Source organism: Tachysurus vachellii, chromosome 5 (assembly GCF_030014155.1).
Source record: "Tachysurus vachellii isolate PV-2020 chromosome 5, HZAU_Pvac_v1, whole genome shotgun sequence".
Classification (NCBI taxonomy): Eukaryota; Metazoa; Chordata; class Actinopteri; order Siluriformes; family Bagridae; genus Tachysurus; species Tachysurus vachellii.
Genome location: NC_083464.1, coordinates 15,868,489 through 16,012,667, shown reverse-complemented (window position 1 = coordinate 16,012,667; position 144,179 = coordinate 15,868,489). Strand labels below are relative to the sequence as shown.

Sequence of the window (144,179 nt, the reverse complement as noted above, 5' to 3'; positions counted from 1 at the left end):
CACCTGCAGGCATGTTTGGGGACGACTCTGTCATGCTATATTATCTCTGTTTTTACACACACTGCAGTCCAAACAAATAAAGTGTGTGTATATATATATATATATACAGTAAAAATACCCTTTTACTTGCACATTTAGCAATTGTACTAGCATAGCCTCCACAAGTTGGTTTAATAAAAAAAGTTCAGATGAGCAACAAACAACATGAACGATGTGAGGAAAGAGCAAAACAAGTGAACAAGAAGGCAGATCAAGAAACCAGATAGACAAACAATCAACATGAGAGCAACTGTTTTGAAAACACAGTGCATAAATTGAGAGTGCTTATGTACTGTGGCAGCGAAATCCAGTTGCATGTAATCAGTAATCAAGTGAGTCTGAATGTATGTGTTGGGAATTTGAATGAGTCCAGGGTGGACAGGGTTTAGGCCATGACATGACAATTGGGGTGTTGCCTGAACACATGGTTCAATAAAAGAAATTATGCATGAAGAAAATTGGACCTTTTTTTTTTTTTTATATATAAATTAGTTATTCTGGTCAATATCACAAATCTGCTTTCATTTAAATATGTAGAAATAATGCAAAATACTTTACTTGGATATTTACAGTACTTTGTTTTCAAAATTTCTAAATTGTAAAACCTTCTGGGGTGCACTGTGGCTTAGTGGTTAGCACGTTTGCCTCACACCTCCAAGGGTTAGGGGTTCGATTCCCGCCTCCTCATTGAGTTTGCATGTTCTCCCCGTGCCTCGGGGGTTTCCTCCGGGGTACTCCGGTTTCCTTCCCTGGTCCAAAGACATGCATGGTAGGTTGATTGGCATCTCTGGAAAATTGTCCGTAGTGTGTGAGTGTGTGAGTGAATGAGAGTGTGTGTGTGCCCTGTGATGGGTTGGCACTCCGTCCAGGGTGTATCCTGCCTTGATGCCCTATGACGCCTGAGATAGGCACAGGCTCCCCGTGACCCGAGGTAGATAAGCGGTAGAAAATGAGTGAGTGAGTAAAACCTTCTGCTTATTTCAAAACAATGTGATTGCTAGATGACTTGGTCACAGAATTTCCTGAATTTTTTCCATGCCTTTACTTTGTCATGTACCACCTACTTAAATTTTGTTGCAGACCATGTAGACCCCTTCATGGCAACAGTATGCCTCAATGACATGGCAAAAATGGTTTGAGAACATGATAAAGTGTGATCAATAAATCATCTAATTGAGCACCTATTGGATGTACACATTTTCTATTTAAAACTTTTTCCATGCAGCAAAAACAGTGTTTGTGTTTACTAATGTATGTTATTTTAATATGTGTTTTGGCTGTGCAATTGTACTTCGTAAACATTTAATGCTTCTTGGTACAAATGATACAAGTATAACTAAATACTAATATAATTCCAGTAACTAATCAGCAGATGAATAGTGTGTGAAAACAAACAAAAAACTGATAATAGTCCTACCAATGTCACTATAATTTTTAGAAACACAATACTGTATCTGTTTGGTTCCATCACAACAGCCACTCAGCCAATAAAGGTTATAATGTGAATTTGAAAATGAAGAGCACTAGAAATTAATAATTGCATCCAGCACACCTACTACACATTGAAACCCACCGTCTCTTAGCCGAACCTAAACAGATGGGGTGATGATTGATCAGTGACTCACACTATGGATTTTTCTGGCAGCACAATTTGTGAAGGTAATGAATGTGTCATATCAGTCAGGTGAGTTTATGATGTTCTCAATCTTAACCATCAGGACCACTATTGGCATTGTGCCCATCTGCTAACATGAGTGTGGAAGACATGGTTCAATGCCCTCTGACAGACTGCTCTGTTGAGCAAAAGGCTGCGATGGGCCCTTCAGGCTTTGCCTGGTCTCAGTGGCCAGTTTAAAGTTTTTCTGTCCCACAAGTCCTTTTAGAGCTTTTCTTTTCTTTTTTTTTAATGTTATCTATTTTTTTTATTATATTTTTTAAGCTTGTAAAGGAAATAACAATAACTTAAGCTATGCTATTATTGAGCAAGGGACTAGTGCATCAAAGGATATTAAATTAAAAAGCGCCATTTATTGAACCTTCTTTAACATATCCTTTCTAGTCTGATAGGCACACAAAATATGTCATGCTGTCCAATTAGGAATATATTTCTATACTAAAAATCTGCAGCCTGTAGCCATTTTTTGCTTGATGGCCAGGATTTATCTTTTTGACAGCATTAAATGTTGCTATGCTTTCTAATAAGCATATAGACACCACCACTGCTAAGAAGTAACATATTTCTTGAAACCAACAGAAGTATAATCACTTACCTACAGAAACACAAGACTCACATTATCAAATTCAAACTAAAACAATGGAGATGAATAATGGCTAAATGAGAGTGGTGCAGTAAATATGTGGAAAGCTAGACTAAGTACCAGAGCCATAAAAATTTTATTGCACATAAAGATGTGAAGGCAGAATAAAATATGTAATAAAAATATCACAAAAACCAAAAAGTAAGTAAACAAATAAATGACCAAAAGATAAAAAATCTAATTCCAACCATGAGGCCAGATATACCAAGCCAGCACAGAGGAATTTGATGGCTTTAAATGGGTGATCTGTGTGAGCTGTGGATTTTTGCTTGAGTGCTTTAATTAATAAGCAATTTTGGGCTTTCCTGTGGGAGTGATAAAGCAATTTGTGGAGTGCACAGAAAGAGTGGGCTGATGTACAAACAGATTAATTTGCACATGTTCTATAATTTACTTATCGTGAAGGGTCTGAGAGAGAGGTTATTGTTTGTTTTGTTACACCCTGAATAATCTGACAAACAAATATTTTATGTCAAGAGTTACTCAGAAATGTATAAGAATTGAGTGATACTGAATCTGTTCAATAATGCTTGGAGCTGCATGATTCTTAATGAAATAGGAATCTGTTTGCTTACAATCGAGATCACAATGTTAACTTACAATTCTTGGACCAATATTATAAGGATGAACAGAAACCAGAGATGACACCTTATTTGTCACATATATGTTAAAGCAATGTGAAATACTTTTTTTGCATGTGTGGCAACACAAATGGAGACAGAAAGTGGAAACCCAAAATTAAATTAAAATGCAATTAAAATGATTCCTAATTCCTCACCCGTTTATCTGCCTAAACAAGGAGGTAATACACTTGTCATGATGCAGGAAAGAAACGGACCCAAACGCGGGATAGCAAAACAAACGGGGTTTAATAACAATGGGAACACTAAACAAAACACGGACTAAAGAAAGGACAAGACAACAGTAGGCACACGTGGCAACGCGGCACAGTTAAATACACAGGGTAATCACAATAGGGAACAGGTGTGTAGACAGGGAGGAGCAGACGAAGGCAGGGCAGACGCGTGATGAGGAACGTAAACAGATGCACGTGGCCAAAGTCTGGGCTGAGTCCTAACAGTACCCCCTCCTGAGGCGAGGCTCCCGAAGCGCCTAATCCTGACAAGGACCGAGAGGGGGGAGCAAGGACCACGGCAAAGGCAGGTGGGGGGAGCAAGGCACATGGCGAGGCGGGTGGGGGGAGCAAGCCACACGGCGGCGCAGCCAGAGATGGCCGAGCGACGTCCACAGCCGAGCTGAAGGGCCGAGCGACGTCCACAGCCGAGCAGGGGGGAACGAGCGACGTCCACAGCCGAGCAGGGGGGGAACGAGCGACATCCACAGCCGAGCAGGGGGGGAAAGAGCGACGTCCACAGCCGAGCAGGGGGGAACGAGCGACGTCCACAGCCGAGCAGGGGGGAACGAGCGACGTCCACAGCCGAGCAGGGGGGAACGAGCGACGTCCACAGCCGAGCAGGGGGGAACGAGCGACGTCCACAGCCGAGCAGGGGGGAACGAGCGACGTCCACAGCCGAGCAGGGGGGAACGAGCTACGTCCACAGCTGAGCAGGGGGGAACGAGCTACGTCCACAGCCGAGCAGGAGGAAAAAACAAAACAAAACAAAACACGGACTGGTGACATGGCCCGCAACCAGGAAGTGAGGCGGTGCCACCCGCGGAGAAACCGGAAGCGGGGCGGCGTCCCACACCGAAAAAAGCGGACCGATGTCACCAAGACCGCTAAGTCCAAGGGGGGAAAAAAAAACAAATAAGAAAAAAAATACTTCCAATCGGCCAGTCCAGGTTACCGCTATCCTGCTGGGTCCTAATGTGGCGGAATCTTCTGTCATGACGCAGGACAGAAACGGACCCAAACGCGGGATAGAAAAACAAACGGGGTTTAATAACAAAGGGAACACTAAACAAAACACAGACTAAAGACAGGACAAGACAACAGTAGATTCCACGCTGCACGAGGCAACGCGGCACAGTTAAATACACAGGGTAATCACAATAGGGAACAAGTGTGTAGACAGGGAGGAGCAGACAAAGGCAGGGCAAACACGTGACGAGGAACGTAAACAGATGCACGTGGCCAAAGTCCGGGCTGAGTCCTAACAACACTAAATATGGGCTGCTGACCGAAGTAACCCACTACGCCACCCTGGGGACTCACCCTTCGCATTAAGTGCACGAGGCACACGGGTTTAGTTTCAGCTGAGTCAGGTATCAGACCAGAGTTAAATACAAAATGGACTTCATTTCAGATAGCAGTTAAAATTATTTCAGACTCAACAAAAACAAATAATGACAATTATTTAATTTACTGAACTGGGTGCTGGCCTCCTTAATCCAATGGAAACTAATCGCATGTGCACCCCAAAACCACAGCACACAATACAACACACCAACGTGAGCACTGCAAATTGTCAGAAGCACCACCGTCAACATCCAGAAAGGCGCCACTCTTGGTGTAACTGGTGACCCCAATTCTGAAGGGAAATAAAACGCAATAAGGGATTCAGACAGACGCACACATTCTCTCTACAACTCATTCTCAATGAAAGAAAACACAGTACTCAGCAGAACACGTGGCATCAGCAAAAGAAATAAATAAAGAAAAACAATGCAGTCAAGGAAACACCTCAACCAACCATCACATCAGCAGGTTCACAACCAAAATAAACAAACCACAACTTAAATCAAAATGTCAACAAGCAACACACAAAATTCAATAATTAAATTCAATAGCCATAAGAATAAATCAAACAAAAACATATAATTGCTTTTAAAAAATCTAAGTGAACGAGGAAAAAGGGAGAAAGTAAAAAGCAAATCCGTGTGTCAAAATGGGCAACAGTACTGCTACACATATCCTAGCTCATTAGGAAGCTGGGGTCCGAGCACAGGTTCAGCCATGATACAGGGGCAGAGTGGGTTAAGAGCCTTGCGTATGTGAATTTTCTTCCTGGGGTCTTTTCTAGGACTCCGAAATGATGAAGTTCATCCCAATTACACTGAATACATTTCTCTGTAAATTGGCAGTCAAACTGTTTCTGTAGACTTTCTGTAATCTTCTGAATTCATTCATTCATGAATTCATTCTACCATCATGAGTTACTGTACATCATGAATAAAGATTACCTCTATCATGCTTGACAGATGATCTTGAGTGATCTGGATCACGAGATGATCCTTTCTTTCCTCACACTTTGGCCCTTCCATGACTTTGGTATAGGTTATTCTTGGTTCTAGAAGTTTTGTGGCTCAGCTCTTTATTTCATTACAAATGTGAAGGCTGTTGATGAAGTCACTGACTGTTGTTTTGAGGTTTTTCTTCATATCTTTTTTTAACTGCTGTTGTTTCTTGGCTGACCTCTTCAATGCCTGTTTGTTGGTATATCATTGGTTTCTTTTTTTTTTTCAGGACATTCCACATTGTTGTATTCTCTATGACCAATGCTTGTGCAATAAAAGCTTCATAATAACCTCCTTTTCTTTTGTAGGCAGCTCTCTTATCTTCATGCTGGTTTATCCTTTTAAGTAAAAAATCCAGGGCTCAAACCAAAGACAACCATATCAGTCAAAAATGCCATGAAGTGCCATATTCTAATACTGTTATTATCGGGAAAAATAAAAAAACTGTAATTCTGAGTTTATATATTATATTCATCTTTTTGCCAGAAATTAAAATGACTTCAGCTTATAGCAGAAAAAATAAGAATTGGTCTTGCTGGTCCTATACTTTTGGAGGTACTAAATATTTTCCAAGTGAATGCTTGTAAACAACAGCACATCTGCATTTTAAATTATTGATTTACTCATTTGGAATTTTTTCAAAATTCAATTATTTTGGTCACATAAACAATCTTGCATACTGTTACATCAAGTGATATACTTTTTGATGACTATTAATTATTATTAAAAACTATTATAAAATTAATCTCATAAATTAATAGTTAATTAAATAATTAGTTTTACAGAACATTGTAATTCTTAATAATTACATTGTTTCTGATAGCAACTGTTAAGCTACTTGTGGGAATCTAGGTCTTGTTCTGTGCATTTCATGGCTCACATGCCATTTATTCAAATCATGGACCAACATTTAACCTTTGAATGGACATCATATTCCTAATCAAAGGAACTTTAACTTATCACTCACAGCTGAGCATCCCAACTTTCTTACATTTTTCTTTCGTGGACTTGCTGAGTAACTGCATTTCAGGTGTGTATAAATGTCATGTACAACATCTATGTTCATTGTTAACAGCATATAAGGAGAAATAATGCTGCTTGGTTTTATGGAGTGGTAATTCAAATGCAAATGCTGCATAAGATATGCTGTTTTTGAATCGACTGAGAGTCAAATAGAAATTGTGATTTTAATATGATAATTTTTTTTCTGCAGCCATACTGCCAAGACCAGCACTTTACCTTCTAATTAATGTAAATGGCAAGAATTCCTAAGGTTTATAATGTATCAGAGTAATTTAACTAGATCAGTCATAAAAGGTTACAGTCACTAATCCCACACCCACACAACCCTAACAATGCATAAGATTTTATACAGCTTAATATAAATTTTCCTATTTAAAGATACAGATAAGACACACAGATAGAGAGACAATTTTTTTTTTCTTGTCAATAATCAGCTCTTACACTATTGATCCTCTCCTCCTGGTCTATGCTCAGCTTCAGTCTTCTTTTACAAGTTTGTGCTCTCCTAAGGATAAATGATCAACATCACTATTGATATAATTTTTTTCATACATACGACCAGATTTTACTGATCTCTGAACTGGACATGGATGGGTCTCAATGAATAGGAGTATGATCAGGTGGTGGAGCTGGTTGCTGTAGTAACCGGCAGTGGAACGCAGGTAAGGGTTTCAGCTGATTGCTTGAACTCAAGTGGTGCTGATGAAAGAATACTGCTACTGGACAATCTCAGACTGGCTGCAAATCATTCCAAGAGAGACAAAGAATAGAGGCTCAGCAAGAAGAACCATTAAGTTAAATAAACTAAGAAAGAACCCTGATTTGGACAACTACAATGCTCCCCTGATGAAGAGACCTAAAATGCAGCATGATTGTCGAGAACTATCATTAGGAGAAGTGTGTGCCTGCAAGTATAAAAGTCCCTGCATTGAATTAGTACATTTATATCACAGATGTCAAACTCCAGAACCTGATGATCAGAAGTTATTGATTACTTTCTAATACTTACTAATTGATTACACAGCTCTGAGAGATGTGTCAGCTGAAAGGTAACTCACAGTTTATCCTGTAGTAATTCACTCATTTTAATATATTATAATAAATTGTAATAATAAGTGGATAAAAAATGCATCGCACTTTAACAAGGAAAAGGTTACTTCCTTTTAAGTTTTCCATCACTTTGAAATAACTTAATAAGACAGCAAGGGAATTGATGTTTTTAGCTGCTATAACATAAAAAACAAACAAACAAAAAAAAACATTTCAGTTATTCACCTTAGTTTGCTGTAACCTCACTGCAGAATGTATTCCTAAATTATTTAACTTTTAGTGAGACTCTGATACCAGCTCTTATCTGGTTATAGTGCAACCATGACTTCATACTGTATCTTGTGCTATTCTCGTTTATTCAGCTGACAATTAATAAATGAGGCAATTCTCATTAGTTGGTACTACAAAATATTTAAAAACGTATAATAAAATGGACATTTAATTCTGAAGCAGCAAGTGTAGAGGGTGTAAGTTTCCATACATCATGTTTGAACTTCATTACATTCGAGTAAAATCCCACTGCATAGAGCTCAGTCTAATGTCAGCTCAATCTAAAGAGGTTACAGCACTACAGTCCACTCATGCTTAATTTACTAAAGCAGTGAAGCAGAACTGAAATAGGTCCCCCTCTTTTCTTCCTCATCGAGTGTGATATACAAAGACTAATGTCCTCAGAAGCAAAAGAAATTATGTTAAATCACCATTCTTTTATCAGATTAGAAATTACAAGCGAGAACCATAAAAGCAGCTTCAAGAGAAAACTCTTTACAAAAAAAGGCATACGCTCTTCAAGTCTAAAAATAATTGTTGTCTCATGCGTGGTTTATAACACATAGTTGTGAATCTCTTTGTAGACAAAAACATTCACAGCTGCACATTCAAAGTGGTTGCTATCTTGAAAAACCTGGTTGGTGAAAGGAAAAAACAGATGATGCAGGAAGAATCAGTCTTTGCTTCTTGTGAGTGGTGTTTAGCACTTGTAACAGAGTAAGGCTTTGGGAATGGAAATTACCTACCTAACCACCTGTGCCATGATAGCTCAATGAATGTAGTGAATAATGTTGTAGCAAGTGCCACAAGCAGCCTCTATGTTCAATGGAGTGCAGAGTTCTCTGCCTGATTTCTTTAATGCAATTTGAAGATTTAAACGGAAATCATATATTTGTCATGTCTTTTAATTAACTGAGAAGATAGAAGCACATTCAACTGAACATAAAATACATTTTGATTTGAAATAATAGCAAACCCTTGAATGCTAATCTATCATTGCAGTAATACTCAATCGTTACAGTGCTGTGTTACTGATCAAGAGGTCAGGGGATCAAGCCCTAGCACCACCAAGCTGCTACTGTTTATCACTTGAGCAAGGTCCTTAACCCTCGCTATTCAAAGGTGCCATATCATGGCTGACCCTGTGCTCTGACCTCAATGGATTTGACATTGTTGTAATGTATATGTGATAAATAAAGGGCCTCATATTCTCATATTATTTGAGGATGCAGTAAAGGACATTATCACAAAACTAGTTATAGTTATAGTTTTACTTACTGTTACTTACGCTATTGCAATATTTGTAGTTGTTTAGGCCAATATATATATTTTTTTTTTCTCAAAATTTGTGATGCAAATTTTATGTATGTTGTGATTTTTTGTTGTAATCTATCATTGCAATCTATCATTGCTAATTGTTAATATATTTAGTGAAATTGTTAGCACATGACACATATGTATGTAATTACATTATATGATAACTGTACACATTTCAAGAGCACTTTGGCTGAATTTGCATTATAGTGATGTTAAGCAGTGCATCTTGGCCCAAATTTGCTTGAATATTGCAGAGTTTGCTTAAATTTGCATAAATGTCTGAGATCATAATATTACAACATCCTGGAGAGACTGCCACAATCCGTCCATCCATCCATCCGTCTGTCTAGACATGCATCCCCCAGTTGAATAAAAAATATTATCAATATCTCTTGTTTGAAATTATCCTGAGTAGAATTTAAGAAATTATACCCAGAGCATTTCATAACATTTGACAGTGTAAAAGAGGATTTTGGAAAGGAGTCCAAAAAGATGTCAGCAGCTATTTAACTCTGAGCAAAACTTAAGGGCAATAAAGGCAGCTTTTGTCTGATTCAGCCAAACACAAGGCAAAGTTTTAAATATTTGCCAAAGATCAATATGCATAGAAAAGCAAAATACGAACCACATATTTTTCTTATTCTTAGACTTCCGAATTGAGGTTGAAGGAATCCAGTCATAGCTTATAAAATAGACATTTTAACATAAACCAATATATAAAACACAAAAATAAGTAATGAAGAAAAAGAGGGCAGAAAAAATGTATGCCCCATTAACGATTGCTTCTCCTTCAACTATTTTACCCATTTATTAAGCCGTCAATAAGACTAACAATTACTCCCCCACACAATGGTTATATTTGAAGTGACTGTTTTAATTCTTTTTACATTCAAATAAGCTGGCCATTAGTTGCTATTATTAATTAAGGTATGAGGAACACTTTTAAACCAGTGACATCTTGATGGAAGAAAAGGAATCATTAGAGATCCTTTGAGTCTTTTTAATGTACTTGAGCACCAGTTTGCTTTTGAGCATCAGCTGGGGGAGGAAGGCTCAACCAGCATATCAACCTGCTGACCTGCAATTTGCACTGGAGGGGTTCAGCTACAATAAAAGCCAATGATGTCTCCACCTGTGTGATTCCCTACCACTGTCTTTTTATTAGTCAGCCTTTATTTTCACAGAGACCAGTATTTTTAATGTAGTCATTCAGTTTCTTATTGCAAATCATCCTTTTTATTCTCCTGTGGGAATCCATAAACGTGCCATGTTTATCTTACTAGAAAGAAAGAAAGAAAGAAAGAAAGAAAGAAAGAAAGAAAGAAAGAAAGAAAGAAAATGTTTAAGGCTTGTTATATGCTCAGGGAAAAACAGCTGTTACTGAAGCTAATGTGACTTACTCACTTAACAAAATCCGATTACAAACAAGTGAAATGTGTTTCAGAACTAAAAAAACGTGCACTTTAAAATGCACTGTCTAGTTCATTTTGTATTTCTAGGTATTTGCATTCAAATCATTTGGATTTACATCATGTCACACAAATAAACACAAGTGCAATGTTTAATTATATGACATGCAATACAGATAACATTGTCCCAGAATTGAATGTATAGTCATTGTGGCCAAAAAGCCATCACTGCCATTGTATTATATATATATATACTCCATTTACTTTGAATTCTGTTAATAAATGATTTTAGAATCAGTTTTTACATAGCATGTGAATTTGATCATGAGTTCATTTGTTGCTCTAACTCTTTTAGCAGTGCTGAACAAATCGTTTTGTAAGTCCATTACTGATTTGTTTCCATTTCTCAGAAGGCATGCCATATGATCAATAGGTCTCATTTGCTAAAAGGATTTGGTTTATAGTACAAATGTGCTGCTGGTCTTTTTCTCTTCTTTAGGATGTACCTGCTTTGACCTGCAACCCTGGGTCACAAATCAAATGACCTGCTTGATTGCATCCTCTAAGAAAATTGATTCCAAAACCACAAGTCATGAGCTTTCCCTGATTAAATCTTAACTTCTTCTCTGTCAAAGGACACAAGGTAGCAGTGATAAACTACAGGAAACTGAACAGACATTAAGTACTAGACACTTGATATGGTTCATTTTGATTATTTGTCAGATAATCTCTCTCGCTCTCTCTCTCTCTCTCTCTCTCTCTCTCTCTCTCTCTCTCTCTCTCTCTCTCACTCTTACACTCTCTCTCTTACACACACACACACACACACACCATGACAATCAAATGCATTAGCAACAGTCATTTTTTGATGCCATACATTTATATTTCTCTGCTCAGATCATATGTGTGTAGACTTCTGATCTGTAGCTTAAAAAGGTTCACATTTATCATTTACTCTAGAAGAAATAAACAATGTGGCAGATGATGAAAAATGTTTTAACATTTTAATACTATTATATTTTACAATTCCCTTACATAATATAAATCCATGTTAAAAAGTTTAGCTAGATTGCATATTACTTGTTACGACTTCTAGCTTGTTGCACACTGCATACACATGCAATTTTAAATCCTGTTACATGAAAGTTATGTGTAATCCCATCCAAATTCATGGCCATTTAAGAAACAGTGCTTAGTATCCAAGTTACCATAACAACGTTCCAATAGTGTGAATTCTGTCAGGGTGTGCAGCATGCTAGCAGTGTTTAATTTATTGTGCATTAATTGCATTATTTGTGTTTTAAACATGTCTTAAATTATTCATATCTCAGGAAAAATATCTTTTATGATCAGAGGGGGAGGAGAATTCATGACCACAACACATTTGGCTTGGATTCTTACATTTTACATCCTGCACCTTCATCAAGCTGTAGATTTAAAGCCCAATCCTCTGCTTATTTTACCTTAGAATTTTTCTAAACTGTTAAAAATGTGACATGAACTTTATTTACTGGACCATTTGCATCAGTGGGTCAGAAAACCCCATGATCCAAACCCACATGCATGTCAACCTTACAGAATAGTTAAATAATTGTATATTCTGGCTTGAATATATTTTTTTAACACATTTATAAATGGAATGCCAACTTGTTTGACTGGATAGAATTTAAATTAATATTTACCAATTCACTCTACATATTTACCTAATAAATCTATTCTACATGAAATTTGTACATAAACGTTTTATTCTTTAGTTTGCATGTTCTCCCTGTGCCTCTGGGGTTTCCTCCGGGTACTCCGGTTTCCTCCCCCGGTCCAAAGACATGCATGGTAGGTTGATTAGCATCTCTGGAAAATTGTCCGTGGTGTGTGAGTGTGTGAGTGAATGAGAGTGTGTGTGTGCCCTGCGATGGGTTGGCACTCCATCCAGGGTGTATCCTGCCTTGATGCCCAGTGAGATAGGCACAGGCTCCCCGTGACCCGAGGTAGTTCGGATAAGCAGTAGAAAATGAATGAATGAAAAAAGTTTTATTCTGATTCAGCTATCACATGCCTTTTCTTTATGGTGGGGAAAAGAAGATAACACATGAACTATTATTTTAGTTAATGGGTTTTCCAGCCCCATTTGCATTTTGAAATACAAACAGAAAACTTTTAACAAGCAACAAAAGTCATTAGAACTTGTTGAAGGAACAAACATGAAAAAAAAAACAAGATACTGATAAATGATACACAATATGACCAGGGATATAAACTAACAGGATAAAAAGATTCAATTTGATTGCCTTAAATGTAAAAAGATGAGTATCATATATTTAATCCAGTGGAAGAAAAGACCATTTTTATCCTATACTGATTGAATGGGTTGTGTGCTAGCCCGTCGTGGAGCAAGTGAATTTTGGGAGCCAGTAGAGTCTGACTAATCAGAGACTGCTTGGGGGAACATTAAGACAGACATGTGGAGGGGAAATGTGACACCTGGAAATTACACAATGTAATGGAATCAGCCAAGTGGTAAATGTAGCTTTTAAATAGGTTTTGTGTTCTCCATTAACTTCAAAGGCACTGATTGTTTCTGACAGTAGGGAAAGTGCCGGTCAGCATGTTCACACCAAACCCCACCTCCTCCACCACCTTACCACAAAGTTCTCAATAGTTAGCAGGATGCTGGCACCAAATGACACAGCATTGCGTGTAAAGTGAACGTGAGTGATTGGGTAGGGCAGTTAGGGCACAGCAATTGCTGTTTGTGTCTATTCAAGAACTCCACAACATATCCTGCTGGAACCACTTAGTGCCTGTTTGCAGCACCAAAACCAGGTGTAGCAATGTAGTCTGCCACCTCCATTTTACAGAAACCAAACCCTCACTGTTTTCAGATAAGGCTGTACACATATAATTGTGATGTAGCCTAAACACATAGGGACTTGTGACAACAGATGCTGAAAGATTCTTTGAAGTGATTTCTAAATTCTGTTGAAAATAAGTTTTCAGTTGCAGTCAGTGGTTTTATAAAGTAGTTACCTCATCTATTAAAATATATTAAATTACAGAATAAATGTTAAAATTTACAAGAGAGACACTAAAATCATGTCAATCATTTGCCTTCTCTCAGGTAACAAATGCAAAAAACATCATTATAATGGTATAAAGAATGGGATAAAAATACCATAATAAAATCACATCATGGACTGGATGGGTATTGTCCATTATTTTTGTATAACTGTTTTAAATGTTTTAAAAAATGTTTTAGGGCACTAGAGCATATTTAAATGCTGTATCAAAATAGTAATCCCTGTTTTTTCCTAGATTTTTATTTTTGTCCCTATTTTTTTTACTCTAGTATACATTTTAGGGATTCTCTTAATTTCTTTCCCTCCAGTACTGCCTGAGAGTTTTCTATTGATTTAAACACATTGCTTGCAAAACTGAAACGCATTAAACCAACAATCTGATCCAGTAAAAGAAGCTGATTTAGCCTGAGGGGCCTTAAAATTAAAAATGTTATAAAGGCAATTAATTGCCTTGCCTGATGTATTGTGTGGTTCATGATTAACATAATGAACAGTAAGTTCTTTGGTGCTATGAAGGCACACAAATCAACAAACCTCCAAGATCGCTCTGGCCAAGCATTAAATTCAGTATGACAGCCAAGGACCACCTTAGCTCGTTTTAGCATCTGGGTCATCACTTTGGCATTGGCTATCATGGATGCACTCAGTATGTGGTAAGTCATCTGAAGGGCAGAATCAGGCCTGTTCTTGAAATGATTTTTTTATTTTATTTTATTTATTTTTTTTAACATTTCTGAAAATCAGGCAGTAAGAAAGACACAATTTGATGTATGTTTCAGTCAGATCCCAGATATCCAATAGATTATAAGAATTAAATGGGTCATTCTTTCGCAGCAATGCTGTGCTCCTAATCATTTATATTTGATTGATTATAAAAAAAATGATTATACATACAGATATAATTTACGTGACATACAGCTAATATATACAGATAGATTAACTCTATATGAGTATTGTCTGCGGCATTTTAATCAGGTAACTGAAATGTATGTAAGATGACAAATGTAAAGTAAAATCTGTATGGGAGTGCCAAATTTTATAGGAGACAGCCAGCTGGGCTTGCCAGTAATTTGTATCTAGAGGCCACTTACGGAGCAGTACAGGCAGACTCTATCCGAACAGCCTGAATTTGGCCTGCTGCTCCAATGATTTAGAAGAAATTGTATTTAACAAGGAATTAATGCTTCTCTGAATAATTGGCATTCAATAGGATTAAACATGAAATTATTCTTAAATTATATACCCACAAAAAAATGATTTGGGTTTAATGAGAGCAGCTTAAGGGGGCACGGCAGCTTAGTGGTTAGCCCATTTGCCTCACACCTCCAGGGCTGGGGCTTCAATTCCTACCTTTGGCCTGTGTGTGCCCAGTATGTGTATCCTTCCAGTGCTCCAGTGGTTTCCCCTAGGTACTCTGGTTTCATCCCCCAGTCCAAAGACATGTGTTGCATGCTGATTGACATCTCTAAATTGTGATCTTCTGGATCCCAACAACCATTCAAAGGATAACACAAAAATAGGTGGATAGAGATCAGATTAGTTAAAACCCCCAAATTCATCAGAAACTCTGTAAAGCTAAGTGTTAAACACCCAGGCTTGTATTTTGTCCTGTATTTTAAACATAGGGAATTTGAAATTTAAAATTTCTTGAATATCATGATGCCATGCGGATCACTGTTCACACTTCTATGTAGCACCATGGTCCTGAAGAACCATTGTCTTATTTCACTATGTACTGCTTCAGCTATACTGTATATGGTTGAAATGACAATAAAAGCTTCTTGTCTCTTGACTCTTGTTGGAAAAGGGACATTGGCAAATTAAGACTCTAGACAAACTGCAAAACCACACACTAAAAAACAATTTTTTTTTCAATTAAATTCATTCATTCATTCATTTTCTACCGCTTATCTGAACTACCTCGGGTCATGGGGACCTCAGGCGTCATCGGGCATCAAGGCGGGATACACCCTGGACGGAGTGCCAACCCATCGCAGGGCACACACACACTCTCATTCACACACACTACGGACAATTTTCCAGAGATGCCAATCAACCTACCATGCATGTCTTTGGACCGGGGGAGGAAACCGGAGTACCCAGAGGAAACCCCCGAGTCACGGGGAGAACATGCAAACTCCTCAATTAAATTCAGTTCAATAAAATTTATTTGTATAGAGCTTTCAACAATTCACATTGTCTCAGAGCAGCTTTATGAAAGGATAGAAGCAGAATAAAAACATTTTAACATTTAAAGTTAAGTTACTATATTATTTTTTTTTCTGTTTAGTCTTTAACATTTTTATCAACTTCTTTTTCTTAAAAAGGAATAAAAAACAGTGCAGTGTTCTGTTACAGGAAAATTATCTAAGAAAGATAGATTAAGAAGATATTATTTTCCAAACAAATGTATTGAAATACAGCTTTTATACATGTTTACTTATTAAAAATGACATTTTTTTCTAGTAATAGTTTTAGAATTATAAAATAAAATTGAATTATCTATATCTTGTTACTTTAGAACATAAATTGAATAGAAAAGTTGGCAACATATATGGAGGTAAGTCATTACAAATTCAAATATCTGTAACTTGCATTGCATCCAGCAGAATGGTCAGAGACATGCTGTTATCCATTACAAATCTGTGGCATTTGGTGCATGCCGTTATCCAGAGTGACATACAGAAGTGCTTTGAAATCTCTTTCAATAAAAAGATCCTGAGACTGGTTCACTAGGTCACAGACTAAGAGTATTATCAGTCTGAAAAACCCTGTTGGGGAGGAAATATAGAAAAGAAAAACACAGACAACACAAGATTTTCTTTTTTTCATATAGGATCCTAACATTTAAATTAAATTATTATATACTCACATTTATGAAAATATTACTATAGAATTAAATTTTAGTGATATACAAAAGAGCCTACATTATGATCCACCTTAGATTTGGCCTTTAAACTACAGTGATCGTCCTTACTCGGGTGCAGTGTTATGCTACGTTCACACTTACAGCAACTTGCGGTGACAAAGTGACCAGAGATAATTAATTTTAAATGAGAGCTGGCAACCTGAGTGACTGTGATGCTGGTGACTAGATGTGGGTATGTCCAGTGATTTGACAAAGTATATGTTTAAAAAAACGTTACTGCAAAAATATGGAGCAAATACGAATGGGAGTAAAAACATCAGAGTAACGACAATCGAGTGTCTGTGATCAGTGGCAAAGCGCACACAATGCTTCTCCTTCATTTTCTATGATATGATGCATATTTTATATAAAAATACCCTCTCATTCCAGAATGATTCATTTTGGCAACAAGAAATCTAATTTGTTGTGAAGTGAAATGTTAGTTGCACACCAATTGATAAAAGTTATTACTATGGCAACCTGTAATAGGAATACTTAATGCATTCCTTCATAAAATTGCTGCATAGATGTAGCTTTACATTATTCTTAAAATGTACAAATGCTGATTAGAAATAAAAAGACTAAATGTTGTTGCAGAAATGAAATGTTCTGACCAGCACATGCATGCTGAAAATTGTGAGCAAACAGCAGCACTCTGACCATATCAGTGAAGGCAGATGGGATTGTCGATAGTTGACAGACATGCTGATAGTCGATTTCATTTTTATCTCAAATCGCTTTTTGCTCTGGGAATCTAGACAGGCTGCATCTTGAAAGGACAAAAAGGGCAATCTCTCATGCAGGCCTCACAGAAGGCCAGCCAGTGCCTCTTAATAACCTTGGTGCTGCTGTGGATTTGGGGATAAGATGCTGGAAAAAACACACACACACACACACAAAAAAAAAAAATGCTGAGAGGCAGATGCTTCTCAGACATGGATTAGTATTGTGTGTTGTCAGATGTAATTGCAAAATGATACTATTTCAAACTTCATCTATATTATACAGAATTTTAGAAAAAAATATACTTTAAAAATGCTCAGATTAAATGCTGGGAATTGTAGTAAGAATCTTCCTTGCTCAAACTGTTATTCCAGGGACAAAAAAAAACATTGGATATTCTGAGTCAGTGTATGGAATATAATAAGACATTTCATGCCTGGGATTCCTTTTTACCTCAGCTCCAATTATCTGATTCTACTTTGTATACATTTTGAAAAACATAATATCATGGTCTTATGTGATTTCATGCTTACTTTCTTCTCTACTAAAAATAACTACAGGCAGCAAATAAGAGGCACCTAGAGCCTAATCTGTGCACCCCTGACTGCCAGGTTTCACTAAAGCATGATAAAGTATTAATGATATTTTCCTCACAGGCTGCTGCTGGCATGGCCTGCAGTTGACATCTGTCATATAAAACTTCATCTACCATCCTCAAGCACAAGCTGGCCGTTGTCTCAGTAGCCTGGGAATGTCGCTCCCGGTGAGACCTGCTTGGAAGACTGTCTAAAGGGTGCATCAGGGAGAGAACAATCAGCCCAGCAGCCCTCCGTTCTATCTGTTCTTTCACATCTCCTATTTCGTAAAGCCAGGCACAGTCCCTGGAGGTATCCAGTACTCATTAGATTAATTGGCAATAAATGACAATTATTTTCAGCAGCTGTAAATTGCATTGCACAGTCTCAGCAGAAGCCGTTCTGGAGCAAAAAATTTTTTTTTAGCAAAATGAAGTTCAACCTTTGCTGAATCTTTTATCCACACTGGCTAGAGACATTCTGTAGATATGCAATCACTCAGGGAGACAGTAGAATTCATCCTTTGAAAGGTCACCAGATCCCTGCAGAGTGTCTGTCTCTCCAGTGGCTTCATTCATCCCTGACCTGCCTTATAAGACTGTCCAGAACAACTGAAAACACACCATTTTATGAATTATATTGATACATAGTGAATCAATCTGCTTTCAGTTATCTCAAGGTATCGGTTACAAAACCATGCTTTACAACACCTTCATACATAGGGGACATTAACACTTTTTACAAAATATTTTCTTTATAATAGCCATTTATTCACATCTTTTACCACTCTGTGGTCTCCATTGTCCTTTTCTATTCTGTGGTGTGTTGGAGAAGAAGCTGCAAAAAGAGAGATGTGGCACTACTGGGCAGACTGGTGAGGAGACTGAGCTGGACATAATGGTGCTTGCAGCAGAGAGAAGAACCCTTGACAGACTGCTGTCCATCCTGGACAACCCCCATCACCCTCTGTACAGAAAATTCCCCAGACAGAGGAGTGTGTTCAGTGGCAGACTGCTGTCTCTGTCATGCTCCACTACAAGACTAAGGAACTCTATTGTCCCCCTGGCCATTAGACAGTACAACGTCTCTCAGGTAAGACAGGGTGGAAACATCCATCCATCCATCCATCCATCCATCTATCTATCTATCTATCTATCTATCTATCTATCTATCTATCTATCTATCTATCTATCTATCTATCTATCTATCTATCTATCTATCTATCTATCTATTTGTAAACACACACAATCATCACAACTTTGGCTCCCAGTTTAGCAGCAGTGTCATGTGTGATGTGCTTGCCATGCTTTCTGTTAAAATCCATTGAAACCTGCGACAGCTTTCTGATCCAGCCATGAGAATGATTTCAATATGTTCTTGTATATGCATACTTCTTGTTATATTTTGTTGTTTTCTCTAAGTTGACCTTTTTAGAGAGAGAAAAAAGAAGAGGTTGGAGAGGAAAAAATATTTATAGTGATCACAATAAGTAATTTATTTTGTGGAATTTATAAATGGATTAAAACTGTCAGGCCATTGTTTGATAAATAAAACAACCATGCTGGAAATTGCTGTGATTTAAGAAGAATAAAGTGTTTATTGCCTACCACTTCACATTAAGCTACAACACACCACTCCTGTGCTGCTTATTTTATTTAATAATACTCATATTATTTCTTATAATCATATTATTTCTTATTTAATGTAACATAATAATAATAATAATAATAATAACAACAACAAGTAGTGTACACTCATTGTAAAATACATAGTTATTTACACTTACAGTATATATCCATAAATCGGTCTGCTGTCTTTTAAAGCAGTAAATAATGAGAAAAGACACTAACACACAAGACAAGAATGTTAAAATAGGCTCATCCAGGATAATGATAATGACCTGACATGTCTAAAGTGGACAAGGTGAGCTGTGTAAGGGCAGAGAATAGGGCAGTAGAGCACAGGGCAAGTTAAAGAAGACTGATGAAACTCAGAGTCCATCATCTTGAGTTGATAGAAGCCTATAGAGACTGCAGAATGCTGAACTCTCTCACCTCATGTTACACTCTAACACTGCCTCATTTACTTTCCCTTTTACCGTTGTATGTGTGTTTGTGTGTATGTGTGAGTGTGTGTGTGTGTGTGTGTGAGTGTGAGAGAGAGACACAGAGACAGAGAGAGAGAAAGAGAGAGAGAGAGAGAGAGAGAGAGACAGATTGAGAGAGAGAGAGAGAGAGAGAGAGAGAGAGAGAGAGAGAGAGAGAGAAAATACAAGTGCATACATACCACTGCAGATCTGCTGGCAGTGAGACCTTGGACAGACGGGTAATTGATTTAGAGAATCTTAAAATCAATTGACAGGCAGCTGGGGCCAGGGAGATTAGAAGTGAAGCACAGGTGGACTGGAGTGGAGTGAGAAAGGCCCACAGCAAACAGAAATCTCTGAATTATAGAGCTCTGGGAGATGTACCTGTTTTCTATTATTTCTCACATACTCTCTCTCACCTGTCATTGGCAGTCTATAGTCACTCTAACTTTTCTGTCTTTTCAACATAGTGCCAATGCCTAGATGGAAGATGAAAAAAAAAAACATGGTTTGCATCTGTGTTCACATTGTTATAATACGGAACATAAATGGTCATGGTTGTGATTGACATCTTGCCTTTTCTATTATTTTATATACAATAAAATAATATACAACACAGGTTCTCACTTAATTTATTCTCAGTCTTGATTTATGCTATTAATCCTTTTTTTTTTTTTTTTAAGGTTAAATTTATATAGTCATCCAGCATATGGTTAACATAGTCATCATAGAGTGTTTTTTCTATCCTAAATATATCTCAAATCCACACAAAAGCCTTGAAACTAACTCTAACAATTTGACAATTTCTATCGTACATGTATTATACATTCCATATTCAACACTTTCTTTAGAATGCAATATTTGTTTCATAATCTTAAAATAGGAAAAGCTTCTGCACATGGTATAAATCATTTAAACATTTTTAAACTAACCCAATCTGGCAATCCCATTAAAGGCTTTGTCTGCTGCTCCTCCCCTGTGCATGTGCCACATGATTCTTGCTCCAGTGGGAATCATTTAGCACTCGTAGCAGTTCCTATTTTGTCCACAAGTTGCGATTATTGTGAAACATCACCTATTGATTGTTGACCACTGAAAAGAGGTAATTATTATTTGAGGGGAATTTTTAAAAATATATGCAGGTGATTGAGGATTTTATGAAGATTAACAATTCATGAGATGCAAACATTAATACTTCCTTCCACCTGCTCGTACGGATGAGTTGCCATTGACTCGACATTAACTACATTATGATAGGAAGGCTCCATTACGTTAATTTGTGCTTTGTTGTTCAGAGCTCTGCAGCAATGCAGGTTGTAACCATTTGATCCTTCCTCGTGAAGTGTACAACAACTACCCTTTGGCAGATTTAAATGAGTGTTGCACATCTGTCTTTTTATTGGTTGACATAAGTGTAAAAGTAAAAAGTTCATCCAGGTGAAAGTCGAAAGGCAACAGAATACCGAAACAGTGGAAGGTAAAAAATACACCAACATCCATCACAGAGTAATTAGGCATCTAACCTCCAGATCTCCTTCCATACTATTTTATATGAGAACTGTTAGGAATTGCACATTTAAAGGCTTCTTAAAGTAATAGCAAAAGCAGTAGAGAAAGAAAGAAAGAAAGAAAGAAAGAAAGAAAGAAAGAAAGAAAGAAAGAAAGAAAGAAAGAAAGAAAGAAATATGTTACTTGATTTCTATTTTTTTCTATATGTTGCAAATAAAGGCTAATTTGGGCTAATATGAAATATTAGTTCATCATTTTGTAATACTGGAATTCATAATAATCACCTCAGTGTCACTGCTGGGTTGAAAACACACTGCCAACCAAAAATATACAGCAAACAGCAGTCCTGCGGTCACATCCTTGCAATGATGAAGACATAGAGGATGATTAACACACACAGTGAAAAATCAGCTATAATATGAAACTGCTCATTCACAGTGTGGACTAGCAATAAATAATAAATAGGACTATAAAAATACAAAAGATTTAGCACTCCTACGAGTACTACAGACACTGAAATGTCACTACCAAGTCAGTGTGAATGCTAAGAATTGACCACCACACAAATAATATCTGGTTAGTGGTCAGATTTCAGTCCAGGTTCCTGGACTGTGGCCCCTTTCCACTAATGGATGTGTAAACTGTATACAGTATGTATACTATAAATTCTTGTAATCTAAATAACAAGCACTGGCTTTAAGGAGGAATATTAAATGACAAAATGTAGACACTGCCCCTACATCTTGTGTGTACAAATGTGGAAAAAAGCATCAGCAATCTGTTGCAACCGGAGGGATAGCTTTTTACTTTGACAACCTACGCATGCACTAGCAGACAAATAGCCTGGGCCACATAAGCACCCATTATGTCATTATTCAATTATAAAATAGATGATAAACATATTTTGGCTTAAGGCATTCAGTTGAGTTGCCCAGTGCTGTAACAGATTGGAAACCTGTTACTGCCATTGCAATGATTCGCCATGAAAGATGGCACATTACTCACTCAGGCACAAAATGCTGTGTGCTTCAGGTTTTGTTCTTCTGCTTATGTTCACACTTATCTTAATATGAAGGTAATTTCGCTAAAAATCTACTAACAGTGCAATTTATTTGTGTTAGGGTTGCAATTTACCTGATATGTAATCAGGAATAATATGTAGTACATGACATCATAATGTCATATTAAGCAGTCCCTTTTGAAAGTATTGGAACAGCACAGCAATTCTTTTGTTTTTGCTATAAATGACCAAATTGTCAGATTCGTCATTTGTGACGGTTTTTTTAGGCTTGTATTGCAGCCTTTTTCAGTTTTTGTTTATTTTTTGGGATTTTCTCTTTCGACTGCTCTTCATGAAGTGAAATGCATGTTCAATTGGGTTAAGGTCTAGTGATTGTTTTGTCCAGTCTAAAGCCTTCCACTTTTCCACCGAAGTGCTTTGTTGTGTTGGCAGCGTGTTTTGGGTCATTATCTTGCTGCATGATGAAGTTGCTCCTAATCAAATTGAATGCATTTTTCTGTAAATCTTGGCCGACCTGTTCAATGTCTGGTTGTTAGTATAACAGTAGTTGTATTGAGTAAGCACTATGTTTATACAATGGATCTGATTGATTTTCTTTTTTTATTACCCGCCAAAAAATGTCTCTATTTCTTTCCCATAGACAGGTCTCTGGTCTTCATTTAGTTTATATACTATACTGTATATACTGTATACTGTATATATATATATATAAACCTTCATATATATATATATATATATATATATATATATATATATATATATATATATATATATATATATATATATATATATATATATATACAGTTCACAGGTAAATTGTTCAGAAACCAGGCTTCATCATTGGAAAAAACAATGGGAAACATTATTCAATTACTTAAACTGCAATAGTTGCCAAGAAAGTTAAATGAAGATTGAGAGAAGTTACCAGAAACAAAGTCTAGTCTGAATAAAAAGCAAAGAGAAACAGACTATAATGGATGAACTGCAGATGCAAGAGGGGACAATGGGAAAGAGGTGGTCTGCAGAAGAATAGAGAGGAAAATGACAAGAAAATGATACACCAAGAGGGACAAACAGGGGTAATAAGTGTGGGAAGGAATGTGCAAGGAAGGAAAATATAAATATAGATGATTGTGAAAAGGTGAAGAAAAAGATGAAAGAAACTATAGTGGATGATTGAAAAGGAAGAAATGAACACTTTGAAGACAGATACTGTAGAGAACAACAGCAGCAAGACATGCATATTTGTCAAGAAAGCTATCTGAGCCTGAGAAATATCATCAGAAAACAATGAAACAATTTTAATAGAAATAAAGAAATATTTTAAAATACATTTTTTATAAATTTTTTAGAATTGCGTAAAATTTGAAAATTCTAGAACGTTTTTTTGGCTACAGCAAGAAGGTGACCATGAATTTGGCAAAGATGGAACTGTAATGAGGGAGATACTGATTAAAATAGGAAAACAAGAGATTTGAAACAGTGATATACTCAGGAGAAGCTGAGCAAAATTTAAAAAAATTAAATAGAAGCCAGTGTATTAGACATGATAATGAGGTCAGATGAACAGACAGACCGATAGCTGAAGACAGGGACAAAGATATTTAAAAAATGAATGAATAAACTTTACAAAAGTCGCTGAAATTGTCCAGTGGTGATAAATGTATCTTTGGAGAATCAAGGTTCAAAGAGGAAAAGAAAAACAGCAAAATGAGTGCGAGAATAACAGACAGTGAAAACAAGCCAAAAAATAAGACTTCAGGCTTACAGTGTAAATGAAGAATAAGCTTTACTTCAAAATCAATAAAAAAAAATGATGAGGTTTGTTAAAGGGAGCAGTGGTAGCTCTGAGCTAGTCACCAGAAGATTGTCAGTTTAAATCCCAGGACTGCTAGAGAATATTTGTTGGACCCTTGATCCTCATCTTCTACAGTTGTATAAAACCAAATTCTAATCTCAAAAGACATTTAGATAAATTTGAACAAAAATGATATACTGTAGTTGAAAGTAGTTTAATTTGTCATGAATTAAATTAAGTGAATTGTTTTTTAAATGTGAGATCATGATCCTCTGTCAGCTATAATTTTCTATATAAACTTGTAATTCACTATGGATAAAAGCATCTGACAAATAAATATATAGACCTGAGTTGGAATGTTCTGGAATGTGTTGGAAAATGTGATCTGTCTTTATTGGGACACAAACATCAAAGAAGCCAGGAGCAAACAGAATTGTGTAATAGACACTATGGCACTCTGTTATGCAATCTTTCAGAATGCAAATTTATTCAAACAACCACTAAAATCACAGGCTCTAAATGATCACGCAGGAGCACTTTATTGTCTCTCTTGCAAGCGTTGCAGCAGTACGTAAGAAAAGCAAAAGGATACTGGCTTATCATTTTCCTTTTCATACTTCTCCAGTGGTGAGACATGTCAACAGCAATAGATGTGGGCAATGAAGTGAGGAAAGAAAAAGAGCTCTTCTACACACTAGGAACTTTGGGACACAGTGTAATGCATAATAAGCTTTTTAAACAAGTACCACATCATCAACCTGTTGAAGCACAGCTATTGAAGAACTTGCCTGAAACATCCAGTTTCTCTACTAAATTTTACTATCTCTCTCTCTCTCTCTCTCTCTCTCTCTCTCTCTCTCTCTCTCTCTCTCTCTCTCTGTGTGTGTGTGTGTGTGTGTGTGTGTGTGTGTGTGCGTGTTTTAGCACTTTTAATAGACATAAAAATAACAAATTGTAAAATTAATATTTTTTACTACTTATTTCCTGGATTACTCTTCAGATAATTCTGGAACTGTACTGGAGATATGAACTTTATTCATCCAACTGATCCAAAATCCTCATTTGGCATTTCAGCTGGTGCTGTCTAACAGTCTAAAATCACATACAGGTATTCAATTAGGTTGAGGTTAGGAATCATTTTGTGTTTGTAGTGACTCTTCCTTAAGAGAAATAGGGGCAAGTCAACCCAGACCATACCTGCAAAAGTTACTGTCTGGTAACGTAGGTCAAAATCCATTAAATAGCAGAGAGAGAGAGAGAGAGAGAGAGAGAGAGAGAGAGAGAGAGAGAGAGAGAGAGAGAGAGAGAGAGAGAGAGAGAGAGAGAGAGAGAGAGAGAGAGAGAGAGAGAGATTTGTAGAACCAGACAGACAAATCCAAATCAATGGGCAAAGAAACAAGAACGAAACTGGTAAGGTCAAGTTATGTATAAAGCACAGTGCAAAAGAGACTACTGGAACAACAACAAATATAAACAGCTTGATAAGATCAGGTAGGAAATCACTGAGCATTACTTCTCAACTGACTAAATGTCCATGATTTGTTTATATAGGTGGAGGTGTGGTGTGAGTGTGAACAGGTCTACAAGGTCAATTGTATTTAAATGTGAATGTGACAGAGTTTGTTTGAACTGTAGTCTAATCTGTGTAGTCTGTGCTGTGTTCTGTGTGCGGTGTGTTCTTTGTAGATTCATAATATTCTGTATATTAAAGTAAATAAGAAAATTACTAATAGGAAATTAGTAAATAGTGAGACTTAAATGATTTATATGAAATGTCTTAGATGGTCATAAATCAAAGTATAAATAATAAACAAAAAGATTTTTAACATAGCATACAGTAAAAAAAAAAAAAAAGGAAAATAAACCAAAAAAATAAACAATAAAAAATAAACCAAAATGCCTAATTATCCGTATTATTTCCAATGTTTAGGAAATATATAGTCACTGCTAATCTCAGTGAGAGTCGCAGTGCTGCATTATAGAACACATGACAATATTATGAAAACTGGTTTCTTTTTTTTTTTTTACAAAATCACATTCAGCTTTCTTTCTTTGTAATACTAGTCATATCAGTAAAAGACAGACAAGATCCAACACCCCCAATAGCAACTGTGTGTGGTGCTGGAATCAAACTCAGTAAGCTGATTGGACATGACTCTTCTCCGCTTTATCATTACGTCTATGGTGGCAGTTACTTATGAAACGCTCAAGCGAGCTTCACAGTGTTCTGACAGCAAACAGCTTCTAAATTAGTCTTGGTGCAGTTGGCAGATGCCTCACGATTCGGAAGTAATGAGAGCACTACAGTTCATAACCTCTACATAACCCTCCTTATTGGCTAATGTTTGAGATGTGCCTGAAAACTGAACATGTGAAAACAGAAATTGGGGTCATGTGCAAGAATGCTGTTTGTTCTTTCAGAGTAATAATGAATTTAATTTTTGTGACATGAATTCACACAGATAAAGACGATGCAGAGGACATGCATTACTGGCTGGCTATTTAGACTAAACCTCAGGTTTGATATACACCTTATAATCTATGATAAAGCGGTTAATTGGAACAGATGCCATGAGGCATATTATTTCTAACAATAATAAGCAAAGAATGTATCACACCTCTGTGGATCATTTACTTTGAATTTGGGAACTGTAACAATGCAAAATAGGATACGAGATGAATGTTTTCAACATTAGTGCTAGATGATCTAGATGAAAACATCTGAGATGCTAAGGATTTATAACTGACTATTGTGTAACAGATAGATAATATTTATTAATGCAGGAATGTTAGTTGCTAAGGTGTGGAATTTAAAGTTGAAGAACAACAAGGCTGACAAACAGACTAAATAGACTAGGGAGCAATTTTTCAAATTTAACCTTGCAAGCCACATGCAAAACAACACTAAAAACAAAACCATTTTACTAAAACCAAACCCAGATCTAAACTAAATAGCAATGAATAGCTTTGGAAAGAACACATATGATGTTTGGCTTTTGCCTCATGCTTCTAAATGTAGCTATTTTACCCATTTTGTTGGTTTCTATACTTCAGGCACACATGCATGGTTTTCTCCAGCAGTGAGGGATAAGACTGAGGAAATGTGCTGAAGCTGGTTCTGGATGTGGGCTTTGTGTGTGTGCACTGATCTGGAAGATGTTGGGATCACATCACACAGGGCTGCTTCTCAGCGCTGCTGCTAGCTCCTAACTGCAAGCTAAAGGTCTAGCAGCTATGTGTAATTTATTCTTGTCAGAGTGTGTCCCGTGTGCATATAAATGTAAAATGGTCTGACATTGAAGCAGAAGGCTGGTTGCAGAGAAGTAGGGCTTTTGGAGAGAAAATTATATTGAAACCTAAGCTTTAGTTTAATAACTCACTCATAAATGAATGTTGTCAATGTCAGCCAGTTTAATTTTTTTCCTCTGTAAAAGTTTAGGTTTTGAATATTATCAGCATACAATGTTTAAATGTATTTTTCTGCACGGATGAACATGAGCAGCTCTTGTTTGCCATGGTGCTGAATCTTCTCATATTGCTTGCAAAATGCCAGTTAATATTAATGTTTCCTCCTGGCACTTGCCAGCTCATGCATCACAGACTGTTCTCGATTTGCTTTTGAATCCAAACTCTTTATGATGAAATCATAATGCCACAACAAGATGGCAGCACTTGTGCAATCCGTTATCTCCAGTGCACCATACACAAGTGTTTTTTTCCACCTCAGTGATAAGTCAAATACAGTGTAAATCTGTGAAGCCATTTCATTGGCTGAAATGTTGCCTTCTTTATCTGGGGTCTACTGTGAAAGGATTGCCTGGGCTCCCCCTAATCCACCACAGGAGCGTGGGCTGCCGCATTGGGCAGCCATATGAGCAAGGTGGATGGATGCTCAATCCAGAAGAGAGGCAGATGCTGGCTGCCAGCGTAGCTCCACAAAAGAGTGTCTAGGAGGATTGGCATGGTGCAGAGAGGTGGCAAAGGTTCAGATGCAGAAAGCAAAAACCCATCTTGGGCATGAAGGTGCCTAGCAAGCATCTTATCAGAATCCACAGTTCCATTCCTTTATAGTATGCAAAGCCAATTTTACCCAATCCTAACTTTGTTTTGTCCTTTTCCAGTGCAGGCAAATGTTGACTTAACTTTCTAGGCATGATCTGAATTCTTGGCACTCAGACGTTTTCGTTAATGTTTAATGAGACAGGAAACACAGGCAGAACCATACACATTTCCTCAAGTTTCACTGTACAAGCAGCCCAATCAATAATTAATGGGAGTTTCATGACATGAGGGAGGATTGGCAGAGGTGCTAGATTAAAGTGTAAATCTGTTGTGGCTATTTTTTTAAAATACACTATTCACATTGTATATCTGGCAAGCTTTCACTCTGCTTTTTAAATGAGCATAAGATAGATTGGTCAGCTACAGAGCTACCTGATAAAAGAAGGAAATTTGTGATTATACTGTACATTGATTTTGAAAAGCACATTTCTATATATTATTTAAATGCACTGGATTACTTGAATATCACTTTCAGTAGTTATTCATCCAATAATCCACTTCTTGTATTCATCCAATAATCCACTCCATTTTAGAGAAACCTAATTGCAATTTTACTTATAACTGGGATACATTCTCTGCAATCGTTTTACTTTCATGAATGTTTCTTACATGGCAAAATATATTATTATTGCTAGAGGACTTGGCAAGATTTAGATAACAATGTTCCAGGGCAGAAAAATGCAAGCATAGTTTGACATTCATGATGCTTTTCTCTTCACAACCCTGAAAACATTCTCACTCCCTGGTCATTCATTTATCTTTTTATTGGCAGCTGTGTCTTTTTTATTTACTAATTATCTTACAGTAATTATCATGGTGATAAATATTTAGGATAGTTCTCTTACTCACACTGCAACTATAACTCCACAAGAATGAGAGCCTTGGACAGATTAATGCCCGTGAAAACTGGTATAAAAATTTTCAACACGAACCAAAAATCTAACCAGACTACTTTTGTTGTTCAGCAAGTTGTTCTGTCGAAAAAAAAACCCAGAAGGCAGCAGTGCAATAAATATCTGAAAAAGTGCCGAACTTCACATGGCTCATGAATTTATCTTAGCTATCTGCCAAACTCGTAAATAACTGCCTGCTCTGTATCCATGGCAACCCACCATAACTCTGATCATGAAACTTGCAACAGAAAAAGCGATCCTATTTGTAACATACAGTAATCTCATCTCGACAGAATGTTATGGAGAAAGTATGCACGATTCTCACTTTTCTCAGAAAGCAACGCGGATAATAGATACAAAACGAATTAAAAAATTATAAATATGTGTAAGAAAGTGTGTAGTATAACAGTTCTAATTCATTTCCCTTCTAAATCCCCAAATACAGTGTATTCAAATGGTTTGTGACATAGCCACTTGTTTTCAGTCCTGAAATAAACAAAATGTTTTGCAGAAATTGAGGCAGTTTAGCCTAAGGAGATATATTTCCTTTTTCAGAGCATTGCATTGTCTATAGATTGATGTCTAATGTTCATGTAATGCCAATGAATTTTTCTACATTTTCTAAACAGCTGCATCAACATATAATGATGACCCCAGGAATCCAGGTTGAACAATAGTGCTCTGAATGGCACCCTGAGCCACATGTTAATTAGTGCTACAGAGAGTTATGCAGATTTCATGAAGACACTCCTCGGGGGATTTCAACTAACGCTAAACTCCCAAAACTTCAGAGTGAACTTCTGTCTTCTCTGACAGGAAGAGCAATGGCAGCCGTCTTTAGTGGGGGAAACAAAGGCTTAGACTGAGCTCCTGTGGGAAGACTCCAGCTTGATTTGATTCCTCTTTTTCTGAGGGTAGCTGTAGATTCTGTGCCTCCTAAGGAGTTGCAAGAGACAGCTGAATAATTTTGCCCAGAGCTTCAACATCCAGATACAGAGACAAGGAAAACAGAAGAAATGTTGGTATGTTCACTTTTGTTTGGTATGAGCTTAAAATTCTTCAAGGATTCCAGAAAAGCTGTGAAGTTTTAATTTAGAAGATGTGTTGGAGGTAAATGTGTAAACAGGCCCAAGCAACAAGCAATGCAATGCTCTTTTAATCTTGCTATATGATTTCTCAGCTTGAAGGCATTAATTATCTCCATTGGATATGACAGGTATCATTTCTATTGTGCTTCAAAAACTCAGATAGAACAGCTTTTTGTTTCAGAGTGTTGCACTGCAGAACCTCTTGTCATTGATTAACACATCAATGAGTATTTTTTTGAAAGTTTTATAAATGTATTAGGAGTAAGTTGTCATTTAGCCACTGAGGGATTACCTCACAGTGCTGGTCCCAAGTCAGGATAAAATGGGAGGGTTGGGTTAGGACAGGCATCCGGCATCAAAACCTGGGACAAATCAAATATACGGACCAGAAGATCCGCTGTGGCGTATAGGGAACAGCTTAGTCTAATACTAAGTCTAATATTCAGTCAAAGCCTTTAGAGGACTAGACTGAGCATTAGACTTAGGATTAGACTGATGTATTTTTAAAGATTTTGTTGTCACTTTATTAATCTACACAAACAGCTCTTTTCTTATATACTAGTCTTGTAGTGACATTGCATTAACCTGCTAATATAACTGACTAAAACCAACAATTACCAACTGACCTTCATGACTAGTTGACGTTGATTGTTCTTTTTATTTGATTTGTTTCAATGAACATTTATTTGCCTATTAAAATTATTACTGTTGGACAACAAAAAAACAAACTGTAAACAAACAGTAACATTCATTATTATTTTTTTTTTATTATTTTATTTAACCAGGGACTTAGCTAATTAGTTACACATTATAATAATTATTTAATATGTATTTAGTTAAACACATCATTAAGAATGCAATAGATTTGTGCAAGACTAATCTTTACTTTCATTGGGTTTGTTTTAGTGTCTGTTGTTCTATTCTTGTCTTTTATCTCTCTGCCATTAAATTCCCTACACATGCATAAAATGTTTTCACATTTGTTGTGTGTCTGTGCTGTGTGTCATTTTTTAAACCCATTTTAGAGCTCTTTTAGACTGATATAGGGATCATGTAGCTAGTATATGGAAAAACAGTTCTTAATGGAGAATAAATATGGAAATGTATATCAATGTGAAGTAATCACATTGTTGCCTGCCTGCTGTCATTCCCAAATGTCCACTCATTGAATGAGCGTTTCACAGCTGTGAATGACATAAGTTTTAGACTCCTAGCTATAAAGTCGTCACTCTGGCCACCTGTACCTGACACAAACTCATGCATGTGGCTGGAATTTGAATAAAATAGTCATCTTTAAAATTTTTAAGAGCTATCGTTTTCTTTTGTTTTTCTAGACTAAAAGGTTTTCTAATACACATTTTGTTCTACTTTCAATGCAAAATTCCCACTGACAATCTAATTTCATGCAAGGCATGATTTAACTTTTTGTCTGGGACATGAACTCAGTGCTTTTTTTTTCAACAGAAGCCCGCATGGCTTAACAAATCTTAGTTAATCAATAGATTAACTGACCCAGCATAAATCTATCTTCATTGATTGCCGTGATATGTTAAAGTAAAGAAAAATGTGTTCTAAACAAGTTACAAGAAATTGTGATGCACTAAATGTCTTGGGAGTAGATATAACACATTATTAATTTCTGTTGTTTGTATTGGGCAGGGTCGTTCAGGTTAATTGAGTCTTACTTCAGAATGCTGGCAGAGGACCAGGCATCCTCCCTTTACAGTATATCCATTTAATTAATAAGGAATGAGCCTGTGCCAGGTTAAGGCAGCCTAATGATGGGCAAACGGAGAATAAACAAAAATAAAGCGTTGAGAAATAGTGCTCATTAAAAAAAAATTATCAGATTGCCTCAGTTATTTTTATCTATTATTGCAGATGTGAAATCCACCTAAATAACAAAAATTACACTGCAATAATATTATGAGGGATTGAAGATTGTAAAAGATTGGAATTACTGCTTTACTGTATTACACAAACATAAAATTGTATTAAATCAATAATGTTATTGCCTTTTCATACCATATGTAGTACTTAATCTGGCCTGACTGATAAACATTTTACTGTTAATATCATATTAACATATGTTTTCAAAATACATATTATGAGTTATTTGTTTGCTCTATAACCTCTTGTTTGTGATGTTCTGTTCGTTTGTTAGGTGAAGCTACTGAACAATATACTGTAGGCTACAAATGGCCTTGATGTTTATAAGCCTTTTGTACAGTACTACAATTTCAGTATGTCAAAACAGTTCTGATGCTTGTATACAGTCACATAGCAACAACAGTGAAATGGATTTTCATATTTGATATAATACATAAGGAATTAAATAACCCACGAGTAAGTTAGCGACGCACAGTGATCACCTTACAGCTCCAGGGTCCCTGGTTCCAGCCTGAGCTCAAGTTACTGTTACAGTTTATATGAGGTTTTGCATGTTCTTATCAGGTTGCCATGGGTTTTCTCCAGTTTCTCTGGATTTCTCTCACTCCTCATCTTATTCATGGTGAATTTTCCCACATTGTGTTATTGAGGTTTCAGATCTATCATGATCCTAAAAAGGATAATGTGTTTACTGAAGATGAATGAATAACTTAATGTAGACTTTTATTTATGGAAACCAATAACACCAGATAAATTGTGATGCATTAGCAAAGTCTCAGCCTCTTAGCCTCTACTATTTTTACAGCCAAAAATGGTTCATTTTGCATAATTTATCTATTTATTTATTTATTTATTCACAGTGATACAACTTATTTTTTTATTCCATTAAACTACGTGAATTGGTGAAACTGCAAGAACATGATTCTTTTTTTTTATATTACTACCAGTGTGATATGTAATAGCTGAATATGATAGATGCACTCATGTTTGAATTGTATAACTGTATGTATACACAAATTCTTGAAATCACATTTTAGACTGCATTCAACTGATGTGTTATTTTTTACAGTAACAAAAAGTGGATAGACAGATAAAGCAAAATCCTTAGAGTATCCGAATATATGACTGAGATGGTGCTGAACTACAGTATCTGGAATCTCGCCCATTCTGTCCCATTTTTTGAGCCATCCCATCAAATATCTGAAACTGGTCATATAACTGAACACACTCAATTGGCTGGAAATGGTCAGTGCTAAGGTTAACACTGTGATCAACGCTAAAATTGGGACAATCCCTCATATGCTAGCCTGCAGACAGCCAGTTGCCTTGAGTCCTCAGCCACGAGGCCACAGCCGGCATCTAATCTGTCAGCACTGAGCAAAGTGGCAATATTGCTCTAGTAAAGCAGAGGTGAGTAAATAGACACTTAATCATCTGTCTGTCTGCTAACGCTGCAAGGACATTAGGACAGCATGAGAGAGCTGCCAGAAAACCACAGCACTGCTCTGTATAGTGCACAAACACACATTTAGTTATAAGTAGAAAATGCCAGAGGAGGGTTTTTTCTCTGTAGTTGGGCACATCAATGTGCATATTTAAATCTCTGAGGCTGGGCTGGATTCAGATGATCGACCTCTTGGACAGTCCTGCCAGAAACTCTGTAATGAGTTTCAGACTCATTCAGTCAAATCTTAAAGCTGCAGTGTTTTTTTTTTTTTTTTTTTTTTTTTTTTGGTAAAATAGAAATCGAAAAAAAATTAATTGTGTCAGAGGAGAAAAAAATATTTTATAATATGAGGCTCCTAAGCTGACTACAGGCAATCCTGTAATATAATGTGTCTTAATAGCCTCCATTTACAGGGCAAATGAATACTTCTTAGCAAAATGTCTTCCAAAATCTTTTTTTCAGCTAGCCTTTTAAAAATGCCTCTGACAAAGCAAGGCTGTGGTGTACCATGAAGATACAGCACAAAGATAACTTAATGGAACACATTTGAAGTGCAATCACAGGCATAAGTCACCTGTGGCACAAGGCACCTGATAAGTTAACATGAGTTCATTACGAGTGGAAGAGATGACCTCGTGTGTATATAATAAAATGGCAATCATGTAAAGGATGCTTTATAAAAAGTTACATTTTGCTAAAAGATATTAATTTCCTCTATGCACAGAGACCTTTTGGACACTCTGTATTAATTTACCATCTGCTCTCTGTCAAGGGTTTCAGCTCAGAAATGCTAGGAAATGTGTTCACGTGGATCATATTCCATGTTGGATATTTCAAACGTCATCAGGCCACATTTACAACTTTAGGAATGAAGGGTGATGACTGGAAGGAACAGAGAGAGAGAAATGTAAACAAATGGGACTGACAAAGTAAAAGTCATTTTATATCATGTTTTATATCATGAGATCTTATGGAGTATTAGCTTTTTCCTGCTGAACAGATAAGGTGTGTTTGCTCTCTAATTTTGCAGGAAGCTCCTGAATGATAGATCGTCACTATACAATTTGTCCTTGTTGTGGAATTTGTATTATAATTAAGTGGTTTAACTAGAGAACACATGACACACAAGACATATTTCATGAGTTTTTTTTCTCTGTGATATATTTTATCTAGCTAGCTACAATTGATGTGTTTACCAGTTCCAAAAATATGCAGAGCCTTGGCTACCTCACATTATGTGACTAGTTTGTTTTGTAGGATTTTTATTGTTTATGATGCTGCAGAATGCACAATTACACCTCAGCATAGACATTGCTGTTTAATCAGGCAGCCAGGAACCAAGAACACCAAGAACCAAGAACACTTTTGTAATAATGTAACACTTCTGTAATAATGGTTTAGTATAAGCGTGAACACAATGTATATATTGTTTACAATACACTCAAATGAGCAGAAGAAAGAATGATGACATTTATGGCATTTAGCAGACACCCTTCTCTAGAGCAACTTACATTTACCTCATTTTACACAACTGACCAGTTGAAGGTTAAAGGCCTTCCTCAGGGGCCTAACAGTGGCAGCTTGGTGACTCTGGGATTTTAACTTACAACCTTTCAGTCCAACATGCTAGCCACTGAGCTACCACTTTCCTCTATTCATTTTCGTTCCTAAACCTTAATGCCCTTTTTTATGCCTGATGCCACCAATCCAGTGCAGATAGCTTTACAGATTTTCATTTCTAACATTTCCGCAATATTTCTAACTGGAAACAAACATGCCTCTTTGCTAAGTGTCACAGTCTTCCAGCAGTATGAGTTGAATATCATTGGAAAAGGATTTTACTAGGTGTGCCACTTGGGAATTTATTATATAAACAAATAAAATTTTATAGCCTGAGTATGGATTTATGACCTAATAAAATCCTGGGTCTAAATAAAATGTTACTACGACCATAGACATTTCATTGAACTCCCTATACATTTTAGGCCAGTTTAATTTGCAGGTTAAGCTTTAGACTAGTCTCGGGTTAAATTATCAGCAGGGTTCTTCCTTTTCAGCTAAGGATTAATGCAGAACATTGAACATAAGACTTTGTTAGTGTGTCTGAGTTTAAATTACTTTTCTCTGCAGTGGACAGAAGTTTTAAGAAAATGGATAAATCACAAATCCCTTTGTACGACGTAATGTAAAAGCCATTATCTCTTTCAAAAGGGAGGCTGAAAATGACACTCTATTCATGTGCACATTAAAATAAAAAGCTGGTTCCTTTTGGCCTGTTACTTGCGCTGAGATGTTCAATCCTGACATTATCTTCAGTTGGCTACATAAGCCTTTTTTATTCTTCTAAAGGAACAAATGAAAATCAATGGGGAAAAATGTTTCACATGATTAATTTTTTTCCCCAGCTCAATACAGACCGCAATTTCTCCAAACAATTATGAACAATCTAACAACTTTAACACTGTAGCTCTTCTTAGCCAATAACTGTGCAGGATTTCATGTGGAAACTTAAAGATACCTAGCATGCATTGATTGCCTCTTTCTGTTCAGCTTGAGAAAAGAAAATAAATAAATAAAGTGAACTAAGTGCAACACTCATCTGTGTTTCAGGGTTTACAATGGAGGCTTTGTGCGCTTAGAACCATTAGCTTTGACGGACGTGCCAGACAAGACATTGATCGGCAAGCTTGTAAATGCGCCGGTAATCATCGCAAAAAAGGCAACAAGTAGAGACACACGCAGTAACTCTTGACTTCACATCTTGCAGCTCAAATCATATGCTGAGCCACAATGGCAAGTTTAAAACTACATATTTCTATTGTATCGCTAAAAGTCTTCTACACTTCTCTCCACAACAATGTTACAACAAGACAAAGGTTTTATTTCACATGAGAATAATATGGTTTTTAACAACTGAGGGGTTCATGAGGTTTTAACAAAGAGTTTTACCTTTGTGCTCCATCAATAATCCGTCAGGGAACAAGCAAGGGTATTAGAGTGTGCTGACAAAGGAGTGTTTATTAAAATCGACTCCTGATAACATTCTCCACCGTTTTGTCAAGGCACTAAAGGTGTTATAAATGTTCCTCCTCCCATTACTCATGCTGAAATCACAAAGCAAAGTGACATTGCATATGTTTAGCATTATCTGCTCCGGTCGAGTAACAAAGAAAAGTGTTGCTGCTGGAGTCAAGCTGAGTGATGATCATGGCATGTCTTTCGCACCATCCTTCCCATCTTGTGTCGGCACACACACCTGTCATGGTCGCTGATCAGAGTCATTGATCAGTTCCACTCAGTGCTCCCGCTAATGGAGAGCGTGGCTGAAGGCCTGTCCTCAGAGGACCGTGCGCTGTGCCACGATGTCTTGTTTGCCAAAGCAGTGTACGTTTTGTATTTCTGAAAGCGGCAATCAATGAATCTTGATAATGCGTGAGCTCAGGGCACATAACTCACATTGATAGCCCTTATATTGTGCCAAAGGGCTGTAAATCCAGACCTGCAGACATGAATATGCGGTGCTAGTCAACTCCTTTGCTCTGACCACCACACTCTGGTCCAATAACACAAAACATTTTGTTTGTCACCGGGTTGAAAAATTCTGTTAAAATGTACAGATTAAATTGTGGCCATTTTCTGTGACAGTGGCACAAATCTGTAAGCCTTACATAGCAACATAGCATGGACCACACTGTACCCAGTAAATAGCTGAATCTGCAGTGCTAATTCAGCATCAAAGCATGTCTGTACGATTGCTGATTATTGCGTTACAGGAATCTCACTGTTGTTATGATCATCAATCTTGTCTCTCACAAGCAGATGGCCACATGGAGGCTGAGAACTACAAATGGTGGTACGAATACTATTCCAAATGCTTCACGACAGTAATAAAGTGCATGTGTCATGGATAAAAATAAATACACTTATCATTCTGTTTCATTGTATGGATGGCTCTGCTCGCTACACACCACAGAGGCAATGGGGAGCTGAAGAGAGGAGTGCTGGTATCCTCCCTCTCTAGGTGATCATGCTCATATGTCACTCACTGTGGGTTTTTGATGGCTTCACATAAAGGGTAAGGAATGGGTAGATAAATAGGCACTAAGGATTCTATGGACCTAATCTAGTCATTGTGACACAGACTGATTATCTCAGCTAAAGACCAGGAGCACTGATTGTGTACAGCTCTGTCCTGCACAACAGGGTCTGCTCTTTCATGATAATAGCTTGACCTGTTTCTTCATTTCAAACTGTAGTTATCTTGTGGCAATTCTCTAATAAAATAAATAAATAAATTATCTTGGTCAGAGAAACAGTTAGTCCTGAGCCCCTCTTGGGAACACGGGGAAGATGCAGCAATACACCACAAACGGGATTCCAGTCCTACTACTATTAATAATAATGATTATTATAATAATTGTTTCTAACTATCTTTACCTTTATCCAGCTTATTGACTTGTGATAGACTTTTACTTTGTTTTAAGTCTCATACTTTAGAGCCATTCTAATAAAAATACACTGAAGAATTCTAGATCGGGAACGACATAGTGACAAGAGTATTCTTAATAAAGTTTGGTGGAAAAATATAAGATCTTGTAAAAAGCCAGTGTGGCATCACAGCCTTCTGCAGTGATCACAAAAACATAGACATCTCCCGGGGTTTGTCTTTCTAAATAGCTGTATACACGCGAGACATGAGACGAGGACATTGTAATATTTGCTTAATTATATCGCTTAACACCAAATGAAGAACTTGTCTATTGAATTAATGAAATAAAACGTTTTTATCCGACCATTGTGGTTCGTTGTGGCACTTACTGTTTGTGCGTAATGACGCAGCTACCAGAGCTTGTGCGCGCGAGTGAGAGAGAGAGAGAGAGAGAGAGAGAGTGTGTGTATGTGTGTGTGTGAGAGAGAGAGAGAGAGAGTGTGTGTGTGTATGTGTGTGTGTGTGTGTGTGTGAGATAGAGAGAGAGAGAGAGAGAGAGAGAGAGAGAATGTGCATCTGTTTCTCTAAAAAGTTGTTTCATCATGAGGAACAACAAAATACTGTAGGAATTTACGAATACAGAATGTAACACCGTGCAAAGAGGATTTTGTTGTCTTTTAAATTGAAATTTGCTTTTAACATCCCAGAACCTTCCGAGTTACTTGCGCGACTCTCAAGTCATTCCAGTGAGACCAGCGCTAACCAGTTCAGCTGTGCACGTAAGCGGATCTGATGCGTTCACGGAGAGAAAAGGGTTCTGTCAGTTTGCTGACACCACCGAGTGAATTGTGCGTGTTGTAGGCGCAGTCCCCTTCCACGTTGTGCGTTACTCCAGACCAGTTGTTGCGCCGCGGTCGGAGGCGCTCAGCGGGAGGAGGAGGAGGAGGAGGAGGAGGTCCGGTGAGTCGCGCGCTCAGCCTAACTAACTAACGGCTAACGGGCGCTTGGAGGGCGTTCATCTGATCTCATCTCGTCTGAGTTCATCCGAAACGAGTTGTGTCAGGACTTGCGCGTCAAAGCCGAAGGTGGAAGAAATGTCCCGTCCAGTACAATGAGTGCCAGTTGGTCGCGATCAAGAGAAGTCCTCTTATGACACCCAACAGTGCAATATTGATGAGCGATTCCGAGACGTCTGTGGATTCCCTAAAGAGTGGATCGCACGCGCTGAGCAGCATGAGAAACCCGTGGCGGTGGCCCCGGGGCGCCGTGTTGGAATACTGGACAGTGCTCATGGTGTGCCTTGTTTGGATTCAGTGCACTTGCGGGATGCCGCATGTCATACGGATAGGTAAGATTATACCAAAAAAATATATTATTCCGAATGGAAACTGACTCGTTTTGCAGAGTTTATGATCTGTCCGTTGTGAGAAGCCACGCATTATCTTACCCCACTGTTTAATGCTTCTTTAATTCATTTAGGCAATTCTTAACATATAACTGCCTCAGCTGGTAAAATGACGAGAATATTAAATGTGTTACGTCGATTGACCCATTAAACAACTGTGCATAAAAATGCAGACTGCTAAGATTATACTGAAATAGTATAGAGCTTTAAAAAGCCCATAGATTAGATATGTAAGGGCTTCGATACATACTATTAATATAAAGGGGAATATATATGAATGTGTGGTCAAATAAAATCCAGGCATAAATCCCAGTGTAGATCCGAGCAAAAAGAAATCTTTAAACAGCGCAACGCTTTTTTCTTATTAACAAGTTCAATCCTACAAAGTTTGGAGCGTCTCATATTTGCTTCACACACACTTCTCAACATACTTCTGGGTTTGAGTGAATTGCTGAGAGAAAAGTAGCCATGCGTTTAAAAAAAAGGTGAAACTTTCCGACTCGGAGCTGAACACTACGGAGTGATGTTTTGGCTCAGGACGTTAACCTCCAGATACACTTCACGCACACACACACACACACACACACACACACACACACACACACACACACACACAGACATACACAGACATACACAAACACAAACTTAATATATGCAAACTACACTGTCTTTTAAGATAGAACTATTAACATCCTCTGTACCTTACACATGAAAAACAGGTACACTTTTTATTCTGTTAACACACACACACACACACACACACACACACACACACACACACACACACACACACACACACACACACACACACACTATTTAGGTTATATCCATTTTCCCTTTGGCTAAACCCCTTATTTGTGTTTTGCAAAAATATTACAAATTTCTTCAATATTATGTATGTACATTATGTCAGTAAAATCTTCTTGTCTTTAATGTATATCTTTTCTATTTTTAATTTTGGACCAAATGGTAAATTCTTTTACAAAAATCATTTTTGTTGCCAACCCGTAACCCACATATTTTTAGCATTTAGTTTTCTCTGGTTCATGAGATGTTTGTGTAGTTGTTTTTTATTTTTTTGGGGGGAAACGCATGATATTATGAAGATTTGGCATTTCTCTCCCATCTGTAGTCTTTTGTGCTTGCAATTGTGAAAACAGAACCAATTTATCAGCAGCTGCTACAGCAGCAGAGTCTGAAGGAGCCTAAAATAGAATATGACAGCTTTTGTGTTTCAAATGACATCAAGTTGAAGTAAATCTAGCTTGAAATGAAATTTTACTCCTCTAGTCTTTCTCTTGCTCAGTTCTGCAATGCACACAGATATGAACACACAATGCACACATGTCCATACATATACACACATTTGTGTTGACACAGCTGTCAAGCCTTTATGTGTATTCTTTTTATTTGTGCTTAACAGTAATTTTACCATCAGGGCGTGTTTTATATCTGAACGTGCACGTCTTTAATTGTGTTGGCATATGTGTTTGCGTGTAAAAATGAGTTTTAGGCTATACAAAATATTCTACACTATACGTTTATATGTCTTAAATCCACAAGAAATGGTCACTGTTTTATATATGTATAGTAAACAAAAATAGTCAGAGCTATTGCAATGCTTCACATTTAGCTTTAAAGACTTAATTCTCAGGCCACTAGATGGCTCTCTTTGAATTATTGCATGGGCGAAAAGGTTTCTCCTTAGATTTGCTTACAGCATTATAAAAACACAAGTGAAATTCATTAACGTGGGTGCGTTCCATAGAGGGAGGAGGGATGGGCCTGTGTCTCCCCATGAGGTAGCCTAAGCACATCTACACCATCTGTGTAATGGTGGGCATCCAAGGTGGAGTCGCTTCCACTGATTTCACTGTTCTTACAATGTACCTCTTGGAGGCCAGATGGCCAGTCAGTCTCACTCTGCAAGACTGTAAATGTCTGGAGAAGGACTGATTCCACTGCATTTCTTTGGAATCTTTGCGCCATTGCCCTCTTGCTATTAAACAAAGCGGAATGTGTTTCTCAAAAGGACAACGTTTCAGCCGATGCTGCTGTGCTGATTATGATGAATGCATTAGGGAGAAATTGTCAGAATGGCTGTTTGGTTTGATTTTTCTGACCACTGTAGTACAGCACTCAATTTTATTGGCACCTCATATGACACATTTAAAAAACACAAAACAAAACGAAAAAAAAAAAACATAACTCCGTTAAATAAAATGGTAGACAGTTTTTCTATTTAAATTATACCCAAAATACTCAGAAATTTGAATTTTTTAAAGTCTTTAATACATTTTAAATTGTCAGTAGTTATATGTATATTTATTAGATTTAAGCAACCTCTAAATATCTCAATAGATTTTTATTCTTGATAGATGAAAGCAGATGTTTCCATAAAGCATAACTGTTGTTTTTAAGCACTGTAAATCGCTTATTTGCCATTGACTCATCTTCAGTAAATTCAGACGATGGATGAAACTAATTTATGGCCTCTGGCTCTCATTCTATTTCTGAACAAGGGAATTCAGAGCCAGACAAGGATTTATTGGATAATCAATTGCTTTATCTACCTAATACTTCAAGTGCTTCATCATTGCCAGTTAATCAATCTAGCTCATGATATTATGTCACTTTTGTTTCACTGGCTCCTTTGTTCAGCGCAACAGTTGGGTTTATTATATTAATTTTGCCTTCATTTTACTTTCATTCTATCTCCTTTTCTTTTGGCTTTCTTTGGATCGTACAGTGATTACTAGAATGATGTCAGTACACTAACTACATTATTGGTATTGCAGAACAGGCACAACATAAATTAAAATCAGTAATATATGTACAGGACTGCTTTAGGGATGTATACCGTTGTGTTTACGCAAACATTTGTTGGCTTTTCTGAAATACTCAGAGCAATGCTTGATTCTAAACCATCATCAGAATCACATCAACACTGTCCAAATATATTGGGAGAAGTGTTAAGTGTGAAGAAGTGTTATCTTAAAAACTGACAATATGAACGAGAAAGTGTTAGCAGTTATAGTTTCTAAGAAGCATTTTTTGATGAAAAGGCATTGAAATTGCAGTAGGAAAGAGGTGCTAAAACATGCTTTGTTATAAATAAACATATAAATAAATAAATTATAAAAATTGTCTCTACAAAATGTGTGGTGTCTTTAAAGGGCTCTTCACATGGTGAAACTTTTATATAAAATTCTAAAAATTAAAGCTTGCCAATTAGACTCAAATTTACTTAATATTTATTTATTTATTTATTTATTTATTTATCTATTTATTTATTTATCTATTTATTTAATTTTATTTTTTCCATTTGTTTCATTATATATTTACTTATTTGTTTGTTTGTTTTAAATATAAACCCTATTGATGTTTCTGGCATTTTAAAGTATTACCTCTAGAAATTATTACCTTTGAAAATCCTCAGTTCTCAACACTATAGTAAAGAAATGTAAGCCTATATGGGCCAATATGAATGAATTAGTCGTTTAAAATCACTTGGCAGAAAAGTGTTTCCTTCTATTTTGATGAGTGGCATGACAGCGCATATGCTTCGCTGACAAGTTGACAGCTGTCAGTGTTAGGTGACTGTTCAGACTACGATTACCAGGAACTGTTGTATTCAACATGAGGTCTTTTCTTCTCAGTGGATGATGTGCCAATATTCTAGCTTGTTGATCTAACACTGAGCACAGGAAAAATGTGTTTTAATATTTTTAGTCAGAGCTAAAAATGAGGAAAAGGAGTTACTGATAATATTCAAACCTCCCACATCCATGAGAAGTGTGTCTTAGTAGTAACATAAATAGTAGGTTAGACCACAAGATATAGTATTTCTTTTTCCAATTGTATGACTACTGGGTAGTATAGGTGGTTCTTTATAAATGTTTACATAGAATCTTTTTATTCATTTTTACATTCTTATTCACATTCACATACAGTATATTGCTGCATGACACTGTGAAGCTCGAATATTTACTTTCCTGTTAAATATGTGATAATATTTCCTTAGAGTATTTTAAGCACTTCATTAAATAAATATGGCAGATTTATCATCTTTGAATCATTGGCTCTTACTCTTAACCCAGGATTATAAAAAACATCCTGCAGTAAGAAAAAAAAAGGCCAGAAAGAGAAAGACGTTCATTCATAAAGAGGCTGACAACAAGTGCGAGATCATAAGTCATATCAAATTAAGAAGGCCATCAATTGTTGAGTGGACAATGAATATTTTATTTTTATCTAAATTTAATTTGTGAGCTGACAGAAGCAGGAGTATGATGAGTCTTCAGGGCAGAAGCAGGGTCTGGGTACAGATCGCTGCAGAATGTTGGCCAGCACTCAGGCACTTTAATGTATGCTATTCAGGTTTGCGTTATCTCGGTTTGGCGAAGCACCTTACATACAGCTGAGATGGAGAGCAGTGCTCAGACCAGGGTGTGCGTGCACACACACACACACACACACACGCACGCACGCACGCACGCACGCACGCACGCACACACACACACACACACACATGCACACACACACATGCACACACACACACATGCACACAAAAACAGACTCTCTCTCTCTCTCTCGCGCCCTCTCTCTCTCTCTCTCTCTCTCTCTCTCTCTCTCTCTCTCTCTCGCTTTCTCTTTCTCTCTTTTCCTCCAAAACTGTTGCTAGTAAATCAATTCAATTTTGAAATTCAAACGCACCAACACACAAACACACACACAGGTTTGATTGTAATACATACAATAATAGTATACGCAGAACAGTGCAGTGTTTTCCACTTATACATACAGAAGCTGATCAACTGCTACAGCTCCACAAAATGCCTTCAATATTATATAAAAGTGTAATTAAATACCTATTACTTTATGAAGGAATTTTCCTGTTAGCTGATTGCAATGTAAGGTTAATAGCGTGGGAAAAACAGACAGGCAAGAATGATCTACGTATAAGATTTGACAGTTAACATTACTGTTGAACACAGCGGTTGTTTCTAAGCTAAATTAACACAGCTAAACTTAAATCACTGCATATCATGTGAGAATAGGTTTACCTGGAACATAAGGATAATTAAATGTTATAAGGATCAGTGCATGGCCAACAGGGAGAGGCATTAAAGTTAAAGGCAACTCAAAAACACTGAGATAATCCACTGACACAGTGGGCCTTTCCCTTCACTGCAAGCCGTGAACTGTTCTCAGAGCAGATGGTGTTTTCATATCACGCTACAAAGTGTGTGCTCCGCAGAACAAGGTCGGTGGGGAACATATGCTCTTAGTAATTAAATAAATAATGCTCAAGTGAACCTTGTAGTGACTTAAACATGGATAGCGTCAGAGCAACGAAGATGAAAACCAAGCATTTAGAGCTATGCGAACCTGTGGAGCTCCATTTGTCTCATGCTGGGAAGTTAGGGTTGTGTGGGGGAATCCAACAAAGTGCCTGTGTGATGGAGTCAGATAATATTGTGCTGTTCCTATTTTACTCTACCTGCTTGTCTCTGGAGATGGCATGCCATTACAGCTCGATGTGTGCCCTTCTAGATTTGACAGCTCAGGGAAAATTCCTGGGTTGTCAATGTACACACTCTCTCTCTCTCTCTCTCTCTCTCTCTCTCTCTCTCTCTCTCACTCTCATGTGCCTCCCTGTCTCTTACACACATGCTGTCTTCTTTTGTGGCAGGTGCTGCAATAGCAGACAGAATCAAATTTCATGTTCTCTCCATTTGTCTTTATTACGAGCCCCTGTCTCACCCATCTGACTCTAGAGTGGCCTGGCTACTGCTTGTAAAGTCAAATACAATTAACATGCGTAACAGGCAGTGACAAAGACATGGGAAAATATTGTTGTCCTTTTTCTCTGTAATATACTGACTATAACACCATTGGTTTAACAATAAATAAACACAAGCACACTTACACCCACACATACAAACATGGAATAAATATCCACCACGGCTTAGCCTGTGAAAAGTCATGAAAAGGAGAAGACTCTAGCCAGACGAAGCCGCTGAGCCTCTTATTTAGTTTGTTAATTAGCTCAAACCTTTTGATCCCAATTTTGAAAACCTGCCACGTTGCTGTGCTTGCCTCTTTTGTGTGTTGTGCCTAGCAAGATAAAGTGGAACCTTTTTTCCCCCCTTGCCTTTCAAATAGTGGCATTCAAGGCCTCCCCTGTTCATCCTCCCCTCCCCATGCACACGCACATACTCACATCCACAATGAGAAGTGCCTTATCCATCTCCAGACATGGACACCATCTGCAGTGTTACAATGCAGCATGGTTGTTGCTGTAGTAATACAATAGCAGACCTTTTCCTCTTGTTTAATCAGGCTATGACATAAAGGATTTATTGGTCATGGTTAAGCCAATATGTAACAGAGGCTGTTAAGTAGAGTGTGGTTGAGGATGTCGATTGGCTTGCTGACCTTTTTAGTGTTACACTAGAACTGACAGGCATTGTGTGGGATTATGGACCATGCTGTCTTCAGGACAAAAAAAAAATCTTATGGTATATTCCTTATTACGTTCTGTTTTTTTCCCAAAATATATAAAACAAGACCGATGTATTTGGATTAAGCTCTAACTAAACCTAGCCACCTTGCTAAGAATAAAAAATACATGGAACTTTATATGTAAGGTCTTATCCTAATTGTTTTCAAAATGATCTTGTGAGTTGTAGGCAGCTATTATGCTCACCAATGCAATTGCTCTTGACGAGGGCTTTGGAGGTCAGCAACCACATTTGGAATAGCCTTCAGATTCTCCGAAACAGCACTTTTTTCTCGACTCTTTATGTCGATGTCCTTTTTGAGAGCCTGTAAGTGATGTGGAAACTTGCCAGTCTGTGACTCATCGAGTGCAACATAACCTCTATGCTTATCAGGATACAACACATGAATCCCCTGTTTGAAAAGCTTGGCATCAGCTGTCAAACTTGATCAAATGTGAGCATATATTTTAAGGCAGGAAAACATCAGGCCAGAACCTCATGTGAAATGATCAAACATCTTTAATAACAATCTGTTGCTTTAACAGTTAACGTCTGGGAATTTGTTTGTTAGGGAAAATCTGTTTTTAGATGTGGAGTCTCAGATTTACAGTGATGAAGCCCGAAAGTGATGTCATTAATCTCATATGTTCTTGTTTGACCTGGTGTGTTGTAAAGTAGTTTATTTAAAAAGCTACTGAAGCATTATAACTGTCATAACCAGTATTAATTATTTGATCACTAGATTGTCCTCAATAAATAGATAGGGATTTCATTGCTGGATTAACATTTCCCCTTGATATGACATATACAGGGATGTAGACAAGTGTTTGTTAGTAAGCAGTGGCAAGTCATAGAGGAGGAGCAGGGTCACATCAATACTTGTTTTGATACTCCGAGGCACAATCTGTCTGGATCCGAAATATTTTGACACAATAGAGTGTTTTGGAGGTGTTCCTATAAAAGACACACACAAAAAAAAAATCTACACAATTTACTCATATTCTGCTATAAGTAAGTGTAAAGATTATAAGGATCAGTAAAATAAACCTTTTTGAATGACACATTTTGGGCATGTTTTCTGACCTGTCATACATCCAGGCTTTTAGTGAGTCGATTTGCATATTGCTCTCTCTTACCCCACCAAGAACATAAATAATAGATTGTTGGTTGCAGGTTCACCAATACAGAAACCAGTCAAGTGTGCATATTCATCCATGTGAATAAAAGCTTCAATTCCAAACCTTTTAGTAACCAGTTATACTTTATTCTACCAATGCATAGCTGACAAAAAAATCTCTGCACACTAACTAGGGTTGATACCGAGAAACAATTATTAGCTGAATTAATTACTTCCCTACTAATTGCTTGAATTTGAACACATACAGTATGTGATATGAATGTTGCATGAATAATCTGGTGCTAAGCAGTGTGTATTTTGCAGTTTAATATATTTATATACAGTTTTAGAGAAATAAACACTCTAAAGGGTTGTCCCTTTCGGTTGAAACTTTAAACCTTTAAACAAAAAGGAAGCAGCTGCCTCTGTGCCTTGCTGTCTATGCTCTCTCATAAGGTAGTGTCCCAGAAAACAGTGCTGTAGTAGCTATGACTGTAAGAAAAGGTTTTGGGACACCCCTTGAAGGCAACATATGTCAGGATGTTGCAAAGACACCAACATATGCTATCACTCTCTAACCTCAAATGTCTGTTGTGGAAAATCACACATGGAAAAGGTATGACTACACCAGCAAGTTCTCATCAAAAAGAAAATCTTAAATCAAAACAATTACAGCTAACATATTTATACACATACAGGGCACCTGACCCTAGTAATTATTTCTTTACAGGCTGACTAATGCAGTTGGTTTTGTGATATATAGGACAGCAGAGCATACCGTTGTTTGCTCCCTTTTATATTAGACAGATGAACGTCGCTCAGTGGGCGTGATATAAACATTAACTTCGGAAGCAGTGCATTCATAAAAGGCTCAAAGTAGAAACGTTTAATAAAGCTAAACTGAATATCATATATAGACAGAAACACTATGTTTTTGGATGTATTTGGTTAAGTGCTTAAAGCAGCAGAAGCATGAAGCTTTGGAAAGAATATTTTGTATTGACACTTTTGCTAGCTTAATCAGATGAAGGTGAGTGGCACCTGATTCTGGACACATTCAAGGAATATACAAGCATTCACTAATTGGTGAATGGAATGTCTTCCGAGGAAGTAATTAGGTGGAAGGATTGTTGGAGCCAGTAGAGGCTGGGGCTGTTATTTGTTTGACGTCATCTAACGTACCAGTAATGAGAAGCTTAAAAGGAAAAATGGAAGCTTGGGGATATATGGTAATGATGAGGCAGTTGTAGCTTGAAGGTTAGTTCGCTGATTCAATGGATTACTCTGATGGGCACACGTAATGGAGCATGAGTTTTTTGCACTTCTCAGAATAGTGTCTGTCACTAAATTCCTTTTGAACTGCTTGACTTAACTTTCAATGTCAGATCTGTGATAAGGTCTCCTAAGATATACCTGTGGTGTTGTGGGACTGTGAGTCCACCAGCTGGGAGAGTGTACTAAACCTTAGCCACCAATATTTTGTGGCAGGTTACCAGAACATCATGACAAAAAGGGACATACTGTAGCTTGTTTTTGAATGGCATTTGATGAAGCAGGGTAATGTTGAAGGTCCCAGATGATTTGGCAGGGATTATACCCTCTTATGGCAGTGATAAAGCAGCATTCTGGCATTTGTGGTTTTGGTTTTGTTGGGACTCATGCATGAAAGGACATTTGCTTTACAATTATGGAACCTGGACAAGTTGTCAAATTGAGTGTTGTGAACAACAGAGCCGATTGGATTTGTCACGTGCTGAGTTGTTTGCTTGTTTAAAGGTAAATCAAGGTTCTTGTATTCTGTGAAAACTAAAAATGTTATGTCCAGCTTCCTCCAGCCAATGCCATTAATTCCTTCTATTCAAGTTTGCCTAGGAGCTGTTACTAAAATTGGTTAATAAATTTTTTAATTTTCTTATAGTTGTGTTTATTTTTTTTTAACAATTTTTTATCAATTCATAAATTCTTTGCATGTACTGTATTTATTTACCAAGCTGACTTCTCTTTTCAACATCTATCTTTTCATTGATCTGTACATGAATCTGGTACTTAATCAAAATACTAGCATTTCCAGGTTTGCCCCACATTTTGTGTTTAAATCGGTGTGTTTGTTATAAAGCTGAAACTGTAACAGTATATGATTTGCTCCTATGTTAACATTCACTTGTTGGTGGACAATTAATTTCTCAGTTAGGGGCTGTGGGCAGTGGCAAGTGGATTTCAAGAGAAATTTAAAAATAAAAACCTTTGCGCATTGGCTTTGTCTGACAACATTTCTCACATTTGATGTCATTGCTACCAAAGCAAAAATAAATCTGTGATATAAAACAAATGAAATCCCAAATTTTACCCATTTATTTCTAGCTCTTAGAGCTACCAGCTAGAGAGCAGACAGTTCCACCAAAAACATGTGAACTCATCCAATTGTTTTGATCTGCTGCTCATGCTCATGCAGTGTCAAAGGGTAACAGAATCAGAGGAAAATTCTATTGCCCTCTTTCGCATACACCAGCTCCCTGATGCCTGCTAGTGCCTTATAGGCCTATGATTGACAGAGGTGAGAGAGTATGCCATTCCGTGCACTCAGAGAGCACATGCGATTTTGCTTTTTTGCTCTCTATAGCACAGCCAGTTTGCTACTTTACTCCAAAAACAAATACTACCATTCCAGATACTAGTTCAGCAATGGTGTTTATCCCAGGTAAAAATCTTATTATGTATTTTTACATAAATTTTCTTGTTTTTCCATTGAATCAATTGTGCTGAATGCTCAAGCTGTAGTCCTACCTGCTTTGAATACATAACATTATCCGTTCATTCATATATTAAGTAAACATTATGTTAGCCATTTTCTTCAAATATATTTTGTTGCTGTCATTTTAAACTGGATTTATCAACAAACATCATGATGCACAGCATATTTATTCAATGGAGCAAGCAAGTAAAATGTCAGAGGTAGTGTTGTTCACTGTTGAGTCATTTATGTTAGAGGCAAGATTTTCTAACTGAAGCCTCTGGTGAATTGATTTCCTTAATATAGTTCTCACTAAAAACAAAAGGACGCTTCATTCAGACTACAAAGTGTTTCAATAACAGCACAACACACTGCTAGAAATTATGATCCACAAACAGCAGTAAACAGAAATCATGCAGAATCATGTGGGATGTTGGGTATTATTATACTACATGTACTTGATCTGGATAAAAAATGAATGAAGTCAACTGATTGAACAACTTGATTAAAAAGCATGACACACGTCAAGGCCAGAGCACAATCAGTGGGTCTTTGTGCCATTTTCCCTGCCGGTAATGACATTTAGGATGCTCTGTGCATAAGAATAAGTGTAAGGGCTGGTGGCTGCTGTTCCACAGAGATAACTGGAACCATGCAATGAGCGTGTGCTGGATGGTGCCTATTAAAGGCCAAGAGCCAAGAACTCTAGTCACTGTCAGGCTTTAAAAACAACAACTCGTGAAGATATTACCGCCTTATTATGGGTTGTCCGGACCAACGTGATTGAATGGAACGGGGGCAGCAAGTCCTAGAGTCAGCAAGTCTGACTCTCTCTAATGTCCAGAGATGCTATATACAGGCTTTCTTTTTCTGTCACTTCAACTGCTCTTCTCTTCTTTCTGCTCCAAAACCCCTACTCTCATCATTTTTGTAATGTGCCCCTCCGCACTTTTGTTAAAGAACTTGTCTTTTAGAGACTTCTTCCAAGGAGCAGACCTCATCCTGTCAGATTGCAAATTTAATCCCATTCAGCCTGTGCACATTATAGTAATCCCCACTGGCACACAATGGCCCATTCCCTACCAATCTAACCCCAACCCATGTCTCATCTCTCAGGATTATACTATTTGTATTTCAATAATAACAAGCAATTTATGTTCCATTTGTTTCCTTTCTGTTTTTCTATTCTTATTTTGTGAATACTGTCTATAGAATGTGCTATTTGACAAGAAGCTAAAAATCTAAATAAATGTGAATTAGAAGTTCATTTTCTGAAAATAAACAGTTGCCTCTTCAAATACAATGACACTGATCATTACAATACCCTGTAATTTTGGAACATACCATTCTTCTTCCCTTAGACCTTTTGAATGGTTCTGTAATTATCTTGCAGGCTTGATTAGTTGGCTGGGAAAATGCCTGGTGATTGCCATTTGCAAGTCTGGATAAAGCTGAGTATTTCCCTCTCATATGCAGCTTGCTTCTCACAGTTGATTAGCTGTGAGGCTCTGCCAGTACAGACTGACATCTTATCTGAGGAACTAAACTACACCTGACAAGAGGCTCCATGATTAGAAAGCTTGTTCTCCTCAGACAGTCAGATGAGACGTGTAGTATATCATTTTGTAAATCCACCTTGTGCCGTTGTACAGCACTGATGCTGCACCCCACAGTTTTCTGTACTCTAGAAGATCCTGTAATGTAATCCTGAAAGTTAATTGCTATACAGTTATCAAGTAATCTTTGTATTTTTCACTCTGGGGGAAAATCAGAATTTCAGAAATTTTTAGAAAACAGGTATAACAAAAATTAAACCATTTTGTTTAAAAAATTGCATTATTATATATTTTGTAGATATTGCTTACCTAAGCACCATGGAAATGTGTTTATTTGTCAGTAATCATTGCATTTGATTGCAGATTAAAATTGTAGCCTAGTTAGCACCATTCAGTTTCGAGTACTGTATATCAGGGTCCCAGATTTGATTCAGAGCTTGGCTTACTGTCTGTCTGGAGTTTTGCATGTTCCCACTAAGCCCATGTCCACTTCCTCTGGATTCACAGATGACTGGATTTCCCCTAGGTGTAAATGCGTGTATGAACTCTGAATTAGTCTGTGTACATAGTTCCATGCGATGGACTGGACTCCTATCCAGGGTTTATTCTTGCCTTGTATCCAGTTTTCCAGGAACAGGCTGTGGATCCATCATGACCTAGACCAGGATAAAGTGGTCATTGAAGCTGAAAGAATAAATAGTTAGCTGAATAACCCTCTTTCTATTATATAAATCTATGACATCTGAGAGACAGCAATGTCAGGGTATAATTTATTTAATACAAGAAGAGAAAAATCTAGATCTACCTGAACGCCACACATTTCATGTTGCCAGAGATGTCTGTAGAAAGTGAAGCCATTGTAGTGATTTTTTTTAAACGTTAGTTTGAATAGAACATCTGTTATAGCATTCATAATCATTTTGTCAAAATACTTGATTTAAGTTAAGAGAATGTGGAAATTCATAGACTCACATAATTCATTTGTAATTTGGGTGCCTTTATTATTTAGGAAATTATCCCCTTTGAGAACCTATAAGTGCAGTTTTATTTCATTCATTTCAAGTGGGATTTACAATTTTTTTTTTTTACTTAAACTGTTTTGCCTGTATTCCGTGATATGTCACTTTTTTACTGCATGTCAGTAAAAGAAGAAGAAGGTCTTGGTATAATAGACCACTATTCTGACAAAAACATTTTTTATTTGTCAGAAAGTATCTGCTAAAACAAAATCAAATCTCCCTGAGAACTTTGGCAGATTCTCCATGATGCTTAAACCTTTTTTTTTTTTTTTTTTTTCAAAAAATAAAAATTTCAGTTTTTTTGTAATTTTTTTCCCTTCGAGCTCTTATGTGGCGTATTCAGAAATGCATTAGCCCATTCCATTTCTAAGTTGACCAATTCAAGCTCTCTTTTCTAAATAATCAGAGAAAAAAAGATTCTGTTTAGCATGCTCCATCACTTTTAAGTCTGAGCAGGGACCAGGATGCAAACATAAGCTACCCCTTTGTTTTTGCAGTATCTGCACTGCAAAAATGTCCTTGATTTTCTCAAAATGACTCTGTCCCTGGATGTGGGCAATTGCTTTAACCAGCTGCCAGCTTTTATATATTTCTCTCGCCTAAATGAAGTGCTGACTATAGCCACAGGCACAATCCTATTCAGTGGAAAAAGTAGTCTCTACATTTTTATCCCAAAAATGTCATCAGAGCTGCCCTTTGGATAAACACTAACAGAGTGTCTCTATGGATTCATCCTCTAATGTTTTTTTTTTTCAGCTCCATACTCTCACACATTCCCTTTTGAAATTTTCTCTCATTTCAGAGGATGAGCTTTCTTTATTCATTTCCATGTTCATTCTTCTCCAACAATCTTCTTGTTCTCTATCTGTAGCACATTTGTATGAGACTCTTTTGTTGCAGATTTTTCTATACAAGCCCAGAGAAAATGTCCACCCTTTTGTAACTTCTGCTTCTGCAGCATTTCTTCAGAGAGAAGGCTACAAAATGACAATGCTGAATTTATATAATCAAACTGGCTAGTGGAGTCGGCGCTGTGTCTGGTGATAGACCCATGCAACTGGAAGAGTGGACAGGCAGAGGGAAAATAAATCCCTGATCGCAATCTGCACAGCATTTACATAAGAAGTGGAAGTCTGTTGCAGAAGAGTGACTTGCAGTAACATTACACGTTTGTTCAGTGGAAAGCGGCCGAGGGTTTTTTTGCTTTGTGAGAGGAAGGGGGCCGGTAAGAAAATATTGTCAAAAACTCATGAAAAGTGTTGTACAACAGAGAAATGCCAATGGGTAACATTAGTGTTCAGGTGTGTATGTGTGTGGGAAATGAAAAAGACACTGAATTATCTGTGCAGATTGTACATTTTTTGTGCACCAGAGAAAGTGAAGAAGTAAGCAGTATACAGTATGTCCATGCTTGTGTGAGTGTGTGTATGTGTGTGAACATGTGTGTGGTATGTTTTTTATATCTTGGTAGGGACTAGAGTATGTGGTGGACACACATATGAGCCAGATCTATTCCTTTGATTATTGAGGTTAAGGGTTAGATAGACGAGATAGCATTCATTATATGCTTTAATAATTGCATCACTGTATAGTCATCACAAAGCTAGTAAAAAATGTTTGTGTGTCTCAGACATAACAAAATATTAAATCGAATAAAAGCAACTATCTTTTTTATCTGTATCTTTTCTATCTATAGCAAAAATAATTATCTGTCAGAAACTATTTTGTATGATTCATATTTGGTCTGTAAGCCCTTATTGTGGAAGTTTTGAGGTTTGACTTAAAGTGTTCAGCTGCGCAGCAGGACCCAACACTCCGCGTATAGCATGAGTATGGCTGGGCCCCAATCATTGATTACATTAAGATTTTATAGACAGGATTCAAACAACGAAGACATGTAAAAGCAAAACATTGTCAATCATTGGCTTAAATGCACCGTCTGCTCATCTCCTGATCATGCTAATCTGGACCTACCAAGGTCTACTAGAAGGTCTACTGGAAGCTGTTTATGCCTAATTCCCGACAACTCGTCTCCAGTCCCCTCTGCCCTTGTCATAATCTAAGAAAACAACCGTACTATAAACGCAGGAAATGCTGCATGGCTTTGTTGCTCCGTAACTGTATTTCATAAAGATGTATACTATCATTTATTTGTTCTGAAAAAAAAAAATGCTACTCACAGCTACCCAGAAAACAGAAGGTAAGATGCTGGTTCTCAGACTATTTTCTAGTGAAGTGTAAGGTTTCACACAGGCTTTCTTTATTCATTTCAACATTCATTCTTCTCCAGAAATTTTCTAGTTCTCTAGTTGTAGCACATTTATATGAAACTGTTTTACTGCAGAATTTTTTCAATTCAAACTCAGAGAAAGTTTTCACACTATTGTAGCTTCTGCTTCTACAGCATTTCTTTAGAGAGAAGCGTACAAAGTAACAATGCTGAATGTTTTTTACAATCAAACTGGCTATTGGAGTCGGAGCTGTGTCTGGTGATAGACCCATACAACTGGAATAAAATCCCTTGTTACACATTGCAACTGTGAGCTGCCTTGCAATACAGTATATGTACACAGATTGGTCATGTCGTGATATGTCATAGTTAAAGATTAGATAGAGTTAGTTGGGGGTTTTGTGGCAAAAAGACTACTTAGACAGCAAAATCTTAGATTTTTGTCTTGTTTGATTTTAGGCACATTGTACTTTGTCTGGGGGGCACGGTGGTTTAGTGGTTAGCACGTTTGAAAGATTAACACCTCCAGGTTTGGGGGTTCGATTCCCACTGCCTCCTTGTGTGTGTGGAGTTTGCATGTTCTCCCCGTGCCTCGGGGGTTTCCTCCGGGTACTCCGGTTTCCTCCCCCTGTTCAAAGACATGCATGGGAGGTTGATTGGCATCTCTGGAAAAATTGTCCGTAGTGTGTGATTGCGTGAGTGAATGAGAGTGTGTGTGTGTGTGCCCTGTGATGGGTTGTGCCCTGTGCCCTGTGACTCCGTGCAGGGTGTATCCTTTCTTGATGCCCGTTGACGCCTGAGATATGCACAGGCTCCCCGTGACCCGAGGTAGTTCGGATAAGCGGTAGAAAATGAATGAATGTATTTTGTCTTTATTAATTACTGGGTCAGTAAAAATAGATTTCCAAACATTACTTTTCTAAAAAAAAAAAAAAAAAAGCATTTCAGTAATGTATATGTAATTGCACTTTTCAGACAAAAAAACGTGTGTTTTAAAGATTGCTTGCTAAAACAGAAGCTAATCTTCAGGAGAACTGTGGCAGATTCTCCAAGATTCATAGAAGACAATGTAATAAATGCACTTAAGTCTGTTTTGCTTTACGGTATTTCTTTACATGCACCTTACACTTTTACACACTACTGTACATACAGGGTTAAAAATAGATGTTGGAACTTGGAATGTCAACCTCAGCTAAACAGTTTGAGGCAGAATTTGTAACAAAACTGAGACTAGACAGGATACGATAGAGAGAGTAATCACAGGATAAGGGGAAGCAAGTGATTAATATTCTGTAGACAATGAGTGTGGCTGTGCATGATACTGAGACTTAATTTTAGGTTAATTTATCATTTCTGAATGTTATTATAAGTGTTTCAAATTAGTCTGAAATATTAAAGTAGCAAGCAAGTCTTCTTATCTTTTAGCAAACAAGTTAATCAACTGGCCATTTTGTAGCATATGATAGCACAAAAGATTTCAAGGTAAACACACAATCATACACACATAGAGCAAAAATATGCAGAATAAGCTTAAATGCTGTAGGAACCCTTTTGGAAAGCATGTGTGTGCTTTTTAACATGGTGGTGGGCAAATTGGAGACAAAGATAAGGACACAGCCTGAATGGGATCACTCAGCTGGTGATGGCTGATCCACTCAGTGACTCACTCCATGCTGACGACTAATGAAGGAAAACAAAACAGGAAATGTAATTTGTAGGACACACATTAGCACAGAAGGACAACAGACTAGACATAATATCTTTACACTTTTGGCAAGGTCATGCCATCTTTAGGTTTTTTAATTCATTGTTTCACTTTTGTGTTTCTCCTGACAACCCTCACAGAAGGACAATGGCTTCCATTATCTCAGTGTCGTCCACATGTGTAGCTGAACACAGCCTAAGGTTGTGTGCTGATTCAGGTTAATGACTGAACTAAAGTTCTGTAGTCTAGTTAGTTAGAACATCCGTTAGAATGTCCACCTTGAACAGGCGGCTTAATCAGTTAAAGATGTTAGCATTGAGAATAGGACATTACCCACTTGTGTCCTCTCAGCTTGGCTGCTTGTGTACCATGACAATGCATCATGCACTATGTCTTTTCCGAGTGTCCTTCCCTATAGGGGATTTACACAGCGAAACCAGTCAAAGCATGACAACAAATTGAGATGACAACACATCACAGAATGCACGTGCATGCAGGCCATTTTCCTTATAAATTTATCAGCCTGAAACTATGTGCCTTTGAAAACTGTGTAGGGTTCATCAGGGCATGGTGCTCACACATGCATACTGTGATGAACATGCCTGCTGGCTACAGCAGTAGTAATTAAGTTTGTGGTCAAGGTCAAGGGGAAATTTGGTCGCTATTTTTATCAGGGCTGCATTGAAACAGGGCTTTTGTGCCACACCATGGCATATGACTGCTAATGTGGACCTCATTCATTACATACGTCAGGGTTCTAAATTAGCCTCTTTATCTGCTCACACCAGTGGGCCTGACCGCTAAGGTTTAGATACACAAGCAAGTTTTAGAGAATTAGAAATATAGGGTTGGCTGTGAACAATTATAAATATTTTAGATCATTTGGTAATTAAAGATTTTATATCAAAATTCAAGTCCATTGTGTAATTTTTTTTAATCACACAATGCCTTAAGCTTTCACTGTTTTATAAGCATTTCTTCTGGGTTGACACACAGAAATCAATTTCGAAAGTTTCTCAAACAGAGCAGTTTTCCTGCTTACTTCCTGACAGTGTGATGCTTAGATCCCTATTATTATTTTTTTATTTAAAAGAAGAAAAAAATCTGTTTCATGCGAATGTAATTCAAACTGTTTACGGCCATTTCTGTAAAATACATTTACGTGACCGTGTCATCTGTGTGTTATTTACTGTTGTTTTATTATTTCAATTTATTTAATTTCTTTCATCTGAGATTTAATGCTTGATAAATTATGTACAATTTCCACAAGCAGCAAAAGAATATGAGTGGCTAAATCAGATAACCTGTAGTTGTTGACACCACTTCATTTAGGCAAAGCAATAAGTGGCTTTCTGAGTACTGCTTAATGTCTGCTAAAAGGCTTCGCTAAGGTAAGCGTCAAAGATTTGACCAAATGTACTGTTTAAATTTTAATCGCTTGCTCATCTTTTGATAAACATCTCACAGCTACAGGGCAGCCTTTTATTTCTGTTTGTTGTCAGCTGGAACTTGAGCTGTGGAAATGTGAGCTTGGGGGGATGTGTACAGTTGTGGCATTAGGTAGCCATAGCCAAAAATAAATAAAAAATACAAATTATTGGATTTAATGGCTTGTAGGGAGAGAAAAGCAATGAATAAATAACGGGTTATACACTGGCAAAATTCAAATCAGTGGCAGATTGAATTTGGAGACAGAATGGCAATGTCAGAATGGAAAGGCCGAAAGAAGGCTGCAATTTTCTCCACCCTGCTACAGTCTGCAGCGTGCTAATTCATGTTTCATGCTCTGCAAATGCAGGCCAAACGGCCATTTTTATTCCCCAACCCTGGGCTGTCGGGGATTTCTTTTCATTTTTTCTCAACATCTCCCCCAAAAGGGATATTTCAAAGCCTGTATCCTCTTTAAAAACATTATCTGCAATTTTGTCAGGCCTTCCAGACTATACACACGAGGCTTGATGGCCCTTTGGTGTGCCATTTCTGAGACCCGTTGTCCTAAGTGGCTGGAAGCCTCTCTTTACAACCAGCACATCTCGATGGTGTCTTCAAAGCGCTACGGCCACGGTTCACTGTGTGTGTGGGTTAAAAAAAAAATCCCACTGTAAATGCTGTCCTAATGACTCTCAGCAGGGTTACCCTTCATTCTTTCATAAAGGGATGGGGAATAAAATGTCTCTGGCATTATGTGGAGCCCATGCGAACACTGTTGGGATTTAACAAAGAAAACCCTCCTCCTGAAAAATGGTGCCTAATGGGATACATTAGTGTATGATGTATCTGCTGGACTTTCTTGTACTTCTGAGAATACAGACTCATACATAATAGTCTACACATACTCTATGTTTGCACACACAGATAATAACTTTATAGAGATAAGTGTGTTGAATCGTGTAGCTTACATAGACTGTTAATGAAGAAATGCATTTTGAAGTTCACATGAAAAATGACTGAAACACACACATACATAGAGCATAGAAAACAAGCAAAATACTGTAGATATTATTGAGCATGTGTAAAATAAAAACATCTATTATGGATAGAATGTAACTGTATTTGTGAAGCAGGCTCTGTAAATAAAGTGTCTGTGGTGATACATGCACACATTCAGCAATTTGATCTCTTCTTTCGTTGCTATACTATGCAGTCGAGTTCCTTGTAGGCATTTCTACTACTGGTTGCTATAGAAATAATGCGTTTCAGTGGGTTGTGCATCTAACATTCCATATCAGTTTTCTTGCCTCTAAAATGAAATGTTTAGTAGAGAGGTTGTATATAGAATTGTATATAAAAGTCTAAATCATGCACTATATCATTTGACATGAAGGAGAACTAACCAACTTCTTAACTTCAAACTAATTTATCTTTAGCATAAGGTGATGCTTACATCAGGCCAGCAAGCAAACTGCAAATAAAATAACGATCTCCTATTTGTATAGGTATTGTAATCTGTATTGTATCTGTATCTGTTTAGAACATTAGAATTTAGAATTCTTTTTTTTATTCTGACATGATGGTGGTCCATATTTTATATTTTTCTAAAGAATTACCTTGTGGATCACCCTTGAAAGGAAGTATTTATAAGTACATTCTTCTTTTGTTTGTCCTTTTTTGGATCACTGCAATAGGGTTAACATCAGTGCTATAAACTGAACCATAGTGTCCTCACATTATAAACCAATGTTGTTAAATCGGATGGTCTTTCAAATTCTATAAACAGCATATACTGTATGAAATAGGTGGCTGTATTGAGACAAGCCTTTATTGAGCTGTTTTTCTTTCCTGTGTGTAGCTCCTAGAGAAGCTTCTAGGCCCACCTGCAGATCATAAGTTACTGAGGTTTAGAGGTTATTCTTCTGTAGAGTAATAGATGGTTTGTTAGGGCCATTAAGCACCAGTCCTGTCTATGGATTGAGAGAGTAGAGTGAAATTGTTAAAGGGAGGGTTAGTGCTGGTGGGACAGGTAGATAGATGAATAGGCAATGGAATGGAGGGCAAGAAACACAGACAGAGAGTGATAGTGAACCAAGAGTAACAGCACACAATGTATGGACCCATAACCATATAAAGTGCATTTAGTGAACTTGAGGATGAATCGTCTGTGAAGACTGAGTAAGAACTAAGAAATTACTTCCTCTATACAGTGTTTTCAGGTCGACTTGACGGAAAAATAAAATGATATAGTTGAAACTGTAATGTAATTGATGTATGTAGCAAAAACGGGATATGAACCTGATTTGACCTTTCCACTTTTAGACAATGACACTTCAGTAGCTCTTTTGTAAAAAAGGAATTGCTCAATTTACTGCTAGCAAACATGGAATAGTAGCATGCTAATCTGAAAGTCATCTGTCTGTGATAGACGTCAATTAAGGCACTTATGTGCCTAATGATCAGGAATAAAAAACTAATTGCTCTATCAGAGGTAGGATCTCATCTCTACCAGTCTGTTGTGGCAGAGAGGCACTTAGCACGGATGGTTCAGGCTTAGAGACCAAGGTCATGGATACATTCTCCACTGATCCATTCAACTGAACATCTTCTGTTCTATGATTTTCTTCTTTGAACACACAGTGGTAGGCACAACCAATTATTTACCTAGCACAGACTATTGGATTTGTATTCTCAGGACTGTATTCATTTTTAATGGGGTAAAGTGGAATTATGAGTATGTTTGAGTTGCATTATCTTGGTTTTTGGATTATTACCGAAGCTAAGAATTGCCTTACAGATGAGCTGTTTTCATAATTTCTGGCAGTTATGGTAAGGGTTATGTTTATCTAGCAGTGAGAGATAATATTAAATATAAAGTTAAATTGTTTTATATTTTATACTTATGTAAGAAATATGATCGAAATTTTATATATAAAAATCTACACTGAATGATTACAATACTATGATGAAATGTTTCTGGTGTAATCTTTTCAAGTATGTCAGTGCTCCTAAAGGAGCATAAGGCAAATAGTTTAATTACTTAATGAAAATCATGTAAATCATATGCTGTAGCCTTCACAGTCATTTGATCTTATCTCAATTGAACACTTATGGGAGACTTTGGATTGACATGTTAGACAGTATTCTCCGCCACCATCATTAAAAAATGACACTGAGGGAATATCTTTTAGAAGAATGGTGGCCATCCCTGCAGTACTGTTACAGAGAAATGTAGACACTATGCCAAGGAGCAGTCTGGCATCTCGGCTTGGGTGAGAAAGACCATACCAAGACATTTTATGTTATGTTGTTGTTTGCTATGGTTGCTGCACAAACTATAGCAGATTACTAGGCATTAGCTTTCAACATGGTCTAAAGTATATAAGAGATTGTTACATATTTAACTTGTCCCTTTAAAATACCCCTTTGTGTTGTTCCTAAATACCTTTTTACCAAAATAGTTATAATAAATCTTTCATCCACGGATCCTTTCGTGACGTTGGATCTCATACACAACATGGCTATCATTATGTCTATAGAAGAAAAAGTGTTTCTCACATTTCAAAAGGTATTCAAAGATCATGTAGCTAAATTAAATTCATCAAAACATTTTGTCTGCAAATTAGCACTAATTTATAAAGTCTCAATGTCTCTTAATCTCGGATATTTGAATAGCCTAAATTACACAAATGACAGTTAATTTACTACAAATGTAGTCTCGAAATGCAAAACTGATACATTTTTCTCCTGGTTTGAAGTTCAGTGGAGTTTAATAAGAAAGCAACTATAAAAAAAAGATTTATTTGTTTGACAGTCTGCATTGTGCATGGCCTGTTTGACAGTCATGAGTGTTGCTGTCTCTTTATAAGCTGCCATATAGAGGTAAAATGGAGGGCAGATTGTGGTATAAGGGGCTTCCTCTTTAGCAAGCCACTACCGTGTTTCTGGACAGGGATCCCAAGGGGGGCAACTTACCCACAGCTTGGGGTTAATTGCACCACTGGAGGGAAATGCCGTCTCTGATTTGGTGAATGGTTGAGAAGGCGGTTTGTGACATACCACGTTGTGCGCTGTGGAGAAAGAAGCGGAGACAGGAGGAGATGCAGCCTGCTGAGAGCATCGGCTGCTGTACAGTATAAGGAAGGCAGACAGACAATAATAGATTTGCCTTTTGGGGGATTTTTACAAATATCCACTTTGATTTACAGAGCAGTTGTGAAATTTTAAAAGGAAAATGGAAGTGGCAATTATTACACAGAGTGTTGAAAAACATTTTTCAATTTGTTTTCCTTCAATTTTTCAAAGTAGTGATTTCGAAATAAAGGACTAAACCTGCTATTAGTAACAAGCAATAATGCTAACGATAAAGTGATGTTATCATGCAAGTGTCTAATATTCCTGTCGCATATTTAGCTTGTTTAATTAAAGGAGAATTGGCTGCCTTGGGCAAAGGAAGAAAGTGAGAGACATAATAACTTGGAATGACAAAGACGTGCTTGGTGGGGCAGCGGCTAGCGATGCAGTCTCCCACCTCAGGGATCTGAGTTGATAATGAGCTCAGGTTACTGTCTGGAGAATCTATCATCTTTATGCATTTATATGGGTTTCATCTGGGATCTCTGGTGTCCTCCCAGTTCTGAAAAAAATTCTAATTCTAATTTTTTGTTAAGCAAAACTACCATAAACGCTGATGAGTGTAGATACTATTTGCATCGAACACAAAAATCTTAGTCTGTCACGCTTCAGCTTTTCAGAAACACCTTTTATTTAATTTTACTTTTTTAAGGACGACTGATTTTCACACTTCATGATCTAACTCACTGACCCCATGAACCTGTAGAGGGTGGCTTCACTTACCTCGGCATGCCCACCAGGGTGACAACAGTGCATCTGTCATGGTTAAATTTCCCCCTCAGCAGTCTGGGCAGTAATTAATTTCCATGTTTAACCGGGAGGCAAAATGGTGGTGTCCTGGGACGTGGCGCATGACACCAACCTGCATCCTGGATTCCGCGGATTAGGATAATTAGCCCCCGGAAGAGTGTGTAGACAGATGGAGAGAAGAGATGATCGTGTCCATACCCATCTCTCTGTGCTCTGTTCTTAGAAGATTTCTAAATGCAAGCTGTTTCCACAGTAACTAGAAGACTCATCATGGTGTTTCAGTAGTCATGTATATTGGGCTTTACATGAGGTCTTCAGTGTCATGGATGGAATGTTCTGGCTCAAAACACTGTAAAGGTTTTATAAGAGTATATATCTACATGTTGTACTAAGCCCTTCTGTTTGCAAGTCTCTTTATTTATGGGTGCATTTTGTCTCTAGTATGATTGTGAGTGTGAATTTTTTAAGATGGTCGGTCAGAGCGAGCTCTGTGACAGCCGCACCGCTCAGCCTCCAGACTCTCTCAGGCTCTTAATGAAAAAGAGAGTGGACTTGTTGCGAGCCGCTGATGCAGAAAACATTAACTCAGCTCAGGCACAGAGGCACAAGCGAGTGCCTTAAACTGAACTTGGGCCACGGTGAAGACAGCTCGGCTCAGTAACCCTGGCTTTTCTGGTTTTGTCGATCGTGATATTGGTTGTATCACAGACGGCACAGACAAGTCACATGCTGAAATTAAATGTGGACATTTTGCATCACCGATTTGATTCATTTGGTTCCTTTTGTTTATGTGAGAAATAAGAAGTGAATATTGGCAGTATACTTTTTAAGGAAGCAGACATGATACAATAATTTATTTGTTTTTTTATATTATTTATTTATTTATTTATTTATTTTTAGAGCTGTTTTGTTGCCTCATACTAGAATGAAATTGCTGTACATCAGCTTTAATTTAATGTTTTTTACACACGTAATATATATATATATATATATATATATATATATATATATATATATATATATATATTAGGTCAACTCTCATATTAATGACATTTTATACAGTCTCTCTAGTTTGGGGCACTTTATCCACTTGGACATGGCTGCTCAGTGATATCTTGGCCAATAAAATACTGCTATGACTAATGAAAATCATTATTAAATTACTTATAGAGTACACAGCTTGCATTATGCCACTGTAATTGATTTGTTGGTCATTTATTATGTTTTACATTTGGTAGAAAAGGCTCACATTTATGAAAGAATTCTTAGGGCACTTAGGTCAAATTATACAATGAGGTATTTTTATTCTCTTATTCTGCGTGAGCTGCTATGTCATCTATTTCATCTCCTGCTTCTTGACATATCTGCTTCAAAACCCCCAAGCTACTTTGATGTATGCTGGTGTGGTGGGGATTAAAACATGACAAACAATAAGCAGCACAAAGCATGGATGTTTTATCAGGTGTTTTATAACTCGAAAGATTCATATCAAAAGGGCAAATATGGATCTAAAGGTGTCTCTCTTTACATTACAAGCCTGAAACTTTTCACCTGCTCCACAAGAGTGCCCACTGTCTCATAAGCCCTTTAAGTCTGTTGCTTAGACAGATGGTGAGTTTCCATTCGTTTAGTTTCTCGCTCTCCTCAGCAGAAATGCCAGGAGAACAGATTGACTGGTGAATGCAGTCCTGAGTGCACATGCTTGCCATGCTGTCCACCATAAGATTCCAGCAATGGGGGCATGCTTTTTGTTTATTGAATTAATTTCTTATTATTTTACTTTTCCTTATGTACTAATCTTGTTTTTCATTAGAGACTGAGATAATGGGTTTCCTATTCTGGACATATGCAAGCTCTGATGAGGCTGTACTTAAACAATACATCCAGCTGAATTTGGTCAAATTGAAATTTAATTGTTAATTATTTGAGGGGATAGAGACAGGTATTTATACACAGATTCCCTATTAATAAATCACCAGTCGTATTCCACTATAATTAGGACTAAATTTGTTGAAAGGTGACACATTGCTGATGCAAACATTTGTTTTTCATCTCAATAAAAATTCTTCATTTGCTTGCATAAAAATATTCACGCATAAGGGGAAAGTATGTATTTGATTATTTACGTCAAGTATTACTATAATTAGGTGTAGGAAAAGGGAAAAGCTGATATAGCTGAAATGATATACTGTATATATATATATATATATATATATATATATATATATATATATATATATATATATGTATATATATATACATATATATACATCACTAAAGTGCTTTGAAGGCATTACTATATACAGTACATGAATTCCACCTACTTTCAAATGTTTTATCGATGAGAGAGATTCTGTGCTTATTGTATAGAGACACACTCTAAAAGCTTTTTTCAGAGGATCAAAGCAATTTGAGTGTTACGATCAGCAGGAAAATGCTATCATAACAACTTCTCCGGAAAGCAAATAATTACATGTCAAATTGCCTGGTAAGCTATCACCTAATTCTTCTTGTCAAAAAGAATGAGAATTAATTTGTAGGGAAATATTAAGAGATGAATTATTGAACAGCTTGGTGCTCCTGCCAAATGGGCTTCAGGATTGATGGAGTGGACTTAAAGTGCACTGTTACTACACAACGTGATTTTATTTTTTTTCAGTTGAACATGACACTTATCTGGATCATGTCTCATGTCACCTGTGCGTTGGACCCAGTTATGACTGGATCATCTTTCTGCCTGTTAATTAAAGTCGCTGACACTCAAGGGAACAGAGAAAAGGGGTGCATGTCACAAGTGAATACAATTAATCGTTGTGACTCATTCAGACACGCTAGATCAGACTACACACTGTTTCTCAAGTCTCTTGGCACATCTAATGGCACCTATTTTGACAACAGAGCGTGAGTTAAAGAGAGGAGTGGTACAGAAATGGGATGGGAGGTGTTGGTTTGTGATGAGGCAGAGGAGGAGTGGAGAAAAAGCAGCTGCTTGGTGCCGGCAGCAGAGAGGAACAAAGAGTGCATAGAAAAGTGTTCTGCATGCTGCTTACAATCCCATTCACCTGGAAAATTGTAAGCATCTAAATAGCACATAATTTCAATTGTGTGGTTTTCTCTAATCTTCAGTGATTCACACATAGATTTTTCCATGTTTTTTTGTAGTTTATCCCATTTTCCCAGTATATTTCAACCTGCACAAGCGTGAGCTACATAAAGCTATTAAAGAGCTTTGGTTTCTATAACCAAAAAACAGTTTCTGCTGCCAAATAATGAACTTTGTTCTACTTTAAAATGTTGCCTCCTTTGCAATGAGTGAAATGTCAGAGCTGCCCTACAGACAGGCATTTTCATTTCACATTTCTCTCATCTTTTGGCCAGCATCTTCACACGTTAATATAATCCATGGAGCACCCTTGAGTTTGGCCATGTGGATACAGTTTGATATAGAGGCCTGCCAAACTCTATTCATTTAACTGTGTCAGAATAGCAGGGAGAACCGTGAGGGCTTCAAGCCCTGCTGATTGAGGCCAGGTCATGTCTGCTTCAAGCACAGCAAACTCCTCTATTGAATGTTTAGAGATAGTAAAGAATCAAAGAGCAAAAAGAGTAATTTTGAACTATTTTGCGTTAGAACTGTTTAATTTGGCATATTACTATAATTTATTCTAGGATTCATGTAAAGGAAGAGCTGTTTTTTGTGCACAATGATTTTTTAAAAATGATACTGTAATATCAAAATAATTCAGTTTGTTACGTTTTTTTTGCTATTCCTATGGATTTACATTCAATTAAAAAAAATCCTATAAGACCATGCAGTGATTAAAGTTTAGGCAAGAGTTTTTTACTACCTAAAAAGAAAGAATTTGGCTAAGGAAAGTATTGTAACCAAATGTTAGCACACACTCATATTTGTCAGCCATGCATGGCTGCCAGCAGTGTAATTTCACTGGGGGGTTTAATAGTATGCCATTAGAAATCCTGCACCAGGGCAGCTTCCAGTGGTAATGAACTTGTCAGCTCTGTAGCATTCTGGGTCTCATGTTGCTGTTATTATTCAATTCAGGATTGTGCTCACTTTCTATTCCCCACACTGATTCCTCAAATGCCACCAGGCCTCTTATTTCACACAATGCATATTTTCTGCTTAGTCCCACTAGACCTGAGCTACTGTATTGCTCCTTGTTTTAAACAAATTTTGCTCCGTGTTAGTAGGGCCATTATGGATTTCTACAAATGTTAAACTGCTACTGCAGATAAATGTATATGGAATTCAGCATTGCTTAGGAAAAAAAAAGATTTTTCATTTTTCAGTTCAGTAAAGCACTTGCTGTTTAGCATTTCTGTACAAAACATCTAGAAAGAGCACCTGCATGTAAATAGTGTTTAGACTAGACTGAAAAGACTGATTGACAGGCAAAGTTACAAACATTTATATGTGTCTATTTGTACTGTACATGTACACCAATCAGCTATAACATTAAAACCACTCCTTGATGACATGAACAACAGTAGGTACAAGATGGCACATGTCAAGTTAAGACAGCAAGTGAACTAAAATCAGTCCTGGAAGTTGATGTGTTGAAAGCAGGATGGACAGCTGTAAGGTCCTGAGTGATTTTGATCAAAGGCCAACTTGTGATGGCTAGATAACGAGGTTTGTACATCTCCAGTACAACAGGTTTTATGGGTTGTTCCAGGTATGCAGTTGTTATTACTGACCAATAGTTGTCCAAGGAAGGACGACCAGTGAACTGGTGACAGGGTCATGGGAGACGGAGGCATATTGATTTGCATGTAGAATGAAGGCTAGCTGGTTATCTGGTCCGATAGCTGAAGTTAATGCTAGCTATAATAGAAAGGTGTACAGAACAAATGTCACAGTGCATCACAGCTTGGACACCTGAGCATCACAGCTGGACTATTATGCAATAAAAGAAAGTGGTCTAGGTCTAATGAATCATATTTACTTTTACGCTTTTATGTGGACGGTCAGGTGTGTGTGTGTGTGTGTTGTTTACCTGGGGTCAAAAGATGGCACCAGGGAAGAAGGCACATGCAAAGTAATTTAATGCATATATTATAGTCAACAGATTTAAATAAAAGCACATTCAGGCTTACAGATTACAATACAATTACTGATCCTAATTAGATTATTTTCTATTGTAGTTTTGATAACAGTGGTTAATGCTTCTATTGTCACCAGTCTCACTTGGCTCATTGATGCTGGCAGACACGACAGTCTGACTTTGCTTGCTATAAAGCTTTTAATGTACAATGGAGAATATTTGTGATATTCTCCATTGTAATATTGGAATCGATATTTACAAATCTGTTAATAAAAAGAAATGCTTTTGTGTCTTCTGAGATTTACACATGCAAAGTCATAGTTTCCAACTATATTTGGTTAGTGGCATTGTATATGATAAGAGGCAAGTGTGTAAAGATGTGTTCTTTAATGGGTAGCTAAATAATAGGCTTGTGTAGGCCCAGTGTTACACTACTAACAAAGCGTTACTGCTTGTTAGGTGTCAGGCAGCACAGCTGTCAGTGAGGAAGCCCACTGCATGTTTGAGATTAGGAAGAACAGAGCGAACATTCTGTACTGTGCAACTAGCGTGACTTCTACTTGGAAAATTGCAGCAAAAATTGATGTGGAGAATGTAGACTGCTCACATGCCAGACAGTCATCTAATAGGGAAGAAGATAAAGGCTCTTAACACGTAAAAAAAAAAAATAGATATTATTATTTATCATTCTATTGTTTACCTCATTATTGATATATTCAAGAATAGCCTTTATTTAAACCTTTATGGGTTAAAGATTGTACCATTAGTACCATTACATAGCAGAGGTTTTGTATCCATTCAGAAGAATAATTTACATCTGATTTGCTTAAGTTCTTAACATGGATCAGTTTCTATTATTTCAGTTTAGAGTTTTTGAAAAACTCTCCTATTTTGCTTAAGAGCCTATTTTCTGGAAGACCTAATGGATACTAAGACAGTCACAGACTAAGAAAAATGATAAATACACACTACTTATGACATATTACCCAAAGAACACACTTTCCAGGGATCACTTTCCAACGGTTATTTGGATTGCATTAAAACCTTAAAATAGCCAAAATAATCAACAGACCTCAGGATTTTAATGAAGCCCAAAAGCAAGATCCAATTTGATCAAGTTTGATAAACCATTGATGGAAAAAAAATCATACTTAAGGATCCAGGATAATGAACAGTACATGCATTATAGAATTTTCCTGGAAGATTTATTTCCTAAATGTTTTGATGTAATGCAATCAAATAGGACAGGTTCTGCAGAGATACATGTGCTTACATATACATTTTTTGATCAAACAAAAAAGGTTTGAAGAAGGATGGGAAAATCCTCTTACTGAAAACTCTCCCTAAAGGGGATTAACACTGTTCTTAGCTTTCAATCAAAGGAGTGAATATGTCGATGAAAACAGTGAATAATGTATTCAGAACAGTGAATAAGTCAATTTACATGTGGAATGCTTTTTTGACCCAAGATATTGATGTCATTAGCAATATTGTGCAAGCACCATAAAATTCTGAGTTGGTCTTTCTTATATCATAGATTTTTTTCTTATCTCTTGTGCATTGTTTTTATTATGTGAAGAACTATACCTCCTCATAATGCAGAAAGTGGTGTATTGTGGACTTGTTTGACTTGAACTGAGCAAGTAATAAAATGTGTCCTTGAACAATTGTCAGTTCTTCCTGCCTGAATTCCTGTGTAGACACTTAAGGCACATTAACTCACGTCATGTCAGTGACAGAATTCCTCTTGTGTTCATTTAAATTGGTAAGAACTCGTGCAATCAATATAGTGCAGCCACTTCTACAGGCTTTAATTGGCTTTGAAAAGATGCATTCAACATTCAGAGACAATGGATGAGCCGTGATAAAACAAAGGCACTTTATCATAAACGCACACCTGTAAAGACAGTGTTTGAAGTGAGACGACAATGTTAAGAAAGCTCTCATGGCACTCAACAAATGACTAGTCTGCTGAATGAGATACATATCTTCTGACAAATATTTGAAGCAGAGGTTTAATTCTACCTCTTCTGTAAGCATATGTTGTAGTTATTTTAAAATGCATTTACATGATACTCACAAAAAATGATGTTCAGTGCATAGCACCGCATGATTGAAGACTACAACATGTGTCAGATTATTTTTATCTCCCTGTGATTCAACCATGCTTCTACAGTATATGAGGCAGAAATGAGTAGAGAAGGATACACAAATGAATTTGACACGGAACATGTAAAAGCGGTGCACACTGATTTCTCTAGATTACATATCCTCTATTTTGAATGGTTCATACTAATTATATTGGTTATATTAGTGACCTTGTGAAATTAGAGAAAATGTTGGGTTATCCATATATTCCTAAAGCGCACAGTGAACCAGAAAAGGTATTAGTGCATAAAAGTTGAGACCTAAATATTATATGACCACTAAAATTCAAGTTATTCAGAGGTGGACCCAATGTCATACACTCATTTATTGGGTTTGTTCCAGGGGATGTTAAAACGACCGGAGAAAAGTCCACTCATTTTCCATTTTAGTCGCTCCTGTCCTAGAAATTAGCCAGGGGTGTCTCAAAAGATATGCCCTGACCCTCCCCCAGCATTAGGTTTGCATGGGAACAGCCTCTTTAGTCAAAAGTGGGGCAATTTTATATTTAGTCTTGTCCGCTTGCACCTTGAAAATGGGGTAATCTAATCTCTAGTTGGGTGGACAGAAGTTCAGCACTTCAATATAGGCTCGTGAACTCTTGTCCTGGGCACTCAGTTCTCACTGATCAACGCATGGTAGGGTATGACCGCTAGATGATGAGCTTAATAAGGTGTGTCGGGAGTAGGGAATCCTTGACTTATATAAGCCAGCACCACCTCTGGCTATTCTAGAATATCTTTTCTAATATATTTAAAAAAAAAAAAGCAGTTTAGTTTTTCAAGCCTAGATGTAGAAAATGACAGCAATAAAAGTCATTTTTGCCTTGTAAAAACAGCTCTTAAGGAACCAGCTGAGTAAATTAAAGTATTCTCTTTTGTAGCAGAACAAAGACATCTTTAAAGAGCCAGCTAATCATGTATAGTCCATAAACAATGTTAACACTTTCTCCAACAAAATTGGAAATACTATTCACTTGCTAAACTCAGTTTAGATATTAATTGCTTCCTAAAGTGTAAAATCAATGTCAATTACACCACCCTTAGTACTGCCAGTGTGTAGTGGTTATCTTACCCTGTGATCTGGGTTTTGGAGATCCATTTTCTTCATGGGAGTATTTGACCCTCAGGATACATCCGGTCTGCTGTTTTTGGCTCAAGAATTAAAAGGTCTGTTAGTGTCGCCTTAATGAAAATGATGCCCCCAAGCTGCAGAAAGAGGTGCACACACACACACACACACACACACACACACACACACACACACACACACACACAGATGTCTGTTGTTAGAACTTCCTACTGTTTCTCTCTTGGAGACTAAAATAGGATTGTGTGTCTCAGATGCTTTTGTCAATACCCAGATGGATCGGATGATGAATTGTTTGAATAGGGGAAAGGCTGAGACGACAAATTCTTAAAATTAACAGCACACACTGAGTGCATTTTCCCTGTCACATTTAGCCACTTTATTCTTTGTTCATTCATAGCCCTAATTTTGTGAACAGTTTTTGAGTCTTCTTGTGTGTGTGCATTTTCAGAGAGAAATGTCATGGTGTGTGTGTATGTGTGTGAGAGTGTGCGTGTTGTGGAGAAAAGGAATAATGGGGTAAAGTGTGCCAGCTGGGCTGTTAATGGAGCTCAGTCTTCATACTGGAGCAAACTGGTGAGTCTTGAAATTCAGAGTGTGTGTGGGGCAAAACATGGTGCCCGAGGGAATGCAGCTTTCACTGAGCATAACATGGAAAATAACCTTTACATCATCAGTGAAGCTCTGTTCAAATGAAGCTAATTTCAAGTTACTGTTTATTGTTTGTCAGTTATTTCAGGAGCTGTTGGGGTGCAGTTTAGAGTTTAGCATTTTCATTATAAGCATAGACACCATGCTGGGGATTTGTGGTAAATCTAGTTTAATGAAATGCAGCCACAAACATGGATACATACAGTATATGGTTATGGATATACGCTAGTGTGTTTTTCTTTATTTACATGGATCTAAAGAATTGTTGCTGTGATTATAATAGATGGAAAGTGAAATTATTGTATTATAAATAAATCCAGTTTTAGTTGTTTTTGTTTTTTTTTAAACTTTGCACACATACCACATGAAATTTGCTGTTAGTGGCACTGGAGATAACAGAATCATGTCCATGAAATGCCATGCAGTGGGTGACATTAGGTCCATGGCCACCAGCGACAGCACTCACAGCTGCTGCTAATGAAAAAGCCTGGCTTCTCTCCTGCTGAGATCTCGCTTCTTTGTCTCACCATGTATGATGATGCCAAGCATTTGATTCTGTTCCCATGTGCTGTGTCTGTGTGTCTGTCTGTGTGTCTATCTATGTACATGCGTGCGCATCCTCGGCAAAATTCATCTGACACACGACAATATTCACCAGACATTCTGTCACTAAAGCTCCAAACCTTCATGATAACAGTTAATGATACACTAGCCAGTGTTGAATAAATTGTGTATTATATTCTCTGAAAGATATAAACCTCACATATTTTAGTGTGTGATAGGCATGTTTTGAGTCCACCCTGCTGGTTCTCCGCCAGTGTTTTACTTAACTCTCATGTGGATGTGGTTCTCAATGTCACTCATAATGATGACTTTGTGTTTTTGTCTCTAGTGGAAATCTTTTCGTGAACTGTGTTTAACAAATGCATATGAATGAGCTACACATGTCCAGGTCTGGTGTGGAGGAGAGAGAATTAGGTCTGGGCTTGAAAAGCAAAAGAACTCAGTGTGATACAGGGCTCAAATAGCAGCTCTGCTCTGTCACATTATCCACTGTGAATGTTTCTGAATAATAATGTGATCATAAACCTTGCTAAGCTGGATAGAAGGAAAGAGAGTGAGTGAACGAGGAAGGGAGAGTGAAAGCTGCGATAAATTGCGTGAGTAGAGTCATTTGAGCATAAAATTAGATTTTACAAATATGTTGTTACCTGGCAGTTATTTGACAGCAGGGATATTAGTGCATTCTGGCCTCTATGAGTATTACTAATCACGTCAAATAAAAAAGGAATATGAGCATATTACACGTTTGATATAGTCAGATGTATAGCTGATATAGGAAATGGGAAAATGGGACATAATTTAATTATATTGTGTTTTCTCATTACACATTTCCAACATATTAACCCATGTCACATACCATATGTGGTTAAATGTAATGTTGTTCAACATGAAATTAGAAATCTGTACTTTAAAATGACTTTAAATAGTGCCGATAGCAAAAGGGGCTCCGAGTGTCAACCCTGAATAAGCAAGGGATTAAAATTAAAAAGTGATAAAAAAAAATAAAAATGATTTATAGGGGAATAATGGAGCACTTTGCAAATTTATTTGACTTCAAATCTTAACTTAAAATGGAGAATGTCAGTCTAAATGGGCAGCATTTAAAAATATGAACAAATCCTAACATTCATTAAATCACACCTTTTATGTGTCACATCACCAGTTCCTCACTTGTACTCACTTATTACTCTCCCTACAAATCGTCTTCATATTTGATATACATGCTAAATGTAAATAACAACATTACACAGTGACAGATTTTAAATAAATGTGCTTATTTATCAAGTGATTGAATTACATTTCTTGACAGTTAAGCACAGAGGAATACCACACTACATCTTCAGGTTTCTTTTGAGGATATGGAAATGGAATAAATGCTGTGTTCAGTGTGATTGGTCAATGTTGTGCACAATGCTGGTAGTTTGCTGTAATTGTTTAGTACTAGCCATTGTTGGCTCAATTCTTCTCAGCCATTGTGCAGCAAAGTTGCATTGTGCTTCCGGGGAGCAGTGGAGCTATTCACAGGCAGCCTGGGAACCCTACCAGAGAAGGACATGAATACAAAAGAACTCGATGAAATTGCTCAGTTTGCTAGCATACATTCATCCAGAAACATAATGATATTGTCTTGTTGTGCAGACCCAGGCACAGCTCATAACCGCCTGGATGGGGGAATGAACAAGCTTGAACGAGGAACATATGGAGACAAAATTGAGTGGGCTAGAGAAAACAAAAGCTTAGAGAAAACTGTATGGAGATTTGAGTACTTCAGCAAGTCTAAATTCTTAAAAGTCTAAATAGTTTGTGTGCTTAAACTGAATGATCTTTATGATAATGACAAGATGACAAGAAGATGACAAGATGACAAGAAAAACATTAACCATTTTGATGTTGGCTATGATTGAATCTAAGAGTAGTCTATTTCTATTTCATGATAGTTAAAGTCTGGTTGCATTTTTTTTTAGATCTATACAGCCTATACAACCTATAGAGATGAATAGATCACTAGATCTAAACATTTTTACCTATTGAGGTTGAGGATATTGATATTTTCAGTTGCACAGTTAATGAAGCCTATATCAAAATATTGTTCACTATGTATGCTTTGTTTGATAGTAGAATATGAAATCTATATATTTTTATGTTGTACTGTATAATGGTTCATGAAGTAAGCTGAAATAAAGAATGTAAACATGAATCTAGACTCTCAGGCCTTTTACCACAAAACATAATATAGTAAGGCTTGCCTTTTGGGACAGTACTGTACATACGACCATTATTCCTGGTCCATCATAACAAATTGTCCTTGAATAAATCAGATTTATGTTATTACAACTGCAGCTTTGTTTTAGGATGACAGCAAAAAATATATTATTATATAATAGAAATACAAATAAATAACATTATGTAATAATAATACATTAATACATTAATATCTGTAATGTATTAATTAGCTCAACCTTGTGAGGTATTATTTAGCTCAACCGTGCAGTATGGCATCCTGTGAATACCATTTTGGATATGTTTAATTTCAGTGAAATATCTGAAACCCATTCATTCACATTCTAAATAAGCTCACTAAGGGCTATATTATGAAAAGCAGCAGCTGTAATGAGTGCATGTTTTCTGCTCAGGCTATGGCCCAAGAGATTAATTAAGCTCTTTTGTAGTTCTGCCTAGGAATAGGAAACAAGTTAATCACAAACAAAATTGACTAATGTTAAGGAGGAGAGAAATCTCACATCAAACATTTACAGCTCAATTTACTTTTGGCCTTTTAGAGTTATCATTAAGTAACTTAAGCATTGACACTTAAAATTCTACTAACATTATCCTATTCAGCCCTGTTAAATTTTCGTTCGTTTTCCTTTTGTTTTTCAGTCCAGTTTTCCTACTCCATATTTGACAGAAAAATCCTTGCATTTGACAGAAAAATCCCTATTTAAGACTTTGCATTATGCTTACGACAAGGTATTCTGAAAATGGCAATTTGAATTATTCCATGATTTCTTTTTCCTCCCAAGGAGCTGGTACCCAACATGTTTATTAAATTTGTTAAAGTGCTTCCGAGCAATGCACATTTTATCCTCTTAACAGTCAAATTAGTATATACTCCAGCAATTACTTAATGTACTCTAATGAGATTTCCCTGCAAAACGGCAGGATTCATTTATTTTAATGTGCCAAGCTCCTTCCACAGAGTTTATGCATTGCCTCCCTCTGGAATGCGAGTGGGGCTGGAGTCATAAATAGTGGAGAGTGCATTGCTCTGTAGCTGCTGCTCTGAGCTCTGAAGTGGAAGACTGGGATCCTGTAGCAACTGATGCTTAGGGAAGATCACAGCACTTCAGGGAGCTGATGACCCCTGCTGTGGTACAAGAAGCTGCAACTTAAATTAAATGCTTTTGGGGTGATGGCTTTGCTTGTGTGTACAGTTTAACATGGTTTATGTCATTGCTGATCTGTGTGCTTTCTAAAGGCTTTAGGTTAAAATATTTGTTGTAAACATAAAAATCTAATATTACGTTATCGAATCCCAAACAGTGGATAGTTTCCTTATAACCTTTACTTAGCAGAGAGGCCCCTGGATTTCAGAATTGATTGTTATATCTAACTTGTTTGGAGATGCTGAAGTTTATCTAAAAGTATTAATAAACCTTAAGGATGTTGAATAATTATATGGCTCAATACAAAGCTCAATTACATGTGTAAAATCCTTGTACATCAGAATAGCCCAAAAGGCTTTATTCTGCTTACACAACATTCATTTCACAACAATAACAATTTTTAATATATAGATAAGAAAATTCTACAACACAATGCAATCTTTAATTTGTTGTCAGTTGTGGATTGTTTCTGAGACCAATTATTTACTGTTATCGCTCATGATAGAGCAGCTACTGTATAATCATTTGCTCACCAGCCATCTTTTCTTTCTCTTTTAAAGTTAATAAGCCAAAAAGAAATGTATCTAGTCCTTTCTCCTGAAAACTCTCCTGTGTCTTGCAAATTAAATCATTACAAAGGACTGACAGCTGAACTTCCATATAATAATGACACATTAAACAAATAATTTAATTCTTTATTATAAGGTGTGTGTCTAAGATACAAGTCCCTGTGAATGAGCTGTCACTATAGTAATGATAATGCTTTAATTTAAACATATATCCTGCTGCAAGAGAAAATGAATGGATACCTTCTGATTTAAGAATTCAACCGTGTTGTTCTACAATTACTAACACCATTTAATGAATTTCTAGTATCCCAGTATATTGTGAAGTAAAGTAGCTGAAAAAATGTTTGCACAGGTCCGTAAAGATCTAACATTCCACATAATAGTCCATTTTATTATAGACCTACTGCCCTGAAAATGGCTTGGATCCTTTGATGGGCCTATTTGCTTTTTTTCCTCCTGTCTTGTCTGCCCTCATCTCCATTATGGCTCTGAACTTTAAAAGCCTGAGCTGAAACTCACAACCAGGACCCTGAATGCATTCAGACTCCATCTATTTGCTGAGTAAATCTAATGTGGTGCCTTATGGCACACACAACAGTTTACTTGATACATTACAGCCAGAGGTTTAGATCCAGAAGTTTTGATGTAGGACTGAAACACAGTTTTGTCTGGTTTGCTCTGTGTTAACATAGTCTTCTGTTTGGTTTACAGGAGGGATTTTTGAACAAACAGATGGGCCAGTCTCACTTGTTAGTGCAGAGGAACTGGCCTTTAAATTTGCTGTCAATAACATCAACAGAAACAGGACATTATTGCCAAACACAACATTAACATATGACATCCAGCGGATTAATATCTACGATAGCTTTGAGGCCTCAAGGAAAGGTAAGTCAACTCAATCAAATAAAGCTAATCAGACTATACCATTGAAATAATTGCAAAAGTAGATAACGATAATTGCAATAAGTGATCAGTAATTTGTGTGTAGATGTCCAGGAGCTAATTCTTTTCAGTGATTATTAATGTTTTCTTTCCAAACCTGTATTCACTGATTAATGTCTACTTTTGTTTAGTCAAACCATGTCTTTTATTCATACACGTATACACTCATACACACAGGTATTTTATTCCTGTCTGAACATGTGTTAACATGAGCTTTACTCTTGTCAGCTTGTGACCAGCTGTCTTTAGGTGTTGTGGCCATATTTGGGCCATCACATAGCTCCTCGTCAAATGCAGTACAGTCCATCTGCAATGCACTGGAGGTTCCGCACATCCAAGTAAGGTGGAAACATCACCCAATGGACAACAGAGACGCATTTTATGCCAACTTGTACCCAGACTACTCCTCCCTCAGCTATGCCATCTTGGACCTGGTGCAATTCCTCAAGTGGAAAACAGCAACTGTGGTGTATGATGACAGCACTGGTGAGATATAATACCTCCTTGGTTACACACACACACACACACACACACACACACACACACACACACACACACACACATACACACACACACACACACAAAATCTATTGCCACTCAATATTTGAGATTTATTGTGTAAAATGTATTCTGTGGTAATAAAAAAAAAATAAACAGCGGGTTTTTAAATGATAAAAATGTTTGGTTATGCATATTCTGTACAGGTTTGATTCGACTCCAGGAGCTAATCATGGCCCCATCTAGGTACAATATAAGGCTGAAGATCCGGCAACTCCCTCTGGACACTACTGACACCCGTCCGCTTCTGAAGGAGATGAAGAGGAGCCGAGAGTTCCGCATCATCTTTGACTGCAGCCATATCATGGCTGCACAGATTCTTAAACACGTCAGTTTGCATGCTTGTTTTTGCATGACATAAACCACTTTCTTAACCATGCCTAATATATACTGATGTCATAAAACAGGAATGTGGAATTATTTATTTAAAGACATGTTGGCATATTTAGCCAGACTCTTTTTGAGCTGACACCTATTGGGTAAATACCATCTTGGATGTTGACCTATGGTTTCCTGGAACCAAAGAGGATGTTGGATAAATCACTTTTCATATCAAAGTTATATAAGACAGGTAAGAAGCTTAAAGTGCAACAGTTTTATAAGCTTCTTATTTCCCCAAAGTTTTTGACTGTTTAAACTCAAATCATTCTACCCTTACTTTGATGAGTTTAAACTACCAACAGTAGTTTTCTAGGTCAAAAGAAAGACCTCATTATTTCATACTAGAACTCATGAGCAAGTGGTTTCTATAACCCTGATTCTTCTGGTCACCTGTCTGCAGCCTGCCTTTCTGTGTAAGCTTCACCTGAACTTCTGTCGCTACATGCATTTCCCTTCGGGCCATAAGGAAATGGGAAATGTGACAGGACAGGAAGTGTGTCGAAGCTGTCTGCAGGCCAAATCCCATATGGCTTTAAAAACCAGAGCGATATGTGTATGTGGAGGGAGGGGAGGCAGGAATTAGAACGGACACATACAAGTAAATATTACAGAAGCAGGTAAAATCAGACAGCCCGGATGGCTCATGACGTCCGTACATTCCCTTAATGCTAGTGTGGTAGACAAGATGGACCTTGTTCACTTTGTGAAGTCTCTATTTTTGTTTGAAAAAGAGAAAAAGACATACCTGAAAATTTACTTTTAGTGGTTGGCTAAACCTTGGGTTTGCATCACAACAGACGGTTTAATTTTTAGAGGAAATATTGCCACCCTGCGAAATCCAGGACATTCAGAGGGGATTGAAAGAGTGTCAAAATTGCTGGTGGAAGAGTGCTTGTATAACTGTTGCTTTCTTGATCCATTGAACAGACAAATGGGGACAAGACTTTAGTCAAGTTGGATTTTGTCATCTGTGTGTACCTCTGACCTTTGCAGTAAGTGTGGTATCAGACATGAGTCAATATGGACATAGAGTCCACTGGTTTTTATCTGTCCTGCAGTTGTAAATACATTTGGTTTTCCCTAGCTTTTTTGACTTGGTCGTTTATATTGATTGTAAATTGAGGTGCTGACCTTTTTCATTGTCTTGCATTTATCTCTCTCTCTCTCTTTCTCTCTCTCCCTCATTTCCACCTCCCTGTGTACCTTTTTTCCTGATGCACTACTCCAGGCCCAGATGATGGGAATGATGACAGAGTACTACCACTACATCTTTACTACTCTGGTAATATTCCAAACTCATTCGAGCAGTTTAAATCTAATTTATTTTCATCCTGATTTTTTTTTTTTGATGAATAGCTTTTAATTGCCAATAGGCACTGGAGCTACTCCATAATAGCAAATTTGTTTGACAAATCCGCAGTGTAATGGTGTCTCCGGTATCCGTGTGTAAATAACCACCCAGCTTAAGTCAACAAAACTCTTTGAAAAGCTTCTATAAAGGCACAGATAGTCAATTGATTGTGTAAGCTAAGAGTTTAATTGAGGTAGAAATGCTTAAGCTATTAACCCAGCATTTGAGTGCCCTTTGAATTAAAACCGTCCCAAATGTTTACAGTGATATTCTGACTCAACTCTTTAAATGCCAGCTCTGCCTCTCCTGTGCAATTCTGAGTGCCCTTTTATTGCTTCTGATGTATCAAACTGCAAAGCAGGGACACTAGGACCAATAGCTTATTGTACCCTGTTAAAGGATTATTGTGCATCACAGTCTGAATACAAATCATCTCAGTATTTGCACATTGATATTTAAGCTAGTTATTATTTACAGAAAAAAAACAGGCACGCTTTAACAGGAATGAGAATTTCTGTATTCTTATACTTAAAGGAATCCGCTACGGTTTCAATAAATCATATAACTACAATATGTAGTTTTTGTATTCTGCAGGAAAAAAAAAACACATGCATTAGGTGGTGTCAGACACATATTGAGCTACACATTACATGTGTAGGGGTTATGATAGACATTGTCAAAGAACATATGGTCTCCTTTAAACAGTGGAAAGATAAATCAATGACAGAAAAATCTGGTTTGCAACAGCATCAGTCATTAAGGAGAGCGTAGTCAGAGACAATATGAACGTTAGTCCATGAGTCTCCCGCAGTTTGTTAGAGGGCTTAAATCTATGCCCAAATGACCTGCTAAGTGTAAGAGTAGGGATCATAGTAAATGGTATGTGACAATACAAAGTGTGTCAGTTTGCTCACGGTCTCATTTCAAAATAATCTTGGTTCAGTGAAACTAAGCAGAGGTAATGTTCTCTAAATATGACAGATAAACTATAGAACTGGAAGACTATGATGGATGAGCTATACAAGAAATATTGATATTAATGCCAGTGATGTTAATATGCACTGCAGCATACATGGTGTGCTTACAGCAGATTTTAGTTTAAGTATTTCACAATATATAATATATCAGAATTACTATATCTACTATATATTACTATATCAGAAATCTGTTAAGTCTTAAAAAAGCTTTAGAATGAATTTCTAAATTTCAGTTACAAAGCCTCTAAAGATTAAGCATTTTTTTTTTCTTCATGGTCAGTAATATATATAAACATATAAAAGCCATATATTACCAATTAAAGTCTAATAAAGATCCAAAACAGTAAGTTCACTGACATGAAGATGAATAACTGAGCAATCGCCTTATTGTGTTTTCGTATTTATGCACCGACTTCATTCCTCAATTTGAGCAGCATGAAAATAGGTGTTCTGCTGTGTATAAGTCCGTGTTTACTGCAGTAAATCATTCATACACTGCAGCACAGGAACACAGCTGTAATACTTTGTCAAGTGAATTGTGTTTCAGCATTAGCTGTTTTTCTATCTATCTATCTATCTATCTATCTATCTATCTATCTATCTATCTATCTATCTATCTATCTATCTATCTATCTATCTGTCTGTCTGTCTGTCTGTCTGTCTCTGTCTGTCTGTCTGTCTGTCTGTCTGTCTGTCTGTCTGTCTGGATCTATTCATCCATCCATCCATCCATCCTTCTATCTGCGTGTGTCAGTCCAACCATCTGTCTATCCATCTATAAATCCATCTACACTTTTACACATCTCTTTCAAGGCATATCCATGTAAGGGCTTATAACTCTGAGATATGTGACTAAATTTTAAGCACAGACACCAAGATAAATTAATATAGTGTAAAAATAGACTATTCCAATGCAAAGTATAATAAACTAACTCGATATCTACTTAAGATTTCTGTCACAGCCTAGAATTTATTTCCTAAATAGACGTTGTGTGAGGTGATAAAAGAACATATCATTTCTACAGCAACACAGCTACACTCCACTGGAATTTGGCTTTAATGTTTCTATTTTATCATCTGAGAGGAGGAAGCTTCTGACGTATCAGACCGTGAAAAGTCAACAGAGCTGCCTCCAGGACTAATAGATTCTTTTCCTTCTTTCAAATGATTTGCCTTTTTTTCTTTGTCCCCGTAGCTATTGTATTGGTAAGTGTTAAGGGTTTATACTTCTTTGAAAAAAATAAATGTGTTCAGTCATATTTAAGCGAACATATTATGTATAGTGTATATAAATGTTATGTTTCTCATCAAAACATGATTTCATTGCTGATACTAAACTTAAGTTCTTTAATGAAAGTCCTTCCGTAAGTTTCCAATTACAAGATTGATATTAACATAATCATAGCATTAACATAAACCAATTAAATTATTAAATATTGGCACTGATAGAAACAATCATTACAGAATTAAATTCAGGTGTAAATATAACTTATATATAAGAATATATCGTCGCTGTCAGGCGGAATCCTCGTATCTCCAAAACCGTTATTTTTCAGGAAATTAAAAAAACGCCGTACCTTATCTGCAGTGCACAGGGTTTAGTCCACGTTGCAGTGGATTGTCTTGCGCTAAATTCCTGTCCTCAGACGAGCACCAGAACTAGCGGGGGTCAAGATTTTTTTTTCTTTGAGACCAGTGTTTTGAAGACATTTACCTCAGAAGACGTGTTGATTCGTTGCGACTCTTCTTGAGGAGAAATATGCCGCGAAGCTCTCCCACGGAGTGAAGAAGAGGTGGACAGTTGAAGTGTCCAATGGAGTTATGAGATTTGCGCTCAAGCTATTTTCAAGACTTTAGATTGGTTAATAACTTAATAATTGGTTAATAACAGACCCACGTGGGCACTGACCAATAGCATCGATATGTGAAAAAATATGAAATTGACCAAATTTGGACATACGAGGTTTCCGCCCGACAACGATGATATGTCATTTTTATAAATAATAGTTTCACACAGCCCAGCTTGTTAGCAAGCTAGGGTCAGAGCCCATCATCAGCCCTGATACATGCACCTGGAGCAGAGAGGGTTCAGGGCTTTGCTCAAGGGCACAAAAGCAGCAGCTTGGTGTGCTGGTGCTTGAACCTCCGACCTTCTGATCAGTAACACAGAACCTGAAACGTAGAGCCAACAGTGCTATTCTGCTAATGATGGAACACCAAAGTCTTTTAAGACATTTTAACTCTTACATCTTTATTCTAGTTAGGATCACAATGTTTTAGTTGGATCCGGAGCCTATCCCATGAATGCTGGGCACATGGCCAGAGTTTGCCCTTGATGAGATTCATGGCACGATGTACACACACATTCAGACAGTCATTCACACATAGGGGCAATTCATTTTAGCCAAGCCACCTACTGGTATGTTTTGGGTGATATAAAGAAACCAGAGAACCTAGAGGAAACGCACAGAGAGTAGCCCAAGTACAGGGGACCTGTATGAGAGATATAAGGCAACAGCAGTAACCATTTCATCAATATACCACCAAATTTATGTCTCCAGTTGTACATTGTCATAGTTCTTAAATAATTTGGGATGCTGATCATCTAATTTAGTTGTTTACAGACTGCTCTATAACATCTATCAGCATTGTCTATATCTAATAAACTGTATTTCCCCCCTTTTTTCACACAAGTGGTTTCATTTTTATAGGTTTAGTTGCACATCATTGCTTCAATATGTGAAATTCCAATCCTTTATTCATGCTGTGAAAAAGGCTTTGAATCCAAAGACACTGTGATCCATTTCAGTGCCAGGGCCATATTCACTATCGGGTGGCATACTTATGGATGGTTGCACAGAACCAGAACAATGAACACAGGATTATTGAGGAAATAACTGTTTCAATCAGCTATTGAGAGGCTGACTGTTGTCTCTGATATCATATACTGAGGTTTGTGCAACCTACACCCCCTCATCCTCTATATCTTTGCAGCCCAGAAATACAGCATTATCCTCACTGTCCTTCATTTTCCCACTGCATGTCTTTTTACCCTTGCTATATCGCTGCCTTTTATTATGAGACAAAGATTCAAGCAGCCTTTTCCCCCAGCAACAACAAGGTTCAATTCAACCCTGGATAAAGGTTGTCTTTTCTCTTCTCACTCTTCTTTCCTTTCCTTTTCTTTCTTCACCCTTTTTAGGATCTTATGGCCATCAATCTAGAGCCTTACCGTTTCTGTGGTGTCAATATGACCGGTTTCCGCATCCTAAATGTGGATAATCCTCAAGTGGCTTCCATTGTGGAGAAATGGTCCACAGAGAAGCAGATCCCTCCAAAACCTGATTCTGGTCTGCTGGAAGGAATTATGACGGTATGCTTTATTTTATATGCTTATTGTTTGCTACACTCTAAGCTCCTCTGTTTCTGCTAAAAGAATAACATACTGAATGTTGTAGAAAAAACAACATATGCAATAAGGATGAAAGAAAATTAAATTTTGCATAAATGTGCATAGGTTCTTTGAAGACAAGAAACAGATTTCTCTGTTTTAATTAATTCTGATCCTTAGATGTATGATAAATTTATTATATTAGTTCTTAGAGGAAATATAGGCTATGTGAGACACTCTCTAGTAATAATCAGGCAAATGAAAGATAAAACAGTACTTTAAGGCTACCAGGTCACATAATCTGTATATTTCTGATTTCATTGTCTACATTTATTAAGGAAAGCTTATTAATGAACATTGAAATCACTCATCAGTTGTGATATATGGAAACACTGATAAAAGGATTAAGGCTTCTACATGCAAGCAAAATTCATTAGGAACATTTATAATGTCCTATGTCTCTTTGTTGTATTTATCAGTTACTATATTTTACAGAAGTTTATATTCTCCCAGTGTATTCCCAGAGGTCTGACCGACACAAAATGCTTATTTTCTGCATTGAATTTTCTGTGAATAGTACAAGCACTTAATTATCCTGGAAATGCTATACACATAAAATCCCTTAACATCTTACTATAAATGTTAAGGCAGTGTACCTTTAATATCTTTTTTGCTGAACTGGACAGTTCCAGTTACTCAAACAGCTCATTGCATAGAATGGTGTGACATAAATAATGTAAAACTTCTTGAACTTTGTTGTTTACCAGAGAATGTAAAAAAGAAAAACACCACCTGATGTGTATTGAGCTGCTCTGCTGAGATATCAGTGCATGCCAGAATCTTTGCTTTCCCCCCTCCTCCTGACTTACATGCTTTTGATGCACCTCTGCTAATGGTGCAGAAACACGGGTGTGTTGGTCGGCTGCACGCTCTGCTGCGTCTGCTCATGTCAGCTGAAATAGTGTCCTGCTTTATTTCAGACAGATGCTGCTCTGACATATGACGCGGTCCACATTGTATCCGTCTCCTACCAGCATGCACCACAGATGACAGTCAACTCACTGCAGTGTCACCGCCACAAGCCCTGGAGGTTCGGCGGCCGCTTCATGAGCTTTATTAAGGAGGTAATGACTGCAGCCAAGGGTGGGGGCATTGTATTCCTCGTTCCTGTCCACTGGGATGCACGTTCACATCTGGCTAACATATGTTGATGATATTTAGAAGTAATTGTTCAGTGCAGGTCAGTATGAACTACAGGATTGTTTGCAGAGTTTGACATTAAGCCAGCTTTGTTTGCCCGATTAGTTTAGTTAAAAGTGCTATGTTAATATTTTTATTCATATCATATTTGTTGGAATAAGTTTCCTTTAATTTAAGGTTATACATCTGCATGAGAAAAATACAGAATTTGTTTTTTCTACTTTTGTATATACAGAAACATTTTCTCTTGCTATGTAGTCAGGCTTTTTGTCTGCACCTGAAAAACATGCCAGAATAGAACAAGTCCTCTTGATTTAAAAAAAAAAAAATCCCTTTTTCCCCTTCACCTTAAATGCATGTAATAAACTCAGTGTGTGTCATTGTTTGTGTCCTACTTTCCACATGAACCCATCACTGTGCATTCTGCTCACAAGTGGGAATGGCATAATCAGCTCTTATTTTGACTCACAAGAGACTCTGTGATTGTGACTCATAATAAGCAGATTAGAATTGTAGAGCACTGTTCTGTGTATAGAAGAAACTAAAATGATGGCTACAGACCGAGTGTGGAGAGTGTTGTTTCTATTTGACTGAGTCAGAATAAATGTCCCTGTGAAGTCTTATCATCCTCTAAACAAGTCCCTTTTGGGCTTGGTCTCAGTGTGAATGAGGGTGTGTTTGTGTTAGCAGTGGCAGAGGGATTTAAAGGTTGCCATGTGTATTTTCTTATGCTTTCTCTCTTGAGTGGTGTGACTGAGATGGCCAATAATTAAGACTGAAATCTTTGGGGAGTTTGTAGCAGAGGCACTGGGATGTAAAATGTAATTAAAAAGGAAATATGCTCAGTCTGGTGTGTTGGTATATAGTACACCTTACCAGTGTTTGTGTGTGTGTGCTTTGAAACATTTTCCCCCTCTCTTTCTTTCTGTGCAGTCTCAGTGGGACGGCCTGACCGGACGTTTGTGTTTCAACAAAACCACTGGCCTGAGGACAGATTTTGACTTAGACATCGTAAACCTGAAGGAGGACGGCCTGGAAAAGGTGACAACTCTAATTTACTCTAATCATCTCTAATTCACACACGGCTAAAGGAGGACTTAATACTTCAATTTCTCCCATTGCTATTCAGACCTCAGACATAACTGCCTTAGGCATGATTCAGAGAGGTGTGTGAGTTGTGTTGGGATGAAGTTTAAGCAAAACAGAGCTGTATCTCATTAAATGTGATTATGAACTTGGACTTAAATGCATCTGGCAGATGATGGAACAGCAAAATGTGTGTCAGAAATGTATGTTTTGGGTTGTAAATATACTGATACTATTAATAATATACTATTTCACACCTCTATATATGACATTCTACAGTACATTTATTTTGTCAAGTACATTATGGAATCTTCCCTGTATATAAAACAGGCTATTTTAAACCAATGAATGAGTGACAGGTGTATTTCAACGATAATTTATTATATCAGAAATATATCAAAAGTGCAAAAGACTCCCTCTTTAAACAATATGGAACATTTTAGAAATTGATTTCATTTAAACATCATTTTGAACTTCCTGATTGCCCATTTGTAATAATTAGGAGTTAATTGGGAGTGCTTCTGTGACTGTAGAAAGGTACCATAATACCATAGGAAAATTCAAGCAATGTAGCCAAGGCATCAGGCAAATTTGTATACCTGCTCAAGTGTGGTTCCTCCTTAGGAATAATGTATAAACAAAATGCAAACATAAAAATCCTGGCGAACACAAACACTGAATCATTCAGGAAAGAGGCAAAAAAGGAACTCCTAGGATGAACATCCTTTGGTCTGAAAGGTTCAACTAAACCCCAAGACAACAACAAAGAAACTTTTGAAGAGGTCTGATGCATCAGGTGAAAAAATACTTTCATTCTATACACAATTCAAGGTTTATATCACCATGGTCTGAAAAGATTTGGAGGCTGAAACATGCAGATTATCATCAGCCTTTTGGTGGAGTGTTCTCTCGTCAGATTTAGCCATCAGCATTATGTATGGAGGAATTAGGATGAGGCTTTTAATATGAAGAACACAACCCCAGCTGTGATGCATTGAGTGACAGCATCATGTTGCATTGATGTTTTGCTGAAAAAGTGGTGCTCTTGAGAAAATAGATAGAGGAGGATTATTTAGAAATACTAAAGTAAGACACCAAGACCAGGAAGTTACTACTGAATCTTCCTGCAGGGCAATGGTCCTAAGGTCTTCAAGGTTGTAACAAAATGTCTTACAGCCACAGTGAAAGTAATATGGCCATCTCAAAGCCTTGACCTGAATACCATAAAAAGTTTGTGGAGTGAACTGAACATGCATGTCTGGACAAGGAGGCCCATAAACCTGACTGAGTTTGACTTGTTCGAAAAACATTTTTTGCTCGACAAAACTCCAGCATACAGTACATGTCAGAGAGCATAAAGAGCAAGCTTAACCTAATAATTTACCCTTTAGCAATGAAATAGATTGGCTGTTGAAATAACTGCTCAAGTTTGTGGATCATAAAATAAATTGGATTATGGTATCCAGTATTGTTATGTACTGTCTTTGTTAACGACAAGCAGAGCTCAGGTCGGTAGTGTTATTGTTGGCACTGAGGTGTGTAAATGTGGCTTAGGCATTAGTCCATCAAATAGCTTAAATATATTTATTAGAGAATTGAACTTTCTCTTTATTTATGTTCCTCTCAAGTTTCTCAAGTTATTGACAGGTGCCACCACAAGTGTTTCATTCAATTTCAAGCAATTAAAAAGAAATGTCAACAAACACTTACAAAGAAACTTTCACAGATTTAAAATCTATTGTTATAAGTTGTAAATAAAACCTGAAACAAATCGGTCTCTTGGCCATTATTGTGAAATGGCCTCTTTATTAATAGATAGAGTAAGTGACTTAACACAGGAAATAGTAACATGAAATGTATGGAGTTGTGAAAACTTTAATTTGGATGTCTGTAGCTTAGGAGTGTGTGAACCTTTAGCATCAAGTGCAAATAGATAATTCTCCAATTAATTAATTTTAGAATTTTTGTTCCTTTGTTTGTTCTTCTATAAGGGGAAATATCTTTATAGAAAACACTGACTGTCTTCACATTTGGTATCTCTACCTTAATTTGTGCTCAAAAAAGAACACTGACACACAAAAAAGGGACAATAATAGCATGTGCTGGACTAAGTGCTATTATATAAGATACTGAAATATTAGGGCATAAACCATATTGTTGAAATATACCAAATTTTCTCTGATTATTAAAATAATTACTAGCACTATATTACCAATATACTAGTTACATTAAATGTTTATTTCAATCTTCTAATTTATATACATCCTCATATTATTCTTTTTTGCCATCTAATCCAAGGTGGATTTACCTAACTTCCACCAGGTTCCTGATTCACATCCAGCTTGATCACTATACAGCAGTTTTCCTAAAAATGAATAAGTGAACGTATTCCTATGTTAATAATGGTTTCTGATGTTAAATTCCAGTGATCAACTGTCCCTAATGAATAGACTTCCTCTTTGATTTCTTGGATTGTCTCATTTAAATGTGTAGTTCATCAAAGTCTTGAATGCATAGTAATAGCTTCCACTGTTGTTTGGTAAATTGTGTTCTCTGTTGATGGTGTTTTATGAGAACACAATTTTATGTTGTTTTTTTTTTCTTGTTAAATAACAATCTGCATTGCAATATAATGGCACACTAAACTTCATTACTACCTAGTCTAATTTGTTATACATGCCAGAAAGCATAAAGAGCATGTCTTAACCTAATACTTTACCCTTTAGCAATGAAGCAAATTGGCTGTTGAAACAACTGCATGAGTTAGTGGATCATAAAATAAATTGGATTATGGTATCCAGCATTGTTAATTAATGTCTTTGTTAAGGACAAGCAGAGCTCAGGTCTGAAATGTTATTGTTGGCAATGAGGTGTATAAATATGGCTTAGGCATTAGTCCATCAAATAGCTTAAATACATTTACTTAGACACTTGTACTTTGTCTTAATTCATGTGCAAGTAGAATGTGAGCAGTTCCTGAACAATAATCATCTGAGTAGCATGTTAAAGGTCATGTAGACTGAGTATTTATGAGAACAGATTGTTTACAAGTAGGGTTACAGATACTACAAAGAGAAAACAGCTAAAAACAGCTCGATAATTTAACAAATAATTAATTTTTCATTAGGTTTGTGAAATTAGTGATATAAAACCCTGGATGCACTAACCAAAGGTAAAACATTAAAAGAAGAAAATAAAATAGCATTATATATATATATATATATACGTATATATATATATATATATATATATATATATATATATATATATATATATATATATATAATACCATACCAGCTATTCTTTTCATTTTACTCTTATGAGATTTTCTCTCATGCTTGGTACCATATATTTCTTTTTCATTGCTTTCTTGAATTTCTGTGAAATTAGAATACTTGGCTTAACTTGTTCTCCACCAAGCCAGTTCTTAATTTCCTGTTTCCTTTTTAAGAGAAGTTTTCTGATTGGTTAATATAGCTGAACTGTTGGCTACCGAGTGACACAACAGAAAAGCTTCCGCCCTGGGTAGAGGGAATATTATTGCTCTTTACCCTGTCAGTCCATTTGACACTAACCAATCTTATGCGTCTGTGATCCATATATGAGGGCTTTCCTCCAAGTTTATGTAGCTTCATGTGTCTTGGAGAGAGTTTATGCTAGCCTTTGTGCCTCTTCTTAGGGGAGTACAGGGAGTGCTAGTTCATGGTTTGGAATTGTCAATGAACCAATTCAGGCTATATATGTCCAACATGGAACAGTCCAACTTTTTTCTAAGAGAGTGTATTTTTGTAATAGCTATGTCTGTGGATGTTATATGGTTGATTTCTTCATATCATATCATATCATATCACAAGAGAAAAATAATGCTGACTATTTCTGCTGCTGTATGAGTGGACTTATACAGTAAGTAATCTCTTTTAATTGAATATTGGGCCACATTTGATCTCGTACTGAAATAAGATGTTTCCTAGGTGTAGTGGTTGCTCTAGATTGGCATTAGTGTGGAGGAGCTGAGGACCCTCCTGCTTTTTGTAAGTAAGTTTTACTCCAGTGCATAATCTCATATAATGAGTTGATGTTTAATTGCATCCACTTTGCACTCATGAAATGCTTGAGTGTATGAGCGCAGTGCATGGGCAGTTCTATCGACTCTGCATGTGCTGTAACTAACATGCGTGTCAAATCAAAATATCTCAGACAGACAGCACTATTTGGCCTTTATGGCATCATTTATGGTGTGTGTGTGTGTGTGTGTGTGTGTGTGTGTGTGTGTGTGTGTGTGTGTGTGTGTGAATTTGAATGAAAACAGCTCAACTTCCTGAATATGAGCAGTGTCAGGGCTGGCATGTGCTCTGTTGATCCAGGAAGGTGAAGAGCAGTGTTGCAGCTACAAATGTGTAGGCAGGGATAAATGTTGACAGCTACAGGCCCATCCACACTAATGATTTGTTCAAGAGTGGCTTCACAATGTGTACAGTTTCTGTTTCTTGCTGAAGGGAGTGCTTCTCAAAACATGCTTTATTTGTTCAGATATTTATTCTGAAAGCAGTAGGATTGCTCATGGAAGAAATGTGTATGCAGAGTAAACCATTTTTGTTAGTACTGGATGTGTCTATGTCTTTTAATTAGCTGTAAACATTCCCAAGTACAACTTCAGACAGACACTGCTTTGCTCTGAAACACATCCAGTGATTTTGAATAAACTGGATTTCTTGAATTTCTGCGCTGTGGGTAGTGAAATGCTTTGAATTTAGGTAAGGAGGAGATGTAGCCAGATAAAAAATATTGTCTGTTTCAACTTCAAAGACGTGAATGTTTGTGTCTGTGTATTATTTTCCTGTTTACTAGTATTTCTACATAAATTTCAACCAAATCTCTAGCTAAACTAAACTGCACTAAAAATGGATTTGAAATAATTGCATATGGTAATTGAAAAAAGGTTGAAAAAAATATATGGTAGTGTGTAGATAGCTAAACTGAATAAACACATAAATCTATAAACCTCCAAACTACTAAGACTAACATCTAAATTAAAAATGGAGTAAACTGGTGCTCCCTGAAGCGAAAGATTGAGCTCCTTAGTTAGAATTGTTTCTTTAAACAGAAAGCACTATTTAAGAGGGAAATAAATGTATTGCTATTTGATTAAAAATGATAATAATAAATGTCATATAGAAACTAATCAAAATCAGTTATAAGCTATATAATATATAATCAGATATAATAGTGGTTTCATGTTTACGGCTGTGAACATTGTGATTCCACAGCAAAAAACCCAAGGCTAGATTGTAGAAATAAACATTTTTTTTTTAGCTATTAGCAGTTGTAGCACTGTCACACCAATGGTACGAAAAACTCTCTGTGTTTATATGAATTTTAACTTGACACACATTAAGAAATAAAAAATGATTGACCCATTTCAGCCACAACATTACACACCTCAGCCACATCCTTATAACATGACTTCAAGCTCTTATTCACATTTATTCGTAAACAGGACATAATCACCTGTTTGCTAATAATTATCACCTGTATGTAGTTACACTACTACTCACACAACACAATCTAGTGCATGTTTACAGTACAAAGAGTCCAATCTGCTCTTATCTGCTCGTCCTGAGTTGTGTTTTCGAGCATAGCCTGCTTCACGTTACAGTTTCATATATATTTTTATAGCATTTGTCAGATGCTTTCATCCAGAGTGAACTGCAATGTAATCCTCATGCTACTACAAGTAGGTCAGTGTCTAAGAATACTATCAAGTAAAAATCCTGTTTGGGAATTAGTACAATGAGATGGTTCAGCAACAAAAACATTACAAGGTGGTGTGTTTTTTAAGGTTAATTTAATGCCATATACCCGACCGTGAACTTGAGTATTGTTACTGAGTATTGCCTCACCCTTGGATTCAGAAAAACCAGAAGACGCTTGCGTCTGTCTGTCCTCTTCGGGACAATGGGGCTACATCCAAAACCACATTCCATTGTTCTAAATAGTAGACTACTCCATATTTTATAAAGCAACAGCTGCTGGTGTAATTTTGTCACATACTATTTTGCATACTAGTATGCAAATTTTGATGTGTGCTAGTGATGAGCATGAGAAAATGAGCCATTCCAGCTATAAAGTGGCAAATAAATCCCATCAATTATACTTCAAATGCAAAACACTCCATAGTCTCTGAAGCAAGTTTGCTTTTTGTTGGTCTTCCAACTGCTTTTCCATCTCCTCACATGCTCTGCACATTGCATTCCTCTTAAGACAGCTAACATATCAGTACAAATGCAATCAGCTGAATGGCTTCTGGTTTATGACATGAAAGATTCAGCAAATTTGTGTTTGAAACAGCAGGTTACAAAGGAACGAGATCATAGATGTCCGCTTGGATGTGTAAAAACGTCTGCCATTGTTAAGGAGGCTCTTTGAAAGCTAATAACCCTCAACATTTTAGACTTGTTTAATGCAGAGTGGTGAAAAAAAGTACAGTGGCATTATATTTAAGTGAAAGTGTAGTTTATGTGTCAAAATCCTACTCAATTAAAATGTGAGATATCCAGCCAAAAATGTATTCAAGTAAAACAATTTGCTACAATTAGTACTGGAGCATTAACAAAAACAATAAGTCAGTGTTTTTAACTGTGAAAAATAATTAATGCCATGTTTTTTTTAACTTATCTATAAAGTATATATGTACCAGTAAATAATAATAATAATAATAACAACAACAACAACAACAACAACAATAATAATAATAATAATTTAAAAGTAAAATATCATTTAAATAACCAATATTTACAATTAGCTAGAATTTGTCTCTCTGCTTAGTCAGTTACATGAACTACTGGAACTGATGCTAGATTAACCTAATGTTAGTAAATGAACAAGCTAACTTATTTAAATATTCCCAGTAACAATTTGCAAATTTGTGAAACCTAGTTGGTGTTCATGCTCTCTAGCAAGTCAAAGGAGACACCTCATTTTATCATTGTAAGAATTTATAACACAATTCTTTGGTTGCGCTAGCATATTGAAATATTTTTTCAAATGTAATACTTCAGTCCTGTGGATTGTCCTTCTTCCACCCCACATGGATAGCTATAGCACTACCTAAATTGTGTCACATGAATATGTTACTTCTACTGGGAAATTGGCACCATTCCTTGACTGGAACCTGTAAAAATGTAAATAAAACATGTATTCGATTGAAGTATAGTATATAGTCATTGGATGAATGAGAAAAGAAGAAACCTTTGAAATTGTTTTGATATAATTTATTAAATTAAATGTGCAATTATTCAGTTCCAAATAACACTTAGGTAAAGTTTGGATATCCCCAAAATAATAATTAAGTATAGTAATCAAGTCATTTAAGTATTATGTAGCCCTAACTTTATAAATATTTACTGACTTGTAGTCAGTCCAATCTGCATGTGAGATGTAGAGGCAGAAAAAGTCACCTATCAAAAATGTTTAGCTTAAAATTTATGTTTTTAAATCTATATAAGATGTTCTAGTAAGAACTCAACTTTCTTTTTTTTTTTTTATGCAGGCCTTCCAAAGACACCAAAATATTTAAAAATATGCATGAAAATACTGATATAGCATTAAGCATTTAGGCATTTCACTTCCTGAACTAATGACTCATTAGAGTTTGTGTGATCATTTGTCAAGTGTTGCTTGAGAAAATAACCCAGCCATTTTACAGACTAGAGTAAGCTTCTACATTTAGATGAATATTTAAAATACACGTCTTCAGTGTAAGTTGACTTAAGACAGAAAGTAACAGTTGCTAAAATGACATTTGCATTCAGGAGTGGTATAGACAAACTGCAGAGAAATCTTTCTTAAAGACAATAAAACAGGTATCAATGAGTAATGGATGCATTGGTAATTTCTAGCTTTGCCTTTTGTTCACAATTTTCTCTTCTGAAATTGAATTGGAAAGCAATTTCCTTTGCTTGGATTGCTCCTTCTCTGGTCATAATGAGTTTGCAGGGCCTGGCTCCTTATAGTGCCTCCCCCTGACCTCATAGCATATAGGTGACATAGGCAATCAGCTAATGCCATTGGATGAGCTCAGCAGGCCCCACTAATGCAGCACCGTGGGCTATTGGGAACATAAGAATTGCACAGGCAAGTGCAGTGCACTTAGGCTACACAATTTTCATCTTCTGCAGGTGGGAAAGTGGAGTGCTTCAGGAGGCCTGAACATCACAGAGCTCCCTAAGAGGAATGGCATGAACATCACTGACTCACTCTCCAACCGCTCTCTGGTCATCACTACAATACTGGTAAGGTCACACAAGCACCGAAAAACAAATTCCCCACTTTTTCTATTCTCTCTTCTCTGTCTTACTGCTGATGGTTACAATAATTTTACAATCCAAAAGGCAGACAACATTAGTAGGTAGTATTTTACTGTATAACACATAACAATGACATATTCAACTAAAACAGTTAGATCTTTAAGTCCTCGATGTCCTTTTCAGGCCAAAATGCATGTTAAAGTTAGCTTAAAAAGTTGATTTGTGCATTAGCATTTCCAGCCTTAGATACAAATTCCTTTTGATGAATGTGGGTACCAGAAAATATATGCCACATACTGTAGACAAAGAGTGGCATGATTTAAAATAAAAAAGATGTTGCATTCCATTACACAGATGCTTTTGACACTGTGTTTGTGCTTCTCATTTAAAGGAGAGCTGGTTTTGACAAGCTGTCACTGAGATGTTGAACTAAAGCAGTATTTATGGGCTGTATTTGAGCAGGAAAATGATTTAACAACACAGATAAACACTGACATTAGTCTTAGATTATAAAGTAACACTTAAATCTGTGCTTTTGTGGTGCTGTCTACAGCAGTCCCTTGATCTGCATAAATAAATGAACAACTTTTTCTCCTTACATTTTTTGACAGCTGATTTTTTAGTTATTTATCTTAATTCAATTGAATTTTAAATGTGTAGTATATTTAACAATGATTGTTATCATAAAGCAGCTTTACAGAGATCCAGATATAGATTTAGGTTCCTAGTAAGCAAGCCAAGAGCAACAGTGCTAAGGAAAAACATCCAGAGACAACATAAAGAAGGAACCAAGATGAAATGGGAAGCCATCCTTATCTAGGAAATGCAAATAGTGAGATTATAAATCATTGCACTTACACATTTGTGTTCTACACAATTAAAGTGTGACGTGTTTGTGTGAATATGCTGATGGGTCCTGGGTGTTTAATCATGTGTAATTTAAGAACATCTATGTTTTGGATGTCAGAATAAAATCTAGAACATATGATGATGAACCATAGCTGATTCAGAGAGCCATATAGAGTATATAATCTTTCATAGACTTTTGCTGTGAATATTTCTTAGTCATCCCGAAGATCAGACATTCACTATTTGTTTTTTTTATATAATTCTGTTTGAAGTGCTTTTATTGTGTGTGTGTGTGTGTGTGTGTGTGTGTGTGTGTGTGTGTGTGTGTGTGTGTGTGTGTGTGTGTGTGTGTGTGTGAATAGCTACAGTAGTTTACAGTAGTGTTTGTTCTGTCAGCTTCAGGAACCTCTTTAGCTGCAAATGAAAAAGGGCAATGTTTATACTTCAGTACATAATATCTAAATATTTTTTTAAATCACAGGTTATCATTTACATTGTTCTTTACAAATCTAGTTTACATTGTTTTTCACAAATAAAGTCAAAGCTTAAATGTGACTGTTCACCCACCAAGCAGTTTTATTACAAGCATTCAGCCAGGTTTTGTCACTTATAGCTCATGATGGCCAGGCTGTCATGAAAGCCACTACAGAAATCCACATCCTGGCAGAAACCTAGCCAGCATAAGACATGTGGAGGCAAAACACGACTGATCATGTGGCAGGTCATAAAGCTTTCATATCCTACTGACTCACCAACACACAAATATGGCACCAGGCATTTTTCGTGTCAGACCTGGCACTCTGAAAAGAGATTAAGATATTTGATGTAGTTTCCCTGCACACATTGTTTTCACTCCATTGGCTATAACTGTTTCTCTTTTCCTCACACCCTATTCTTAAGTAAACCCAAGCAGAGCGAGAGGGAAGGATAGAGAGAAAGAGAGAGAGAGACAGAGAGAGAGAGAGAGAGAGAGAGAGAGATAGGCAAAGCAAGAGAAGCAGCTTTTACAGCTTTGATATGAGTCCAAACCTTGGGGAATTTCACATATTAGGATGCAGAGAACAGATGGTAATGACTTTTTTCTGCAACACACAAACTTTTTGATCAAGATAATTGGACAACTTATACAAAGTTTTCCTTGGAGTTGGCTGACTTCAGTTTTAATATAAATCCCATTATAGTCAAGAACTCATTGGCTATTATTTATTTAACAGTGTGTTAGTTTCAATCATCCATAGTCCTAAATTAGAAAATGGTCACAGGCAAACAACAGCCTTCCAAAGCAAACAGAATGACAGACATTCTATGTAATATCCACCATTAGAATGAAAGAATAATGATTTCCTCCTTAATGAGCCATAAATGTGAACATGCTATTATAATATGCATGATATGGTCCTTAATTACTAACTTACACTATTAACAAAAATAAAATGAAATGTAGTCCATTATGACAGAGTAGACTAAGACAAAAGATGCAACATCCAGGTACGTTAAAAATTAATTTTCAATAGCTGGACCATGTAGTTATAAAGTGTAACAAATAGTGAAATGGTGAAGAGATTTCATTTATAAAGTGCTGACAAAAATGATTTCCTCAAGCTTGAAAAAGCTTGTATTGTCATTTCTCCAGACAGAGTCATTTTACTGAAACTGTCTTACTAAGATTATCAGTAACATTGTTGATGACATTATGAGCATGTTCATTTTCATTGCAGCATTCTGTTCCTAATCAAGGATTTATACGACCCAAATAATGAGCTTCTGGTGAAGTATTACACGGCTATAAAGATTCAGGGCTCAGCCCATAAACTACATGAGTCTCTGAAACAATTTATGAAAACATATGAGGGGAAGTAGAACTTGAGGGTTGTAACTGTTTACAGTGGATTTTGTTTAACACCAATTAAAAACATCAAAAAAGAATAACCAAAAATAGTTTACTCTAATAAATATGAGTGCAGAGGTCAGTACTTTATGGTGTATATGCAAATATATTAATTGAGCTCCCTAAGTGTGATTTACCTAAGCTTACATTTGTGCAAGCCCATTTTTTCCATTTAAAGGCACAATAATAAATCTATTGTTTTCTTTTAGATTTGTGCATTTGTATGTCTGCATCTCTTAAAATAAGAGCATTTCTCAAAAAACGTTTCCATTAACTGGCTTTGCTGCACTTGTTAACATTAACAAACCATAAACCTTAAAGCATTAATAAACCATAAGTAAGGCTAATATATGTATGTAAGCATGTACTGTATGTAGGTAACAAGGTTACTGGGGTTCAAACCTAAACATGGCTTACATAAATTAAAAAAAGAAATTCATTATTACAAGTTCATAAATGTTGAAAATACTCCAGGTAAAAATATTAGAAATTGATTTTTAGCCTCACTTCTGAATGTTTTCCACAAACATATTTGTTAAAATGTTGTTTCAATATAAATCATTGTGGATATCATTTTTCTCAGTGATGGCATTACTGCAAGTGTTGAGTATTAGGGTTATTTGTTTAGATAGAAGTATTAGTTACTTTATTGTGGATTTTAATAAATTAGGTCTGTAATTTTAACAAAGCTAAACTGAATTATGTAAACGTATATTGGCTTTGAATTCTCTGAAGCTCCCTGTTAGACCATTCACTTTCTCTCAATTATGTGTGTGCTTGCCAGTAAGAGAAAAAGCTGACCTCACCACCACGTTTCATTTGATGCTTTGTATCTGCACAGGAGGAACCATATGTCATGCTTAAGAAGTCTGACAAGGCACTTGTTGGAAATGACCGCTTCGAGGGCTTCTGCATTGACCTGCTGAAGGAACTGGCTGGTATTCTGGGGTTTTCTTATGATATCCGTTTAGTGCCTGATGGCAAATATGGCTTCCAGGATGACAAGGGGCAATGGAATGGCATCATAAGAGAGCTTATGGAGCATGTAAGTACTGTATAAGTTGACTTTAACTCCATCCACACTAGTAACACAATAAGCATTTAAAACCTTTAATAAATTTAGAGCAATACAATAACAAAAAAAAATAAAAATTCTGAAAGTAAACATCACTGTGTGATTCTACTGAATATGAATATTATGAATAGTATGAATATTATATAAATGATATATTATGACCAAATCATGCCTCAAATGAGCAAAATGAGGTAAATGTTGAAAATTGTCATATTAATATGAAACAAAAATGTGTTTTTAGTACTTTCAGTATTTGTTGCATTCCATCTATTAATGAGTTCCAAAATAACACACGAGTTTGGACTTTGTTACACCACATACGCATGGATTACTTTGGTACAAAACCTATTACTGATCAGCAAATTTCTATTGCTTATGGTTAAATAAACACGTTTTTTTTTTGTTTAATGTACATAAGACAAGCTTTTGTTATAACAGTCCTTCTTACTAAACCCCTTTTTTCTCACTTGTAATGTGACAAAATTTGTCAAAACTGTATTGCCAGAATGTCAGCTTGTAATGTAACTGAAACACTGAAAATCATGAAATCTTTCTGGGGTCAGGAAGCTTACTGACTTTTAAACAGCATCCAAAACCCTGGGAACTCCTTCACTAAGTGTCATATAAATGCCCTGGTGTGCCAATGAATTGTTGCTTTAGGTTGAGAGGATATTATAAATAGAACAGGGGAGTCCAAACTTATTCTGCCTTCATGTGCCATCAGTATTGTCCTTCATCATGATCACATGCTCTATTGTTTTTTTTTTTTTTTTTTTCTTTAACTTTCAATAGGACATTATAACACATATCAATCACTTAGCTAGCTTGCTGATGATGATGGGTTTCTGGTCAAATGCAAGTAAAAAAAAAAAGCACAACATGCATAGAAAGGTCGCTGATGCCGCATAAATTAATATGAGCACAAAGGAAAGTGCCAAAAAATCTAAATTATCAGTGCATTTCCCCTTCCTAATTTTGACTTGAGGGAAAATTCATGTGCTACTTCCTTGTGGGAAACTCGATTTTTATAATTTTGATAGCATGTAAAGGTAGCATTATCCGGAAAGGGCTGGTGTGTGTGTGTGTGCAGGTTTTCATTCCAACCAAGCAGAAGCCACACCTATGTGTATTGAAAGCCAAGATTAACTGATTAAACAGATGCAATCAGGTGTGGAATTAAAACCTGCACCCACACTGACCATTTGCAGATAAGACTGGACACCCATACACTATAGTAGTAATACGATCCTACTGTTTATTTAAACTCTGAACTACTGTCAGACCTGTGTACAAATTAATGCAGGACTTCATGCTGCGGTATACTGTGATTTAACAAATGTAAAAATTTATTTCAGTGAAATTCCTCCCTAAAAGTTACAAAGCTGTGGAGTATGTAGGTAAAGAATCTCTATGTCCTATAGGGTATGCATACTCCTGAGTAACAAATGAGCAAGTAACATAGCAGCAGATGCACACTGACCAGACAATGCTCTATCAGCTGCAACTTCAAGATACTTAAGATTGCTGCTGTTAACCAGGACCACACCCTGCCTCTCTTATTTATTTATTTTATTTATTTAGGAGACAGAGCTGGCACTACTGATTTGGCATTTACGAAATGTCTCTCCTTCGCCTCACCTTCCTAGATTTACACAGGAGAGTTATAATAGCTTAAGTGGCATTTAGTGGACAAAGTCATAAGGTGGGAGTCAACGGCATGGAGTTGCAAGGGCTGAGAGAGGTGAGCTACTGCTGCAGCACTTAATCATCCCATGCGCTTTGGCCAGATCCGGTCTGATAACAGTCACCTTGAGGGAACAAAGACATTATTGCTGGTGCAGACAAAGGTAGAGGTGTGTGTGCCTGTGTCCACTACAGGCTGCTATTTAGGCTTCGGCATAAATATAAAGGCAGTAAAGTGCCATCTGATCAGAAATTAAGATACAGAATGGACAGCTGGTGCTGATATTAACGTCACCATAAGTTAAATTTGGATCTTGACAGCATGCTTATGGTTGTAATGAGATATATTTATTACCAGAATGAGTTTAAATTTCATACATACCATAAAACTGGTGACAGGAGTTATTAGCGTATTTTTGCATGTGCCTTGTAACATCTGTTGAATTATGAAATATACAGATTTCAATGTTTCATAAGCAAAATAAATTTGCTAGATAACTCCTTGCTTTTCACTTGTGTTTTTGAACATATCCAACCATCAGTTTAGTCCCATTTCCAAAATTGTTTCATAATTCTAGCAGCTCATCCGGCTCTAGTATTCTTAGCCTTTATCAGCAGAAGCCTTGTGAGGTATCGAAGGCGCCATGTGTATTTTTACGTGCTCCATTTCATGGCTGAGTGCATTTCTCACCACTGTCTACATAGATAAGCTGATCTGAATCATTTCCAAACTAAGGAAATTGACCTGAAGTTGCCTCAGGAGGTAGATAGTTCTCATGTCAGGCAAATCAAAGTAACAAAGAAGAAGATGCTATTGGACACGTTTTTTTTTTTTTTTTTTTTTTTTTTTTTTTGAATGTGGCAGGTAGAATTTTAGATTCTGTTAATGACCAATAATGTTGGAGTAGCTTTTCATGATTTTCATGATCTGCTTTCTTGGTAATGGATTGAGAAGGGTCCTCTACATAGTTATAAGCACCATTAAACTAACCATCAATAAACCACTTTCTTTTTGGCACTACAAATGCACATGCTTCTCATTTTAGAAGCAGCACTGTGTGGTCTGAGGGTCCTTGCTCATGACATGCATTAAAAAGAAGAGAAGCATTATTAATGGAGGCTGTCATATGTATTCATCAGCACAATTTATATTCATTAAGTACATTCTGGTGACACAATTTTTTTTCGTGCTCAATAACTGCATGCTACAGTATGCTTACTAGGAACCTGCATGCAGGGGCTCGTAGCTTGAATACAACAAGCAAAATGTTTAGTCTGTTGTTTCTACTTGATAATAAAGTGGCACGAAGGCATGGGGCCATACATCCAAACTGGCATTCTACAAGCTCACATAAATCATAGTTTCATTAGTGAATTACAAAGCACCCTTAGCCCAGCACATTTATTTAACCATATCACACTCTTGTTGGTTCATTAAAGTAAGTCAGACCTCTGTCCTCATCTTTATAGTTTGTCACACAGAGAAACAAACTGAAGGTTATCAAAAAAATGGCACATACAAAAAGAACATGCACAGTTAATTTGACTACTTGTCATCCTCTCAGTTTAATAGAAGATAAATCCCTTTTCCTTGAAAGATTTACAGTGGTTTAAGTATGTGTGAAAAAATACAGAGCTTAATGGTGTGTAAAAAGGCTTTTGTACAATGTTAGACCTTTCTTGTTCTCCAGCACATGATCACAAACCCGCAAGCCAAAGGGCATGGTGTGCAAGGTGCTAAGTAACACAGCAGGCCTTGTTAAAGTATGATACAATAGATGATGGTATTTGTATGGATTATTAGTGATAATATTGACATTACTCACCACTGGATGCAAAGATCAGTCTGCAGCAGTGCACTATAGCAAATTATCTTGTGCTTTCAATGCAAATTACACTCAGTGATGTGATTCTCAGTGGGACACTGCTGGAGTAGATGATGCTGGTTTGACCATTCCTTGTCCTACAGCAGTCCGAGAAGTGTCACTAGTGACAACCGAGCAGGCCTGCGGGCTGGTCAGCTGCATACACAGCAGGTTTGGTTGCATAGCTGTGGTAAGCCAAACTAAAGATGGAAATTAGTGTGTACTTTATGTAAATATTAGATGAGTTCTCACTAGGCTCACCGTTTGACTGACATTTTCTCCACTTGTCCTCCCTCCTTTATTTTCTCTCTCACTCCTCCTGTGTATCCTCTCACTCTGCCACTATTTCTGGATGGTTGGCAGGTATTTAGCTACCATTGTGGTAAAAACAGGTTTTACTAATCCAGACAACTGCATGCTGCTTCATGCCATTTTCTCTGCCAGCCAGCACTCATACTTCAAATGGCCAAAACTAAAACCTGAAGAAACAGGGGAAGTAAAATAACACAATGACAGCAAATACATTCTATGCTCCAAAAGAGGCCATTGCAGTGAATTGAAATGTCAAATAGAGGCAAGATAGAGAAACAGTGGTATTGTTGTACTTCAGTAATGGGAAAAAGTGTCCCCTGTAATGAAAATGGTTCATTTTCAAATGTTTCTAATGCAATATTTGGTACAAGCAAGTCTCGCACTACTTCCTTCGTGCTGTAGTAGGAGGAGGTCTGAACTCTTTTGTGATTCCATCATGTTAGGGGAAAGAAGCAGCCAAGCGTGAACCAAGCAGCTGGTTTCATTAACCTCCTGTCCAACCCAGGAGAGAGGGAAGCAGGGCGAGGCGATGTAAATGGTGACCTTCTAAATATGCAGCTAGACACGTGCCACTGAATGGTTCCCTGCGCGTGCAATTTATAGACAAGGCAAAAAAAAAGCAATAGTTGGGGAAACTAGGCCATTCAAGTCAACAGTTGAATCTTCTTGGCAAACCTGACTGTGATAGCCTTCGGGGACAGATTTGCTGATGCTTTGTTGACGTTTGGTGCAACATACCAAAGAGACCTTTGTTCATTCAACTCAGCTATTGCATACTTATTAGGTTACATTGTTTATTAGGTAGAATATAAAATAATAATGACATCATTTAGATTTAAGCATCTAAAATAATAGATTATTGAAACACTTTGCATAACAAACTTACAATATAAAGAATATAAAGAATATTGTACATAGTGTTCATTTAGTTTTTTCTCCCTTGTGCTTAGAGAGCAGATTTGGCTGTAGCTCCCCTTACCATCACCTTTGTGAGAGAGAAAGTGATCGACTTCTCAAAGCCATTCCTGAACACAGGGATCAGCATCCTTTTCCGCCGTCCAAACAATACCAACACCGGCTTCTTCTCCTTCCTCAAGCCTATGACCCCAGATATCTGGGTCTACATTCTGCTGGCCTACCTTGGTGTTAGCTGCGTGCTGTTTGTCATTGCCAGGTGAGTGATATCTAAAAGTAGTATATGACTTTTCAAATACCTTGGTGGAAGAGATTTGAATTCAGAGAAGCAACCTAATGCGTAAATTCCCGTCGTTCTTCTGCACTGAAGTGCTCAGGAAATGGATGTGCCGTAACCCCCACACACCGGAGTGACCATTGTTGCTGACTCATTGAGCAGTGCTTGAGTTAATTTTGGAGGAAATGAGTCCTTGGCTGGACTGCAAGTTTCAAGACGAGGCAGCTGCTCTCATCAGCTCCTTTTCTGTCTTCCGATATGTTTCCTTTCAGTACTCTTGTGAAAAGCTGTAAATACAGTTTAAGCAGGAGTGGCTTTCTTTCATCTGCTTTGCTATTAGATAGCCAGTAGTCTCAATTTCCAGTCAGTAATAGTGCCTAGGACACCGCCGCACTGGTGAGACCTAGCATAAAATAGAAGTCACTTATTTTCTTGAAGTAAATATAAAATTATGAATTTAAATTCTTATTAACTTATTTAGAAGTTTAATGACACACACAGACACACACAGACACAAAAAACACAGAAACAATGTCAAAGAAATGGTTTAAGTGTGTATATATAAACAATTGCAAATCCTTAGATTTTTGTCTACATTTTAAAGGAATGTAATGAATTCATGTATTAGTAATGCTTACATATTGATGTCATTTGTATTTGCTAATGATCAATCCAGAGCCTATCCCAGCAAACACTAGGTGTAAGGAGGGCAAATTTATGCCAGATGGGATGCTAATCCAGTGCAGGGTACCAGGCACACATACAGTACATTCACACTGACTCATGGGGACCAGGCACACACACTTCACACATTATTCACTCATGCACACCCATGGACAATTTAGCATAGCCAGTGCCCCTGTTTTAGGGAAACCCCAGAGAACTCATTGAAAATCCATGCATAATCACAAAAGTAAATAAATAAACAAATTTTAACAAACTGAGCTTTCTAAGAATTCAGCATAGTGGTGGAATCCATCACTGCAACACTTCAGAAAATATACATTTAAAATTTGAGGAAAAAAGATTAAAAATGCCTATGGAATACAGATTAAATTTTAAGACTTCAATATCTCACTAGTGTGGATAAGCACTTACGCTCCATCAATAGTGGAATAATGGACATGTCCTCTCTCTGCCTTTTCCTGCCCTTATCTGCACAAAAACCTGCACATTGGCCCAAGTTTCAATTTTCTGAGATCTGCTGCTTCAGGTGACTCTATACAGTCTGTGGCATAGAGACAGAGGAGGAAGAGAACAAATGACAATTCCTTTTTTTAATCAAAACCTACAGAGCCCTGGAGAAACAATGAAAACAAAAATAAAAATAAATAAATCAATATAACTTGTCACTTTAATCATGCTCTTAATGTTTGTATTTCAAGTTCTCACAAAATTACAATTTTGCCCACATTTTGGTTCATTTCTGGTCTGTTCTAAAGATAACATGCTCATGGAGCACTTTGTATACGTTAATTTATAGCTGTTCAATCTCCAACTGTCTGCAATGGATTCACTATAAATTCAGTGACTCGATCCAAATGAGCATTTTGACGATGGTAAACCCACGCACACTTGATACCCTCATTAGAGACCTTATGTGCAGAATAGTGCCAAGGGAGGCAAGTACTCTCAGTATGTCTCCATAACGAACCTCAGAGATAAAGCTATACTTTAATTATTATAGAAAATTTAAAGAATATCTATCCATGATGGAGACTTAGGTAGTACATCTGAGCTTTAGCACAGCTGAGGCAGATGAGTGCTTGGGCACCTTATCCATTAGACTATATTGTGGGCAAATTAGAGTAGTGTGCAAAATAACCAAAAAAAGAATTCAAAAAAGCAAACTGAGAGGATAAATGGAGTAAATTCTGTATAAGCATTACATTTTAGTCTCTTAAACTAAATTGTGTGACCTTTTTTTTTTTTTTTTTTTTAAAAAATCTTGCTGGGAACCATACAGTACATAAATACTAGGTATTAAATAAAATTAAATGCTAGGAATAAATATCCGTTACATAAAAAAAAAACTGCATGGATTTGATAATGATGTCAAAGCTCTGTATAAATCCCTGCTTCATAGAGTCAGCACTTAAAAGTTGACACCTTGTTTGCATGATAGTAAAAGCCTTGCAATTGTGATGAGCATATGTTATTAGTTTAATAAGTTGGGAAGAGATCATATAAGAGGAGTTGAACTGTTCATATACACAGCCCTAGCTAACAAATATCAATATCTAGCCTCCCCCAACACCAGAGATAAATCAAAATTAGATCATGTTCTGTTTCAAATGTCTGAAGAAACCATGATGTTCAGACAATGATAAAATGTTTATTGTCTCCTAATGAAAGCATATTACACTGTAATGTCCTTTGACCTAAAATAGACATAATACAGATAAGTTGGTTTTGGTGAGTGTTAGTTTGATAGAAGAACATGACGTTTATGCATTCTATTTTTTGTCCCTGGATTTGTTTGACAAATGTCCCAGTGGTTTCTAATGTTGAGTTAAGAGGCGGACATGAGTGATAGTCATGATAAACGGCATACTCTTGAGGACTCTTTTCCATCAATCTCCTCTATTGTTCTCTCTCAAGACTTCACATTAAAATGTTGTTTGTCAATTTAGAGTAAATAATGCATTATGCTGTTAATAAAGAAATAAAACTCCCCAAAGGAGCAGTTCTAACACTGGAACGCAACATATTTTCTGAGAATTATGGACAGATTCAGGTTAAGCACTCTAAAACAAGGACACTACTCAAGGGCTGTGTGGGCTCTTGTAAGTTTCACAAATGCATTATAACGAAAAAAAATAAATATTATTATTAGGTTGAATGCACCTGCTAGAAATCTGTTTAACCCTAGCCCTGCTAGTGTGTATCCCTGTCCTATGCAATTTTAAAACATAATCTCATCTTAATCTCTGCTTAATATATGCAGCCATTGATTCACCAGTTTGCTTACAGTATGTTATCGCATTAAGATTTCCCTTCAATGGACTGAAATTTTTAATAAAAACATGAGTGGCCCAAGGCCTGATCAAGCGCATTTGGATGAACTGGAATTCTGACTGTGCATTAGATGCAACCTCTCTTCTGTTCTGGTGGTTGGATAAGCACAGATCCCAACGTTCATGCTCCAGAATCTAATGGAAAGCCTTCCCAGAAGAGCGGAGGTTATTACAAAAAGCAGTGGGTGTCGGGTGTTAGAGTTAGGGTTTAGGATAACTCTAGGGTTATTATTATTTAGGGTGATGAGTGTGATCAGATGGCCATATACTTTTGGGCATATAGGGTATGTATTCTATATATATTACTGTGTAATACTTAAAAAATATTATATATTAAAAAATGTTATACAGTTTTGCTGTATCACCCACTTCTCATGCATACTAATTAACTTTGAAGTAACTAATTGGGCTTCATATAAGCTGTTATAAGCATCAATGCCAAACAAGATTTTATAGTATAATTTCATCCGGCTAAATCTCATTGTATCCTAATCCAACTGGTACAATGTTTACCTTTCAATGTGAAGATGTGTCACAATAAAGCAAAAATGTAATCTAGGCAAAACTGATTGGATTTATTGGGATTAACATGGAATTAGTAGAAAATGCAGACAATATTCAATATGGATAATTGCTTATGTTATCTCTTCTGCATCTTTTGCAGATTTAGCCCTTATGAGTGGTATGATGCCCATCCATGCAACCCAAGCTCTGATGTGGTGGAGAACAATTTTACACTCCTGAACAGCTTCTGGTTTGGCGTAGGATCCCTCATGCAGCAAGGTAATGTAGCCTGTGTTTAAAGTGTGCTTAACAAGCCTTCAAAATGAACTTCAGCTGACAGCAGCATGAGGTGGCTGCTCACGAAGAAGCCCTTCCTATCAAGAGTATGTGGAGTTCAGGCTTCAAGTGCAGACAGAGGAAGGATGCTGCCATGCTTCATGCCAATGTGAGGAGAAAATGTGTCACATAGCCGTCACATGCACTGGCAGTTTAGAAAGATTTCAGTAGAGTTTGTTTCTGTGAAATGAGGCTTCTGTCAGGAATTCTTCTCATGTTGTTGGCATGGAGTTGGGGCTAGGATCAAACCTCACAAATGACTGTGATTCTGTCTTGGCATTACATTCTCACAGACACTACAGAAAAGACTTACCATCTGCTCTTGCCTACATGTCCACCAACAAACCTCCCCCTGTAATTCTGTTTTGGGAACTTTCAGAACAGTTATTCTCTTTTCCTGATGTTTTGTTGTGATCATATCTGATTAGTATATTTTGCCTGATGTCTAGAACATCACAAACATGTCAAACATTATCTCACCTCAAACCCACATTCAGTGCCTCTGCAAATATTCTTGCCTGAATTTTATTTAATTTCTTTATGCTTTTAGTTGGAGTCTTACAAAATTAGGGAAAAGAAAAGCTATTAGAGACACACAAGCCTGATGTTTTTGTTCACAATACCCCTCATGGGCACACATTAGCAACTGATGCCCCCAAAAATGAAGCAAACATAATAAAGAAGGCAGGGGAGACAGAACAAGTAATGAAATGTTTAGGCTCATGTAAAGTGACAAACGGAGAGTTCTCTGTGGTGAATCTCTGCCTGTAAGGATCGCAAATGTTAGATACAATTCATTAAGCTGCTGCTCTACCCTCAAACTGCCTGGAATCCCTATCAATTTGCCACTGTTCACAGATACAGATAAGTAGTTCATGAGTAGTGCAGTCTAATGGATAGTGGGGAGACAAAGTCAATATGCAACACCCACATGACATTTCAAAACCCCCTGTGTTTCAAATACCTTTGTCGGTTTTGGCAGTGGCACTTGTTTGTCATCTTGCAAGCCTCAGATCTTTTTTCTATAGATTTTATTTTAATGGTTGTTGCCGCTGATATTCCTTACGATTCTGATCAGAAAGAAAATTATTATCAGGGTATAAAAATATATTGTAAAGTTATGCTTCCTTTGCAGGTCATCCTAGAAAATATTAACTCAGTGTCCAGTTTGTTTGGCTCTATTGTCAAAAACAATATCATCTAAGTCAACACTTAATTCCCAACTCCTAAGTATGTTTGAAACTTGTCTATGACAGAGGTAGAGCTAATCCAAAAATTAAATTAAATCAGAAATTAAAAGTTATATTATTTGAAAGTAATTTGAAGGGTGGAATATATATTATGTATCTAGATAAATGAGAAATGACAAATGAGAGCTATTTGCTAATTAGCTAGCTGTTGGAATTATAGCTCGCCTTCTTGACATTTTTGTGAACTTTGCAGCTTTATTACCCAGTTGACTTTGCTACAGTAGCTTTTTTTTGAGGCAGCTTGTCCATTAAGAGCATTTGTTTAGCCAGGTTGCTAGTATTTGCACATATTTTACAGTGTTATCTTCCTTCCACTTTTTGGTTCAGTTTTTGCAGCACGGTGCCTTTTTTTAGCTGACTGTTATTATTATTATACCTTTCTCTTAAGCTTAATCGCAAATTATGTACTATACAGATATTTTGGTACATGTAGTCTGTTGCCAGTGAGAAATATTTTTTATGGGCCATTACTGATGAAATAGCATAGAAATCAGATCATATTCAACCTCAAGTCAACAGCAAAACATTTACAGCTACAATTTGTGAGTTTAAAAATAATGCTTGTTAAGGCTTTTCTGGCACAGGTCGATGTGACATACTATTTATGTTTCCACATCTCCAGAAAAAAAAACTCATGTTGCTTGAAATATCACAAAAATAACCCTTAAAACCCTAAAGTTGCATAGTTTTGGCATGGCACTGGGTTTATATCTTATTTTCTGCAAAAAAATACAAGTGACATCAATTAAGAGTATGTTTGCTCAAATGTTTTGTTTTATCTAGTTTGTCATCCTCTTTCATGATGTCAGGTGTCAAACTCTTTCAATGTTTTTTCTTCCTGTATACTTGTTCCAATGTATCTAAACTAAAGGCATGCCAATTCACAGCAGTGTCATTTTGTAAAAATGCAAATAATGTTGTTTGGGAGTTGAGTGTGACAGAAGAAGGTTCGGTGTATTGCTTCTTCTTGACAGAAGCAAGAGATGTCTAGATCATGAATGGATTAATAGGAAATGTACATGCACCAGTGTTTAATATAGACAATAAAAAACATAAGACAAGTTCAAAATAACAAACAAACAAACAAACAAATAAATAAATAGAGAAAAAAACAACAGAAAATGTATTAAAAAATGAAATGGAAAGGTTCTTCTTATTCTTCTCATCAGACATTATATTCCAATACTTATACCTAATATATATATATATATATATATATATATATATATATATATATATATATATAATTTTTTTTTTTTTTCCAGTCTCAAACATGATATACTGAACCTTTTTGGCATGTGAGAGAAGATAACACGAGTTAAAAGCAGGGCATTACATTAATACAACTCCCACGAGAGCAGTTCCTAGTGCTGATTAGCAGCTTACCTCCCCTACACTTTTATGGAAATGAGCAGATGTTTAGTTTCAGTATTACAGCAGTATCTCTGACAGGCTCTCATGACATCAGCACTTTTTTCTTGCAGCCTGGTTACACACAGAAACAAGTTTAAGAGGAGCACAAAAACCTAGCAGCTACATTTGTGTACCATCTTTGCCGACATACATCGTGTCAAAATTGCTGCGCTAGCCTCTGTGTGCAGTGGCTGGTGTACATCATGTTTTTTAGCTAATGCATTTAATGGAAATGGCATGGTTCATCAGTAGCTTTAGAAGTACATGAATTGAAAATGTAAACACATTATTTCTTACTGCATGTTGTTTATGTAAATATAATACTTTTCTGTAAAAGCTCCAGCATGAACATTTTGTAGTAGTAGAATTTGCTGTTCTAAAAAAAGAAATATATTGTGCCAGAAATAGAGATGTACAAATGATGCCTGTAATATTAGTTCCATTATTCATGATAATGCCTTTCTCAGTGAAAATGTACAGCTACTCTTTTAGCATTTTCCCTCCATAACATCTTCCCTTTATTCTGTACTGCATGAAGAATTTCCATTACTCATAGACCAAATTAAAGACATTTTATTACATTTTATTTGCAGTTCAAGCAATTCTGTCTGCCTGGATTATTCAATATGTCTTATTGATTTTTTTTCTCCTGCTTGCATACTGTTTGGCATGGCCAAGTTAAAACAAATATGCAACATTCATCATATTTACAGAGCTTTCCTGACAGTTAATTTACAGTCTTTTTCTAGCTGTGTTTAAATTCTTTATGTCACTTTACAATCAGGGTTGAGATTTAATTTTCTACTGTTATTGCTGTGTTTAAAAGTTGGCTTGAGGGTTTCAAATGAACTGTTGATTCCACTGTAGGTTCTGAGCTGATGCCCAAAGCTCTCTCCACACGGATTATTGGGGGCATCTGGTGGTTCTTCACCCTTATCATTATCTCCTCCTACACAGCCAACTTGGCAGCTTTCCTCACTGTGGAGAGAATGGATTCTCCTATTGACTCTGCTGATGACCTGGCCAAACAGACCAAAATTGAATATGGTGTAGTAAAAGATGGAGCTACTATGTCATTTTTTAAGGTAGAATTTTCTTTCTGATGATACACTCTATGTCTTACAAATATGTGTTTGAGTGTGTGTGTGTGTGTGTGTGTGTGTGTGTGTGTGATATGAATGCTCATTTTCAATTTCTATTTTTATTACTGTGTTAATGGAACCTCAGTGATTGAGGTTAAAGAACAGCAACATTTTATCAAAGAGATTTTTTGAATTGCAAGTTCAAGAGCTACGTTTTTTAGCTTCTGGTGGATGTGCGAGGGGGAAATCAATACATTTCCTCAAAAGAAAAAGAGCTGTTAAACTTTTTTTTTATTTCTAGCTACAAAAATAAATTTACACTACTGATATACTTTGTATGAAGTATTTTTCTAACATTTGAGCCTTCCTTCTGATGCTGTATTAAAAATCTTAGCAATTCAAATGCTATATTGAGGAATCTAAACATTAGCAAAACATTTGCAGCCTTTAAAAATACACTTATGTACATATTCATGGGTGTGGTCATCTAGGAAAACCTCTTGGATGTTGCTGTGGTTGAATTCTGGAAAACTTTTTGCAGTATACTGCCAAACTAACTTATGACAATAATACTAATAATATAAATCCATCTATGCTGTAAGAAAACATAAATATACATGGAAATATTTTTTTACTTTGATTTATTTCTATCCTTGACTTGGCAGTTGCCTGAAATACAGTGTTGGATCAGGAGCCAACGCAGCAGTAAATGCACTCAGTCTACCTATAGATGTCTAAAACCTTGCCAGCTACATGAGTTTTTCCTCACACGCTGATAAATTTTTTTTATCGGATAGTCAGATACCATAGTTGAAAAACATAAGCCTAATTAATTCAGTTAGTAATGAGATACTGACTGTGAAATTGTCTCAGATGTGTTTGCATACTTACTTTATTGGACAAAGTTTTAAAATTTTTCAGTGATAGAATCAACAAAGACATTAATAACAACAAATTTAACCAAGAGCACAGACTGAATTAATCAGCGAGTATTTCCACATCATTGTTAGCATGAACATACTTTAGATCCGATGTGTGAAGAAGCTTGTGATGAGGCTCATGTTTAAACACTGCTTGTGACTACATTGTTAGTGCTTTAGGTGATGAGATAGAAAATGATGCTGATAATCAAGGTGATAAGTTATTTCCCATTGTCAACTTAGAATCCTTTTAAATTTGGCAGTAACATTGTTTTCACATTAAAAGATTAATTTATCAATGTGGAGGAAGACAGTGAAACAGGAATAAAAGATTTAAATGCTAAAAGTTTAGTTCTGGTTGTAATTCGTACTAAAAAGAGAAAAATATTTCTGTTGTGTCACAACAAAATAATGATCACTGTATTATTGAGAGATCATACTCTCTTTTCCCTGTCAATTGCAGTGGGATTAGCCAATCACATATGTCTATGAGCTGATGTATGTAGACTAGGGCAAAAAGCACTTTCCTCAGATTAATTTAATCTGATAAAATGCAGCAATGAATTGTTTACCAAGAGTTTACCTATTCAATTCAAGGTGAATTCAATCTTTGTAGAAGTTAATATATTTTAGTGAAACAAATGATCGAAAAATAGCTCATGATAATTTAACGGAACAGGCAAACCAATATGTGACTGGAACTGTGGGCAGGTGGGTTCACAAAAAAAAAAAACAGTGCTAGCTTTGTTTTGGATACACAGCTTCTGTTTATGAAGATTGGCGGAAAATCATAACCAGCGTCCAATCACTAAACCAGGAATGAACATGACTGACATCTCAAACTTAAAAATATGTGCCCGTCAGAATCACTTAGAGCCTGCAGTGATGTAGTAATTTGTAAATATTGTAAATAAACTGTAAGTATAATTTCTGTTTGTTTATTTGCATTAACATCTGAAATGTGTTGTTTATACAATACATCTAGCTAGTTAGCAGTCAATTCCTTCTTCCGCTCGCATTTTGGCATGCAATGTCTGAAGTCTTTAAACACTCATACTCATTAGGAGAGTTAAAACAAAATAGAGACCAATGACCAAAATGTTTAAATACACAAATTCCATGTGAAGGGACTCGTCAGCCTGCCACGCATTTGTTCTGAGATCATTGTTCTTACATTTTTTGAGTGGAGAAAATGACTGTGGTTTGAAGAATTTGAAGATTAAAGAGACAGGTGTTTTCTCTCAACTCATAAATGCTGTTAGATTTTCCTCATTAGCTAAGAGAGAGCTTGACTGGGGCATGTTAACAAAATGCAGTTAAAAATTTCAGCCGTGAAAAGTCGTTAAGTGCTATACTGAAGATCAACTCTCTAAACCTGAAACATGAAAAGTTAATTTAGCATTTTATCAAGTCTAATCAAAGAGTACTCACACTCTCTCTTGTCTAAATCTCTTGTGTCACTTCAGATACTTGATGGAATTGAGCCAATAATTAACTGTGATTAGCTATGGCAGCTAACGTGACCTTCTTGTAGAATAGCATGAAATGCCATTTAAACTCACTCACATAGGACTCCATTAATCCCACACAAGATCCCTTTTTCTAAGACTAGTTTAGAGTTTTTTCTCATGTCTTAATATTGTCATGTTATTGTTTGCCTTAAATCAAGCAAAGCAGTTGTGAGAATAGATTATGAATGCAGTAATCCAGCCGAGAAAGAAGCCGCTTCAATCAGTGTCACTTGTGTCATTCTCTTGCTTATTCATTCCTAAGGAGTCCAAGGCTCAAGCCAATTCCCAGCCACTTTCAATTACGTTGTGAGACACCAGGGAAAATAGCATTTGAGGGAGGGAAAGAATAACAGGTGCTCAAGGTTAACAAAACAATGTCAACAGCAGCACTGCGTAGTTCTGAGTTCGAAAATCTCACAGTAATGGAGCCAAAGCCCAGGAGATAAAAAGTGTTCATTTAATTCTTTGGTGCGTCTGTGTGCCTGTGTGTGTGCCTGTGGGTGTGTGTGTGTGTGTGTGTGTGTGTGTGTGTGTGTGTCTGGGGTGGTGTTGGGGGTGGGGGGTGGGGGGCTTAGTGTGCATGTGTGTAAGCCCTGTGTGTGTGCATGGGTTGTTCTCTTGTTAACTACATGCTGTTTCCACTTACTCATTACTGTTGTAAACATGGATTTTGCTGAACTTCATTAGCATGAATACAATTCCTTTCATTTGTCAGTGGTATTCATGGCCAGTTCTGGTCTAGATTCTAGAGTTCTATTTCATGTACAATAAATTTAGTATAATTAGTATATTTCTATATGTACTTATTAATTAATTACCCTGTGTGTGTATGTGTGTGTATATGTGTGTACTGTGTTGGCATAAGCTTGGCTAATACAGTGTGTAGTTTAATGAAGGGTAAGAAGAGATAATGGACAATAATATGCCCATATCCTCTAATGAGACCCAAAGGATTCCAAATGATTTCTGGATTTCTTTTCTTTTCTTTTCATTTCTTTCTTCAGAAATCAAGAGTCTCAACATTTGAAAAAATGTGGGCCTTCATGAGCAGTAAACAGAGCACATCGCTTGTCAAGTCTATTGAAGATGGCATCCAAAGGGTTCTGAAATCCGATTATGCCCTGCTTATGGAGTCTACAACCATTGAATATGTGACTCGCAAGAACTGTAACCTAACCCAGTTTGGAGGCATTATTGACAGCAAGGGTTATGGCATTGGCACCCCTAAAGGTAATGTTGATATAATGAAGGCTTGCTGGTGTAACCTGGTCATTCAAATTGGAATTTTGTATTGATCTGGTCCATATCCTTGGCCCTTATACAGTATTTAAATGGCAATTTTAGCTCTAACACAGTATTAAAATTCAAAATGTCTGCTTGTTTCAGTAGCTGAATAATTAAATATGCCCCAGTTATACAGAAGTGTCACTCTTGTCCTCCAGGCTCACCGTACAGGGACAAAGTGACTATAGCCATCTTGAGCTTGCTGGAGGATGGACGCCTACACATGCTGAAGGAGAAATGGTGGAGTGGAAGCAGTTGTCAGGAAGATGAACGCTATGAAACAGGCCCGATGGGCATCCAGAACCTAGGTGGCATCTTCATTGTGCTGGCCTCAGGCCTGGTGCTTTCTATTTTTGTAGCTATAGGGGAATTTATCTACAAACTTCGGAAAACAGCAGAACGTGAACAGGTGATTATTTTTGTTTATTTGGATTTTTCATGGTTTTAATGGTGCAAAAATGCAGGTTAAAATAGGGATGGATGGTATGCCAATAAAATTGAGTAAATGATAAAAATAAGCATGGTTGAGCAAAACTGCAATTCTGTTTCTGATATGCAATGAGATGGAAATTCTGAAACAAAGCCAATATCTAATATTTCTGTATTTACTTGTATCCATTCAATTTGTATTAAATATTTAAATGTAAACATTAAATGGTGTGATGTCAAATGACCTGAAATTCCTTTATAGAACACAGTCATTGCATTCTGACTGCAGTGTCTAAAGGCTTATTCATTTATTATTATGAGACCGAATCAGCTTTTGAACATAATTGAATTCACTATGGTGCTGATACGATTACAAATTTTAAATTTATGTGGAAAGCAAATGCAAAACGGCATTTATTTAGCTTGAGTTATAACTACAAAGTGACACCTTGGCTTAGAGATCCAACAAAATATTTTGATCATTACGTATGATCTCAGATCATAGGCTTAATTTTCTGTCACGTGTTCAGTTTTTTTCTCTGTTTATAAATAACATTTTGGCAGTTTATGAAGAAATATATTTAAATAACAAGATATTTTATTTTTAAAGTAAGTTGAATAAGCTTTATGAGCCAAGAGTAATATGTTTTCTCAGAAATATTCACGACACAGCTGATAGCTTGTAAAACAATGTAAGAAATATTTTATGATTGCTGTTCTGTTAATTCTGCTTTGCATTTGCTACACTTATTTTTTATTTCAGCAGCTAACTGAATTTGTATTTCAACTGGTGCATGAAAAATAAAAAAAAAATGACAAAGTCATTCCTCACGTCAAAATGGTACAAGAATATTGTAAAAAGAGAATTGTGCTTAGCCAATTATTTGACCAAAGGTTGCACTTGACAGAGTCTTTAAGGCAGCGGGCCAGAGCGTAAAAATGGCTAAAAAACATCATTTATATCGGTGTCATGTCCAGGTTACTTTAGATCATGAAATTCAGTTATACTATACGTAGATGGTTTGGCGTTTACACCAATTTAACACGGGTGTACTTACTTCCTCTTTCTGCTGTAATCCCCCCTCCCCACCATGCCTCTTTTTTTCTCTCAAGAGGTCTTTCTGCAGTGCAGTGGTGGAAGAGATCAAACTGTCGTTCACGTGCGAGAGAAGAGTGAAACACAAGCGACACCATGCACCACCCGTGGCGAAGACGGACGCCGTGATCAACATGCACACCTTCAACGAGCGCCGTCTACCGGGAAAGGACAGCATGAGCTGCAGCAGCGCTGCAATGACGCCCGTGTTTCCATGACATGCCTGGGTGACGGTCACCTGAGGCACATGCCCAGTGCTGTGCCTGAGAGTATGGACTATGGCTCTGAAATGATAACTGCATTCACCCTCAACCGCAGAGACACCCGCAACCACATAGCCAAGCAGAACGGTGGCGCGAGCAACAACCCAGGTAATGACCATGTCCTCAAGCCCATGTATCCCACCATGCCACTGAGGGAGGGAGGACGCTCTGTTTCCTTTCTCTGAGACAGAAAAAGAACAATGAGGCCAGAGCTAGCTGAGACTGAGTCTGATCTTTATGTATGAAAAACAAACACATGTTCACCATCCATACAATGGAAATCAAGGAGTGCTCAGTAAACCCATCCCCATCCCTGAACCTCCACCCCAATCCCACGCATACATAGAAGAAAAGAGACAAGCAATCCATTGGAAGAAATGATTTAAGAGAGATAAGAGGCTTCTTTGAAGTAAGGCAATAAAAGAACTCCAAACTGAAATAAGGGTCGTAGATTTTTAACCTGGAGTACCATTTATAGTGCATCAATTTAATTTTGAAAATTTGTGTTCGCACTGTTTTTATTTGGGTTTGGAAAGCACTGAGGGTCTTTGGCGCTACTCAAGAGAATTTGTTTTGGGCTACATTATTCAAATCTGTTGAACCTTTTATTTAATTTGAAATTGTAGATTATATTATTGTTAATATCTGCAGTTAGTCACAGCCTGCAAAGCTCTCGATCTGCATTTCCAAGAAGGCTACAGAGAAGGTGGCCTCCTTCCTGGTTGACAGATTGAATGCACAAAACAAACAGGGTTGACATAATTCAAACTAGCAAAGCATATTGTTTTTTGAATTAACAGACTTGTTCCCCACCTCCATGGAATTACAGTAATAAAGGTTCTGAACGCTGTGCTTCGTCTTATCATAGTGCCGTGACTAAATTCAATTTGTTTGTGCTCTACATCGCTTGTGCCACCAGATGTTTTGTACACATTCGATGATAATGAGATGACTGATTAACATAATAATTGCCAAAGATCCATCCATAAAAAATGTTAGATATTTAAATGCACCATCCATTCTAAAAGTGCAGAGAATAAGACTGATTGGTAAACTGTTTATTGTGCATATTCGCTTACACATTTTTCATATGTTTTAATGTCTCATCTTAAGGCATAATTGCTAACCACATAATAATAAGATATGATGCAGCCTACTACATTTGCCATAATTCAGTAAGCAAAAACAAATTTCTCATTAACTTCTGTGTGGTAGTAATTTGCATTCTGCATAACACATTCACTTTTTTCCATTTCAATTCAAATAGAAACATATTTATAGAGATGCATAAATACATCTAATTAAAAATCTGCCTAATGTTTGGATATTAGATTTTCTATTCAGAATGGCCTTTGTTAATAGCATTTGCAGTACGACATTAGCACACTATGTATCCGGGCTTTTCATTTATTTCTGTAGTTGTCTGGGTCATTGAGTGAAGTGACTTGTAAAGAGGATGATAAAAGAAAATAAAAGGTCATTATGTTGTAATTTCCATTATGTACAATATTAGAACAGGAAAGCACATATCTACATTCACAAAAAAATTGCCACTGTCCAATAACCTACAGCCTGCACTGTTGGTGCGACATTCCCACAATGTACATTTAAAGCAGTGACCCTCCTTTCATTGTGTGTGTGTGTGTGTGTGTGTGTGTGAGTGTGTGTGTGTGTGTGTGTGTGTGTGTAAATGTATGTGTATGCATGCAAGTATGTGTGCATTTCATCTACAAAATCTCTAAATGCTTAATGGCATTGGCTCTTTCGTAGCCTTTAGCCGTTATTCATTTTGCAGGCATGAGCTAAAAGCTCTGCAGCAGCAGTAAGGCTTTTAGCATGCTATATGTGAAGACGTGATGCAGTCCACAATGATGCTGAAAGTAGCATCCTGATTTTTTTATTTGCCACTTTTGAGGGCTCATTGCAGCCTCGGGCTTTGCCAAATGGGATTCCTCAGAACTAAGTCAAAACCATAATGATTGGATTTCTTATACAGCGACAAAAAAGGACCCTTTTTATACTAGTCTTATTTCTCCTAGACAGTGACCAACATTAAGTGGCTGATTTTATAGACTGCATTAGCTTAGGTCCAGTGTCTAAGGTTTCCTTAGTTTGTGTAGATGTGACAAACAATACAGATGACCAGTGTTAGCATTATGAGAAGTAGGTGCTAAGAGTCTTGCTGCCTTTTCAGGTAGCTCAAGAGACTGCATACCTCTGTGAGGTAAATATAAAGGACAGTGTCAAAAAAAAACAAAAAAAAAAAACAGACAAAAACAAAACAAAAAAAAAACATCTTGTGTTCGGTATTTTTATTGCCAATAATGTAACAATCAAAATAACTCCAATCCATGTGACTTGGTGTTGATGCGGTGAAAGCTCATTGTGTATGTGCCATTCAAATTTAATGTAATTTTCACACCCTCTTGCAAAGTAGACTATATATTAGATGAAATGGAGAATTATTGTATTTTGCTAAATACTGATTTTTACCTGTAAATTGTCTTCTTTATTTCCCAGCACCATTTGTTTTTAATGTCACATGCTGTATCAGAAATTGTACATGCATTTTGTAGTATAGGATCTGATATATGGCTATACTTAAGAGAGAACTTAGAGGACAGTGATTTTATTACCCAAGGTACATGTTCATTACCACTGAATGATAGCAGTATCGTGTGAGCAAAGGAAATGTTGTAATGTATGTAATCCCCCTTTAACATATTCATATTTGGGTGTACATAAATAAAGAACTGAATTTTATGCTCAGTGCAGTATAGCTGTCATTGATTTGAAGGAAAATTATGATTTCCATGATTTCTTTCTGCAGCACTGTTTATGGCTCTTTGGGATAGCAACTTTGTATCACTTTAAAATGCATAATAGATTTTATTTTGCACAGATATTGAAATATCTGGCTCCAAATGGGAGACTTGAATGTGGTATGATGCCTTTATTCTAAAAGAATACAAAATATGATAAGAAATAAAGTATCTACAAATAACAATGGCAGATCATTCAAACTGGTGATCTCAGTTACTTATGGAAATGAAGTGAAGATGCTATTAAACTATCTTTCACATTTAAGGTTACCAGATGTTGTGGTATCATAAGTATTTTGTAGATTTTTTTTAGTGCATCCAGTTGTGGAATAAAAGTTTGTAAATTTGTTGCTATCTGAATTTCTTAATGAATGGCTTCTGTAGTCTGATTTAAGTCATTATTATAAAGATTCATTATGCAACAGACACCACTCAACATTTCAGAGAATCATTACATAAATGGGTTAAATAGTCAGTCATTACAAAAAAAATAAAATTAAAAAAAAAAAATGGAATCTTTTTTTATTGGCAATAATCTGAACCAAATGCTTTATGTAGCTGCTGATCAGCCATACACAATTCCATACAAAAGCTTTTCCATTTAATCTAAATCTTTAGGACGTCTTCATGAGGGTTTGTGTTTTTTTATCGTTTTCATCACTTCAATAACATACTTCTTGTAACAGCCATTCATACAGAAATCTAGACCAGTTCCAATGTGTTCACAAACTTTTCACACAGCTGTAAGCCCAATTATCCTTACACTGTGAGCAATTCATTTCGTTACTTAATTGTATTATTTACTGTGGCACAGTGTAAAGACCACATTAATCAAATATTTCTGTAACCTTTATGAACAAACTATTACGAAGTGACATTTTTCTGTATTGATTGCTTAAAACTTAAAATAGAACATTTAGTTTGAGTATTTGAATCAGTCCTATTTATGGAACATAAACCTCTATTTTATAAAAGAATTATTAAACAATGTGAATGCTGTTGTTTTGTAAGATTACATGAAACAAAAGAAAAATAAAATCAACTTTTACAAGTCTTTTGATCTATTCAAATGTTCTTTACCATTGTTCCATTGTTCCATTGTACCAATTATTATTATTATTATTATTATTATTATTATTATTATTATTATTATTATTATTATTATTATTATTATTATTATTATTATCATTATTATATTAATACTATTTGGGGACTTATTGTCGCTCTTGCTTGTTAAGTGGGGTGTTTGTGTACAGCTAAAACAACTGATATCAAAGTACTGCCCAAGGTTTATATATGAACATAAAGAATTTCTATGAATATAGATTTTGTAATGTTTTTGTAAATAAATTACAAAAATAGATTTTGTAATGTTTTTTTTTTCTCTTAGTAATTGTTTGTTATGAGAGGATGCATGACAGTAAAGAGAGGATTTAGAAGACAGGAGAATGATTGATTTTTTTAAACCCACTGTGAATAATTTAATTGTACAGATTGATGTATGGGTTATGTGATTTTAAAGTTTTGAATAAAAAATATATGAAATATGTGTTAGTGACTTTATCCTAGATTTTATAAAATCTTGCAGACTGACTGAAGAAGCATAGATATGCATTTATATTATTATTATTATTATTATTATTATTATTATTATTATTATTATTATTATTATTATTATTATTATTATGTTCTGAAAAGCTCAGTTCATGTATCTCTAAAACTAGGGATATACAATAAAACCAAATACAAATACATTATTCAGATAATGTGTACTAAACAGATATAAATTCAAGTGTGAATGAGAGATTTGCTTAATTTATTTTTTACCAGAAAGTTTTGCATTTGGGATCTTGCATGATCCTACTATGCTAAATACTGATACACTCATAATCTAGACAAAATAGTCTTAAAGGGCAGCGTTAAGTACTTGATCACAATAAATGTCACAAGAGTTTAAGCTCAGTGCAAAGGGTGAAGAAGAAGAAGAAGAAGAAGAAGAAGAAGAAGAAGAAGAAGAAGAAGACAAATAGTGGTTATTCTTGTGTTGCCACACACAATGCTCCTGTGCAAAATGCGTGCTGATTGGTTTTCAAGGTTGGTGTGTAAGAACTCAAGTGGTCGTGATCTCAACCCCACTGAAAATCTTTAGAATGAAATGGAAGGCTGACTGAAGTCTTCTCATCCAACATCAGTATCTGACTTCACTAATATTCTTTTAGCAAAATGAGTAAACCTCCACAGCCAAGCTCCAAAACCTAGTGGAAAGCCTTCCCAGAAGAGTTGAGGTTATTATAACAGCAAAGGAGGACACTCCCTACATTAATGCCCATGCTTTTAATGGGATGTTCAGCAAAGACATTTGAATGGTTCCACAAATTTTCTCTATACAATTTTCTTTTGCCTTACAGTAAAGTCAGAGTTTTCAGACCAGTTGTATTTTTGCAGCAGCTCCATTCAATACAATTTCATGTTCAAATTGGACTTCGTAATAGACTAGCAGACAGACGACATAGTCGAGAAATTAACCTTGACAGTAAGAAGGTGGCACATGCTGCTGCTTTAAATTTCTGGGTGCCTTGGGACATGTGGTGCTAAAGCCAGGGGTGAATAATGAGTGAATGTAGGGGCTTCCTCATAATAGGAAGATTTATTATCTCTCACTATCAATTAAACCCTACAGGCAGCTAAAGGCCATGAGCCAGAAGAGAGAGAAAGAGAGAGAGAGAGTGTGTGTGTGTGTGCGTGTGTGTGTGTGTGTGAGTGTGTGTGCGTGTGTGCGTGGTCCCAGGTTTTTATATTGTGGTGAGAGCCAAATGTTTTCACACAGATAGACACAGATTTAATATTTCATGTTTTTTGACATTTCACATTTTTTGACCTACATTATTATTTGTATATAATATATTATTATTATTATTAGTAGTAGTAGTAGTAGTAGTAGTGGTAGTAGTAGTATTTATTATTATAGATTATATATTATAGATAGATAGATAGATAGATAGATAGATAGATAGATAGATAGATAGATAGATAGATAGATAGATAGATAGAAAAAGTGTGTGGTTGTGTGTAAGAATGGAATATGACACAGGGTGCAAATATACAGTATATAATGTTTGACAGAATAGGAGAGTTACAGGAAATGTCTGGAAAAATACTACAGCTTGTTTTGTAAGCCAAAAAAAAATTGCATGTTATTTAAAATGATCATGCAGAATATCAGTGTATCGCTGCATATTTTTTCTTGAAAAAATATATTAATGGCTGTTCATAGTAGTAGGCTGTGATTTATAAATATTTTTCTGAAATCCAATAAACTTCAAGCATAGTTGGTTCAGAAGGGGGAATTTTGGAAATTTATCATTTTAAGCTCTCAACACTAAGAAAAGGTCATTGCAATGTCCCCTTGACCTTAGCTGAGCTTGTGGTTTCCTCCAGCTCCCCTGGGTGACGACTACAGCTGAGCAGCCATGTATCATCGACCTGTTTACACGTGAGCTGAGCAGCTCGAGACTTGGCTCATGTGTCTCTGTGGTGCGTTGGGTGAAAGGACTGCTTCCACTGGAATAGAGCTGGATTTCAGTTCTGATGGAGGCCACTGTGTGCTGACCTTGATGCAGGAAGTGTGTGAGCTGAAACTGAAGCTCCCAGCAGAGCTGCAGTTACTCACCTCATGTTGCACTGCTCCTAAATAATCCTCATCTTAAATATTCTAAGAGAAAGAGATACTTCTTTCTTTCCATAAACTCTGAGATCTGCCACAGTGTGTTTACACTTTAACAGGTTGGGGTGGAATCCCATTTTCTTACTGACACACACCTGAAATTGTGTACTTACACAAACTGTGCATCATAACAGCTTTTCCTGTTCATAACATTACAATTTCGTGTGGAGTATGAAACCCATAATGTATTTTTAAAAATCCACCACCTGCTTTCAACACCACATAGTAACAGCTATTGCAGAATCGACAGTACTGTAAGTGATGACAGTTGTAGTGAGTCAGGAGGAACTGAGACAGTGTTAACCACCTCGATACGGCTAATCAGAAGTCAGGTAACTTTGCAGAAATTTGCTTACTTAAAGTTTTCAGAATGTTTTCCCCTTACAGAAAAGTGCCTATCCTTATCTCTTAAGTTAAAGCACCACTGGCTCTGTAGATATTTAAATTCTCGTTATTAGTGTCGCTTCACATGCTAGCTTTATCATAAATTAATAGTTTGATGCTCCAACTGCTATTAATTACATCTGACGAATAAGTGCAATCTATTTAATGCTAAAGATTTTAAATCATAATACCAGACATACAATACAGTATGGGTTTTAAATTCATTAATCTGTTAACTATCAAATAAGTTAACTCATTATTTATTAAAAACTTCTGTTAACCTGTGGTTATTATATTAATTGGTATAATATTTAAAATATGTAAGGAATAATACACAACAGACCAGGCTCTTCTGTAGAAACAATAACGTTGAATGTTTCCATTATTTATTTTTAAAAGATTTGCCACAAATTGAACTTTTTAACCAGTTTATATTTGCATTTAATGTTGTGGAACATCCATTAGACAGGTTAGTTCCAGTAAACAATGCAGTTTTTTTCTACTTTTTTTTAGATTACATGTTCCTGTGTATGAACTGTTAATCATGTTAATGTTAATGAGCAAAAAATCATTTAATTCATTTTATATCCAGAACTACTGTCAGAACTGCTGTAATAATAAATGAATCTACACCTTCTGCCAAATGAGATGGAAGAATTCAGACATTCTGTGGTATAAAGTACAGTATTATTTTCTTCTTTCCATTCATAAACTAAAGGTCACTAAACTACCCAACTACAAAAACATTATACATCCTTGAAGCTGTGTGAAATGTAACAATACAACAACAACAATACAACATATATATATATATATATATATATATATATATATATATATATATATATATATATATACATACACAGTATTATGCTGTCTATAGTACAAGTTAGCGTTTGAGCTTTTTGTCTTTTCGTAGTACTCTGGTTGGATCACTATGCAATAGTAAAATGCACTTATCTAATGAGTCACTCCTGTTAGTGCAATAATCCTTTACACTGTAATGCTGTTCTGAAGACATTTGGCAAAATTGTAGCTGACATTCTCAATAAGATACCTAGATTCTCAGCAGTGACTTTGTGAACCATTAATCTCTGTCTTCTTCTGTATTAGTTACTGAGGCATGAATGAATGGGAGAAGAGTTTGGTAACAGGTAAAAGGAGAGCGAGCATGTTTACAACTGGTGGATCAATTTTTAATCTTATTCCTAGTGTCATTTACATTTATAGCTAATCTAACGGGAAGAAATGCATTTTTAAGGGAACATCCATTACATAGTGTTTACATTGTAGGTGTGGTACTTCCGTGCAAGCATACATTTATAGTGCGTATACAAGAAGATTTAAGATTCTAAATCTTATTACATAGTCGAGTGCAAAAGTTTGCATCACCCTTTGGACTACATAAAAAATACAGAGATTTTATTTACAGCAACAAGTTTGTTTTTAATGTGTTCACTTCTACAGATGTCACTCCATCGACACAAAAAATATTTTTTGATAAATGTTTTTTTTAAAACGTTTTTTTTGTATTTGAACGTAATAATTTAAGCCACAATTTCATTATATATTTAATTACAAATAACTACAAATTTAACAAAATGAATAAAGATTGAAGCAGCATCTTGAGCAGGTTTTCCTTTATTTATTTATTTATTTATTTATTTATTTATTTATTTATTTATTTATTTTCCTGGAAATAATGAAGTTTAACACAAAGTTTAGCTTCAGTTCCTTCAAATAAATATGATTTTATATATGTGTATAAAGCCTTAGAAATTATTCTATTTTATAAATTTATAAAAGTTATGAATTTATATGAAAAGTAAATTAGTGGTTGTTTTTCTGGAAAATTTCTCCAGATATAATTTTTACAAGTCTAATCTCTAATTATGACTGAATCATTTGAACTTTTGGAGAATTAAATTCTGAAATGTAAAGTAGAAGAATATTTTGTAACTTTAGGACCATTTGGATTGATGCATCGATTTGAAAGCCAGCGACTGAAAATAATTTGGGGCAGCAAACATAATCGTGCATCAAATATAAGTATTTATTATAAAAGTGATTATTACTGAATAATGTATTATTTTTGCATAAACAGTCTGCCAATATGATCTACCTGTAACCCTGATCTACCCATAACCCTGTTCATTTCTATGTCTTTATTATTTGTGAATAACAATAGGACTTCTCCTGATTATGAACAATATCTACATATCCATCACAGGCTGTTAAACCAAAGCAGCAGATTCAGTGTGTGAAAGCCTGAGGTCTAACTTTTGCACTTGAAACTAGTAATTTTTTTTTAACAAATTACTAGCAAGAAATAACTGCTTGTCAAATGTGTTGCTTTCTGGGAACAATTACCTTGGCCACTTGCTCGATCTTGTATTTATTTATTTATTTATTTATTTATTTAGTTATTTATTTATTTAAGAACAATCCATTTGGTTTTACAAATTAATATTTTCTCATGCTAAGTTTAGGACCCTTTAGGACCCTCAGGTTTCCATTGTTGCATTCTGATTTCATAATTCCTCTTTGCACTTAATTTATTTATGTATGTGTGTGTGTGGTTGCATCATTCTAGAGCACAACAGGTAGCCTTAGCATTTGCCTTTTTTTACTTTTTAGCGTAATTTTATTATTACTATGTATTGTCTATCTCACACATATATATTTATTTACATATATACATACTGCATATATATAGTTGGGCTCAACAGTTTGCTTACCTTAGGAGAATTTGCAAGAAGTGTAGCTTTTTTTTTTTTTTAAAGAAAACATGAGTCAAAGGCAAAACAAATTTATTTTGTTTTTTATAGCACTCAAGTTAATTTGTATACAAAACATAATAAAATAATATAAGTAAGAAAATAATAAGTAATCCCTGTTCAAAAGTTTGCATAACTTTAGTTTTAATATCATGTATTGCCCCCTTTAGCATCAATGATGGCATGCAGTCTTTTGTAATAATTGTGCATGAGGTCCTTGGTTCCCTTAGGTAGCATAGCTGCCCATTCTGCATGTTTAAGATCTGTAGCTATTGGAGGGTCAGCCTTACATTGTGCTTTGGATCATTGTCATGTTGGAACATACAAGTGTGTCTCATGTGCAGCTTTCATACTGTAGAATGAAAAAGGTCTGCCATTATTTTCTGATAACATGCTGCATTCATCTTGCCATCAATTTTTTACTAAATTCCCTGTGTCACTGGAGCTCACACAGCCCCAAAACATAAGAGATCCACCACCATGCTTTACAGTGGGGATTACAGTACAGAACAATACAATTAACTCCTCTCCAACCATAGTGTTTATGGTTGTGACTATAAAGTTCAATTTAGGTCTCATCACTCCAAATGACTGCTCCAGAAGCTGTGAGGTTTGTCTATGTGCTGTCTTGGTGTACTGATTCAATTCTTCTGGCAGTAGAGGATGAAATCTACACCAGGTTACATAGGTAACCTGGTTCCCTGAGAAGTGTCGAAACCAAATTTTAATAGCCATCTAAACCTCTGTGTGTCAATCTGTGTGTTTATAAAATGGATATTCATACTTTTGATCAGGGTTCTTTAGGTGATTTTATTAATCAGTAGGTTTAAAAAAGGAGTCAAACAACTATGTGATAATTAATGATGCCACGTGACCTTTGTCTTTAAATAAGAAAAAAAATATTTTGCATTGTTTTCAAACATACAAATATCATTTTCATACATATTATGTATTATGTTATTCTGTCTTGCTTTTTTGGTAATAAAGTAAAAAAAATTGTGCTCAGGTAAGCTTAGCATTATGTCATCTCTCTCTCTCTCTCTCTCTCTCTCTCTCTACCTGTATGAGACATGTTATTCTCATCATACGTTAACTTTCCCTCTTTCTCTTTATTTCTATCTGAAAAAAAAATCCCTGTATTTCTTTCCCAAGGTTTCTGCCTGTATACTGTTACTGTCTTTGAAGTATACCCAAGCACACACTCAATTTCCAGTGGGGATGAAAAGTTCACAAAGATGCAATTTATAATTCTGTAGCATGCCCTCACCTATTGTCTACTTTTCAGATCTGGTTAATGACTGATGCTTTACAGAGCATTCATTTGTGTAATCCATCCTACTGGAATGATGTTGCAAATACCCAGTTAATAGGCTAATAGACAGTAGGGGGAGGAGAGATGAACTGTGAAAAAAGGCTTGTCAATAGAAAGCGAATTCTTGCTATGACATTGCTTATTTATGAATTTACATCTGCAGTGACTTGTCCATGTTCTTTGTATACCTTTTCCTGCAAAGAGTCATGTGCTTATATTCATGTATTGAAACCAATTACTGGATTATTTGTGATGATTTGAATATGGTAAAGAGGTTAATAACTCTTTATGAATATGAATTGTTATTGCTACTGAGAATTTTACTAATAATACAATGAACAACACTTCAGTGGCTAAAACAATCTGAGGAAAAGCTTAAATACTTCATGAAACTCAAATGAAAATGTTTAGTGAAGGGTTTAGAGAAATGTTTCGTTTAGTTCAGTTTAGCAAACTCATTGTTAATGCTTTTGTCACAAAAGTGACAAGGTGTGAGTAAAACATTTGTATTTACTTTTTTTACAAGGAGACATACAGTAGTGGTGCAGTGGTGCAGTTGCTGCCTCACTCTAGGGTCTTTGGTTTGATGCTGAGCTCAGATGCCTGTGTGGAGTTTCTGATGTTTAAGATTCAAGATTCTTTTATTGTCATAGTTCAATACTATTGAGTACAATGAAATTAATGCAGTTCTAACAGTGCAATTCACATATAATTTTGTGCAAGCTAAACTAGAATTTTAAGAATTGAAATAAAAACACACACAACTGCAGTCAACGTGATAATAATGAATAAGTCAGTTATTGTAAATAATGTTCAAGGTTTAAATAAGTATGTAAATATTTATATAAATAGAAATATAGAGATATAAATACGTTATTGCACAATAGTCAAACAAAAGGATTTGTATATAATGAGAGAGTAAAATGTGTAAAGGAATGGAATGTAAACATCAATAATACATCATTTTAAAGTGCAACAGAATTTAAACATAATAAACTAATAAACGTAATAAAATATATGAATAAACACATAGGTTTTGTGTATAAAATGTTGGATCAGATTGTTTTAGATTTAGTTTATGTGCATGTGTGTGTTCACAATCAGTTTATGTGTATGTGTGTGTATAGCCGAGGTGAGGAGAACTCTATGCAGAGTTAATGAGGCACATCAAGACCCAGTTACCACCCTCACATCCTCATGTATCGTTCAAACTACTCCACAGATGTTGCCATTGCCACGGCCCTTCATTTAGCCCTCACCCACCTGGACAATAAAGACACTTATGTACAAATGCTGTTCATAGACTTTAGTTCAGCATTCAACACAATCATCCCTTAGCACCTGATTGAGAAGCTGAACCTGCTGGGACTGAACACCTCCCTCTGCAACTGGATCCTGGACTTTCTGAGTGGGAGACCTCAGTCATTCCGGATCGGGAACAGCATCTCAATCACCACCACACTCAGCACTGGAGACTCAGGACTGCGTGCTCAGCCCACTGCGGTTCACCTTGCTTATTCACAACTGTGAAGCAATGCACAGATCGAACCATATCATGAAGTTGTAGAGCAAACAACCTGTCTCTGAATATTGATAAAACTAAAGAGATAGTTGCTGACTTCAGGAGAGCAATACTCTCCACTGAACATCGATGGATCCTCTCTAGAGACCGCCAAGAGCACCAAATTTCTTGGTGTTCCTCTAGCGGAGAACTTTCCATGGTCGCTCAACACCAGCTCTATCACCAAGAAAGCCCAGCAGCATCTGTACTTCTTAGAAAGGCTGAGACATTTTACAGAGGGACCGTTGAGAGCATTGTGAGCAGCTGCATCACTGTCTGGTTCGGGAACTGCACCATCTCGTATCGCAAGACCCTGCAGCGGATAGTGAGGACAGCTGAGAAGATGATTGGAGTCTCTCTTCCCTCTATCATGGACACTTACACCACATGCTGCACCTGCAAAGCCAACAGCATTGTGGATGACCCCACACACCCCTCACACACACTCTTCACCCTCCTGCCAGCTGGAAAAAGGTACCAAAGCATTCGGGCCCTCACGACCAGACTGTGTAACAGTTTCTTCCCACAAGCCATTAGACTCCTCAATAACTGAACTGGACTGTACCGAGCACTACACACACACACACACACACTCAACTGTGTGGACTGCACTGACCTACACCAAATGCACCCTCTTCCAGTATACATCCATGTGTACAGCACCACCATATCAAACTGTTTGCATGATGCTTTTGCACACTGTTATTTCTGCACATGCAATACAGAACACAGCATTTACACTGGTCGGTGCTGCTTTTGCGTATTGTCTTTTAGTGTAATGTCTTGTATTTTTTGTCTGCACTGTCTTTTGTGCAGCACAGTTTGCACCAGGTTGCACAGATGCACTTTATGTGTCTAGGACTATCTTACTTAAGTCCTAAGGTGTGACTTTGTTTTATGTAGCACCTTGGCCGTGGAGAAACGTCTCATTTCACTGTGTACTGCAACAGCTATATATGGTTGAAATGACAATAAAAGCTTGACTTGACTTTAATTGATCCTCCACCATGCCATTAGTATGAGTAGAAGTTTGGAGATATTTGTCCTGCTTTGGTACCTTGTCCAGGTACGGTTTTGAGTGAGTTGTTCTCCTTAAATGAAGCCCTTATGACATTAAATGAAACTAAAAAAAACAAAAAGTGGAATATATAACAATTTAATATGAATGTAATGATTTACAAAAGCCAGATAAAAACCTCCATTAACTTGTAGAATACTAACTATGAATTCTAATTATGATTTTTACACCAAATAATACCAAAGGGAGGTGGTCTGGATGCAAATGTAATGCACAGAACACAAACAGGCTCAACTTGTAGTATTAAGTCATGGGAAGTGTCAGTTACAAAGGTTCCATATCGTAACCATATTTCTAACACAATATTCATACAGGATGTATAAGCAGAGTGATAGGAGTGTTTTGTTTTGTGAAATCCTCATCAGTATTCAATGAGAAATCGTAATTGGAGGGTTTTGGCAGCAATAATGTTCATCCTAGGGTGGTTGAAGTATTTGGAAACTGCTTTCATACAGACTTGGATTCTGAAGATAGATTACTGATCATTAAATAAATTAAACTTCTAATAAAATAAACTTACAAGTGGTTGCTTGTTTTTCAAGTTTATCCCTAAGAGGGATAGGATTGAGACTCTATTTCACACCTATCAGGGATTATGTTATTGAGACAACAATAAAAGTAGGTTTTTAAAAAGTGAAGCAAATTTTGTTTGTTACTTGACATTGTTGCTGCAGAGTTCATAGGAAGCACTGAGATAGCATCACTTAATGGCTACCTTACTAGGTCTTTTGTGCTCTGTTTTGTTTAACCACCATGTTTTAAGGAATCTAGTACATTTATTTCGTTCTTAATTCTAGCTATCTTGATGCATCTGCTTTACCTTTGGTGTGCCAGATGGCTACTCATCCAGTATGCTGGTCCTTTGATGATGCTGTATCTAAGACTGGATATGCCTAACGTTTATAATGTTCTTATTCTTTTATAACCTACTTACATAGTGAAGCAAAATGTTTAAACACAGAGTAAAAGTATTTATTAAATATTCAACTCATTCAAATGTTGTTGTAGGTTTATATACTGTAGGTAAGGTTAAATTACAGAAAGCAGAATGTGGCATAAGAGCAGACTGATAAATGCTACACCTACCCACTATAATGTATTTATAACAGAATGTCGATATTTATATGGGTCTGCAAATATGTTTTTTCAGTGAGTCTGCGTTGTCTAAAACGCCCATACACAAATGAACAAGATTAAAATTTTCATTCTTGTAATTTTTTTTGACATTTCTGAGCCTGCAAAGAAATGTTATAGTGTGAAAAGTAGAATTTAGGCAGTATGACTACATACATTACATGATTACCTTTGTCTGCTGAGTCTTTTGTTTTTCACTATTGAAAAAATACATAATCTCACAAACTTCAAACTTCTGTGTGTTTGCCATATGTCTAGCAGAAACCCTTATAGGATGTACGAGTAGAATGCTTGGAGTGTTTTGTAATGTGAAATCCTCATCAGTATGCAGTGAGGATGTCACAGTTGGAGGGTTTTGGCAACAATAACTGTCATTCTAGGTTGGTTTGGAAGTGTTTGAAAACTGCTGTTATGGATACTTGGATTTGATGTTACATTAGTGATCATTAAACTATATCCAAAAATTTAAAGTCAAAATCAGTAGCATTATTTTTTTAAGACTTGTTTTTTTTTTTCAAGAATAAAATATTCTTATTGAACCAGTCCGTGTATACATGCTACTTCAGTGAGATGCAAACATAGGTGTCAAACAATTCCAAAAATATTTTGAAAACAAACAAACAAACAAACAAACAAACAAATAAATATAAAATTCTGCTATATATTTTGATAAAGATTTTGGAAAAAAAAAGGACCTTATTAAACATGGCAAGTATATGCATTTGCCCCTTGCCTATTATTCCACATATCACAGTGATTTTATTAGTCAGCAGCGATTTTACAATGTGTGTCAAGGGAGATGCACCATGGAGCAGCATATGTTTTTGGAGTTAAGGCAATGAACTGTTTGTTCCCTGTTGCTCCACAACCTTAGCACAGCTTTTTAGTCCTACAAAGACATCTTATAATATTAAGAAGCACATAGCCCTCTAATGTAAATGCAATGTTACGGCATAATATTGCCACACTGCAGATTTGCACATTGTATAATGATTTTTCTGCTGCAATATCCAATCAAATCACAAATAGGTGTGCAGTGCAGCACAGAAAGGTTTTGCTAATTACAAAAGAATGCATTTTATTTACAGATAGTTTATGCTTTTGAGTGGTGAAATAACTATTTTCTGCTTTATATGTTACGGGATTTATGTTGCTATTTTAGTGGTAATGTAATGGAATACCTTTTATCTATAATCATTAAGGGGTAAAATATTACACAAACCCAGAGACATACTGTAAAGAAAGATATAAAAGAGGAAATTGTGCAGACAGTAGATAATTACGCACATTTTACCACTGTCAAGTTTTCTTGTTATGACTCTAAAATGCAAAATAAAAGATTGACACTATATTCTGAAATTTACACTTGAATATTGAAAACAGGAGATAAACTATAGAAAATGTTCTTTAAGTAGAAATCTAAATGTAAAGTTCAGACTTTGTGTTTTTTAATCAACCAAAATTTTCACGGATCACTGAATTGCCTTCTCATCATATGTGATTTTATTGCAAGTAGACACATGTAGCATGGTGGGTTAAAAATTAGTTTTTTTTTTGCAAACCTTGAGCTTTTCCACCTACCATGCTGCTTTAATAAACCATTTGTGCATTAAAGCCCCATGTCCAAGAGCTTTATTCAGATAATCTGTGTCATGCCATCTTTAACAATAAAAAACAATTTCACACTTTTACAGTTTTATATGAAGAAGGATGTACAGTTATTGGTTTTTTCAATGATGTTAAGATCGTTTTTGGAGAGTCTAAATAAGTATACAAAGAAGCATATTTAAAGGAAAGTGAGGCAAACTTCTTTTTCCAATAGTATATAAATGATTGAAGTTAGGAATCATATTAAATTGAATGCTTGAAATGATATTTTAATTTATGATGTGCTTCAGGAATGCCTATATAGTTTTTACATTGCTACAGAGTGGCATGTTCCTCTTGAACTGTGTCTTGCACAATCTTTGGAAAATGTAAAATCAGCTATACTGTTACTTCATATAATGGCACCTCTCCATGACTTGTGTCAGTGTCGGCTGCCTTGCCCAGGCACGCATGTTCCCATCCTATATTTGCTAATGCTCAAGCTTCACTGAGTTAGCCTGCTTTGCTTTGCTAGCATCTCACTTTGCTGTAAGTGAGATGCTAATCCTCTTGAATGCTTCAATGAGCTTTTATCAGCCTTTATTTGCCCTGAAGCCCTATGACACACCAGATATTGGTCACAGAGTGTATTCTTCTTTGCTTTAAAGCATGTCTTTGTTATTCCTCAGACCGTGCTGTATGTTTCCCAGGATCCATTTTAGTTTTGGGTTCTTCAGCAAATGTCTCCTCCAGCAGAACTGCCTCCAGTTCAACTACACATCACTACTCTACTATTCCATTTTACTCCTTATAACTGCTTAATTTATATATGTATATATATCGGGGGTATCACATTTCACCAGGCCAATTAAACCTCAGAAGAAGAAAGTGGAAGCGGTAAAGGAGTACCCCCGTCCCACCACCAAAAAACAGGTCCGTGCTTTACTGGATTTGGCTGGGTACCTCGTCGGACACCACTTCACCTTGGTCACCGACCATGCTCCGCTGCAGTGGATGGCACACGCCAAGGACTCTGGCACTCATGTAACTCGATGGTTCCTCTCTTTGAAACAGCATAAGATCGCTCTTTGGCCCATGAATCCCATGGTCCTTAAGAAACATTGGCAATTCAGCACCATGGATAGTACCGCTAAGTGTTATTCTGCCCCCTTCTCCATCTTGCAGATTAATTAGATTAATTTTCTGCAAAAAGCAAGTCATACACATTGAACAATAATTTAAGCATGTATGCCAGCCCACATTAAATCAGATCTACTCACTAAATATGATGCATCAGATTAATTGAGTAGATCCAATTTATGACACAGTTACCATGTGGTCTGCAACAGAACCTAAACTCTTTTAGGTATTTTGATCTAGTATTAAGAGAATTAAAACTTTGCCACAGTTCCAGGTGTCACACATGCATGAGCAGAAACTCTGCCCTTTTAGCTAGTACACTAACATTAGTTATTGTGATCATGCTTTGTGAATTCCCATTTTTAACATTAACGCTGTAGATTAACTGTGTTTGTTCTTCAAGGTCATAACATTACAGAGATGATGATAGTGGACTAGGCAATACAAGACATTGAAAAAGAGGAAGGCACTTTCCCTGTTGTCAAATCTGTGTGAAACTGTACCAGAAATCTGGGGGTAGCTTACTGGAATTACTTCTTTCATGTGAAGGATCCATTATGTCTGAGCTGGCATGTGACATGAGTATTTGAATATTCCTGTCAAATTTAGCATTAGTAAATGACATAATTAATCTGACTAAATTACTGTAAGTTATTTGTATGTGTCGATGATTATAATTAGATATTTATAACTGTAGTCGTACAAAGGCTAGTTCAGTTAATAAAACCTGCCATCCAGTCTGTATTGCATATGTAGGTCTCACTGATAAACAAAGGAAATGAAAATAGTCTACAAATGTCAAATCCCTCAAACAAAATGTAAGATATCAGCTGTGATCAGGTTGCCTAAGTCAAATTGCTTGGTGTTATAGGATTCGGAAACTATCAGTCATTATAAAAAGTGTTCAGATACAAAACCTCTTTGTGAAATGTCAGGCAACTGACTTTGCGAGATAATAAAAGCTTGACAAAGCTTTTGTATGGGGTCTCTGGAATGAATGACCCCTAGTAACCTTTATCTCTCTCACAGTTCAACTGAGAATGTGACTCTGGGACTGACTGCTGAAATACCAGCAATCTGCATGTTAGAGGAGCTGGTGACTGGGCCAAAAGACGGTTAGTACATATGGGAAGACTTTCACTGTTGCACAGCATGCTGCAGGCAGCATTCTAATGAGGTCATCAATAACCCCAAACAGCTGCTCAGAAAGAGAGACTCATCTGTTGAGAAAATGCAATGAGGGAGGATTTCCTGAGGAAAAAAAGGGGCAACTAACTTGTTGGATCTATTCATTGCGTGTTGTCGGTTAAATTCAGTTAGAGGGGTTCAGTCATGTATGAGTCTATTTGATACATCTCAGAAAGGTCTTTATGGGCATTCAACTTATTTCCCCAATTGACTTTTCATTCCTTCACTTCCTTTACCATTTATTATAGAAGTGGCTTAGCAAAGAATAGTAAGAAAGGAACAAAAGCTCTTGTGTTTGGCGAACAGTGCCTATAGGCCTATCTAGAATGGACCCTTTATTTAATTAATAAATGACTGATTAACCATTCAACAAATTACTGAGTAAATGAAATTAATTAGTAACAAGAACAAACATTTAATATCATTTATATTTAGTATGAGATGTGTCTATACAAGATACATCCATACATAAGTAAGATTGAGGTGGCATTATTATATATTCTCTGTAATAGCATAAAATTGTTCACCTACTGCATAGGAAAATTACAGGAGTCTGTTGCCATGCGAATAGGGATGAAAAAAATAAAGAAAATTGATGTTTGGCGATCTTGCTTATAAAAAATAAATCCTACTTGAGTTTTCAAATGCAATGAGCATAAGGAAAGGGTAGAAAGGTATAAAGAGAAAGCACACAGACAAAATTGATCTTAAAGTATTGTCTTGTTTTAAACAGCAACACCAATTAATATTGCAAAAAATATCATTAGTTTGAGTTTTGACAGTCTAACTTTATTTCTGAGCTGACTTTTTATTCTACTTCGGTTTTTGTTGCAAAGTTTTCTTATGCAAAAATAAAAAAGCTGTCTGTGTGCTTTTCCTGCTACATTACCTCTTAATAGTGTTTTAAAATGATGGTTTACTTAGTCCATGAGCCACTGAACCAGTATTGATGTATTTATTTATAGAGAACTCAAAAGCACTTCTCTAAGTTGCTCTGGATAAAGGCCATAAATGTAAATGTAAACACACACACACACACACACACACACACACACACACACACACACACACACACACACACACCCCCCACACACACACACACACACAGAAAAATACCAAAATTATGATTTTTCTGAATTACTACTTCATTTTCACATAATTAATTACACATGTTGTATACATAGAACATATGCCAAAACTAATTGATAAATTAGAATTAATTCTATAATGAAAATTTTAATTATTTATAGTTGCTTAATACCTAAACAGGAATTTGCCATGGAAATTAAATGTTTATTACCAGATTTGTCAGCACATTTATTATAATAAAGAGGATTGCATAAATAAATACATAGTTATTTAAGCATATAAAAGCTTAATTAATTGCAGCACTAAGAGTAAACAAACATGCAATGAACATAACTGATTACTCACCTATTCCTACAGTATATGAATATATTGTACTTCATGCATCATGTGTGCATTATGCATATATATGCTGTCTAAAAGTAGACAGAAAAACACAGATTTCATGGAAATACCATGAGTGTTTCATCTAAAGCATGCTTGCAAGCAGGTTTTCATCTTGTGCAAACAAGTCCAAAGAACAGTTATTCAAGTAGTGCATGCCACAGATGGTTCTGAAGCAGTGGGTCATTCTGAACATGGGCAGAAACAGCACTCTCTTTCCTCAAGCCTGCTGCATGTGGAGCCACTTGGCATAAGAACAGAGCAAATGGCACAATGGGCTAATGACCAAATCTCATAATTAGTCACACAATTTCTTCCTCATTATTCCTGTATATACACCAACTGACACAGGAAGACCAACACACTGACAGGAGCTTGTTACAACTCTAGAAAAGTTCCATCCAAATGGAATTAGTCATTAAATGATGTGATTTTCATGGGGAGCTGTCATTACCACCATTTCCACTTACATGTTTTAGAAGATAGAAAGAAAGAAAGAAAGAAAGAAAGAATGAATTCCTATGTAACTGAATAAGTCAAGATAGAGAGTGTTCTGGAGGTAATGATACCATGTGGGAAAATGTCAACAAAATAGATGAGCACCCTCCATCTTGACCGAACACTGGCACACACACACACACACACACACACACACACACACACACACACACACACACACACACACACACACACACACACACACACACACACAGGAAGACAAAGCTTGAATTTCAAGTACCACAAAAGATTGTATGAAAATTCAGCAAAGCAAGCATCAGAACATATGGTGCAACTGATCAAAAAGGAAGCCAGCAGTGTTATGCTTGACAAAGCCAGCAGTGTTATGCTTGACATTGTTGAAGCAAAAAGCAAAAATGTTGATTGAATCCAAACATCAATGTATGATTTCAACTGCTTTGTTGAAAATAAAGGATTTGCATTTAGATTTGACATTATATATACAATTTGTAATGTTTATATGACTAAAATGTGTGAAATGTGTTCTGTCATATATATACATATGGGTGCTCACACAAAGTTCAATGTATACTCAATGTATATTAACTTTCCATTCAATGATATAAGAGGCCAGAAAATGCTCCAGTATGACAATGCATCTGTGCACAAAGCAACGTTTTTGAAAACAAGGTTTGCCAAGGATGGTGAAAAAACTCTAGCAAGCCTGCACAGAGCCCTGACCTCAACACCTAGGGAATGAATTGGAATTCTGACTGTGCCTCAAGCGTCCTCACCTGACATCAGTTCCTGACCTCACTAATGCTCTTGTGGCTGAATGGGCAAGCCCGCACAGCAAAGCTCCAAAACTTTGTAAAAAGCCTTCCCTGAATAGTGAAGGTTATTATAACAGCAAATGGAGACTAAATCCAGAATGGGATGTTCAGTGGATGGCCAGGTGTTCACAAACGTTTGGCCATATGTAGTGTAAGTCATGTAGCACATAATTTTATAGACTTATGGTCATGTACAGCAAAAATAGTAGTGTTATAGTGTTATAAATAAGGTGTCTAAATAACTATCTAACTATTTAACCAACTAAAGCATAAATCCAGTAGTATATACTATTTGGACATTGGAAACAGCTGTATCTCTGCAGTTAGCCATGGTTACTGGTCCAGGCTTAGTTTATTATATTGTGGTCTTGCTATTGTCCCACTGAGCAAAATCATTGAGTCTCTGATTATTGCAGGTTCTATTAAGTCAAGAGATGTGATATAGTATTGATGGAACAAACTTAGGTGTGTATAAATGTACTGTACTTACTGGCGATATCAGCATTGTCTGATTACAGTTTTCCACTATTTATGGAAGCCCTGCCTGAGAAAATGTCAAGCACTGAGCAGAAATACTTCACTTGTCATGGATCTCATTGACAGGAGGCCCAACATGTGTTTGAAAGCTTTGACAGATAAGCCAGTGAAGTGATGCGTGGAATAGGAGGGGATATTTCAGCATAGGAACCTAAACCAAGGTAAACGGAGGATGGTTTCTGGTTTTGTGAAGGTCTGTGGTGGGAGTAAGGGGGGGTGTAAGAAGGGGAGCACAAAATTCTAATGGCTGATAAGAGATCAGCTTTCCTGAGTTTGGGAGGGGGTGAGAGTGACAGAAAGTAATGGATTTTTGTGCCTGTTGTGATTAAGAGCCTGTACTAAAGCTGCGATAATGTGCTGATATCTGCAGGGAGCTGCCTGATGCACGCTGATGATAAAACCCAGGCACCAGGAGAAGCAACTCTTTTGCTCACTCTGCCGCAGCCTTGCCTCACATGCCCATTCTGTAGAAAATCTCCTCATTTGTTTTCTGCATGTGCTTCCATAGATAATTTGGTTCCTAAAGTCTGATTCTTTCAAACAGTTCTTATCATAACAAACCTCTATAATCGTGTTGCAAACACAGATTTGCATTTTGAAACACAATATTTTTTTGCAGCTGAATCCCCTACAGTGCAAAATGATCCTGATTCTTTGTTCATTTTATTTATTTAGTTTACATATTTGTAAACAACAAATGTTACATTTTCCCTTTTATCTTTTTTTCATCCCAAAATCTGCAAATAGCCAGAGCTTGCCCTGCAACAGTGCCAAGAATATAACATGCTTATCCCTTCTTGATTCATAATCTTTGGTTTGCTTCTCATTACATTTTGTACCCCATTGTGTTAGCAGTGTTTTGAAGTTACAGTATTGTTATTGGGTTCATATTTGGTGTTATCTTGGTACCTATTTGTTGTAGGTATCCTTGAGCAACTTAGTCTAGCTTTATATTCTCAAGCTGTGTGTTTCTTTAGATTTATTTCTGTGTGTTCCTTAGTACTAAATACTTTATGTACTGTGTAAACAGCACTGAAATACTGGGCAGGAATACTGAAAAACTGGGCAGGAAGCTTTCTTATGTAGCTGCTGAGTTGTTGAAGCATTTCCATATATATATATATATACATGTATACTGTATATATATATTAATGCAGGCAGGGTAATGAGTCAACTGAAGTCAATTCAGTTTTGAAATACTTGCATTAGTGCAGTGAGACATTTATTATGAGAGACCTGGTGATACACTGGATTCTAATATAAAGCAAAGGAAAACATAGCACTGAACGATTACAGAACGGCTTGTATAAAACTATGCATAAAACTATGCATTTGCAGTAAAGAGTCCTTAATGTAGATTTGAGTGCACACTGTCGTATGTGTAGAAGTACTTAAGATAAATGTTTAGACACATTTTTACCTGTTAATACTTGTTAATCATTTTCAGTCCTACGCCAATAAAATGTTTGCATTAAAATAATGTTTAAAGTATAGGAATGAATTATGATGAATCATTTTGCTATATGATCAGTGTGAATTAGCATATTTCATTTTAATGCAAGACATTGAATTCTTGTATTTTTAAGCATGTAAATATGGTTTGGATGCTGGATAAAATGTAGCTACTGGTTATATGGCTTGTCTTTTAATCAATTCATAATAGCTCAGTTAATGTTGGGTAAAATAGCCATTGTTGTTGGGTAAAATATAACTTTTGTTGGATACAGCTGCACCGAATGTGACATTCAAACTTGTGCATGTATTTTTCAACAACGACAAGTCAGACAGTCAGTGAGTCAGCGAAGGACATTCACTATTCTTGTATTCAACTGACATCAATATGGAGGAAAAAGAAAACACCAATTCAGGGACGCATAAAAATGTCCATATTATGTCAGAATGTTGTATATGCTTGACATATGATGCGGCATGACATGGTTACTCATATACAAAACATATGGAGAAATCTGACAAAGTTTCATGGCTATCACAGAACACAGGTTCTGTAAAAAAAAAAAAAACTATACCAACACATTTTTACTACCTCTAGGCCTGTGACATTGCCAATTTACTTGATACTACCATTACTTCTTAACTGGTCCCATGGGTTTACTTACTGAGGAAAAACAAGTCAGTCCATTTCCAAACCATATGTCCCTCTGTCCCTTGGGAGCATGCCTCCAGCTGCCGGGATGCTTTTTACTTCCTAACAGACACACAGACTTTGATTTGACAGCTACTATATAAGCTTTTCCAGCAGGCTACTGAGGTAGAGCAGAAGGGGTTTATAAATATAAATTTGCATCATTAGCAGTGAGAAAGAGCATTTATTGTCACACAAGATACTAGGAGAAGAAGACACGTTCATTTGAAGCTGGTCATGAAAGCTGCATCTTCTGCAGGAATTGCATGACCATGTAATTGTTAAAATGACCAGTCCACTGATATATGACAGACAGTCAGACAGATACATACAGTAGATAGATAGATAGATAGATAGATAGATAGATAGATAGATAGATAGATAGATAGATAGATAGATAGATAGATAGATAGGTCTTTATAGTGAATCAGTGTGAAACATACAAGAATGCCTTATATTCAATGTACATGCATTATTATGTATTGTACATGGCTAGTTATACACCTACTAATTTATAATAAACCATTTCTTATTTATTCTTCTTCTATTTGTTCTCCTAAAACCTATTTTAACCTAATCCTGGGAATACTGAGATGGAACTGAAGGCTTGTGTTTAACCTGGATTGGATAAAAGTTATTCACAGGTCAATCACGCACACTTTTATAACAAAAGAATTCAGAGAATCCAGTTAACCTACTGTCCTGTGATTCAGGATTAAACCACAAACTGCAAAGCTGTACTGTAACATCGACCGCTACAATACTCTGCCCCATACATGAAGTAATAGTAGCTGTTGTTGATTGAAATTTTATATGAGTTGATATTATGGATGAATCAACTGTTATTTACTTAAAGGTCGAAATGCACAATGTACACTTCATGTATATGTAATTAATAAACCTGATACACTATGTTCTCTATAAGCTATGGCAAGGCATTGTGTCAGGTACTCCATCTTGCTTTATCTAAACCACAGTGTTTCACATTCAGGTAATTACTTGTATGATCATGAAATATGATCAGTAAATATGTATGTTTGGAAGCTAGAGTATTAATAGAGAAGAGCAATTTTAATGCTGTGAATTTTTCATAACTGCTTGTGTTGATGTGTTGCAGCTGAACTGAATTCAGACTCAGGTGTTTTCATTATCAGCAGAGTTAGGAGGTGGGGAACAGCTGTTAATTGCAGTGGGGTCACCGTGTTATATTTTTAAAGGAAAAGAAAAACCTTATTTATAATAACTGTTTTTGAGACTTAGCTTGCAGGGAAGACTTTCAACCTTTAACATAATCAGTGCCTGTAAACATTCCTGACACAGAACACCAACACACAAATATTGCTATGGTCTAAGTGAAAAGAAGACTTACTTTTTATTTGATTCCGCCTTTTGGAGGGGAAGAAGTATTAACTTGATATGGCTTTTACTCTGCAGCACGCATGTGACACTGCAACACTTTTAAAGACATATATTAAGGTCTCATTTTAGCTGATTATTTTTTCTTATGACCCTGAGAGGGCCTTTGAATGTTTTCAACCTTTGTTTTTTACTTTCTTTCAGGTTTGAAGAATATATAAAATATATAGGCTGTAAAATATACCCAATAAATTACAGATCAGTATGCTTTCAAAAGTATTAGAATAATAAAATTTAAAGTTAAGTTAATTAATAATAGGCAAATAATTAACAGGCAAATACAGTAGCTATTTGTCTTAGACAAGTTATTAAATTAGTGTGAGATTAGTTCTTTAACCATCTAGACTAGATAATTCAATGCTTTTTTCTAGAGGTTGGCAAGAAGGCATTCTATTTCCTTATTATCAGAATTTAACTAAAATAGAAAGCTCTTCAACAGCAATTTATTTTAAATAAATTGGAATACATTTCAACTTAAGGAGTTACAGCACTATATAACAAATAAACCAAACTGAAATATACTATTTTTCTTAGCTAGCATTTAGCTACTACACATCACTACATCCACAAAAATGTCCCTACAGTATCTGCCTTTTCTGAACTTTTTATATTTAAATTCCTTGTTATTTTTTGAAAAAGTTTAAATAACATTATTCTTTTGTCCTGTTTAAACAAATTTTGGTCATCATGCACATTGCAAAATGACAAACAAGATCGAACTCAATGGTTGCACTGTTTATACCAGTACTACCTATAAGGAACACTGAGTCTTTCTTACAGAACCACATCCATAGAAAGCACTGGGGCACCTAAGGATATACACATGTCTCAGCAATAATATGATTTCTGAGCCATATTTAACAAAGTACAGGCTGCATAACTATCACTTCATCACATTATCAGGCAACGAGGGGTCGAGATGATTAACATCAAGGTGAATGGACTGGCCAACCGCAAGCAATGTCAAAGAACTTCAGTGATTCCTAGGGTTCGCCAACTTTTATTGACAATTCATACATAATTACAGCACCATTGCTGTTTATCTTACCACCTTACTACAGAGAAAGCCCAAGAAATTTATTCTGGACAGACCAATCTTAGACTGCCTTCAACATCCTCAGGTGGAGTTTCATGACAGCACCCATTCTAAATCCCCAACCCTAAACTCTTGTTTATTTTTGAAATGGATGTGTTTAACTGTGGGATAGATGCCACCAATACCCGAGTCCATTCTACCCCCTCAACAATTCTCTGTTGGGACCTAATGGAAGAGATCACCTGTGTTTAACAAGCAGCGGTGCCCCCTCCAGAATGCCCACCCTTTGTAGCCTTGAAGGGTCTCTCCACCACTATATGGACAGCCCAAGCACTCTTTAACCACGTTTTTCAAATTTACTGGCTCCCCAATGCATCACATGTACAGTTCACCTATCTGGTGAAAAAAGCTAAGCTGAACAGACTAAACAAGAGTTTGTGCGCTACCTTTGGGCTTAGCTCAACCACAAACAACACTGGAATGACTTCCTACCATGTGCTGAATATGCCTAGAACTCACTTTTACGCTCCTCAACCGGCCTCACCCCATCTCAGTGCATGTTACTGTAGGCTACCAACCACCAATTTTCTGATGGTCAGCGGAACTGCCGGACATACCAGTGGTGGACGACTGGTTTCAGCGGTGTCAGAAGGTCTGGGAAAGTGGCAATGTTCACCTGCAAAGGGCCATCCAAGAGCGACGTTGTAAGGCTGTCCACAAAAAAACTGAGACCCTGTTGCTTATAGACTTCAACTCCCTGTTCATTATTGAGTGTCGCCCACCTTTCATGGATCACAATTTGGGCCTGCCTACAGAATACAAATGCCTAACTACACCCACACCAAGCCCCCGACTTGAAGTCAAGGGGTCCCCTCGTCAGGAAAATATGAGATTCCAGGAGAAGGCAGGGACAAATGCAACATTTGAAGGGTAGGAATATACCTGGGAAGGGTATGGAAAGGAGGAACGATCTTGAGTCAACACACAAGACATACTGGATAACACCCTAACCACAGAATTTCATTGCACCCACCCAGATCACCCACCACCCAGACCTAGTGGACATCCTAGAAGAACACCAAGAGGTGTTCATAGAAAGGGTGGTTCTATAAGAATACCACTGGCCAATCCTGCTCCAGTCTGCCAAAGGGTGCTATCATTAGAGTACTGACCACTTCCGGGTCAACCGTCCACTTCCAGGAATAGCAGACATTTAGCTGTTTAGCTAATGCCAGC

At 36.5% G+C, this 144,179-nt stretch overlaps 1 protein-coding gene across 2 annotated transcripts; it reads left to right on the top strand.

Annotated features, from left to right (window-relative positions):
• Nucleotides 1–38,721: 38,721 nt before the first annotated feature.
• Nucleotides 38,722–120,196, top strand: grik3 (glutamate ionotropic receptor kainate type subunit 3). Of its 2 annotated transcripts, XM_060869989.1 has the most exons (16): nt 38,722–39,475; nt 76,893–77,066; nt 77,352–77,609; nt 77,828–78,009; nt 79,291–79,344; nt 83,593–83,763; nt 84,762–84,905; nt 85,915–86,022; nt 94,245–94,358; nt 97,952–98,155; nt 102,996–103,219; nt 106,919–107,037; nt 110,625–110,842; nt 114,275–114,500; nt 114,713–114,963; nt 116,099–120,196. In XM_060869989.1, the coding sequence occupies exons 1-16, from the start codon at nt 39,277–39,279 to the stop codon at nt 116,525–116,527; spliced, it is 3,075 nt and encodes a 1,024-aa protein (XP_060725972.1). In that variant the 5' UTR covers nt 38,722–39,276; the 3' UTR covers nt 116,528–120,196. The 2 variants fall into 2 exon arrangements, with proteins under 2 accessions (XP_060725972.1, XP_060725973.1); XM_060869990.1 differs by lacking the exon at nt 83,593–83,763.
• The last annotated feature ends 23,983 nt before the right edge of the window (nt 120,197–144,179 follow it).

Excerpts from the sequence above, each read along its gene's own strand:
- grik3 (XM_060869989.1), top strand. The coding sequence starts at position 39,277 with ATGACACCCAACAGTGCAATATTGATGAGCGATTCCGAGACGTCTGTG. Across the intron at positions 77,610-77,827 it reads GGTGTATGATGACAGCACTG|GTTTGATTCGACTCCAGGAG; the intron begins GTGAGATATAAT and ends TATTCTGTACAG. Across the intron at positions 114,964-116,098 it reads AAACAGCAGAACGTGAACAG|GTCTTTCTGCAGTGCAGTGG; the intron begins GTGATTATTTTT and ends TTCTCTCAAGAG.